This window comes from Lepidochelys kempii, chromosome 2, assembly GCF_965140285.1.
Source record: "Lepidochelys kempii isolate rLepKem1 chromosome 2, rLepKem1.hap1, whole genome shotgun sequence".
NCBI lineage: Eukaryota > Metazoa > Chordata > Testudines > Cheloniidae > Lepidochelys > Lepidochelys kempii.
The window spans coordinates 109,741,586-109,885,764 of record NC_136381.1 but is presented as its reverse complement, the minus strand read 5'-3'; the positions used below and the strand labels follow the sequence as shown (position 1 = coordinate 109,885,764).

Here is a 144,179-nt window from a genome sequence, read left to right as displayed (position 1 = left end):
CCCAATTTGCTTGGGGTGGGTTTTTTGCTCATGGGTTATGTTATGAATCCTGTTGGTGGTGTTTCCCCAACATAATGCCACATTGTTTCTCTCTGTTATTAAAAGGCTTTTGCTACACTCAGACTCTGTGCTTGTGAGAGGGGAAGTATTGCCTCTTGGAGGCACCCAGCGAGTATATATTTGTCCCAGGTCACTGGGTGGGGGCTCGAGCCGGTTTGCATTGTGTTATTGGAATGGAATCCCTAGATATTCAACCCGGCCCTTGTTGCTGCCAACTCTGATGGGCAGAAGGGTTACAGTAGTTTTACCAAAAGCTAAGGTTGCAGCTATATAGATGCTTATTCTGAGTGAGTTCCATGCTGCATCAGCATTCAGGGGAAAGACAAATGATAGTAGCGAAGTTCCAAGGGAGACTGTGGAATCCGCGTCACTGGAGGTTTTTAAGAATAGGTTGGATAATTTCAGGGGTGGTCTAGGTTTACTTGGTTCTGCCTCAGTACAGGGAGCTGTACTTCATAACCTCTCAAGATCCCTTCTAGCTCTATATTTCTATAAGAAATGAAAGGCAGAAGTACCTCATTATTAAGCCATAGGCCACACAAATGGTAGGGAGAGATGATTGAAACTAATGTAACACTTTCCATTTATTGTAGGATGAGCAGGTTTGGACTTGATCTGAACTACGATGGAGAACTTCTAAGTGAGGTGCTCCAGAAAGTGTGACAATTTAGGCTCTAGTGCTGTAAACATACATGTAATTATTCAACTCACTTGAGTAGGGCAGTGGGAGTGATCCACCCATGTCTTCCCCTCCCGGCTTCTGGTAGTCAGAGGTTTATGGTCGCTGCAAGCATAGGGATGCATCCCTGAACATCTTGGCTAATAGTCATTGATGGACCTATCCTCCATGAACTTACCTAGATCTTTTTTGAACCCAGTTATACTTGTAGCCTTCACAACACCTCTGGCAATGAGTTCCACAGGTTGACTGTGTAAAAAAGTACTTCCTCTTGTTTGTATTATACCTGCTGCTTATTAATTTCATCAGGTGGGCCTCTTGAACCTGGTGTGAAGCAGTACATGCAATTTATCCCAGAGGGTGGTACTTCTCTGGAGTTGTTTACCAATACCATTACTTGTGACATGACATTTAAATGTCACTTAATTGTTATACAGGTTATAACATAACTGTTATGTGTCTACTAACATAACTGTTATACAGGTTATGTTGCTATAACTGTTTTAAATACAGTAAATCAATACCATTTATTTTTGTACATAAGAGGTAGATGGGAATGTTGTGAAATGATCTAGGAAAAATATTTGGCCTTCATTATAAAAAACTGCCTGCCTGAAGTTCAGCTCCTAAATCCATATTTAGATACTAGAATAAATGGCCAGATTTTCAAAATACTAAAGTACCCATCAGTTCCTACTCGGAGCTTTATGTATAGAGTGGAAACCTGCTGCAGTGGGCGGAGTGATACTACTTTTTAATAATATGCATACAATAAATACCTTTACTCCTTTATCTGACACTGATCTCCTTTGTGTCCTTGTGTGAGTCACTTAATCTCCCCTCCATCAGTTTCCCATCTTTAAAACAGGAATACAAATACTTGCTCATTTACCTCACAGAGGTGTTAAGATAATTAATTAGTTCATGTCTGTTAAGTGCTGAAAAAATTTAAAGCCTCATATAAATGCTAAGTATTATTATTAACATTAGAAGCTTTATACAGCTTTTAAACCTAAATGTCAAAATTGTTGCCAGAATAAAAATCTAAAAATGAAAAAGATAATTGGTTGACTTAATAACACAAATAATTTTCAAAACAGTAGAAAACAGAAAATTATTGATACACTAGGCAATTACTTTATATCATGGTTAATCAAGAATTGCCTAATCTTATAGCACAACTGCTCACTGCAGGTTTATACAGGATAATTTAAACTTGCTTTGATTGTCAAGAATAATTGATTTGTGAAGTGTTTCCTCATGAGATTCTCCTGGACACTAACAACATCCTGACAATATCCTGTGTTTTTCTCCTACATCTATTGTATATTTGTAGAACAGCAGAATATAGTTGCATTCAAACTGTTCATATATATATTTAGGTATTATCATTTATACGAAATAGAGTAAAACATAAACTGATCTAAATAGTTCCAGCTGCAGCTGCTCCTTCTACTGCAAAGGGCAAAACATAGATATGTATTATATTTCCAACCAAGCACATGCAAAGATCAAACTACATCCTAAAGCTGTAAGATACCCCAGATATAGACCATGACTCAAAACTGAAATTGAACTGGACATTTTCTAAGTAGATGCTACAAACCTTTCATTAGATTATATGCTCCATACATTGAAAATGAATGACAGCACTGAATTCTGGCAACCTTAGCTATCTGTGCTTGGGTGGTACCAGAAAGTGGCTATATATAATGTAACTGGCTCTTATAGGATAAAGTGAAATTCAATCATATACTCTGAAGTTTGGAGATTACTGCATCGTGTGTATTTCAAAATGTACACAAATTAAAGTAAAACCTCTGAAACTGTGTATTCAGGGAAAGCACATAAAGGTGTTATTCAGCAGGTCTGATATTTACAGATAAATCTACTGTCAGAGAGCTCTGCACACAGACCTCAGTACAGCTCTCTTAAGAAATGCAGAGCAGTGGAAATTATTCTGAATCCCTCTTTGTTTGCTGCAAAGATCTGGGTAATGTGGATATGGCTGAGAAATTGGTTTCTAGATCTGCATGGTTCAACACATGGGATCAAATTCTGTTCTCAGGTGCATTGGTGCAACATCACTGCAAACAATGAGGTTTGGTTAATGCAACTATGATAGGAGCAGAATGTGGCCCAGGATGAGCTTTCAGACAATTGCTAGCCCCTTGTCACCTTTGGCATAGTTTTTGTAATGAATAGTGTGTTTGTAGGTGAGTCACTTGTGCAAACATTATGTAACTTGTATTTAAGATAAAGGGACACTGTCACTTTACCATTTCCCCCTTCATTTAGGGGTATTTTCCCTGATTCTGCAAACCTTTATTCACAGATACTAGGCCTTTAGATTTTCTTACACAATTATAATAAAACAAGGTTTTACTAAATCTAACAGCAATAGAAAAGTTTCCATACTTATTACTGTAATCAAACAATTCAGCGCTGAGAATCATTACACCAGCTGTAATTCAAAGTGAAATTCACCAAATTAATTTTCATTGTCCAAAATGAAAGACATACATGAAGTAAACAGTGTAAGGAGTGACAATCTGGATTTTAAAAAAGTTTTTAACATTTATAATCTAAGGTCTGATTAGTAACAGGGACAATAATAAGTGGTTTGTTGACAATACATGATTTAAGTTGACGTTCTCCAGAATACAAAAGGCTTTTCTTTTCAGAGTGAGCCTCTTTCTTTCTGCTCCCCCTCAAACATTCAATAGCTGTGGGACTCCTCAGACACTGACTCCTGGCCTGGTTTCTATACTGTACTCATGAAATGTAAAAATGAATTTTCCTTTTGTAAGAAGAGAAGGAGGAGGAGGAGGCGGTGCTTTCAGACACACACTGCATGTATGAATTGCAATGAGGAGACTTTGGGTTGTGTATCCCTTCCCCAGACTTGCTCAGGGCACAATCTTAGTCCAAGCCGGAAAGATGTATGTGGGCAGAGGTGGTCCTGCAGCTGCCCACCCCAGCTCCTGTCAACTGAGATCCTGAACTTGCTGCTGTTGCTGCTAACATCCTCCTCTGGAGAGGAGAAGAGAGAAGGGAGGGAGCTGAGTTAGGGAATGATAGAGGAGAGAAAGAAGTGAACAGAATAGAGGAGTGAGGGAGAAGGAGGGGTATCTGCAAGAGTGAGGTTTTTCTTTTATTACCTGAAGCTGTTGTCAGTTCTCTCCTGTTGTTACACATCAAGCAACTATTGAAATTGCAAGATAACAGGAGCTGGTTAAGGAAGAAACAGCCTCAAAGCTTAAAATTTCATGCCATCCCCTAACTGCTGGGATAGAGGAAGAAAGGTAAGAAACTAACTGGGGTTATCCCTATGCAGCTGGGCATTTTGTTCTAATCTAGACCTTTATACAGGCTTTTCCAGAGCTGCTGTAGTATGACCCCCCCGCCCCGTCTGGAAAGCTCCCTTTTGCAGCATGTCCGTTTCACACGGCATCGGAAGACATTGCATTCATATTTGTGGCGAAGTGAGTTCGTGTGGCGGAGGGGTGCAGCGGCTTGTTACTGTTACACCACTGGCTTAGTGCTGCAGCTGCGCCCACGAGCGCCTGCCGCCTGTGGTGTCAGCGTTTCCATTATAGGCCATGGCTGCTACTCAGCACACACACAGCGTCAAGCCAGGATTTTCTCATGAATTGGTTGAAGGTAGGTAGGAAGCCAGGGAAATTTCTCTCTTCATTCTTCCCCCCAACAAACAAACAACTTTCCCCAGGCTTGCAAGTAAATAGTCAGTGATTTCCTATTGAAGGAACGTGTCCCCCCCCGCCCCCCTGGCCCCAAGATTTCTCGGTGGTTTGCATTATTAGCAAAATATGTGTCTTTTCTATGGTCTGCAGCTTGGCGATCTTTGCACAGCTTCCCCCTACTCTAGGAATTTTGCAAATAAAAGATGGATTTTCGTTATTTCTCTTATGAATGCCTCTATAGGCTCTTTCTTTTTTAAACCAGTATACTGATTTGGCGATTTTATTCAGGTGGGAATTTTATTTTACATATTTATAACAAAATATTTACATTTAAGTTCAGTTTAAAAATAGCTTTGATTTAAAGTCCAGTTACATTTTGAAACACACATTTAAAAACATAAAAGACAGGTATTTTAAATGTGGTTGGGTATGCACTCCCTGCCTTTTCAGAATGCCTTTGTTACTGCGTGCACAGTGCCAAGTTAGGACCTAATCCTGCAAACACTTCCTATCTGGGTGAGCAGCAGACACCACTGTTTTGGTCTGCTTAATGTATCCTCTCTACACATATGCACACCATATATGATTTGAAAGCTTATTATGTCTATTTTAAGATGATGGTGGAGTTGTTAACTGGTGCTGCTACCACAGAAACGGGGGTAAACAATGAAACCATCAACATGTTAAAAATGACCATTTTGAAATATTTGCATACATTTCCATTACTTTAATGACTACATATATTTCAGGACATAAAATTGGATTTCTTTGTGACCCCAAAATACCACAACAATATAAAGGCTAAAAAAAAAATTAAATAATAAATTTGTATTGGTATCATTGAATGTATTAGTGCTGGTAACATTGCTAGTCAACATCATTATCATCATCTAGTTCATCATTATGATCTCTGCCAAGAATGCGTGGGTTACCACAGTTTTCATTGTCTTGGCACGTACACAGTTCTGTGCAGAGAAGATTGAACTGACTACAGCAACAGTTGACTGTGCAGTGATCCCTACTTGCAGAGGCACAAAAAGGGTCTTGTAGAGGCTCAGAGGCCATTGGGTCTTGAACAATACAGCAAGTAGCTCATCATCCACATTTTCCTATCCGAGTTGAAATGGTGATCCAATATCTGGCTTACCTATGGCAAGAACATCCAAATCTTTGTTTGCCAAGATACTCTTTTGACATGCTCTTCAAAACTGTCCTCACGCAGTGGGTGTTTGGCCACTTTCTTGTCCTTTTTGATAGTTAAATTGAGATGCAAACAATTCAGGTCTCTGTGGGGCTCCTTTTTTTCTCATTCTGGGCATACAGCACTGCTACCAACTTCCTTGCTGGAGAAATTGCAGTTTGTCAGTTACCCTCTCCCAGTTTGGCAAGATCTCTAAAGAGGTAAGTTCCCTTCATTGTGACAACATTAAACACATTTTTTTTTCCAGTACCAAATAGGGATGACACAGAGTCAAATGCTGTTAATGAGTGTACAGCAGGAAGTATGTTACAGTAGTCAGGAGTGAGTGCATCACAAATTGCATGCACAGGTATGAAGCAATGCTTGTCAGTTGTGCTGGTAATGGTGCCTGTTTCAGTCCACATGTTATCTAAGTGTTCCATATTTGAAAAATAGTGAACAGCAAAGACCAACATCTTTCTAAGCTGATCTAATTATAGGGTGACCAGATAGCACGTGTGAAAAATTGGGATGGGGGTGGGGTGTAATAGGTGCTGTATAAGACAAAGCCCTGAATATTGGGACTGTCCCTATAAAATCGGGACATCTGGTCACCCTAGCTAATTACTATGGTTCCTTTGACACCAAGAGCCCCAAAAGCCATATCGGCACATCCCGCAGGCAGAAGCATCCTTATATCCGCTTTCTCTTGAGTACTGTACAAGTCTTGGGCTTCTTCAGCATCTCTACTGGTGATGGACTTTGCTACTGCACCATTAGAAAAGCCTCCAGCAAGAAGGAGTGTCTATGCTGGGAGTGCTCACCTGTTCTCAGATGCATTTTGAACATATATTCACAGAAGAATTTTACAGCAGACTGCTTATTGGATGTCAAGTTTAGAAACTTTTTCCATGGAGACACAGGGTGTCCGTCAATCACCTGGCATTTCTTCCGTCCAACCTTAGATCCTAACCGGTGCTGTCTTTCTTCAGTTTTCACTAACAGTTGTCATATCTGTCAAAAACTTCAGTTACAGAATTAGCTTTGTGAAATCCTTTAGGACCTGCCTCAAGAACTCAGCAGCCAAATTCCAATGTGGTGAATTTGCTTCCAGCCATCATCATGGCACTTCTGATGTACACTGTGGTTTCTTTGTTACATACTCTTAGCTCATGGATTCTTTCAGTTTGAGCTTCCAGCTGATGCCCTAATTCAGCTTGGTCTGTTCCTCTCATTGTTCCATCAGCATGGAAGAGGGACATAGGCACAGGTCCTTTTGGGTAACTAATAACACTTGTCACTGAAACATCATTTCTGTATCTTGCGAAGGAAAAGTTTATGGAGTGATAGCTGTTCTGATTGTCCTTCCCTTGTTGTGGTGTTTAGATGTTGCTTGTAATTATTAGAATTGGGAGCACTAGCTGTTGGGAGTCTGGAAGGACAGAAAACAGGAAGGAGAAGGGAGGAGTTGAGAGGCTGGGAGAAAGCTACAGAGGGTGCAGCGGCAGCTTGGTAAAGAGGTTTCCACTTTAAAAATAAAGTCCTGATGAAGCTTGTTAGTACCTTGCCTGGTTGAGAGGCATTTTGAAGACGAGGATGGATCTTCTGCCTCTGAACCCACCTGCACCCTTTCTGCAAAGCCCAGGTAAGCCTCCAATTGCTTTTACTACCTGGATCCATGTGTTTGAGACTTATCTGCTTGCAATTAGTGCTACAGAGATTTCTGAAGTAAGAAAGCGTGCTTTGCTAATCCACTGCCTTGGAGCTACACTTTTCCCCTTGCAGATGATAAATATGAGACTGCACTCACTGCATTAAAGAATTTTTTTGTGCCAAAAGTGAATGTAGTAGCTAATCGCTACAGATTTCACCAGTGTGGGCAGAAAAAAGGGGAAACTATAATACAGTATATTGCTTCCCTGAGGAGTCTGACTGTAATTTGTGACTTTGGAAATATGGCAGATGAGATGATTAGAGACCAGCTCATTGAGAAAACAACCATGCTTCACGTAAGAGAATGCTTACTTCTAGAACCACAACTTGCACTGGAAAAAGCAATAACCATTGCTACTCAGATTGAGCCAGCTACAGCTGAAGCCAAAATAATGAGCATGGATACAGGAGGCACAGTCCAGGCTGTGACTCCTTTGAAGAAAAGTTCACTAGCACTGCAGACACACAATTGCAAGAGGAAAAGTAATGAAAAACCACCAAATCAGCAAATTCAAAATACAGTAAAAGCATGTTTCCGCTGTGGATCCCCACAACACCTTGCAAGCTACACAGGATGTCCAGCAAAAGTAGCTCAGTGCAATCATTGCAAAAAGATTGGACATTTGGCTAAAGTATGTCGCAGTAGCCAGTTCAATCAACAGGTGCATGCAGTTACAATACCAGATGTTACTGTGCTGAGCGTGGACAAAATCACTACTGCACATATTTCAGAACAGATAAAGTGCACGGTAAACGTTTCTGCTACACCCTCAAGCAAACCACACTCTATTCAGCTAACGTTGGACACTGGCTCAGCAGTATCTATACTACCTGATTCCATCTATTTGCATTACTTTAAAGATGTGCCTCTTACTGAACCCAAACTTCACGTGGTGTGCTATTTGAAAAACCATATTCCAGTACATGGCTGCCTGCCAGTAATAGTTACTTTTGGTGATTGCTGTGTAACTGCAGAGTTCTACATTGTCCACAAAGGCACTCCTATCCTTGGCAGAGATTAATTGGCTGCTTTAAATCTCAGGGTAGTTAATGGACGAATTGATCTTCCTCAGCAAAGCACTGTTGCGGTACACGCACCAGTTTCAGCTGGGACCCAACACCAAGTTGAGAAGAAACTCGGCTGTGCTTATGGGTTTCTGCATAAAGTTAAATGTGGAATAATGTGATGGCTGCATGACAGAAGTTATGGCACTTACCATTTTCAGTTAGGGAAGCTGTTTCAGAGGAACTTAGAAAACTTGTTCAAAAGGACATTATTGAAGAGATCGACTCCTTGGAATGGGTTTCACCTATGGTAGTGACGCAGAAGAAGGGTGGAGGCATTCGCCTTTGTGTGGACTTAAGGGAGCCAAATAAAGCTATTGTAATTGACAGTCATCCTCTTCTTCACATAGAAGAAGTATTTGCAGAACTCCGTGGAGCAAAGATGTTTTCTACTCTTGATTTGCAGAGTGCATACCATCAGGTTATGTTGCATGAAGATAGCAGACACCTCACAGCATTTATTACACATGAGGGACTATTTCGTTTTAAACATGTTCCATACGGTCTCACATCTGCCCCAAGTGCCTTTCAAAAAATGATGTAATTGATTCTGAAGAATCAACATGGAGTTCAGTGCTATCTGGATGATAGTATCGTGTTTGGAAATACTTCTGAGGAGCATGACAATAACCTGCAGTCTGTACTAAACTGCATCAGCACAGCAGGCCTCCAGCTCCATAGGTCCAAATGCAAATTTAGACAAACTGAACTCTCCTTTCTGGGACATACTATTTCACAGACTGGACAAAAACCTGATCCAGATCATATCCTGGCAATTTCAAATGCTCCTCCTCCAACAGATTTGCAAACCTTACATTCCTTCTTCGGTCTTACCTCCTGGTATGCAAAATTATTTCCCAATTATGCTTCTGTCATTGAACCGTTACGGGAATTACTAAGAGAAGTTCAACCTTAGTGTGGACAACAGATGCACAAGCTAGTTTCAAAATGGTGAAAGACTTGATTGTACATAGTCCAGTACTTGCACTATTCAGTCCTGCATTGCCCACAATTATAACTACTGATGCTTCTGATTATGGACTTGGGGTTGTTCTCACACAACTGCATGAGGATAACACAGAGAGGACTGTTGCATTTGCTTCAAGGACACTAAGTAATGCTGAGAGAAAATATTCTACAGTCGGAAAAGAAGCACTTGCTTGTGTCTGGGCTACTGAAAAAGGGAGAACTTACCTGTGGGGCCGCACGTTGAAGTTGCGCACAGACCACAGCCCTTTGACAACGTTGCTCACCACGAAAGGACTGGGAAGAGAAGGATACCATATTGCTCGATGGTCTGCAAGACTACTCACTTTCAATTATCAACTGGAATATAAGCCTGGAAACCAAAATGTGGTCGCTGATTGCCTTTCTCGCCTGCCTTTGCCTTCACCAGATGGTCCACTGGAGGATGAGGATGTAGTGGTTGCAATTATTACAAGCAGTCTCACTGCAGTTACAAGAGAACAATCTCAAGCTGCTTGTTCAGCGTGTCCAATTCAACAAAAACTATGGGAATTTCTGACAAAGAGATGGCCCAGTCACCCTAAAAACCGTGACCCAGTCTTGCTGCCTTACTTTAGAGTTTGGGATGAACTTTCTTTGTTTGATGGCTGTGTGCTACGAGGTACACACCACCTCCTTGTGCCAGAAGAATTACAGTCATAACTCATACACCTGGCACACGATACTCATCAAGGAATTGTCCGAACCAAACAATGACTACGGGATCTGTATTGGTGGCCAGGGATAGACTCTCAAACTGAAGAACTCATAAAATCCTGTTTCAGAGAAACAGCCGTGTTAGTCTGTATTCGCAAAATGAAAAGGAGTACTTGTGGCACCTTAGAGACTAACCAGTTTATTTGAGCATAAGCTTTCGTGAGCTACAGCTCACTTCATCAGATGCATCACGAAAGCTTATGCTCAAATAAATTGGTTAGTCTCTAAGGTGCCACAAGTACTCCTTTTCTTTTTATAAAATCCTGTGTCACTTGCCAAATGCATGATAAGACAGCAGTGACATGTACCTCTCCATTACAGCCTGTTCCTCTTCCTGAATCTACATGGGAAAAAGTGGCGATTGACATTGTAGGACCCTTTGACACTGCTCCTATGCCATTATGCCATCACTTTAATAGACTATTTCAGTAAATGGCCTGAGGTAGCATTTACATTGCAAATCTCTTCTGCTACAGTAATTAAGTTCCTCTCTTCAGTTTTTAGCAGAGAAGATAACCCCAAAGAACTGGTTTCAGATAGTGGGAGTCAATTTACTTCCCTGGAGTTTGAAACTTTTCTAGCACAGAGGAACATTTTACACAGAAGGTCATCCCTATATTCCCCTCAAGCCAATGGGGAAATCAAACAGTTTAACAGAAGTTTGAAAGAGAGTTTGCAAACGGCTAAACTGGAAGGGCGATTTTGGATACCCTTCAGTACTGATTTCTTGCAAGCATACCGGGCTACACGACATGCCACAACGCAAAGATCACCCACAGAGTTACTGCATGGGAAACAGATGAATACTAAACTGACCATTGCTGGATTGTTAAAGGCACAACCTGATGCCCCAAACGAGGATGATGTGAGAAAAACAGTTGAACAGAACCAAGCAAAGTCTAAGGCTTTCACAGACAAGCAGCAGGGTGCTAAGGCACCAAAGTTTGAGTGTGGTTCCTTCGTTAGAATACGAAAACCTGGAATTTTACACAAAGGGGACCATAAATTCACAGCTCCTCTTAAAATCATAGAGAAGAAGGGACCTTAAACCTATCGACTTTCTGATGGGTGGGTATGGAATGCTTCTTATCTTGCACCTGCCTATGCGCCAAGAGGAGATTATACCAACACCCAGTCTGCATTGGATGACTTCACCGTAGTACCAACATAACAAGACATTGCACTGGACCCGGGGCTTGAGAGACAGCCTGTCAGACCCAGACGACCACCTGTCTGGACTAGAGACTATGTTATGTAGTATCTACAGTGTTTTCAGTGTAATATTTCTGCCAACAGTATAGTGTCTTGTTTCATATTTGTTTCTGTGGTTAGAACAATAATGTTTATTTTAATTGGGAGAGTTTCTTAAGAGAGCAGGGAATGTGGTGTTTAGATGTTGCTTGTAATTGTTAGAATGATGTAAGCAGTGTCAGGATGAGCTCCACCCTGACATCTGGTGGTGAGGTGTGGCAAGTTGTGGAAAAGAACTTCAGGGGCTGATCTCATTTGCATAGGCACACCCACCCCGCCTAGAATGAGGCCATAGCTGCCCAAATGGTCACTTTGGCTGCTGTGGGATCCCCAGTGTCTCTGTTATTGGGGCAGGAAGAATAAATTGTTATTACCCTGATTATGGGAACTGTGCTTGGAACTGTATTTGGCCTTTTGTTACGATGGAGGGACTCACCATCAAATAAGTAGCACTCGCTAGGCAAGGGTCATGGGTTCCAAAACTCTGTGAATGGAGAGAGGTTGGGGACAAGTATTAATACTTGGTGGTATGGGCCCCTTGGTGAGGGCCTTACATGCTAATTGCACTTCCTCCTCTCTCCACTGTGGAATATCAGAGCTAATTTTGATTCCATTAGGAGTCTAGTTACAGGCTGCTGAGCTCACTTTGGGCTAATGGTGCACCAGCACTGAGGCTCCCCACTACAAGCTGAACTCACCAAAGAGCTGAACTGACTAAGAGCTGAAATCACTGAGCATTGTGTTAAGTAGTGGGGGAGCCTGAAGATATATTGTGGAGAAGTTTGCGGGACGGCAGGAGTGCCTTGTGGACAGGCTGGTGGAGCAGTTCATAGGACGGCGGGAGCTGCTGGTGGGACGCGGAGCGGAGCGAAGCAGTTTGTGGGGCGGCTGGTGGAGTGGAGCGGAGCAGAGCGGAGGCCTATGGAGCTGTGGGGCTGTCAGCTTCAGATCATGTAAGGTGCCTTTTACCCCTGCCCCCATCTCCACCCAGGTTGGGAGGTAAAGCTCTGCAGATAAACTTTTGAACTCTGGGGCTGCCCTGATCAGGGACAGAGACTTTTGGGTCATTGGACTTTTGGGACTTTGGGTGATTTGGGGTTGCTGGACTCAAGAACCAAAGGGAAAGGGCATGCCCCAATTTGCTTGGGGTGGGTTTTTGCTCATGGGTTGTGTTATGAATCCTGTTGGTGGTGTTTCCCCAACATAATGCCACATTGTTTCTCTCTGTTATTAAAAGGCTTTTTGCTACACTCAGACTAGGTGCTTGCGAGAGGGGAAGTATTGCCTCTTGGAGGCGCCCAGCGGAGGTGGTATATATTTGTCCCAGGTCACTGGGTGGGGGCTCAAGCCGGTTTGCTTTTTGTTATGGAATGGATCCCCTAGATATTGAACCCGGCCCTTGTTGCTGCCAACTCTGACGGGCAGAAGGGTTACAATTGGGAGCACTGGCTGTTGGGAGTCTGAAAGGACAAGAAACAGGAAGTGGGGGGAAGGAGTTGAGAGGCTGGGAGAAAGCTACAGAGGGTGCAGCAGCACCTTGGTAAAGAGGTTTCCATTTTGAAAATAAAGTCATGTTGAAGCTTGTTAGTACCTTGCCTGGTTGATACAACACTTGTCAGACTTAAATTTGGTCTTCTTGGCCATCTCAGCAAATGTTTTTATGCCAGATTTCTTGGCTGGGCTGAAGAAGCTACATGTCCTATCAGAATCAAGTGCACCACTCACAAATGTCTCCATTTGTTCTTCACCAACATCTGCTATTTTCACTAGACACTCTTGTACATCTGATGTTACAGGCAGTCCAGTAGATATGTTGACAAGTACCTCTGGATGGGATTCAGGGTCTGGGTTTGTCCAGTGGCAGATTAACACATAGGCCCGTGGGCCATGCCCAGGGGCCCCAGCCAATTTGGGGGCCCCCACAGGACTGCCAGAACCTATGTAGAAGTGTGTGTGAGGGGTCACTGCACCAGAGCTTTGGCCCCAGCCACACTCCTGGACCTCTTCTTATCCTGGGACCCTGCCCGAGCTCCTCCTCTTCCCCCAAGACCCCACCACCAGGCCAGAAGTTGGAGTCAGGTGGGGGGCTGGGGTGCCCAAGAGTAACCCCTTGCCTGTGTCCCTGCCTCCTGAGGCATGCCGCCCAGGACAAGTGGAGGGTCTGGGGCACCTCACAGCAGTCCGGGGTCCCTGGGTGGCTCTTAACACACAACCTTGCTCCAGCTTCCAGTCTGGCCAGGGAGTGGGGCTTCAGGAGGAAGAAGAGGAACAGGGGGTGGGGCTCCAAGGCAAGAGCATTGTGAGGGGCCCAAAAGTTCTTTGTGCCTAGGGCCCCAATAAATCTTAATTCCCCTCTGGGTTTGTCATATTGTTGATGAGATCTGTAACATGCTCCTCATCCCTTTTCAGTGCACAGGCAAAGAATTGCTTATTGACTTTGTCTTTGCTACTTGTTGTTAGGCCACTTCTGTCTCTCATAACATTTTTCATATTCATAATATAAAGCTGTGTATTCCCATCTGTAACATTAATACTGACCTGTGCATAAGTATTACTAAATTAAAAAAATAGTTTCTAGAATATTTCAAAGGCTAATACTGCATGCAAAGGCAATTACAAATGAAAACAGTGTATGTTCAAAAGCTTACAAATGGAGAAGCATTACGTTAAGAATTCACATACATTTATATCTACCCACTATGCAATATAAACTATGGGCATGCAATCTACCGCTGCTGGTGCACACCCTTCAGTGTGAGCCTGATCTGATCAGCAAATTTCAATTGAAAATGTAGAAAACTATTATAATCACTTGTGAGATACTTTAACATTTAAGAAAATGTGATGTGAAAAAACTTAATGGTAGTATTTTGCAAAATGTTGATATACACCATTTTTGCCACATGCCAAAAAGCTTAATCGTTTCTGAAAAAAATACCTGCCCATGCAAATTCGATCAATTTTTTTAATATATAGTTGTTTGATAGCTTTAACCAATAAACACCATATTAAGGTATTGAAATGAACTTAAACTCTAGTCATAGTCATGTTGCAGTGTGTCTGGAACTGTGCAAAAAATGACATTTTCTCATTTTGGGTTCCATTGTTTCACCTCTCCTACAGGCTTACAGTACCATTTGACAGCTCCACTTCATCTAAACATACATAAAACAAGCTTTCAAATTATATATGATTTAGATGTGTGTAAGGTGGATACATTAAACTCCAAAGATTTTTGGAGAATTGCCACATACGTACTCAGGCAAAGAGTTTAGTGCTATGACTAGTTCCAATGATTTTGCAGGACTGGGCTCTTCGTGTGCATTCAGAAATATATAAACAATAGATAGTGACAGATGTTACAGTCTCTTAGTGTTTAGTGTCAACATTCTGAATAAAAAAATGCTTACTAAGATTGTCTAAAGGCACACAATATGTATATAAACCTATATATGATAGATTGTACATGCTTCTTTAGTAACGTCATGGCCTGTCATATACATTTTCATCTGAGTCTTTTTTTTAAATTAATGCAGTTTCCCAGTGGATCTGTGTTCACTCACATACTAAAGTAATTTTAATGGTTTGGCAAAGAAGTCAAAACAGTGTCCTTAACTTACCTTTTTGTACTATACCTAAGATTTTGTTTTTAATATATTATGTAAAGTTATCCATTGTTTGATGACCCTTTCAGTACTTAGATTCAGTGAAGTAAACTAAGGGTAGTCAGACAAATTCTGCTCTCACTTCCCATGGTATAAATCTGAAATACTGTAACTCCATTGGTTTCAGTGGAATAACGCTGGATTTACACTGATGTAACTGAGTGCAGAATCTGGCCCAGAGCTTCAGTTTTCTGGATTTTTGTCAGTTTAAGACAGACTCTTGACATTATTTTAATATAGGATTTATCTGTAAATTGAGTAATCCATGAGTTGACTGGTTCTCCTCTTTGGTAGTCTGGAACTTACATAATTGTGAGTACACATGCAACACATGGTTTTAATAGGGACAAAAAACCACAATATTGTTTTGTGTGGCTAAAAGCTACAAGCATTCTTTTCTGAATACTTTTCTTCAATGGAAACTCTGATATGACAGGACTAAACACTTTAGGGAAACTATTATATATATTTTTGTCTGAAGAGAAAAAAGCCTTGGCAAATCCACATCTAGCAAATCAAAATGAGATGAACTCTTAAAATATAAGAGGTTCTTGGAGAATTATTATAATAAGATCCTAGAATAGAGAAGTACCTGAATATAAGGAGGGCCACATTTGCCTTGGTAACTGCTGCACCTCAAAAGCTTCACAAATTTCTGACATCTCACTGCCTCATGGGCCTCTCTCTATTTTGGAAGCAGTAGAGTTTCTCAAACAGTGGATCAGCATCCCCAAGGATGTTATGGTGGGTCTCCAGGGACCTGGATCGTGAGATAAAGTCACAGAGTTCAGAGTCTTAGAAATCAGATCCACTTTTTGGTTCCTGTTCTATATTAGTTTGTCTTTAAGAAGTGCTCAGATACTACAGTGATAGTACCAGATAAGAACCTACATAGGATATAGGACTAGAAAGGATTTCCTGGGTCATCAAGTCCAGTGAGCTGCTATCACAGGCAACCCTGCCATATAATCCTGTTTGAAAATGTGTCAGGATCCATCTTAAAACTAGTTAGGTTCTTTGCCCCCACTATGCCTATTTGGAGGCTGTTCCAGAACTTCAGTCTTCTAATTTGCAGCCTACATTTATTCATAGCCAGTTTCTACTTGTTCTTGTGTGAATATTGTCCTTAGGCTTAAATAGCTCTTCTCCATTCCTGGTGTTTATTCTCCTGGTGTATTTAAAGAGAGCAATCATATCCCCTCTCAACCTTCATTCTGGTAGACTAAACAAGCCAAGCTCTTTTAGTCTCTCCTTGTAAGATCTCCATTCCCCTGGTCATCCTAGTACCCTGTCTCTGCACCTGTTCCAATGTGAAATAATCTCTCTTGAACATGGGTCATGAGAACTGTAAACAGAATTCCAGATGAGGTTTTACCAGTGCTTTGTACAATGGTAGTAATACTTCCCTATCTCAATTGGAAATACCTCTGATGATACCTCCTAGAATCACATTTGCTCTTTTTATAGCCACATGACTTGTGTTCGACTAATACATCCAGGTCACTCTCTTCCTCTGTCATTTCCAATTGATAAGTTCCCAGTTTATAGCAAAAATCTTATTAGTCCCTATGTGCATAACCTTGCACATTGTACCATTAGATTTTATCCCATTTCTATTATTCCATTTCTCTAGGCCATCCAGTTCTTCCTGTATAATATCCTATCCTCCTCTGAGTAGATAATGCCTTCCAACTTTGTGATATTAGCATATTTAATGAGCACACTCCTATTTTTTGTGTAAATGTCATTAAAGGAAATATTAAGTAAGATTGGTCCCAAGACCAATCCTTGATGAACTCCACTAATAACTTCCCTCCAGATAATTTTTTCTTTTTTAAAGGAGAATCTAATTTATACTTTATTTAGAAAATGAGATATGTGACTTTACTTGGCACAGAAGATCACAGATCTTGGCTCTTCATCAGGCCAAATAATTCATTTGAAAACTGGGCCTAGTGAATGAACCGTCTTTGTCATTGCTATGAACTCTGTACAAAAACATTAGCCTGGAAATGCAGTCATTGTACACTTCTTCATAAGACTCTGCTTGCCTGATGGATTAGTGCTAAAAATTGCTTCTCTGTCTTCACTGAACTTTATTAGGGAACTCAAATTAAAACTGGATTAACTGCAATTTCTGTCTGCAGATTGAGAAACACTGGACTGTTCTCACCTGAAAAAAAAATATGTAAGTTTCATTATTTTTTTTTTAAAAACTAAGTACGTGTTCTCCTGACACAGTGAATCTTTCTCTATTCATTCAGGAGCAATATGCCCTTGAATATCATTACAGTATTTCTATATACTTTGAAAGCCCTTTAAGAATGTCCTTGGCTAGTCATTAGCTGACTTGCTATCTGCCTCAGGATACTCTTCTTCCTGGTGTTGCTATCACTGAGGTCATCAAAGGCGTTCATTTGGGGAGACCGTTCTGCAGATATTTTTTTAATAGTGACAGTAGTGCACAGAAGAGGGAATCCCAAATGCATTTGATGGTGTAGTAAAGGGAAACACTTTTTTCCTCTCTGACACTGTGATTAAGTTCCACGCCTGCTGATTTGGGGAAAACTGTGGCGCTTCCATGGCCAGAACCCACACAGCTATAAAAAATTTGTACTTTTCAAAATCGGTATGTATTACCACTACCTCAAAATCCTTCATAACCTTGATGTAGGCAGACATAATCTTACTGTCTTTTAGCATTCTATTTGAATCCAGCCCTAATCTTCTGGAATTGGTCACAGCCTTTGTCAATTTTGAGAGCTATAAAATAAACTGCAAAAAGTCCAGATTTATGTCACGTTAAGAATTTCTGACGCTTCTCAAATAAAATACTTTCTGTGAATTAGCCAAACAGATCACATTCTTTGGCATAAAAACTTATTCCTCATCTCAAAAAACCTTCTTTCTATCAACATCAACTCCCACTTAAAAATAAAGCTATACGGCCTGGGGCTGAAGTGGGCTCTGTAGCTGTGCCAGAAGATGTTGGTTTGCACCTTCTTCAGATGGTGCCTGGCTTTTCTGCAGCAGGTAGCTTTTGTGTTCATCTAGAAGAACCACATGCAGTATGACTGCAGTAATCAGAGTTATTTTTTGTTCCTGTCAATAACATTTCTCAACCTTTCAATAGGAATGAACTTTTATTTCACATCAACTTTTTTTTTTTTAAATCACTCTGGTACGCATTAGGTCACATTCTGCCTTCATTTACACCCTATGCAGCCTAAAGTGAGAGGAGAATTTGGCCCATTTTCTCTTTCTACAGACTATTTGTCAATAATTTTGTATACTTAAGTAACTAGATTTTAGTTTTCTTATTATTTGAAAAATACTTGTTTCATGTATAGGTTATTTTAAAATACATGTACTGTTGCTTATTATTTGTATTACAGTAGGGCCTGGAGGCCCTAGCCAAGAATAGAGACTCATTGTGTTAGGCCCTGTATATATACAGAGCAAGAGGCAGCTGATGCCCTAAAGAGCCTACTGTCTAAATAGACAAGACAAAGTTGGGAGAGGAAGAAGCCACAGAGAGGTGAAGTGATTTGCCCAAGATCACATAGCAGCAGATCCAGGAAAATAACTCAGGTCTCCTAACCCCTAGTCTAGTGCCCTGTGCACTGGATTAGGTTTTTCATTTACATTTTTAGTGAAAAGTACGAGTAATATTAAACTGTCCCCAAAGTGGGAGAATTTAAAATATAAAAACAAAAATATACAGTGGAGGACTGCTAATCCACTGCAAAAATACACTAACCTACATTTTTCTGATGACTGGCACATTATCTGAACTTGTCGTATGCAAGACAAGTCTTGCTGATTTTTCATCTGTTCTCCTTCATTGCTCACATTTACCAGTCTACTTAGGCACATCTATCTATTTCTGCCACCTTCATCACTGGAGTATCTGAGTCGCTCCCAAATACTTAAAAATAGAAATAATTAATATGAGTAAAATGGCAGTTAAAATGGGCCTTTTCCCGCTTCACAGTTGGAATTTCTTGATTATAAAGTAGCGTTCTTTCTCCCCACATAGTGGTAAATGAGAAACAGAGTGAAAAATCAGAGTTCTGAAGCAAACATTAATAATATAAAAATGATAAAACATGATCTTTGGAGCTATTCAACCATTTGATGTTTCAGTTTTTTACCTCTGTTATGAAACGTTTCCTTTTATTCTCTGTAAAATCAAGGTTTGTGCCTGAAATGTTAGGAGTACAACATTTTGCAATGTGCAAACAGATTTTAAAATGCATTTTGACTCTCTGGGCTGACTTTTCAGGGCTTCACAAAGAACCTGAATCAAATAATTCTGATTTCTATTTTGTTCATTCAGATTTTGAAATGACATATTTGAGACTTTTTTATTACTTTTTTAAAAAAGAAAACTGATTTTTAATGCAAATCATAACAACATTTATGATTTCTGAATAGGTTTATATTACACGTTAACTGATTCATAGGCTTATCAAACTTAGTGACTATCCCTGCTGAGTAGTAAGTAAACAAAATTACAGTTGCAAAATACTACAAAATATGTGTATTTAAAGAAGTAATACAGTAGAAAAAGTAAAAACTTGCGGTGTGTGCTCAACTTCAGCACTGATTTGGATTGCTTTATTCATCACCTCTCAGTTTTCTCATTTTGTTTGTATACAAGGCTCCTGTCCTATAAAGACTTATGCATATGAATCAGTGGAATTACTCACAGGCCCATTTCAGGAATGCACTTAAGCATGGGCTTAAATCCATCCTTATTTGGAAAGGCGTTTATGCTGAAGCGTTTTCCTAAATGTGGATGCTTTGCTGAATTAGGGACACAGGATGTGAAGTTAAGCCTATGCGTAAGTTTTTTGCATGGTCTTTGTCAACTCTTTAGAGTAGGGCTCTTGTCTTCATACCTTCTGTAAATCACCTAGCACTATATGAACATAAGGTATCCAATTTCTGATTTCCCTGCCCTTTCACAGTTTTGCCTACATTTGGGTCTATTTCAACATCACTGAAAAACCCTCCAGAAACAAAGAACATTCCCTTTTTGGAGACTTTTTAGAGAAAATGTTCATTTTTAAATTCTTAACTAAAGTTTTCCTTTTGAACCAATAGGAAAATTACAGTTCCCAAAATTCTCAGCACCAATATAACTCACTGTAAAAACTGATTAAAAAACAAAACAACTTTGTTCAAGAAGATGTCAGGTTGCAAGTGTGTTACAAGAGAGTCCTGTTAACAACCCAAAAAAGTATGCATTCTTTATAAAAATTTTACTCCTTTTAGAAAAACCCCATATACTAGAATGTCTGGAAATGAAGAGTTAAGGGATCCAGCCTGGTCCCCATTGTCATATAATCCACATCACTCACTGTCACCCAACTTGAAGAATAATAAGGTTCTGACAGCCCTTTGTTCTCCCTTGGTACTGATAGGCCTTTGTTCTCCCTTACGTGGAGCCTCATGATTCTGGTTTTCATCCTCTGGTTTTTCAACATGTATATGAGGTTGCTAGAGCACAAGATATGTGTGTGCGTGGAGTTACCATTAGTAAGCTGATAGTTCTATGCCTTCATTAGTACCAGTTTGTTGTGTGTCTCTTTCTGGTTCTCTGACAGGGTAGCAGACATTTTTGCTTGAATGTAGAACAGTTGGCTCCTGCTCCACTCAGATAAATCTGAGTTAATGGTTGGGAAAAGTGTTTTGAAGAACTAATGAGTAGCTTGTTCGCTACCATTATTCAGCGGCTGGCGCTAATTCTAGTACAATGTATTAGTACCAGTGTAGAGAGGGCCAGTGTTGTTTTTAGCACAAATTTTTGAGACTGGTGTTTTTTGCTGTGCTGTGGGAAAAGAGGCAGTAGCTTCCCTAGTGTATTGCTGCTACAGAAAACTGAGGGATTTATGTTGTGATTCAATAATGAATAGCTCTGTTATAAAAAAAAATCACCATGTCAGCATGGGATACAGAAATACACAAAGAAGTTACTGTGAAATTAGACAACTTTTCAGACCACGTATTGCACTTTTCATTTCAAGGCATAAAACAGTAACTTTTGAGCAGAGAAAGCCAATCTGTATCAAGAATACTTTGACAAATAACATTATTAATAGCAAATGTCACTTGCTGAGGTTCATTAGTTTTAAGTTATAACATATTGCAGCTACTGGACATTTTTTCTTTCAGATCATATCAGTGTTAATAAATGTGTGCTTTGAAAACAGGAACATAAAACCCAGACATAAAGGTTTGAGCACATTTTTACAAGAAGTACAAATATAAACACAAGGATGTTATCAGGCCTTGCAGCATTATTTAAAATTTAGAGACTGTGTCATATATTGCCCCATATGTCATATACTGCCATGAGGAGGAACATTGTGTATGAAGGGAATGAAAATTACACTGATCTGAAATCTGTACCCTGCTCTAGTCAGCCTCTGGACCAGTGCTAAAAACCATAGCTGGACCAAGAAGCAGGGACCATTTAGAAGACTGATACCACACGCACACCTTCTGAAACAGAAGGCTTTGATTTATAGAATCCCAGGTGCATATCATTATTATTATAAGCCTTAGAAGATCATAAGATGTTAAGTTTTAAAATCACTTATTTCGTTCTTATTTCAGAATTCCCACTTGAATTCTGCTAAGGGTTAGTGGCTGCTGATTCAAGAGCTGCTATGAATAGAAATGAATGCTCTGTATCATTGGAAAGCTGGTATCTGGAGTTTCTCATGATATCAAACGTTTCATAAAATATCTGTTGCTAGAATTATGTTTCAACAGAAATGGGAAGAACTACCCCACCTCCCCAAGTTGGTAATCAGAATAACATGCTTTTAAAATACTATGTGGTCTTTAGGGGGGTAGGAACATTTGAGAACACCAGTGTAAATACTCATAGGACCAGTAAACTTTTTCTAGAATTGGTCCTGGATCACTGATAGGAAAGAAAATATTCTGACCCCTGAAATGTCTTTTGGAAAGAGGGGAATGAAAAACACAGTATGACTCATGTTGTATTTGGGGTTTGAAACACATAGTAGTGGGTTTAGATCTGGACAATGACTTCTACTTACATGTATTTCAAAATAATTAAAGAGTGGAGCACTATTTATCTTTGTAGTACTCATATTACTGCTGGTTTTCTCTTTACATTATAAACAAATTACTTACACTATTCATCCTAAATTGATTTCATTTTTAAGATGAAAGAAATCTGCTTGCTTACTTTATTTGCTGGTTCAAAAAACACCTTGCACGGATCTCTAAAACATGTATTTCCATCTTTTCCCAGTCTGTTATATTTGAGAGGAGAATAGCATCAAGTATTTATTTAAAATTCTTCATAGTCCAAGGTACAAACTAGGTGATAATTCTGGGCTATGTCAAATTTAAAATGAAACCTGCATTTGTGACATGTGACTTGTAACAGGTGTATGATATCAAATCATAGAAGGTATTTGAAAATGTTCCTTTCAAATACTACCTTGCAGAGTTCATTCCTGACCTTAGAGAATAATATGTATTTTAACAGCATATGCATCTTGCTTCTACAACCTCATGAAGGAGGATCAATATAACCCTTCAAAGTCAATCTGTGAAACCCTTCTAAATTTTCTTTTTAGACAGGATTAATCATAACTAAAAAAAACTCTTTAATGTTCCTTAGAATTTCAAGGAGGTGGGGGGTGTTGATATTATAACAATTCTGTTGCTTACCTCCTACAATTTTTTAATTTACTTAATCTTTTGTTAGTTTTGTGTAAATTCTCTTAATTTCACAGCAGCTGTTTGATACTATGATTTGTGATCTTTGCTATATTTGTAGCATAAATCAAGTGTTTTAACATTAAACAAATTATTGCAAAAGAAAGAAAATGGCACCATTATTATTGAAAGCATTAAACTAAAAGCTTCACTGAACTTGATCTTTTCTTTCCTGTTTCATCTATGAAATGTTTGGTTTCACAATCAACAAGAGATGATCTTGGAACGAGAAGGTAAAGATTGTGACCCTTCTTCACTGATTTACTTAATATCTATCTTCACTAACTGGTAATAGATTAAGCCCCTATTCACCAAGCATTTAAACCTATGCTTAGGGGTCGGGTCCATGGAACAATTTAAGCATGTGCTTAAATTAAGCATGTGCCTAAGTACTGTGCTGAATAAAGATAGATTGCTGAACTGGAGCCTTGCAGAATAAAGTATTTTATTAATTAATCGTTGTTTAATGATTTTGTCCCTGCTTCAAGTATTCATTTGCTTAAGATCCAATTCGTGGTTTCATAAAGGTACAGTTGAGGCTCTGGAATCTTTATAATTTCTTTTGGCATTGTAGTCACCTCTATTAAATATGCATCTCCATGGTATGGATTTATCTGTATTTTATTTCCACTGAAGCTACTTGATTTTACCAGCTTGGAAGCACTCAGCTGAGCTGTACTAACATCTCCATGGCACTACACAGGTAACTCACTTGAATGGAGAATGGGGCAGCAGCGCAGGGTAAAAAAAGTGGCTGTGAAGACGTACTGCTCATTTTTGAAGGGTCTCTGTGGCTTTCCACCCTCAGAATATTTTTTCTCCGATAGGACTTATTTCAAACAGTGAATACTTTAAATACACTTCTTTTTTTCTTCATCTGTAGAACAATAAATATTGAAAACCAATTCTTGTAAATTATTCTCTCCTTCTGAAAAGCTACTGTTAATTCTTCTTTAAATATGTAATATATAAGTGGAATGTTAGCCATTACAATTTTTCACCATAAAAGAGAGTTATTTTCCTCCTTTTTATATCCTGACCTTTAGAGAATTAAAAGCTAATAGAAAGTAATAGTTCATATAATAAAACAGAAATTCTGATCTATCATGTGGAAACATCATAATTCTTTTGTTCTAGCATCAGTCGACATTCTCCCACACTCATACTACTCTTTCATTTTCCAGCAGAGATTTCAGGACTAGCATCATAACATGAATCTGTTAGCTCTATCATAATTTACATTGTAAAAATATAATAGTTATAAAGTAGAACTGAATTTCCTCTGGGTATACAAGCTTACTTTTTTGGTTCTATAGCCATTCATAAATTTTGTGAGCTCTGACCTTGTGGTTAATGACCACAACAGAGCCCTCTCACAGATTCGTAATCACTCCAGGGCTACATATATTATTCTTGCATGTTATGCCATGATAAATATTTTTATACTGGCGGGAAACATAAATTTGGTTTACATTTTGATAGTGAACTTGCATTAAATCTAGGAAGATGAAAGTCTGAAAGCTATTGTAGAAGTGCTACATAATCCAGGTAATTGAATTCCCATTTTTCACACTAAAATGAGTCAAATCCTACTTAAAGCACAAGCAGCACACATGTAGCCTCCCAGATCCCTGCAGTTAGAATCCTTTAAACAAATGCCTGGGTGTTAAGATACTATCTCTCTTTTTCACTGTCCCTGATGGAAGAATGAGCAAGTAGTTATTTAAATACCCTTCATGTCTCTGGCTTACTGAACAGGAGCAAGATGAAGGCTCATGTTATGTTACTAATCCCATGATTTTAGCTATATTGCTGGTCATGCATAATGTATCATTAGGCTGTACTGAATTCTAAAGGATATTTGCTCCCGAGCAGTAATCTTCAATATACTATAAAGCATCCTGGAGGGAAATATTCTTGTCACGGGGATATCTTTGTCATCAGACTTTTAGACTCAAAACCTCTTACCATGGTAAAAAAAAAAAAAAGTAGTTAGAATAACCGATCATCAATCTTTATATCACTATTAAAGGCGTGAAATTTTATTTCACTGCAAGGTCACAATTCTTATTCATTCACAGCTGCGAGTAGCATGCAATGGGAGTTAAGAAATAGTAAACATTATAAGGAAGAGTGGAAAGATGAGTTTAAAAGCCACCCTTGCTATTTCCTGAATTATCTTATTAAAGAACAACCTTTGATGCAGCCAGAGAAATGACCCTTGTGCTGGGAAGCCACAAGGACACAGAAAGAGTGATTAAGTTCATCATAGGTGAGGATTCCAAGTAAAGGCATTACATCATACTCATAATATAGATAAGAATCCTAGAGGAAAAAAAAAAGGTTAATGCAAAGTTAAGGTTGAGAATTTAAATTTAAATCTGTACTAGTGAATTTGAACTGTTCCTAATTAGACTGGAGGGATAGTATTGGTGTGTAAGCATTGTGTCCATACTGGCCATGTTGTTCCAGGACACTACAGTTTTTGACCTCTGCAGACACTGTTGCTCTTCACTGTTTCAGCTGCCCTGCTCTCTAAGTACAAATATGATACAGTTCCAGGCACAGCTCCTGGAAGCAATGGCTTCTGGGAGGTTTCAAAATGAACTGTGGTATACCTCATGGCACCCAGGGGAATTGTGACAGAAGAGGTAAAACTCCCATGTTTTCCTGGGAAACTTCCATAATTCCCCTGCGGATGCTACTTCCAAGCCTTTTTCTCAGAATGGAGGCCAAGGTTAATGTTCAGCTCATGCTTCTTTCTCAGTAAGAAAACTTTCTTCTGGAGTTTTTGAAAAGCTATTGTGAGGCATTTGAAGTGTGTGCGGCCAGGCAGTGGAATGTTCCACAGTGCCTGCGGAGAGCCAGAAAATAAGATGAGCTCATCCGGGCTGTATTTGTAAGTGAAGTGCACCAAGTGGAGCATTACCACAGACTAGGAATCTGCTGCCTCTCGGGTGAGTGCTCCAACCAGTGGGCTACAGAATCTCTCTAACAATGTGTCTGGCTCAACTAATATTTAATTATTCAAGTGTGTAATTAAAGTGGAACAACTTCAACAGGAGACACTAAGAGAGACTCACATCAGAATATCCCATACCTGAGTGGTTAAGGCACTTGCCTGGGAGGTGACAGAGCCTAGGGCAAATCCTTTCTCCTCATTAGCTAGAGGGAGGCATTGAACTGACAGGGGCTTTCTCCCACATCCCAGGTGAGTTCCCTAACTACTGGGCTAAAGATTTTAAGGGAGGTCCTCCTTCCACAGCTCTTATGTGGAGTTAGGAGGCCTCTGATTGCACCGACTGGATTGGGCCCCACGTGGAACTTAGGTGGCCAAACCCTTATCTTCCCCTAGTTCATGGATTGCTAGCAGAGGGAGGTGCTGAATTCGGAGGGGGCCGGGCTTAGCACACACCCCTCTCACCAGCAGGGCCGGATTTACACCTTCCACGTCCCTAGGCACAGCATCTGCAGCGCCCCATTGCCTACAGCTGACCTTCATGTTACACTCAGTTTTAGAGAGGTAAGGCTGGCGCCCTCGGCATGTGCCTACTGTGCCTAAATGGAAATCTGGCCCTACTCAATAGCATCTTCCATTGGGTAGCTTAGGCAGCTCCCTGCCTGGTGTGCTGGTTTTGTGGATCACAGTGTAGGCACTATCTCTTCTCGTTCATTGTATAGGGAGCCTAGGGTGGCCAGGGGTCCGGTTTTCAGTGTCTGGTCAGATCAACTGACTGGACACCCAGAGTTTGGTTACTGCTAGCAGGAAAGATGGGAGGTACCGCATCATCACCCATGGCAGCCCCTACTCAGCTAGGGCCGCCTTCTGCCTTGGTTGGGAGGGGAAAAGCAGCGAGTGATGGGCGGAGAGGGGAAGAGGAGTGGATGGGGTTGGGACCTCAGGGGAAGAGGCAGGGCAGGGGTGCTGGCTCAAGGGAAGAGGTGGGGCAGGGGAGGTTCCAGCACTCCTGCTGGAGTGTCTGGTTTTTAAATGTTAACAAGTTGTCAACCCTAAGGGAGCTTAGGCAATGAACTCAGGCTTTGTGGATCACTTAGGTTTGCCAACCCTCCAGGATTGTCCTGGAGTCTCCAGAAATTAAAGATTAATCTTTAATTAAATATTATGTCATGTGATGAAAGCTCCAGCAATATGTCCAACCAAAATTGGCAACCCTAGCATTGTTCCTGTGATTTTCTAGGTGCCTAAAAATTAGGTGTTGCAAGACATTTAGTGTCAGAATACCTAAGTTCCTTTTGTGGGTCTGGGCTCTAGTGACTAGGCGAGAGAAAGGCCTACAGGGAAGTCTTAGGAATAACCAAGCTTGGGGGAGAGAAAGCTTAGGTTGAGGTTTATGTTTTGTTATACTGTCTGTATGTATTATACAGTCTGTATATATATTATATATTTTAAGATCTTTCCTTTCATGAACATTAAAGTACCTGGTGTGGCCATATTTGTTGTCAGAGGGCTTCCCCTGGTCCTCTGTACAAGTACTCTTTGAAAGAGACTTATTAGGCCTCTCTCTCCCTGCCACCTTAGGGATTCTTGTTGGGAAATGACTATGCCTTTTTACTGGGGTTCAGGGATATTCTGATGTGGGACTTTCCCAATCTTTCTTGTTCAAGATGTTCCACTTTGTATAAATCATTAATATGCATTGGACCAGACAAAAAGTAAAAATGAGTTTGTATCAGTGGTGTAGCCAGCATGGGACATTTGGGTGGGCCCTAACTTCAGGTGGGCAGGCAATGACAGGGGGTCAGAAAGGATCAGGGGGCCAGGATGGATCAGGGGGCCCACCTCCCTCCTTAGCCCCCTCCAGCTGGCCTTGTGGGGGGCAATGGATGCGTTAGCCAGGCCCCCCCCCCCCCGCATGGCCCTGCATGCACACCCAGCTCCAAGAGGAGACACCACTCTCCAGGGCGCATGGGTCCTGGCACCCGTCCTCATTTCACCGTCCCACGCTGGGCCCGGCTCCTCCTGCTGTGGTATGCATGCATGTACGGCGTGCTTGTCTAGCCCTCTAATGCTGTGCCGCTGCTGTCCCTCCCCCTCCAGTTGGGCCGGGGGTGTGGCATCCTCCAGTCTGGGCAGGGCTAGCATTGGGGCCAGAGCAGAATTGGGTTGGGGTTGGGCCTGGCTGCTAAGTGAGTGGGCCGTGGCCCACCAGGGCTACGCTTCTGTTCTGTATTCCAGTGGTTAGAGTAATCACCTAAGAGGTGTGAAACGCATGGTCCTCATCAGGCAGAGGGGGGAACTGAACTGTAGTCTCCCCAGAGCCTGGATGAGTATCCTTATCACTAGCCTAAAGGTCATGAGGGGAGTTGTTCTCCTTCTCTTCCCCCAGCCAGGCCATTATATGTGGAGTTAGGCCTGCACCGCTGCCAATCTTGCTAAGGTGCCTGACTCCAAGAGAGGGTTTGTGGCTCTGGATCCCAAATGGAGATAGGTGTTTTGATTAAGGTCCACTTTTAATCCTATAATTATATAGTCTTGGGTATGATTTTGAACATGGGCACTATCACAGTGTCCATGAAATCATATACAATAGGAATATATAATATTCTGGGGTACAGATAGCCTCCATGATTTCATGATTTAAGGTGAGACCAGTCTAGTCTTGCAAAATCATTATTCAAATTTATCATCACCCAATGTTTACAATCTACTTTCCCTCCCTTAAACTAAGGATACTTTCCTCACTTCAAGAGAACGAGTAAGTACAAATTTGCAAGGAGGTTGTAGTTTACCATTTGAAATGGTTGATAAAGAACTCTATATGTGACCACTAGAGGGCTCTTTAGACTAATAGAAAGTAGTAGAATGCAGTGTTTGCATATAAAACTCTCACACTCAGAAAGAAAAGGAGTACTTGTGGCACCTTAGAGACTAACCAATTTATTTGAGCATAAGCTTTCGTGAGCTACAGCTCACTTCATCGGATGCTGTAGCTCACGAAAGCTTATGCTCAAATAAATTGGTTAGTCTCTAAGGTGCCACAAGTACTCCTTTTCTTTTTGCGAATACAGACTAACATGGCTGTTACTCTGATATCTAACACTCAGGTGACACTCTGAGTACTGTACTTTTCCCAGACCTGAAGAAAACCTCTGCATAAGTTCAAAAGCTTGTCTCTTTTTCACCAATAGAAGTTTGTCCAATAAAAGATATTACCTCACTCACCTTGTCTAAGAAAAATCTAAGGCATTTTCTCTCTTGCATATTACTCTCAATAATTCAATAGCTAAATGATAATGTAATTAGCCATCTATACTGATATATAATTATCGTCTTTCATTTTCAATAAAAACAAAATCATGGTATTTGAGTAAAGGAAAGAATGGACTTTGTTGTCCTGTAAACAAATTATTTTGGGGATGTTAGAGCCACTATATATGCTAACGGATTTATTTGGACATAAGCTTTCATGGGTAAAAAACCCACAGGAGCCAGGAGGAGCACTGTGCCAGGGAGGAATTGCCCGAGAAGGACAGGCTGGAGCTGGACCCAGTATCACTGCTGCCCAGAGCTGCATGGGGCTGTGAGCACTGGGGCTTGCAACTCTGCATTGAGAATAAGGAGGGAGGCTGCTAGTTAGTTAAGTGGGGAGGTTGTCGCTCTGTGTGGCTTTGCAGAGAGCTGCAGAAGAGGGCACCGGCGGGGTTTGTTGGGGAAAGTTCACTGGCGCCGAAGACGACCAGGAGCACCCAAGACTCACCATTGGACTGGAACTTTGCTCAGGACTCCTGAACTCTGCGTGCAGACACATTGCGCAGTGTCTGCCCTTCCAGACTGTGCTACCACTGGGCCTGTGGGGCTTTTGTTTGGATGCACCCCTGTTCTACTGCTCCCCCTACCTTTCCCCTTGTTGTTTTTCTCCTCTCATCCCTCTGCAAATAAATATCTCCCTTTGTTATATCCATTGTACTTTTCCTGTGGGTGTGTGTGTTCACTCTGGGGGTTTGGAACAGGTGCCCCTCGGGTGGAAGGGATTTTTCTTGCTGCATTCCTGTGCGCACCATCTCTTGGCCAGAGTTGCCTGCAGGAGCAGTCTCCATCTTGGCCCCAAGGGCGCTAAAGTTACACACATAGAATCATAGAATCATAGAATATCAGGGTTGGAAGGGACCCCAGAAGGTCATCTAGTCCAACCCCCTGCTCAAAGCAGGACCAATTCCCAGTTAAATCATCCCAGCCAGGGCTTTGTCAAGCCTGACCTTAAAAACCTCTAAGGAAGGAGATTCTACCACCTCCCTAGGTAACGCATTCCAGTGTTTCACCACCCTCTTAGTGAAAAAGTTTTTCCTAATATCCAATCTAAACCTCCCCCACTGCAACTTGAGACCATTACTCCTCGTTCTGTCATCTGCTACCATTGAGAACAGTCTAGAGCCATCCTCTTTGGAACCCCCTTTCAGGTAGTTGAAAGCAGCTATAAAATCCCCCCTCATTCTTCTCTTCTGCAGGCTAAACAATCCCAGCTCCCTCAGCCTCTCCTCATAACTCATGTGTTCCAGTCCCCTAATCATTTTTGTTGCCCTTCGCTGGACTCTCTCCAATTTATCCACATCCTTCTTGAAGTGTGGGGCCCAAAACTGGACACAGTACTCCAGATGAGGCCTCACCAATGTCGAATAGAGGGGAACGATCACGTCCCTCGATCTGCTCGCTATGCCCCTACTTATACATCCCAAAATGCCATTGGCCTTCTTGGCAACAAGGGCACACTGCTGACTCATATCCAGCTTCTCGTCCACTGTCACCCCTAGGTCCTTTTCCGCAGAACTGCTGCCTAGCCATTCGGTCCCTAGTCTGTAGCTGTGCATTGGGTTCTTCCGTCCTAAGTGCAGGACCCTGCACTTATCCTTATTGAACCTCATCAGATTCCTTTTGGCCCAATCTTCCAATTGGTCTAGGTCCTTCTGTATCCTATCCCTCCCCTCCAGCGTATCTACCACTCCTCCCAGTTTAGTATCATCCGCAAATTTGCTGAGAGTGCAATCCACACCATCCTCCAGATCATTTATGAAGATATTGAATAAAACCGGCCCCAGGACCGACCCCTGGGGCACTCCACTTGATACCGGCTGCCAACTAGACATGGAGCCATTGATCACTACCCGTTGAGCCCGACAATTTAGCCAGCTTTCTACCCACCTTATGGTGCATTCATCCAGCCCATACTTCCTTAACTTGCTGACAAGAATACTATGGGAGACCGTGTCAAAAGCTTTGCTAAAGTCAAGAAACAATACATCCACTGCTTTCCCTTCATCCACAGAACCAGTAATCTCATCATAAAAGGCGATTAGATTAGTCAGGCATGACCTTCCCTTGGTGAATCCATGCTGGCTGTTCCTGATCACTTTCCTCTCATGCAAGTGCTTCAGGATTGATTCTTTGAGGACCTGCTCCATGATTTTTCCAGGGACTGAGGTGAGGCTGACTGGCCTGTAGTTCCCAGGATCTTCCTTCTTCCCTTTTTTAAAGATTGGCACTACATTAGCCTTTTTCCAGTCATCCGGGACTTCCCCGGTTCGCCACGAGTTTTCAAAGATAATGGCCAGTGGCTCTGCAATCACAGCCGCCAATTCCTTCAGCACTCTCGGATGCAACTCGTCCGGCCCCATGGACTTGTGCACGTCCAGCTTTTCTAAATAGTCCCTAACCGCCTCTATCTCCACAGAGGGCTGGCCATCTCTTCCGCATTTTGTGATGCCCAGCGCAGCAGTCTGGGAGCTGACCTTGTTAGTGAAAACAGAGGCAAAAAAAGCATTGAGTACATTAGCTTTTTCCACATCCTCTGTCACTAGGTTGCCTCCCTCATTCAGTAAGGGGCCCACACATTCCTTGGCTTTCTTCTTGTTGCCAACATACCTGAAGAAACCCTTCTTGTTACTCTTGACATCTCTGGCTAGCTGCAGCTCCAGGTGCGATTTGGCCCTCCTGATAACATTCCTACATGCCCGAGCAATATTTTTATACTCTTCCCTGGTCATATGTCCAACCTTCCACTTCTTGTAAGCTTCTTTTTTATGTTTAAGATCCGCTAGGATTTCACCATTAAGCCAAGTTGGTCGCCTGCCATATTTACTATTCTTTCGACTCATCGGGATGGTTTGTCCCTGTAACCTCAACAGGGATTCCTTGAAATACAGCCAGCTCTCCTGGACTCCTTTCCCCTTCAAGTTAGTCCCCCAGGGGATCCTGGCCATCCGTTCCCTGAGGGAGTCGAAGTCTGCTTTCCTGAAGTCCAGGGTCCGTATCCTGCTGCTTACCTTTGTTCCCTGCGTCAGGATCCTGAACTCAACCAACTCATGGTCACTGCCTCCCAGATTCCCATCCACTTTTGCTTCCCCCACTAATTCTACCCGGTTTGTGAGCAGCAGGTCAAGAAAAGCACCCCCCCTAGTTGGCTCCTCTAGCACTTGCGCCAGGAAATTGTCCCCTACGCTTTCCAAAAACTTCCTGGATTGTCTATGCACCGCTGTATTGCTCTCCCAGCAGATATCAGGAAAATTAAAGTCACCCATGAGAATCAGGGCATGCGATCTAGTAGCTTCCGTGAGCTGCCGGAAGAAAGCCTCATCCACCTCATCCCCCTGGTCCGGTGGTCTATAGCAGACTCCCACCACTACATCACTCTTGTTGCACACACTTCTAAACTTAATCCAGAGACACTCAGGTTTTTCTGCAGTTTCGTACCGGAGCTCTGAGCAGTCATACTGCTCCCTTACATACAGTGCTACTCCCCCACCTTTTCTGCCCTGCCTGTCCTTCCTGAACAGTTTATAACCATCCATGACAGTACTCCAGTCATATGAGTTATCCCACCAAGTCTCTGTTATTCCGATCACGTCATAGTTCCTTGACATCACCAGGACCTCCAGTTCTCCCTGCTTGTTTCCAAGGCTTTGTGCATTTGTATATAAGCACTTGAGATAACCTGTTGATCGCCCCTCATTGCCAGTATGAGGCAGGAGCCCTCCCCTCACAGACATTCCTGCCTGTGCTTCCTCCCGGTATCCCGCTTTCCCACTTACCTCAGGGCTTTGGTCTCCTTCCCCCGGTGAACCTAGTTTAAAGCCCTCCTCACTAGGTTAGCCAGCCTGCTGGCAAAGATGCTCTTCCCTCTCTTCGTAAGATGGAGCCCGTCTCTACCCAGCACTCCTCCTTCATGGAACACCATCCCATGGTCAAAGAAACCAAAGCCTTCTCTCCGACACCATCTGCGTAGCCATTCATTGACTTCCACGATTCGACGCTCCCTACCTAGGCCTTTTCCTTCCACGGGGAGGATGGACGAGAACACCACTTGCACCTCCAACTCCTTTATTCTTCTTCCTAGAGCCACATAGTCCGCAGTGATAGGAGTTGTAGAGGATCATTTTGCATTGAGGCCCTGGACACGTTTGTGTGTGTAGACATCTAACCTGCAAATGGCCCCATTCAGAGTCCACCATAACAATTATTCCTGCTGGTGTGTGTATGTGGCAGCTTAGTGTCAGACTATACTGCTTTTGCAGTGTAAACCTGAGTTCATTTGGGGATGTGGCTAAACCCTTTTCCTTGCATTGGCTGACATTTTTTTTTAAATCCGACTAGCATTCTTATACAGGCCTTTTTCGTAACAGTCTGACAAATCACATTCATCCATTCTGTAACTGAGTGGTTAAAGGGTAGCATTAGTTTAGATTGTTAACAGTATATTTCCTCACAGTGCTAGAATTGCAGTAAAAGCTGTGATTATTGAGATCTTCTTATAGCAGCGGGTTTCCTTGTTTCATTTTTATAACAGTAAATATGTAAGGGGACTGTTGCCCCCTTACTAACATTCAGTGGGGGTGTTTTAGTTGCTAGCTCCCAGTACTAAAAAGGGGGAAGGGTCGATGGGGAATCAGGACACTGAGACTGAAAGCCCCCAGGAACAATGAGGAGAGGCCAATGCTCCAGGTCAGCCTGAATGACAGGGAGGGCAGGCTAATCAGGGAGTCAGGAGGCCAGGGAGGTCCCGTCCTCCGTGTGAGCTGGATTTGCCTGGGTCAGACAGAGAGGGGCTGAGCTAAGGAGAAAGCAGGGGCCCAAGCTAAGCTGGGGAGCAGAGCTGTGCCAGATCCAGAGGGACCAGAAAAGCAGCCCAGAGAGAGCAGACCCTGTCCTGGGAGCAGAGCTGCAGCCCGAAAGCCAGATGCACAGCCCAGAGAGAGCAGACTTGCCCTGGGAGCAGAGCTGCAGCAACCAGAGCCAGAGGGGCCAGACAAGCCGCCCATGAAGCAGGTCAGTGCTGGGAGCAGAGTCACAGAAGCAGCCTGCAGAGCAGACCTGTCCTGGGAGCAGAGCTGCAGCAACCAGAGCCACAGGAGCCAAAGAAGCAGCCCAGGGAGGTGGGGGCAGAGCAGCAGCAGCAGTGCAGAGACCGAGTGGTGGAGCTGAGGCAGGAGCAGTCCGGAGCTGGGTGCGGTGAGCAGCTGGGGAGAGCGAGGGGGACCCTGGGCAGCAGGCCCAGCACAGGGAGACACCTCAGCCAAGAGGCTCTGCAGGCCAGGCTTGGATCGTAACCCCGACAGGGCGGGGGCGATACTGGGAAGAAGGGTCCTACCACTTAGAGCCTGAGAGCGTGTGGCCACCACCAGAGCAAGTGTCTAACCCACAGCATCCCTGCAGCAAAGCCAGGGCCTGAGAAGAAGGCCTGGGACTTACAAGGAACAGACTGTGAACTGCCCTGACATTCCAGAGACACTGTGTGTGATGTTCCCTGCACAGAGCAGGTTGATTTGTTTCCCTTAACCTTTCCCATTTTTCCTTATTCTTTTTAAAATTAATTGTTGATTAAATAACTTGCATTTGCTTTAACTTGTATGTAATGGTCAGTGGGTCAGAGAAGTGCCCAGTGCAGAGAGAGTACCCCGGAGTGGGGACTCCCTAGCCCCTGTCCTAGGTGACCACAGCAGGGTTGGGGGTCAAGCCCCCAAGGAATCCTGGGCCCAGCCTTGTTGGGGTTATGAATACTCTATCAGACAGAAGAGTGGAAGGGGAGTCCTCAAGGGCAGGGAGGCCACTGGGTAAAGGAACTGGGAGCGAGGACTCAGATCCTTTTGCTAGCCCACTTCACTGGGGTAGTGCAGAAGCCAGGAAAGTTCCCCACAATAGCGGGTCTATGCCCCCCCTTACAAATAGTTGATTACCGAGGTCATTACAATTTCTCTTTCCCTATATACAATTGAGGTCATGCCTGACAATTTCCACCTACAAAGCACTTTCATTTCTCTTAAACAATTAGTGCAGGGGGTGTGGGTATGTGTAAAATACACTTTACTGGAACCAAAAGGATTCAAGATATCACTCTTTGTTTTTTTGGTTATGAAGTCATATGAAAACTGTAGGATCACAAATTTGATTCAGCCTGTACCAAGAGAAGGGCAGCTGTTATATTTCTACTTGTCCCCAAATGATTAAATGTGGAGCAAGTGATGACTTAGATTAGAAAATGACAGGCTTGGGTCTGTCTCAGATGGTTCTTCTAGCCGTCACAGAACCAAAATAGTATGCATTGTGATACAGTTCATAAAGCTGTATAAAACCCCAAACAAACAAACAAACAAACAAACAAAAACTTGCCTAGTGAAAATGCCAATCAGTATCAAATCATTTGGCAAGTTGAGGCCTCTGTGGCATAATCAATGGTTGGTCCCATGAATGCTTAGGCCAGGATTTAGAGAGACCCTTTGAGGATACAAAATTTGTATCCATATCCGATTTGCAAACATGGTCTGCAGATATCTGCAGATGTAAAGCAGGTATCCACAGATTTGCAGGGCTCCTCTACCTGTGTGGTCATATTAGACAGGAAAAAACAACCAGCAGGGGGCATCGTGTTTATGAGTGAAGACAATGGATGTGGGGGGGGGGTATACCCTGGATCCTTCACCTAGAGGACAAGCTGCCAAGATGCTTTTCTTAGGATTGGATGTCACAGCCAGTGGCCCATGGATTGGGGAGCTGACCTAGCTCTATTTGATTAGCTTTAGATTGAATACAATAGGTAGAGGTTTTGGAAAGCTTGAGCTCAGAGAGTTTAACCCTTTTCAAGTTTTGCTAATGTCAACTAAAATACACACTCTCCATTTGAAATATTTAAATAACTTTATTTTTTGCACTTGTATAACTCAACAATCAGCCTCAGGAATAGATTTTAAAATTGGCAGGAATTGTACTTTTCTCCAGGAGGAATGTAAATCAAGCCATGATTGGAAAAAATGTTCAGAAATTTTTAAATGATCATTTTAAATTACATGGTCAGAATGAAGAGCCATGTAATTATAATCTGCTAATTTGTTCCAGGACTAGTTAACAAACCTACTGTGCATCATGATTTGGCACAAATTACTTATCATGCATTAAGTAATGCCCACTCTCCCTTCATGGAGGAAGAGGAGTCTCTGCACTGCTTCTTCCAAACCTGGGATCACATCTCAAAAAAGGTTAAAAATTATTTTAAAAAAGCACCTCTCCACCGACTATGACAATTCCCCATCTAGGGAATCCATGCCCACTTGTGCGGAATGGAAGAAAAGCTCCTCTGTGACAGTTTTCCTAACCGTTGACACAAGTGGTATAAACATACAGAATATGGAGGGATGGTAGTGGGGTGCATGAGTCCTGCCCAGATAAATAGGATAGTATGAAGCTACCCTTATTCTCCCAAGAGGTTGTAACTATGAGTGAGTTAATCACCTGGCTGACACCAATAGGTTTGGCTCAATCATCAGCATAAGGAAAAATGACAAGCATTCTAGGAGGTCTGTGAAATTCATTAGGAGCCTTTTTTTAAAAGTTAGGGAATCTCTGTTTTTTCCTCTCTAAATTGTAACACAACTTAACCTTTAATCTTTTGATTTTCAGGACAACTATTACTACCGTTGTCTTTTGAGAACATGTCTTTCTTGAGCAGGCAAGTTAATGCGTTCTACAATTGCAGAAAAAGAGTCAGGAAGACGGTTTGTGTCTTGGTTTTGATGCATGTATGGTGCAAAGCAATGTGTTCAAATTGGGCCCTGACTACGTGCCTACAAAACTGGAGGTAGCTGTCAAAAAAGATTTCCTATTACTTTCATATTTACCAGCGGGAATGGAAAGGCTAAATGAGTTCTGTGGTTTTGATGATGTTCGTCAAATCTATCAGTATCCACTGGGTCATATGAACAGCAATGATTAGCACTAACCCTTCACCACTCAAATGCAGCTTTTTGAGGCTGTTAAGAAGCGAGTGTTGGCTTCTTTATGTAGAAGCTAGGGGAGTGAGCCACAAAGGTAGGCACCACTGTGATCTACCAAAATTCTACTCAGCTGCTTCCTAACCCTGTAGGTACCTAGCCTCCTAAGGCTATATCTACACTGCAGTTAGACATCCATGGTTGGCCTGTGGCAGCTGACTTGGGCTCCCGGGGCTTGGGCTAAGGGCTGCTTAATTACAATGTAGATGTTCGGGCTTGGGCTGCAGCCTCAGCTTTGCGACCCTCTCACCTCACAGAGTCCTAGAGCCTGGGCCCCAACCTGAGCCTGAATTTTTGCCTCTGGGCGTGCACCATAGGCGCTGACTTAGTGGAAAAAAATTAGTGGGTGCTTAGCACCCACTGGGAGCCAACTCCCTTCCCTCCCACCCCAGCGCCTCTCACCCGCTGGCGGCCCTGCCAATCAACTTCTCCCTGGCCCTCCCAGCGCTTCCCAGCTGCCGCAGATCAGCTGTTCTGCAGCATGCAGGAGGTGCAGGAATGGAGGGGGAGGAGCGAGGACAGGGCGCACTCAGGAGAGGGTACTGAACAGGCTGGGAAGAGGCAGGGCAGGGGCAGAGTGGGAGCGGGAAGAGGTGGGGTGGGGTGGGTCTTTAGCGGAAGGGGTGGAGTGGGGGCGAGGCCTGGGACTGAGCTGGGGTTGAGCACCCCCGGGGAAAGTTGGAAGCCGCTGCCTGTGATCCTCTCAGTGCAAAGCTGTGCAGGCACTTGTCCTATCTAAGGCTGGGAGTGGCCTCTGTGGCCATTTCTCTGCTCTTGCCTTCTCCCACCCACTACTTCCTCTTTGAGGGATGAGTTGGCCAAGCAAACCAAGTAATGCTGGATTCCTCTGACCTCTCCCCCAAGTGGCCATTATATATGACTGTGCCAAAAACACGTTTGTTTATTTTGACCTACATTCTCATTTCACAGAGAAGCCCCTCTCCTTTGCCCTAGGCATTCCTTGGTCCAGTTTAAAAATGCAAATATAACACCTGACTATTCCAAGAACCCCTTTGATTGACAGTTAACATATATCATAATGCAGGAGTCAAAAATGTGTTAAAGATCTTTATAACCTCCATGCACCGTTCTCCCAATCTGTCAGAGCCACGGAGGAAAAAACCGGCTTTTTCAGGAAGCCCTGAATCCTCGAGGGACTGTGCAATCCTCCTTCTCCCATGCAACCACAGCTATTCCATCATACTGGGGCCATTCACCGTCTGTGGAAGATGAGGCGGAGGACTTGAGTCATAATGAATGCACAGCAGTGTGCAGCTGGTCTTAAGGTATGTCTACACTACGAAATTAGGTGGAATTTATAGAAATCATTTTTTTAGAAATCGTTTTTATATAGTTGATTGTGTGTGTCCTCTAAGTGCATTAAGTGCATTAACTCAGCGGAGTGCTTCCACAGTACCAAGGCTAGCGTCGACTTCCGGAGTGTTGCACTGTGGGTGGCTATCCCACAGTTCCCGCAGTCTCCACTGCCCATTCTGGAATTCTGGGTTGAGATCCCTTTGCCTGATAGGGCAAAAAACATGGTCGCGGGTGGTTCTGGGTACATGTCATCAGGCCCTCCCTTTCTCCCTCCCTCTGTGAAAGCAACAGCAGACAATCGTTTTGCGCCTTTTTTCCTGAGTTACCTGTGCAGACGCCATACCACGGCAAGCATGGAGCCCGCTCAGCTCACTGTCACCGTATGTCTCCTGGGTGCTGGCAGACGCAATACTGCATTGCTACACAGCAGCAGCAACCCATTGCCTTGTGGCAGCAGACTGTGCAATAGGCCTGAAAACCATCCTCATCGTGTCCGAGGTGCTCCTGGTCGCCTCGGTAAGGTCGGTCAGATATGGGCGCAGGGACTAAATTAGGAGTGACTCAACCAGGTCATTCTCTTTAGTCCTGTAGGCAGTCCTATTGTACCATCTTATGGTGAGCAGGCAGGAGATGAGGATGGCTTGCAGTCCTACTGCACTGTCTGCTGCCAGCCGAAGATGTAAAAGATAGATGAAGTAGATCAAAACAAGAAATAGACCAGATTTGTTTTTTATTCATTTGTTCCCCGCTCCCTTCCTCCCTCCATCCCTCTGTGAAATCAACGGCCGATAATCATTTTGGTGAGGTCTGTCAGGGGCACCTTGAAAACTTTAATGGAGATTCAGTCCTGCCTGAAATACCAGAGGGAGGGATAGCTTAGTGGGTTGAGAATTGGCCTGCTAAATCCAGGGTTTTGAGTTCAATCCTTGAGGGGGCCATTCTGTGTGACAGTTGTTTTTGTTTCTCCTTGATGTAAACCCACCCCCTTTGTTGATTTTAATTCCCTGTAAGCCAACCCTGTAAGCCATGTCGTCAGTCGCCCCTCCCTCCGTCAGAGCAATGGCAGACAATCGTTCTGCGCCTTTTTTTCTGTGCAGACGCCATACCACGGCAAGCATGGAGCCTGCTCAGCTCACTTTGGCAATTAGGAGCACATTGAACACCACGTGCATTGTCCAGCAGTATATGCAGTAGCAGAACCTGACAAAGCGAAACCGGACGAGTAGGCGACGTCAGCGCGATGATGAGAGTGATGAGGACATGGACACAGACTTCTCTCAAAGCATGGGCCCTGGGAATGTGGTCATCATGGTGCTAATGGGGCAGGTTCATGCAGTGGAACGCCGATTCTGGGCCCGGGAAACAAGCACAGATTGGTGGGACCTCATAGTGTTGCAGATCTAGGACGATTCCCAGTGGCTGCGAAACTTTCGCATGCGTAAGGGCACTTTCATGGAACTTTGTGACTTGCTTTCCCCTGCTCTGAAGCGCATGAATACCAAGATGAGAGCAGCCCTCACAGTTGAGAAGCGAGTGGCGATAGCCCTGTGGAAGCTTGCAACGCCAGACAGCTACCGGTCAGTCGGGAATCAATTTGGAGTGGGCAGTTCTACTGTGGGGGCTGCTGTGATCCAAGTAGCCAATGCAATCAAAGGTCTGCTGATCTCAAGGGTAGTGACCCTGGGAAATGTGCAGGTCATAGTGGATGGCTTTTCTGCAATGGGATTCCCTAACTGTGGTGGGGCCATAGATAGAACCCATATCCCTATCTTGACACCGGAGCACCAAGCCAGCGAGTACATAAACCGCAAGGGGTACTTTTCAATAGTGCTGCAAGCACTGGTGGATCACAAGGGACGTTTCACCAACATCAACGTGGGATGGCCGGGAAAGGTCATGACGTTCTCACCTTCAGGAACTCTGGTCTGTTTCAAAAGCTGCAGGAAGGGACTTTATTCCCAGACCAGAAAATAACCATTCGGGATGTTGAAATGCCTATAGTTATCCTTGGGGACCCAGCCTACCCCTTAATGCCCTGGCTCATGAAGCCGTACACAGGCAGCCTGGACAGTAGTTTGGAGCTGTTCAACTACAGGCTGAGCAAGTGCAGAATGGTGGTAGAATGTGCATTTGGACGTTTAAAGGCGCGCTGGCGCAGTTTACTGACTCGCTTAGACCTCAGCGAAACCAATATTCCCACACTTATTACTGCTTGCTGTGCGCTCTGCAATATCTGTGAGAGTAAGGGGGAGACCTTTATGGTGGGGTGGGAGGTTGAGGCAAATCACCTGGCCACTGGTTACGTGCAGCCAGACACCAGGGCAGTTAGAAGAGCACAGGAGGGTGTGGTGCGCATCAGAGAAGCTTTGAAAACCTGTTTCATGACTGGCCAGGCTATGGTGTGAAAGTTCTGTTTGTTTCTCCTTGATGAAACCCCCCACCCCTTGGTTCACTCTACAACCCTGTAAGCTAACCACCCTTCCCTCCTCCCTTCGATCACCACTTGCAGAGGCAATAAAGTCATCGTTGCTTCACATTCATGCATTCTTTATTAATTCATCACACAAATAGGGGGATGACTACCAAGGTAGCCCGGGAGGGGTGGTGGAGGAGAGAAGCACCAGGAGGGGTTGTGGAGGAGGGAAGGACAAGGCCACACAGCACTTTAAAAGTTTAAAACTTTAAAACTTATTGAATGCCAGCCTTCTGTTGCTTGGGCAATCCTCTGGGATGGAGTGGCTGAGTGGCCGAAGGCCCCCCCACCACGTTCTTGGGCGTCTGGGTGTGGAGGCTGTGGAACTTGGGGAGGAGAGCGGTTGGTTACACAGGGGCTGTAGAGGCGGCCTGTGCTCCAGCTGCCTTTCCTGCAGCTCAACCATATGCTGGAGCACATTAGTTTGGTCCTCCAGCAGCCTCAGCATTGAATCCTGCCTCCTCTCCTCATGCTGCCGCCACCTTTCAGCTTCAGCCCTCTCTTCAGCCCGCCACTTACTCTCCTCAGCCTGCCACCTCTCCTCCCGGTCATTTTGTGCTTTCCTGCACTCTGACATTATTTGCCTCCACGCATTCGTCTGCTCTGTCAGTGTGGGAGGACAGCATGAGCTCAGAGAACATTTCATCGCGAGTGCATTTTTTCCACCTTCTAATCTTCCCTAGCCTCTGGGAAGGAGAAGATCCTGTGATCCTTGAAACACATGCAGCCGGTGGAGGAAAAAAAAAAGGGACAGTGCTATTTAAAAAGACACATTTTATAGAACAATGGGTACACTCTTTCACGGTAAACCTTGCTGTTAACATTACATACACAGCACATGTGCTTTTGTTCCAAGGTCGCATTTTGCTGCCCCCCACCATGTGGCTAACCCCTCACCCCTTCCCCCTCACCGTGGCTAACAGCGGGGAACATTTATGTTCAGCCACAGGTAAACAGCCCAGCAGGAACGGGCACCTCTGAATGTCCCCTTGAGAAAAGCACCCTATTTCAACCAGGTGACCATGAATGATATCACTCTCCTGAGGATAACACAGAGAGATAAAGAACGGATGTTGTTTGAACGCCAGCAAACATACACTGCAATGCTTTGTTGTACAGTGGTTCCCGAGTATGTGCTACTGGCCTGGAGTGGTAAAGTGTCCTACCATGGTGGATGGAATAAGGCTGCCCTCCCCAGAAACCTTTTGCAAAGGAGAGCCGCAAATGCTAGGGCAAATTAATCATTAAACATGCTTGCTTTTAAACCATGTATACTATTTGAAAAGGCACACTCACCAGAGGTCCCTTCTCCACCTGGCGGGTCCGGGAGGCAGCTTTGGGTAGGTTTGGGGGGTACTGGCTCCAGGTCCAGGGTGAGAAACAGTTCCTGGCTGTTGGGAAAACCGGTTTCTCTGCTTGCTTGCTGTGAGCTATCTACAATTTCATCATCATCATCTTCTTCGTCCCCAAAATCTGCTTCCGTGTAGTCTCCATCTCCATTGAAGGAGTCAAACAACACGGCTGGGGTAGTGGTGGCTGAACCCCCTAAAGTGGCATGCAGCTCATCATAGAAGCAGCATGTTTGGGGCTCTGACCCGGAGTGGCCGTTTGCCTCTCTGGTTTTCTGGTAGGTTTGCCTCAGCTCCTTAAGTTTTACACAGCACTGCTTTGGGTCCCTGTTACGGCCTCTGTCCTTCATGCCCTGGGAGATTTTGACAAAGGTTTTGGCATTTCGAAAACTGGAACGGAGTTCTGATAGCACGGATTCCTCTCCCCATACAGCAATCAGATCCTGTACCTCCCATTCGGTCCATGCTGGAGCTCTTTTGTGATTCTGGGACTCCATCATGGTCACCTCTGCTGATGAGCTCTGCACTCACCTGCAGCTTGCCATGCTGGCCAAACAGGATATTGAAATTCAAAAGTTTGCGGGCCTTTTCCTGTCTACCTGGCATCTGAGTTGAGAGTGCTGTCCAGAGCGGTCACAGTGGAGCACTCTGGGATAGCTTCTGGAGGCCAATACGTCTAATTGCGTCCACAGTACCCCAAATTCGACCTGAAAAGGCCGATTTTAGCACTAATCCCCTTGTTGGGGGTGGAGTAAGGAAATCGATTTTAAGAGCCCTTTAAGTCGAAAAAAAGGGCTTCGTCATGTGGACGGGTGCAGGGTTAAATCGATTTAACGCTGCTAAATTTGACCTCAACTCCTAGTGTAGACCAGGGCTTAGGCAGCACACTAGTGACTTCAGATGACTTTTGGAAGACTGTCATAAGCAACCCTCATCCAGGGTTCCTAACTGAGTTGGTAATGCCCAGAACTCATCACATGCTCATTGGCCATTTTTTCTAAAGTCAAGCATGAGCACAAGCCTCCTGAGATAGCTGTGGGCCAACACAAAGTCATTGCATTATGACACTGAAATGCAGATGTCCTGATAACTTTGTGATGCTGATGTGATTCCCTATATGGCATTCTGAATATGGAAATGTTTTTACTACGTTTTAAAATTTCCATTGCATGTCTGAATGACATTGTATGTTTTGTTTGGCCTTGTAGAAAAGTTTACTTGGGGTCACTGAGCGCATGAGCTGGTATAGAGACCTAGAGATTATTTAAGAAACTGCACTGGTACTTCATGTAATCTGTCTAATACATATATCTAATCTATTGGCATTAGCATTTCAAAGACAACAAAGTTAAAAGTCTACCCAGATGCATTGGTGATCTAAAGGAACCTACTGTTAAAGCACTAAATTAATTTTTCAAACATTTGCATGTTTCCTAAGATCTGTTGCCCACATAAAATATATGTAATTGCCTTAACATAAAACAAACTATACCCAGCTGTATGATATGATTGTAATTTAGTTAAATGTATCTGAAGCCAATATACAAAAAACTTAGCTTCACATTCTCAGTTATTGACAACATCTGTTGTATGATTCAGCATTCTGATCATCTTATTGGTTACCCAAACAAGTACATAAACAAAAACATGTTCTTTATTCTCCTGTTCTGACTCACTGGTTACTCTGTAACTCACTCCTGAACAACTAGACAGTGTCATCGAACTGTTAGCAGGCTCCAAGGGTTTTAAACCTGAAGTTCCTCTTCTCTGTGATGAAAACAGTTATTTACTTTAGTCAACAGAAGCCAGATGATGTTATTTCAAACACAACATTTATGTACAAAGTCTCAAATATCTATTTAGGAAAAGTTATAACGTGCTCAAATGTGTTTGATCTTCTTCTTGCCTGACAGACTTCCCTGTGTTATGTGTTTGATCATCATTTCCCCCCCTCAGTAAACACATATTGTATATTTATTTGATCTCCGGTTTCACTGGCAATATAATATGCTTGGCTGAAATATGTTCCTGCTAGTCATTACTGCATATGTGGGGGATTATTTGAAATGATCTCCGTTAACTAATACCTTTTTGGTAAACCTTTCATATCTGTTGGATTTTGTGTTGAAACTCCTACTGTAAGAATGGAACCAGTGACATAGTACATAGCAAATTATGAAGTTGTGAGAAAGTAAATGAAATAGGACACATATACTCGGGATGGTTATTACCATTATTTATTATTTTATATTTATCGTAAGGGTTTTCTTTGGGCCCCATGTGCTAGGGTTCACACAAACATATAAGAAGCCATAATCTGTGTCCTGAAGAGCTTACAGTCTAAATTACAAGCAGAGGCAACAAGGGAATTTAACAAACAACAGGAGACCAAGGGGATGGGAGGAAAAGTGTAACCGTAATAAGATTGTATGTTTCCATAGACTAGCTTTGTGCAGAGAGTAATGGTTCAAATGATTTGGAATTTGTTGTCACCTACTAAAAAATAAATAGCCTCTCTCTTTGATTGCTGCTCAATCTAGTTATCCTTGTTGGCTGACTTTTTGTAGGCATCACACTAAAAATGAAGGATTTGAAGGAAGAGATGGTATTGGCTTTATGAATTAGTATTGAGAGGGTGCTTGCATAAGGGACAGTTTAGTAAAAAGCTTGTAACCATGGGAAGGGTGGACAAATGGGAGTTCAAGGCAGGCATCACTGGTGAAGAGGGCAGCAATGAGTTGTGAAGGACCTTGAAAGTGACAACGAGAAGCACAAATTCAATGCAGTGGAAAACAGGAGGCCAATGGAGGGATGTAAAGATTGTGTTGGTAGGGGTATGTCATGAGGTCAGAGAGACGAAGTGTAGGTTTCTCTGCTGAGCGTTACCTGTAAGCTGATGGAAAGACTAATCCTGATGCTGATGGATGAGGTAGTTGAACCTCAGCTGCCTTGTGTTCAGATTAGATTCAGGTGGAGTTGTTGCACCCGAGATCAGGTATGTCGCCTGACTTAAGACATAGAAGATGTATTTGAGTGAGGAAATAAAGTTGCCATGGTCTTTATTGATCTGACAGCATCTTATGACGCTGTGTGGCACATCAGGCTGACTACCAAGATGCTGCAAGTTATTCTTTGTAGGCTGGTGGTGCAGTTCATCCAAGAAATGACTAGCAACCAAAGTTTCATCCTGAAAGACTGGGAGAAAATCAGTCACCTTAAACGACCCCACAGTGGCTGTCTATAAGGGTTGGTTTTGGCTCCCCTTTTGTTCCATATATACACAAATGACCTTCCTGAAATATAGGCCAAGAAGTATATGTATGTTGATGACATCTGTATTGTTGACAATGGAAACGACATCCACAGGATCAAAGGGAATCTCAGACAAGATATGGCTACTTTGATCACTTACTTCCACCAATGGAGACTAATTCTCAATGAAACCGAAACAGTGGCAACTGGTTTCCAGCAAAACAATCATCTTGCCCATGAGCCCATCTCGATCCGTGTCCAAGGACAGCTATTGCCATTCCATCAAGTTTTGTTACATACTTGGAAGTAAAACTCAACTGTAGCCTGACATACCAGCCTCACCTGGAACACCTGAAAATGAAGATTTCCTCCCGTACCACCTTGCTTCAAAAACTACCTGGAACCTCCTAGGAACAGACCCTTCAGTGCTTCGTACACCTGAACTTGCCCCCCAAAAACCTGGAAAGTTTTAGAGTTTAATGTACATTTCTGTACACATAAGCAATATTTTCAAAAGTGATTAATGATTTTGGAGGCCTCCATTTTTTTGTGTATTCCCAGCTTGAAATACATTTAAAAATGTCTAATTTTCAGAGGGTGAGTGCTGAGCACTTTGTGAAAATCCAGGCCCCTTTTAAGGCATCTCAAGTATCTTTCTATGGGTCTCTTGGTGCTTTCAGGCTCTTGGACTCTCCCACAAGCCCCAATGTGGGATACTTCTTCCCACCTAACTAGAGATCCCACTGTCTGCTTCATCCAAAGAGCCATACTTCCTGCTTTCCCATCCTGTGTCACTGAGACTTACCCTTCCTAAAACCCTCACTCCTTTCCACCAATCCACAGACCTATAGAAACAAAGTCAAATCACTGAATAGTTCAGATATGGAACACTCTTTTTTTAAAAAAAAACACCTTGTTTTAAATAACAAATATAGTATTGCTTTGCATTTGTTTGTTGCATTGTCTTCCTGTGGTGGGGTGTATCAACCCCGCACTGGTGATGCAGGGGTTGGCAAACTGCTTTGGGCTCAAGAGGTCACACCCCCTTGCCCTTGCTGGGCATGCTCCCAGTGGAGAGAGCATATAAAAGGAAGTCTGGGCTGACTGAGGAGGAGAGCAGACATGTGCTGCAGGCTCCTGATGAGAAGCTGATGGAACTCCAAACCACGCAGGGTGAGCACCTTGACTATGCTGCAGGAGCCCAGTCAACCGCGGGGACTGAAGGAAATAACCAGCTGCTACCTGCAGAGGAGATTCCAGAGCAAAGACTAAGGGTAGGAAGCGACCCAAAAGACACGTTTGGGGATATGGAGCCCTGCAACGTGGTAACTGGTTTTGAAGGGCCCTGGGTTAGAACCCGGTGGAGTAGTTTGTGCCAGGGTTCCCCTACCTTCCCCGCTATTGCCATCAGGCATGACTGCCACTAGAGAGCGTGGCTTCTTGGACTATTGCCATCAGGCACTACTGCTGTTAGGGAGGGCGAATTTTTGGACTTTTGCAAGTAGGCACTGCTGCTGCCAGAGAGAAAGCGGCTCCTTGGACTCTTGCCACTAGGCATGGCCGCCGCCAGAGAGAATGCGGCTCTAGAGACCTTCGCTACTTACCCTGCCAGAAAAGGTGCCCTCTTAGATTCCCGCTGCTGGGGTGCTGATGTCCCAAAGCCACTCAGCGTCTCGGACCCCCACTGACCCCCTGACACTTCCAGCCAAGAATTTCAGAGTAATTTACAATCATTAGTTAAATGAGCTTCACAATGCCCTTGTGCGGCAGGTGAGTATTATTATAACCATTTATAGATAAGAAAACCAGATCATCAGGGAAACGCAAGCTCTGCTTCTTTGCTTATTATACGGCGACTATATGTGCAAAACCCAAGTACAAATACCCAACATAATAGCTATGGGCATAAATAGCTACAAGTCTAGTCAGCACTCCCTTCAGTAAAGATTACTACATTACAAAATCACTTAGCTTTTTCATCTTTATTAGCAATGCCAAATCATTTGCTTAAATCAACCTTGGGATCAAGCCCTTAAAAATTGTGAAACTATTGTTGTTGATATTTAGTTTTATAGAAAAGTAACTACATCATCAATAAATCTTCAAGCCTGAGGGAAATACCTTCTGAATGAGGAAACTCTCGTTCATTTCTTTTACTGCCACATTTCCAAAAACGCTTGGATGCAAAAATATTAAAGGGTTTGATTTAATTTTGTTAGCATTTTGTACCATTTTTTCCCCTGGGAACTTCAAATCTGAAAGATAAAAATGCTGAGCCACCCTCTCTGAAGATGGTGCAAAGGAAGCAGAAACTCTCTATAGTTCTCTAGCTGGGGATAACTCACATGGGGAAATTCTCAGCAAGTTTAGAGCCACTGCAGGTGCCAGGTGGCATGGTCTGGGACAGGAAGACTAGTGGCTGGAGTGGAGTCTGGTATCACCAGCTGGCAGATGGTTCTTTAGGGACTGTTGCCAGTTGAAACAAGTTAGAATAGTCCCAAGGCTGTTCTAACCTGCACTAGGGCTGGGGATGGGACAGAGAATCAAAGAGCTGTAGGTAGTTTCCTCCAGTCACCCCTGTTCTGCTGTGTTCAGTGGAAATTGATTGCTGTCCTTTAAAACGGACATTTTATTTGTTTTCCATACTATATTCTTCAATTCCCTTCCTCTTTACCAGTCTCATTCATATCAACTTGACTGACACAAAGAATTGACTGTTTTATGTATGTTATATACCACATTACATCAAAATGGTGAGTCCCTAGCAATTAATGGGATTTCCACAATAAACATACAAAAATATCCACCCAGGTTATAAAAAGAAGCATGTATGACAGTAAGCACAAAGGAAGTTATGTCAATATTCAAGTGGTTTTGTTCCACCCTTCTTGTCATTTTGCTTCAAAGGAGAGAAATGTATGTTTTCTCCTAAAAGAGAAAAGAATGAATTGAGGAGTTTCAAAAGCTGTTCTATGCCTCTCAGCCACCAAAACTGTTAGAGGATATGATCAAGAAAAGCACAAATGAATTGGTTCAATTTTTTTTAAAAACCTGTTTTTAATGTAATTGCACAGTATTCAGACACTAAATAACTAATCATACCGCATTGTTCTTTTAGCCTGAAGAAAATAATTCAGTACTGCAGTTAATACCATTTCTATGGCACGTTCTGATCTAAAGCATGATTGGAAAGGGTCTAGGCTATTTGTAGAGGCTAGCTGTTGCTAGAGAACACCATTGAACAAATAATAGACAGTAGTTTGCAATGTTATCTGTAGAACGGTCAAAAAATGGAAAAAACACTTAGCAAAATAATTGAACTGTCAAAGTTGTTTCCATTTTACAGGAGTTGAAATAGAACAACTTTTCATTTTGGGTAATTTTTCACAAAATATTAATTCAGATTTTTTTGAAAATTTGAATGTATCATTTTCCTCCCTTGTCTTCCTCTCTTCTTCCCCCACCTTTGATGAATATCAGAGTTTAATTTTTCCTTTTGCCGTTTTGTATCTTTTCCAGAGTGTATGTGTGTGGGGGAATTACATCATTCATTTTATTGCATTACGAGGTAGAAGGGAATAAAGGAAAAATGAGGGGAAAGAAGCAAAAAGACCTTGAATATTCAAAATTTTTAAAATGTCAAAATTTGAAATGTTTTAATTTGGGGTTCTGATGAGAAACAGTAAATAGTGAAAATTTTGCTTAAAAAAGGCCATTTTTCATCAAAAAATTTAAAAGAAAAATTTCAACCAGCTCTAGTTATTTGTATCAGGAAACAGTGCCTTGAGTGCTGGACAGATAATTGCATATTTCAGGGGGGTTCTACTGTAAAATCTTCTGTTGAGCCATATCTCCTGTAGAAAAGTACAGAAGAGTTAGACATAGCTAGCATGGATTTTCAAAAGTGAAGTCATGCTTCACCAACAGATTAATTCCCAAGTCACTTCCTCAATGACAGCCGTCAGTCGTGATGCAGAAACATTCTTTGCTTGGACTTAAGCGGTGCTTGAACAGGAAAAGTAAATATTATGCCTCCTGCGCTTTTGTTCCACTGGGCCTCATACAGCTCCAGCCCCGCTCATGTCACCTTCGCTCAGCTTCAAGAACCTCTCTTTACCCACTAGGACAGCCACTGACTTAAAAGAAGAAATTTTTTAAACATACCATGTAAAGACTGGCATTCTTCATGAAATCCAGTAGATTGAACTCAATGGTAGCTAGACTGTACTTAGGGTATGTCTACACTACAAAATTAGGTCGAATTTATAGAAGTCATTTTTTTAGAAATCGGTTTTATATATTCGAGTGTGTGTGTCCCCACAGAAAATGCTCTAAGTGCATTAAGTGCATTAACTTGGTGGAGTGCTTCCACAGTACCGAGGCAAGCATCGACTTCCGGAGTGTTGCACTGTGGGTAGCTATTCCACAATTCCTGCAGTCTCCGCTGCTCATTGGAATTCTGGGTTGCGATCCCAATGCCTGATGGGGCTAAAACATTGTCGCGGGTGGTTCTGGGTACATATCGTCAGGCCCCCGTTCCCTCCCTCCCTCCCTCCGTGAAAGCAGCAGCAAACAATTGTTTCACGCCTTTTTTCTTGAGTTACCTGTGCAGACGCCATCCCACGGCAAGTATGGAGCCCGCTCAGGTAACTGTCACTGTATGTCTCCTGGGTACTGGCAGACGTGGTACTGCATTGCTACACAGCAGCATCAACCCATTGCCTTGTGGCAGCAGACAGTACAGTAGGACTGGCAGCCGTCATCGTCATGTCCGAGGTGCTCCTAGCCACGTCGGCCAGGAGCACCTGGGCAGACATGGGCGCAGGGACTAAATTTGGAATGACTTGACCAGGTCATTCTCTTTAGTCCTGCAGTCAGTCCTATTGAACCGTCTTATGGTGAGTAGGCAGGCGATACAGATTGCTAGCAGTCCTACTGTACCATCTTCTGCCACGCAGGCAAGAGATGAGGATGGCTAGCAGTCCTACTGCACCATCTTCTGCCGAGCAGCCATGAGATGTGGATGGCTTGCAGTCCTTCTGCACCATCTGCTGCCAGCCAAAGATGTAAAATATAGATGGAGCGGATCAAAACAAGAAATAGACCAGATTTGTTTTGTACTCATTTGCTTCCCCCCTTCCCCCCCCCGTCTAGGGGACTCATTCCTCTAGGTCACATTGCAGTCACTCACAGAGAAGGTGCAGCAAGGTAAATCTAGCCATGTATCAATCAGAGGCCAGATCAACCTGCTTGTTCCAATAAGAACAATTACTTAGGTGCACCATTTCTTATTGGAACCCTCCGTGAAGTCCTGCCTGAAATACTCATTGCTGTAAAGCCACCCCCTTTGTTGATTTTAATTCCCTGTAAGCCAACCCTGTAAGCCATGTCGTCAGTCGCCCCTCCCTCCGTCAGAGCAACGACAGACAATCGTTCTGCGCCTTTTTTCTGTGCGGACATCATACCAAGGCGAGCATGGAGGCCGCTCAGCTCACTTTGGCAATTAGGAGCACATTAAACACTACACGCATTATCCAGCAGTATATGCAGCACCAGAACCTGGCAGAGCGATACCGGGCGAGGAGGCGATGTCAGCGTGGTCACGTGAGTGATCAGGACATGGACACAGATTTCTCTGAAAGCATGGGCCCTGCCAATGCATGCATCATGGTGCTAATGGGGCAGGTTCATGCTGTGGAACACCGATTCTGGGCTCGGGAAACAAGCACAGACTGGTGGGACCGCATAGTGTTGCAGGTCTGGGACGATTCCCAGTGGCTGCGAAACTTTCGCATGCGTAAGGGCACTTTCATGGAACTTTGTGACTTGCTTTCCCCTGCCCTGAAGCACATGAATACCAAGATGAGAGCAGCCCTCACAGTTGAGAAGCGAGTGGCGATAGCCCTGTGGAAGCTTGCAATGCCAGACAGCTACCGGTCAGTTGGGAATCAATTTGGAGTGGGCAAATCTACTGTGGAGGCTGCTGTGATGCAAGTAGCCCACGCAATCAAAGATCTGCTGATATCAAGAGTAGTGACCCTGGAAACGTACAGGTCATAGTGGATGGCTTTTCTGCAATGGGATTCCCTAACTGTGGTGGGGCCATAGATAGAACCCATATCCCTATCTTGGCACCTGAGCACCAAGCCGGCGAGTACATAAACCGCAAGGGGTACTTTTCAATAGTGCTGCAAGCTCTGGTGGATCACAAGGGACGTTTCACCAACATCAACGAGGGATGGCTGGGAAAGGTACATGACGCTCGCATCTTCAGGAACTCTGGTCTGTTTCAAAAGCTGCAGGAAGGGACTTTATTCCCAGACCAAATAATAACCGTTCGGGATGTTGAAATGCCTATAGTTATCCTTGGGGACCCAGCCTACCCCTTAATGCCCTGGCTCATGAAGCCGTACACAGGCAGCCTGGACAGCCCAGGAGAGGTAGTGGAGGAGAGAAGGAAAATGCCACACAGAACTTTAAAAGTTTACAACTTTAAAATTTATTGAATGCCAGCCTTCTGTTTTTTGGGCAATCCTCTGTGGTGGAGTGGCTGGTTGGCAGGAGGCCCCCCCACTGCGTTCTTGGGCATCTGGGTGTGGAGGCTATGGAACTTGTGGAGGAGGGCGGTTGGTTACACAGGGGCTGTAGTGGCAGTCTGTGCTCCAGCTGCCTTTGCTGCAGCTCAACCATACACTGGAGCATACTGGTTTGGTCCTCCAGCAGCCTCAGCATTGAATCCTGCCTCCTCTCATCATGCTGCCGCCACATTTGAGCTTCAGCCCTGTCTTCAGCCCGTCACTAACTCTCTTCAGCCTGCCACCTCTCCTCCCGGTTATTTTGTGCTTTCCTGCACTCTGACATTGTCTGCCTCCACGCATTCGTCTGTGCTCTGTCAGTGTGGGAGGACAGCATGAGCTCAGAGAACATTTCATCACGAGTGCGTTTTTTTTTCTTTCTAATCTTCACTAGCCTCTGGGAAGGAGAGGATCCTGTGATCATTGAAACACATGCAGCTGGTGGAGGAAAAAAAAAGGGACAGCAGTATTTAAAAAGACACATTTTATAAAACAGTGGCTACACTCTTTCAGGGTAAACCTTGCTGTTAACATTACATACATAGCACATGTGCTTTCATTACAAGGTCGCATTTTGCCTCCCTCCAGTGCGTGGCTACCCTACCCCCTCAACCTTCCCTCCTCCCCGGGGCTAACAGCAGGGAACATTTCTGTTCAGCCACAGGCAAACAGCCCAGCAGGAACGGGCACCTCTGAGTATCCCTTGAAGAAAAGCACCCTATTTCAACCAGGTGACCATGAATGATATCTCACTCTCCTGAGGATAACACAGAGAGATAAAGAACGGATGTTGTTTGAATGCCAGCAAACATACACTGCAATACTTTGTTGTACAATGATTCCCAAGTATGTGTTACTGGCCTGGAGTGGTAAAGTGTCCTACCACGGAGGACGCAATAAGGCTGCCCTCCCCAGAAACCTTTTGCAAAGGCTTTGGGAGTACATCCAGGAGAGCCGCGAATTCCAGGGCAAATTAATCATTAAACATGCTTGCTTTTAAACCATGTATACTATTTTAAGAGGTACGCTCACCAGAGGTCCCTTCTCCACCTGGCGGGTCCAAGAGGCAGCTTTGGGTAGGTTTGTGGGGGTACTGGCTCGAGGTCCAGGGTGAGAAACAGTTCCTGGCTGTCGGGAAAACCTGTTTCTCCACTTGCTTGCTGTGAGCTATCTACAACCTCCTCCTCCTCCTCATCTTCTTCTTCGTCCCCAAAATCTGCTTCCGTGTAGCCTCCATCTCCATTGAAGGAGTCAAACGACACGGCTGGAGTAGTGGTGGCTGAACCCCTTAAAGTGGCATGCAGCTCATCATAGAAGCGGCATGTTTGGGGCTCTGACCTGGAGCGGCCGTTCGCTTCTCTGGTTTTCTGGTAGGCTTGCCTCAGCTCCTTAAGTTTCACGCAGCACTGCTTCGGGTCCCTGTTATGGCCTCTGTCCTTCAAGCCCTGGGAGATTTTGACAAATGTTTTGGCATTTCGAAAAATGGAACGGAGTTCTGATAGCACGGATTCCTCTCCCCATACAGCGATCAGATCCCGTACCTCCCGTTCAGTCCATGCTGGAGCTCTTTTGCGATTCTGGGACTCCATCATGGTCACCTCTGCTGATGAGCTCTGCATGGTCACCTGCAGCTTGCCACGCTGGCCAAACAGGAAATGAGATTCAAAAGTTCGCGGTTCTTTTCCTGTCTACCTGGCCAGTGCATCTGAGTTGAGAGTGCTGTCCAGAGTGGTCACAATGGAGCACTCTGGGATAGCTCCCAGAGGCCAATACCGTCGTATTGTGTCCACAGTACCCCAAATTCGATCCGGCAAGGCCGATTTAAGCGCTAATCCACTTGTCAGGGGTGGAGTAAGGAAATCGATTTTAAGAGCCCTTTAAGTCAAAATAAAGGGCTTCATTGTGTGGACGGGTGCAGGTTTACATCTATTTAACGCTGCTAAATTCGACCTGAAGTCCTAGTGTAGACCAGGGCTTAGTGTGAAGTGAAACTCCCATATTGCTTCAGTGCAATTGAAAGGGTCCTCACTCAATTTACAGCGAAGCTTCCATCTGCTTGATTGTGAGCTTCCACTGTGGTAATTTTAGAAATGCAGCATTTACCAGCCACCTGCCAGGTAGTGGGTGTTAAGTGTCTCATTTCAAGGAGATTTAGCATAATTTCCCCCTCCTCTGAGCAGGGGCAGGGAAGAGAAGTTACCATCACCCAGCAGAGGACGGAGTAATGATAAATCCCTGGATCCTGTTCAGCGACAGTTAGTCCCAGAGGGAAGTGAAGAGTAGCTGGGTTAATCTTGTCACATCTGCTTTCAGTATAACTGAGTTGAGGGAAATTAGGGGGTGGGGGAAGGAGGACTGAGGGAGTGCAATAAGGGAGAGGGCAAGTGTGGGAGAGACAAAATGGGAATCAAATGAGAAGAGGAAGCTTGGGTGAGATGGAGAAAATCCTCAGTTTTCTGGTTGGGGTGCATCCTCAGCCCCAGCTCTTCAAGCCAAACTCACTTCTGTGACAAACGACATTCAAGGAGCTCCTCAAAACTTGGCAGCTAAGTCCAATAATAATGAATTACAGATTTGGTCCCTGTTCAGAACTGGATACCAGAGAAACAGCATCACTCATAGGTGACTTAAAGATTTGTTATGTCCTGGTCCTGCCCCAATGAAGTTCGTGGGGAATCTGCAACTGGTTTTAATGAACACAGAATCAGGTCTCTAATTTCTGCCCCCTGGAGGTATTGATATGGACAAAGTGGCAAAATGAAGGAAGACACATACATGGAATTAAGTGGCAGGCTTCAACTTTTATTAAACTTTAACACAGGGGAAGGGCGCTACCAGCCCATCACCCATACTCTCCTATTATACTAGGCATTTAATAGATTCCAGTGCGGGGTTTACTGGGCTCCTTACCATATGATCCGTTAACTGGTGCCAGGGTTACAGGGCTCTGTACCATATAACCCAGGCTCTCCTCAGCATACCCTGCCCCAAAGGACTCAGCTCTTTCTGAGTTCTAGCACCCTTTCCCCAGTAATGGGGACAGAGGGTACAGGAGAGTGGGGACTTTGGCCTATGAGGGACACAAGGTCCCTCAGCCTGCAAAGGCCACAAGGTCTCACACTATCACATGAGCCCAAAGCCCATCACCTCTGGGAACCATTCATTGTATTCTCTTAACTGCACTGGAAACCGTCCACAAGTTGTGATGAATAAACACCACCACCCCAGTACCTTAGTTAAGTTCTAAATTTGTTCCTACTGTGGCTTGAAGGTGCTACAAAGAAGGCAAAAAACAACAACCCCTCCCTGGTCTTCTGCCAATTGGCCCATGGGAGAAAAAATACCATCCTGAGCATTATACGGATGAAGCTACCTGTCTCCATATGCTACCTATATATTTTGCTCTTCCAGTTTTTAAATGCAATTTAACTTCACTGTTTGGAATCACTACAACTCTAGGTAGGTTGCGAAATCACTTAATTAACAGTCAACAGGAGAGCAGGAGAGCGGGGCGGGGGAAGGAGGGGAAACTTCTGTGGTGATAATCAAGGTGGGCGATTTCCAGCAGTTGACAGGAACAGCAGGGGGAGGAGGGGAAGAAACACGGGAAAATAGTTTTACTTTGTGTAATGACCCATCCACTCCCAGTCTTTATTCAAGCCTAAGTTAATTGTATCCAGTTTGCAAATTAATTCTAATTCAGCAGTCGCTCGTTGGAGTCTGTTTTTGAAGTTTTTTTGTTGAAGAATTGCCACTTTGAGGTCTGTAATCGAGTGACCAAAGAGATTGAAGTGTTCTCCAACTGGTTTTTGAACGTTATAATTCTTGATGTCTAATTTGTGTCCATTTATTCTTTTATGTAGAGACTATCCAGTTTGGCCAATGTACATGGCAGAGGGGCATTGCTGGCAGATGATGGCATATATCACATTGGTAGATGTGCAGGTGAACAAGCCTCTGATAGTGTGGCTGATGTGATTAGGCCCTATGATGGTGTTCCCTGAATAGTTATGTGGACACAGTTGGCAACGGGCTTTGTTGCAAGGATAAGTTCCTGGATTAGTGGTTTTGGTGTGTGGTTGCCGGTGAGTATTTGCTTCAGGTTGGGGGGGCTCTCTGTAAGCAAGGACTGTCCTGTCTCCCAAGATCTGTGAGAGTGATGGGTCATCCTTCAGGATAGGTTGTAGATCCTTGATGATGCATTGGAGAGGTTTTAGTTGGGGGCTGAAGGTGATAGCTAGTGGTGTTCTGTTATTTTCTTTGTTGGGCCTGTTCTGTAGTAGGTAACTTCTGGGTACTCTTCTGGCTCTGTCAGTCTGTTTCTTCACTTCAGCAGGTGGGTATTGTAATTGTAAGAACGCTTGATAGAGATCTTGTAGGTGTTTGTCTCTGTCTGAGGGGTTGGAGCAAATGCGGTTGTATCGCAGAGCTTGGCTGTAGACAATGGATCGTGTGGTGTGGTCTGGATGAAAGCTGGAGGCATGTAGGTAGGCATAGCGGTCAGTAGGTTTCCGGTATAGGGTGGTGTTTATGTGACCATCGCTTATTAGCACTGTAGTTTCCCCATGTTTATTCACCCCCTCCCCTGCTGTTCCTGTCAACTGCTGGAAATGGCCCACCTTGATTATCACTACAAAAGGTTCCCCCCCCCCCCCCCCCGGCTCTCCTGCTGGTAATAGCTCACCATACCTGATCACTCTCGTTACAGTGTGTATGGTAACACCCATTGTTTCATGTTCTCTGTGTATATAAATCTCCCCACTGTATTTTCCACTGAATGCATCCGATGAAGTGAGCTGTAGCTCACAAAAGCTTACGCTCAAATAAATTTGTTAGTCTCTAAGATGCCACAAGTCCTCCTTTTCTTTTTGCGGATACAGACTAACATGGCTGCTACTCTGAAACCAGTCAACAGCTTGTATCACTTTGGGAGCATAATCAAAACGAGAAGACAAAAACTACATAAATTAAGGCCCAAGCTCTGAATTTAGCTGTGAACATAGTTAATAAGGAATAAGAATTCCTATTACTCAACCTGGAATCTTCACTGTGTTGGTCTGTTACCAGTGCACACTTGCTGCCCTTAGGTTTCTATTTTTAAAAGTTAGAAAAACTTTAGTGAGTCCTTATTGCAAGAATACGTGTGATACCCTGAATGCTAGAGATTACAAATTGTTCTTTCCATCTGCCTTAAGCTTGTAGATACATGTTCTTATAGTAGATTTCATTTATGTTTATTGGACAGTTACAGGTCTGTGATCCAATATGGATGAATACATGTCTATAAACAGGTCACATTTCCACTCCAGAACAAACTATACACACTGTACAGAGTCAACCCTTTCCGTGTATTTGGCTTTATTAATGTGGCAACACAAAACTAACAACTTAAACTCCAGCACAAGCCTTTGTGCCAGGCTTGGTTGTCTGTAGGGTTGCTGTCTTGTGACATATCAGCACCACTGCCTAGGGGACAAATCCCTTCTCTTCAGAACTATTATAGAATTACATATTGACAAGCCAAAGTGAGTCAACAGGGCTCAGTCAGCAACTCCCTTCAGGGTTTCAACACCTGCTCTTAGTGTGAGTCCACAGAAGAACCCAGCAACTCCATAACAGTGTGTATTACATGTTTGTGTTAGAGCTGAACAAACAATGTGATGATTCTAGCCCATTTTTCTGTTGACAAACTGTTCATGAAAAACACGTGATTTTCAGGAAATAATGTTTAGTCATTAACTGAAAACTCATTAGCATTTTATTTATGGCAGTTCCATCCTAGCTTGGTTTGTTTTCCCCTCTTGCTAACTCTTCATACTGCTGAACAGTCATTAAGAGGAGCTAGGTTAAAAATCACAGAGGGATCTTACAGAGCTGTTGAGTTGCTGAGGACAAAGTTGCCCGAACCTGCAAATACCTACTACCATAAGTATTCCCAAGGGGACTTCTAATGGAAATAAGTACACATGTAAGTCCCTGCAGGATCCAGCCCCAAAATTTGAATGGAATCCCAGTATTGTGGTTTCAGTCTCTACACTGGATGCCAAGATTTCTGTGAATCTGTCTCTGGAGCAAGCATTCCACATACAGGTGTCCCTAGTTGCTGATGGAGGTTTTACCCTTTACAAATGCTAACTCTGACCACTTTCTAGCAAGACCTCTCACTGGCTTCATCTTTTCTCTATTTGACAGATACCAATAATTAATATCTTCTGTGTGAGAAAGTTCTCAAAGTGGTATTTGTCACATCCTTAGGAGAAATACTGGTTCTTGTGGGAGTTACACAACTGTGTTATGTTTGCATGGGGCCCCACAGACCAACATCTCATAACAAGTAATGCATTTGGGTTTATTTATGGAGCTGGGTGATTTACAATCACTTCTTCCTATTCTTCATTGTGTCCATGTGAGGCACATCCACATATTTTGAGGTCCTATGGATCATAAAGGTTCAGAAGGAAACTGCAGTCACTTTTTAATCAGATGAGGAATAACCATGCTGTCAATGGCAGAATGCCAAGCCCTTTCACTCACATTTTTCACTGTAGGTATGTTTCTTTCCCTGTTTGTTTTTTTACCAGTATTTAAAAAAAGTCTACTTGATTGTATTATACTTCACCACCAAACATTTTTATTATAAAGTCTGATTATGTTTTAGCCAAAGAGAATTAAGATTTCAAGCCTAGTATATCAGTGAGGGACCTGCATACCAACTCAGAGTTGCAGAACAATCTAACAGGAAAAGACAGGATCTCGATTTTCTTGTAACAAATCAAAATAAGCCTTGGTATGCAAAAAATGCTTACAAAATATACCATGAAGCTTTGCATTTTTTTGTGCAGTCATCTGATTTCTAGCACCACCTGCATGATATATATATAGCATAGAACCTCATGATAAGGTGAATAAAGCCACTGCTTTTGCACAATAACTATTAGGATGAAATCTCTCTTCTGAAAACTTTTTCTGTTGCTGTTTTGCAAAGGACCATTATCATCCAATGACACTATGAGCACCGCTCTTGCAACTACATAAAATACACTTCTACCTATTTTGCACACAAAAGGCATTTGTTTTCTTAAAAATTGATAGTAATTTCACATATAAGCACCACATTTCCTTGTGAAATTGCCCCTTTTGCATATATAAATACTTTTTGTGCATGCAAATATGAGATTTACATATTCAGTGGGTGAAATACATGAAGACACTTTTTCTTTTATGTGTGTGTGTGTGTGTGTGTGTAAGTGAGAGTTAGGTTCTGGCATTAAAAACTTGTACCATAACATGACATTGTTTTTTATAATGAGTGGTAAGCCATTCATTTTTTTTGCAAAAAGAAAAGGAGTACTTGTGGCACCTTAGAGACTAACCAATTTATTTGAGCATGAGCTTTCGTGAGCTACAGCTCACTTCATCGGATGCATACCATGGAAACTGCAGCAGACTTTATATACACACAGAGAATATGAAACAATACCTCCTCCCACCCCACTGTCCTGCTGGTAATAGCTTATCTAAAGTGATCATCAAGTTGGGCCATTTCCAGCACAAATCCAGGTTTTCTCACCCTCCACTCCCCCACACAAATTCACTCTCCTGCTGGTGATAGCCCATCCAAAGTGACAACTCTCTACACAATGTGCATGATAATCAAGTTGGGCCATTTCCTGCACAAATCCAGGTTCTCTCACCCCCTCACCCCCCTCCCAAAAACCACACAAACAAACTCAAACTCAAAACCTGGATTTGTGCTGGAAATGGCCCAACTTGATGATCACTTTAGATAAGCTATTACCAGCAGGACAGTGGGGTGGGAGGAGGTATTGTTTCATATTCTCTGTGTGTATATAAAGTCTGCTGCAGTTTCCACGGTATGCATCCGATGAAGTGAGCTGTAGCTCACGAAAGCTCATGCTCAAATAAATTGGTTAGTCTCTAAGGTGCCACAAGTACTCCTTTTCTTTTTGCGAATACAGACTAACACGGCTGTTACTCTGAAACCTGTCATTTTTTTTGCCGTTCTTAATTTATTGGTTGTACAATTCTCAGTCAGTCTGAACTGGAAGCAACATTTATTTTTGCAGTCTGATCCTGGCTCTTTATGCAGAGTTATAATAAGGCTTTTAGTATCACACTAACTTGGCATATTCATTTGCTCTTAATGGGATTGTGGTTATGGTACTTGAAAAATGGTCAGTGGTGCTTTGTGGCTAGGCTACCTTATAAATGAATAATTAGTAATTGAAGTGACATGTTTGTGCACTGATAGTTCAGTGATGGACATGTTAGAAATACTTACAGTAGATGGAAAGAGAGACCTGGTAGCTGTTTATAGTTCAACTGTGTTAACATTTACTCTTCTAGAAGTTTCAAACTCATCTAAAAATTCACTTGGAGACTTATCTTGGCATATAACATCTCAGTTAAGAGCCTTTTTTCTTTTCAAATTTAAAAGGTTAGTGTGACACTCCATGCTTGTGTGACTCCATCATCATAATTTTAAAAGAAATCTAATTTAGGAAGCGTTTAGTTTGTGAGAGCTGACATATGACATGACATGCCTTTGTGATTTTTTTCTTTTTCAATGAACAAAAAAAAAAAATACTGAATCTATGTGGGTTGCTGTGGGAGACAGGGGAATCCAGCTGGGTAGCAATTTTAGCATGACTTATTACAGTTCACAAAATTAGCTTGACCTAGAAGATGGGTTTCTTTACAGCTCTTATGCGCTGTACTAGCAGACTTGAGGAATAGCTGGTAGGGACTGTAATTCTATAAAATAGACCACAAGTATTTGAGAAGGATGGTACAGTGGGATAAATTTGGACTTTCACTGGTGGCATTTGAAAGAGTCACCATGACATCTCAAAAATTCTGTGCCTGAGCAAATATACTGTCTAAGATGCTGTATGTGAAATCATCTCATGGACACCTTTTCTCTCACATTCATGTGGACCACCTCCCTTTCTATGTAGCTATGCAAAATGTAATATTAGGAAAGTATTTATGCGTGTTAGCTGTCTTTTATGCTTTTTTCCTGGAAAAATGTAATCATATTGTCTCATTTTGCTCTTTATTTAATCTTATCCTTTTCTATTCTTCTTATACAATAGCCTGATGGCCACAGTTTTAGCTGACATACACCACAGATTGAACCAACAACCCCCAAATCTGAAAGCACGAGCTGTTACACTTGAGCTAAGGCTCCTAAGCTAGGGCTGTAACAGACTTACCTCTTCTGTCAACCGGACACACAGATACATACAGTTATCAGGCTATGGGGGCTTTTGTATATGTTATATATATATACACGTGATGACGGGGCCTGACAGAGTTGCCAACTGAGTTGTGTGTGTGTGTAATGTCTTGTGATCTAGGGATAATTAGGAACACACTTGTAAAGTTTTGCCTTTTTCAAAATGGCCACCCAGCCATACCTCCCAACAGTCCTGGGTTTCGTGGGACTGTCCTGCTTTAACCCACAAAACGTCCTCTCCTGGTTAAGTAGAACACTTTCTGCATTCAGTGGTGCCCACAGACATATGCATATTATGCACAATGTGTACCATTGAGAGGGGCAAACCTAGGGAGGCACAGGTGCTGACTTTCGTTTTTGCTGGTGGGTGTTTTTGAAGAGGTGTGTGTGTTTGGGGGGGAAGGAGCTCTGCCAGTTTTTGGGGGAGGTTATTTTCAGCATATTTATATACTTCTTTCATATTCTAGTTTTTTAATATGTGTCTATTCTTGGTATCTTAACAATTTAATCATTATTAAAATAGTAATGAACTACATAATTACATTATGAATTACAGTATATTAAAATCATTGTACTCACCTACAAGCTGACTTCATTAACGTCCCAGTTTAAAGACATTATGTCTGACTGTAGCCTTCTGGATGAAACTGTCAGCAATACTGTGGCTTGTGGGTGCTCGTACCAGGTTTAAAATGGCACCAATGGCGCTGTGGGGCCGGGCCCACATGCAGAAGGGGCCCTGGCATCTGGACCATGGCCCAGCCCCACTGCTGCACCTGGGCTCCACCCCGAAGCCTCACCCTCGCTTGGCTTCTTCCCCCTGAGGCCCTGCCTGTGCTCCTCTCCAAGGCCCCACCCCTGCTCGGCTCTTCCCTGCCCCGAGGCCTTGCCCACCACTCGCTCCTCCCCACCCCCTCATCTCAGCTCGCTCTTCTCCACCCTCCCCCACCATGCAAGTGGTGGGCGGGGCCTCAGGGGAAAGAGGCTGAGCGTGAGGCAGGGCCTTGGGGCAGAGCACGGGTGGAGTGGGGGGTGGAGCCATGGTCCAGGTCCACAAGAGATTAGTCTAACCTTGCAGATTAATCTAACCTCCAGGGCTCAAGCACCTTGGTGGGTTTAGCTTCTTCTGGGCACGCTCAGTGCCTGGCAGGAGAGCTCAGGGTGGGGACTAACATTGGACCTGGGTGGGCTGGACTGAAAGGTGGGAGCTGAGCATGGCACAGACTTGGAAGGTGAGGTGCTGGGACCAGCAGTGGGGATGGCTCCACAGGCATTGGCGGTGACCAATTGCATACCACTTTAGCTACTTGAAATATGGGGTGGTATGCCCATCACCCATGATTTTCAATGGGATTTAAGCCACAGAATGCCCATAGTGAAGATGACCACTATTTCCCTATAGACTTTACAGGTGGCAGGTAGTCTGCCCTAGTAAAGGTGGATGCCATCTTGCTTTGTTTCCTATGCAAATGGCGGTCAGGCTGCACTCTGTGAAGATGGCCACGGGCTGTGCTGTCAAGAGACAGGCAGGAACACTGTGAGGGCCAGGTGACTATGAGGCACAGGGAGGGTAAACAAGATCAGGTGATAATGGGTGGGGATAGGGAGCGAAGCTGAGAGGACAGGAGGTGAGAATGTCACTTGAAGAAGGATTGGAAGTTAGGTTTCTTGTCATCAGAGTGGTGAGATTCTGGAACAGCCTCCAAATAGGAGTTGTGGGGCTAAACAACTTAATAAGGGGGTCAGGGAGGAATTTTTCCCCAGGTCAGATTGGCAGTGACCTTGGTATTTTTTCTCTGCAGTGTGTGTGTGTGTGTGCGTGCCAGTTGCCAGCATTGTCTGGGTATATCTCACCTAATCATTTCTCTGCCATTTCAGGGGCCTTGAGCCCTGGTGAACCTTGGTTCCTTCTGTGCTCTGCCTGTGGCACATAATAGTCTAGTCCAGTGGTTCTCAACCAGAGGTCTGGGGCCCCCTGGGGGGGCTGTGAGCAGGTTTCAGGGGGTCCATCAAGCAGGGCCAGCGTCAGACTTGCTGGGGCCCAGGGCAGAAAGCCGAAGCCCCACCGTATGGGGCTGAAGCCCAGGGCCCTGAGCCCCGCCACCTGGGGTTGAAGCCAAATCCTGAGCAACTTAGCTTCGTGGGGGCCCCTGTCGCATGGGGCCCCAGGCAATTGCCCTGTTTGCTACCCCCTAATGCCAGCCCTGACTTTTATATGCAGAAAATCAGTTGTGACACAGGTGGGCCATGGAGGTTTTATAGCATGCTGGAGGTGAGGGGGCTCAGAAAGAAAAAGGTGGAGAACCGGATAGAAAGGAGCATAAACTCTGGCAAGTCAAGTGTAAAAGTATAAATAGTCAGGTCAAAAGAGAATTTGAAGAGCAACTAGCAAAAGACTCAAAAACTAACAGCAATTTTTTTAAAGTATATCAGAATCAGGAAACTGCCAAATAATCAATGGGGCCAATGGACTATCAGGGTGCTAACGGAGCACTCAAGGAACACAAGGCCATTGTGGGGAAGCTAAATGAATTCTTTGCATTGGTCTTCACTACAAAGAATGTGAGGGAGGTTCCCACACCCAGTCCATTCTTTTTAGGTGACAACCTGTCCCAGATTCAGTTATCAATAGAGGAGATTTTGGAACAAATTGATAAATTAAATAATAATAAGTCATCAGGACCAGATGGTATTCCACGAGAGTTCTGAAGGAACTCAAATATGAAATCGCAGAACTACTAACTATGGAATGTAACCTATCACTTAAATCAGCTTCTGTACCAGATGACTGGAGGATAGCTAATGTGACACCAGATTTTAAAAAGGCTGCAGAGGTGATCCTGGCAATTACAGGCCAGTAAGCCTAACTTCAGTACCAGGAAAATTGGTTGACACTATAGTAAAGAACAGAATTATCAGACACATAGGTGAACATGATTTGTTGGGGAATAGTCAACATGGCTTTTGTAAAAGTAAATCATGCCTCACCTATGTATTAGAGTTTTCTGAGGGGGGGTGTCAACAAACAGCTGAACAAGGGTGATTCCGTAGATGTAGTGTACTTGGACTTTCAGAAAGCTTTTTACGTGATCCCTCACCAAAGGCTCCTAGGCAAGTAAGCAATCGTGGGAGAAGAGGGAAAGTCCTCTCCTGGTTCAGTAACTGGTTAAAAGACAGGAAACAAAGGGAAGGAATAAATGGTCAGTTTTTAGAATGGAGAAAGGTAAATAGTGGTACTGGGATTAGTGATTTGCAACATATTCATAAATGATCTGGAAAAATAGGTAAACAGGAAGGTGGCAAAGTTTCCAGACAATAAATAATTACTCAAGGTAGTTAAGTCTAAAGCAGACTGTGAAGAGTTACAAAGGGACTTCACAAAATCGGGTGACTGGGCAACAAAATGGCAGATGAAATTCAATGTTGATAAATGCAAAGTAATACACATTGGAAAACAATCCGACCTATGCATACAAAATAATGGGGTCTAAATTAGCTGTTACTATTCAAGAAAGAGATCTTGAAGTCCCGGTGGGATAATTCTCTGAAAACATCCACTCTATGTGCAGTGGCAATCAAAAAAGCTAACAGAATGCTGGAAACCATTAGCAAAGGGATAGATAACAAGACAGTAATATCATAATTACACTATATAAATCCATGGTATGCCTACAGCTTGAATACTGCGTGCTGTTCTGGTTGCCCCATCTCAAAAAAGATATATTAGAACTGGAAAAGATACAGAGAGGGGCATCAAAAATGATTAAGGAAAAGCTTCTATATGAGGCAAGATTAAAAAGAGTGGGACTTTTCAGCGAAAACTAAAAGGGATATGACAGAGGTCTATAAACTCATGAATGGAGTGGAGGAAGTGAATAAAGAAGTCTTATTTACACCTTCACATAACACAAGAACCAGGGGTCACCCAGTGAAATTAATAGGCAAAAAGAAGTACTTAACTCAACACACAGGCAATTTGTGGAATTCATTGCCAGGGATGTTGTGAAGGCCAAAATTATATCTGGGTTCAAAAAAGATTTAGACATGTTCATGGAGGGTGGATTCATCAATGGCTATTCATCTGTCCATCAATGGTCAGGGATGCAACCCCATGCTCTGGGTGTCCCTAAGCCTCTGACTGTCTTTGCAACCTTAATAATGTAATTTTAACATGATTTTTTTTGTATGCATAGGTATACATTTATAAATGTACAGAAACCCACAACTGTATTAGCTTTTAAAATTTGAAAGTTAATCTTTATAAATTTTTATAAAAATTCATAGGATGAAGTATAACTCTGAAAATCAACTCTGAAAAGCCCAGCAATGAGAGAGATACACAAAAGGAGAATGAGCATACATTCCACAGTCCTCCCAAATAAGTATGAAGGCATATTGCCATCCTGAATTACATGATGTACAACACATTTCATCATAAAGAGAAGATTGCAGATTAACTTTGATTAATGTCCCTAGCTTTTCTTTCTCAATTTTTTTTTTCACACCCATTAAGACATATAGAAATGCCATACCAGATGTCATCTGTGGTCTGGCACTTTTCCTTCAGCAGGCAGAGAAGAGTACTAACTGGCTCTATGTCACAAACACCTGTCAGGGATGGTCTAGATCAGGGGTGGGCAAACTACGGCCCGCAGGATGGTCCTGTCCAGCTCCATAGCTCCCGGCCGGGGAGGCTCACCGCCAGCCCCTCCCCCACTGTATCCCCCTCCCCTGTAGTAATGCCGCCGCGCGGCTTGTGCCCGCCCACCTCCCAGGCTTTCAAATAAGTGTGTCCTGCCGCTCTGAGAATCAGGGTAAGGGTAAGAGTAGGGTAAGGGGGTGGGGGAAGAGGGGTTGGATAAGGGGCAGTCGGCCCCAGGGGGCAGTCAGGGGACGGGGCGGTTGGATAGGGCGGAGGTTCAGGGGGGGCAGTCAGGAGATAGGGAATGGGGTGGGTTGGAGAGGGGGTGGGGTCCCGGGGGGTTGGGTGGGACAGGGAACGGGGGGGTTGGATAGGGGGTGGAGTCCTGGGGGGCCTGTCAGGGGGCGGAGGTGTGATGGGGGCAGGGCAGTCAGGGGACAGGGAGTGGGGGGGGTTGGATAGGGGGTGGGATCCTGGGAGAGGGCAGTCAGGGGACAAGGAGCAGGGGGGGTTGGATGGGTCAGGGGTTCTGAGGGGGGCAGTCAGGAGGCGGGAAGTGGGAGGAGGCGGATAGGGGGCAGGGGCCAGGCTGTTTGGGGAGGCACAGCCTTCCCTACCCGGCCCTCCATACTGTTGCACAACCCTGATGTGGCCCTCGGGCCAAAAAGTTTGCCTACCCCTGGTCTAGATAATACTTAGTCCTGCCATGAGTGCAGGGGACTGGACTAGATGACCTCTCGAGGTCCCCTCCAGTCCTATGATTCTATATGGTACAGTATGTACCACTGCTGGTTCACTAGATGAACAGAGCACTTGTGCAAGGAGAATGGATCCTCTGAATTCATCACCTCTGTTGCATAAAACCTCAGATTAAGGAGTCAGAATCTAGTTTTGCAGCCTTCTTTTCTGCAGCACTGTCATACCCTTAGTTGTCCTAATGACGCAAGCTGAATAAAATCAACAGCACAATAAGATTCAGATTTGAAGTTGCACCTGCAATTTATATTTGTAATTTCAGATATTTTTCCTCATGGGGAAATCACTTCATATTCAAAACATTTCATTCATGTGAGGGGATGAGCAGAAAGCAGTAACATTTCAGGCAACGTGCCAACAGGTCAGCTGCTATACAATCCACTGTCCTAGAGCTGGTTAAGTGACAACTGGAGGGCTATGTATAAGTGTCACATACACCATTATATCTCTCTTACTTTTACCTTGTCAGGACTCAGATGGGAATTATAATTACAAATAGCAGAGATGTCAAAATAAGAAGATTGGGATATGTACTGGTTGGAATTTGATGGTTTAAAGCAATCACCTGCAGTTCAACTGAGACTCAGATGGGAAGTAGGAAGTGCTGTGCTCAAGCTTCCTGTTTAAATAAATGCAGCTTTCCCACAGCTACTGCATACAAGGTCTGACGTGCTTTTTAAGATATAATGGTAACATGCTCTTAATCGCAGGGAGGAGATTATTCATCAGAGTGGTGAAAGGGCTGGGAGACAAGTCCTGTTACAGTCCTAACAAAGTGTAACGCTGTCAGCTGCACAGAGAAAGAGAGGAAGGGTGAGAGAGAAATCTGTTTCTGCTTCAAATTGTAAGTCCACAGTGATTGTGACATTATGAATCTTGGGAGCACTGAAGTGTGAGTGAAGGTATTGAAAAGTCAAACAGCTGGGAGTGAACAGTACTCTCCTTGCAAGGTATGTTGGAAGATAGCTCTCTTACTCTTTCTTTTTTAACCTACTTTTCCTTATAGTGAGAGACTGAAAAGGCTAAATGATTCTGTATATAGTGCTTGTCAAACAAGAGAGAGAGGAAAGAAAAGGGAAAGGTTAAATAACTAGAAAACATTTATACATGATTTTAACTGAAATGTGTAACCATGTGGTACACAGAGCCACCTGAAGCAAAGAGAATTCTTGGATTCTTGGCTATTAAAAGCATAGAAAATTAAATATGCATTTGGTTTGCTACAAAAGAATTAAATCAGTTTTTATAGTATAACTTTTTAAAGCATCTGCATGATGGGTTTGTTTGAAAATGCTGCAGTATTAGGACATATTTGTGTATGTGAAAGCAGTGGAGAAAATTGCATGATATCCTTTAGGCTTATCTACAGTTGCTTACATACAATAACTCATTTTACATCAGAAACATACATCTGAATGAGCTGAAGGGAGGGTGGGCTTGAAATGCACAGATTTCCTGCTGGTTTAAAAACATTCCGTATGTCACAGCATCATGTAACTCCTATCGGGAAAACAGACTACAGATCTGAATGCTCAGTATTGGTATAGTCTTCTAATTCCATTCAGAGTTTAAGGATACCGAGATTAAGCACATAAATACTAAATGAACAATACATTTGATTCTTAATGTGGATCAGGTTTTTGACACTGAACAGACAGGAAAACTGTATGTTTACCAATATAAAAATATAGTGTTCTCCTTTTCTCAGTACAAGGGTTTCTCAGTACATGGCTACCTCAAAAATAAGGGTGCTGCACTCTAACTTCTCATTATAAGGCTCCGTATTATAAAAAAAAAAAATGAAGGCATTCTGCCTTCTTACTGTGTGTATAATCTTTATAGCAAACCCTTCACTGTAGAATCCACTGCAAAAATCCACCTCCAGGGAGCACTATAGCTAGTTAAATATTTAGAAGGACTATAATTAAGGAAATAGTGTAGCATGGCTTGCCACTCTTTTGGTAAATAGACACTGAATATTTTTGAGGAAATGGATTGAGCATAGACACAGGTCAGGACTGAAATACCTACATGTACCAAAATAACCTACCAGGAGTAGGTGCAGTAACATGACCTGTCAGGTAACCCTCAAGATGAAGGTGAGTGCTTTGGTTGGGGATGGCTTGCCTTAGAAGTCTAAGCATTAGGTTTGGAGTATCTAGATACCTTGAAACAAAAGTTTCAAAATCTGGCTGAGTTGGTGCAGCCCTTTATCTCTTCTGAACTAGACACATTAGTGTGATTCTTCTCTCACTTAGGGTTTGCCTACATAGGAAACTGTATAACCCCCTCCCCCACTGTCTGGACACTCTTATTCCAGTGTAAAAGTGGCTTTTTTGGTACAGCTTAACCCCCTTAAGCCCTCCCAAATGACATAAGCTAAATAAAAAAATAAAGCACTTTTTTATCAGAATTAGAGTGCCCACATTGCAGGGGCTGGGAGGGAGGGAGTGTGTGTGTGGGCGGGGGGGGGGGGGTGGTTATACCAGTGTAACTCTAGCGATTTTCATTCACAACTTGGATTATAGTGAAAATTTTTTCCCATGTAGAAAATGCCTGAAACTGTTGTAAATGAGGAGTTACTCCATTAAAGTAAATAGAATTATACCCATGTCAAGCCAGTGTGAGAGAAGAATTAGGCTCATTTTGTTCCATGCAGTTTACTATTGGTAGGATGTTAAAAAACAAGACCCTGTCAACTCTGCATGATTTTATAGAAGTTTGGAGCCTAAATACCTTTAAGGATCTGGCCTAAGTGCCTCACAAGTATTAGAAAACTGAAAGAGCAGTTTATCAGTGTTTTTCCTCCTGTTGGGAGAAGTAATTTCTCCTTATTATGATCCTAATACATTCAAAATAGTCCTATGGGAAGAAGTGAGTCACTTCATAAAGAAACAGAAAGAGCTATCATTTTAAACATGACTCCCAGTTCAATAGAGCACCTCATACAATACCCATAACATGAGTTCTCGTGGCTTCTTCCTGTGAGTGTCCATGTAGGGAACTGCCATTGATTTCAGTGGGAGTCCCAAACACAGAGTGCCTAGAAGAGCAAGCCTGTGGAGTGAGGCCTCAATTGTCCTTAGAGCTTTAACTTCCCCCCTTTTATGTTCTTTGGGGGTCGGGGGAAATGGAATGTGGGGGATAAATATTTACTTAAATATGTCTAAAACTACATAATGTCTAGATACGATCCAGCTCAGATACACAAATACCTCCTGAGCCGGTAGCATAATGAAACCTAAAGCTATTATTGCAGCCTCACAGTCATACTTTGTTCACCTGTTCTTGTGGCATCCATCTACAATGTGGAGTTGTCTCCGACGTGGAGCTGGCCTGTATTCAAAGGGACTCCCCTGCACAAATCAAAACAGAGGCTACCTTACCTTTCACAAGATTGTGAAAATGGCATCCACTGTACTCCCTCTTCTCCTTGAGGAACCCCTGAGGAATGGGACAACTTGTGCTTGCAGGCTCCATGCTTGCCTAAGTCTGACTGGGCAGTGCACTTTGCTATGGTGAGGAAAACCTGTAGGGCTAGGAACCTAGTTTAAAAATAAGCTGCTTTTTGCAAATGAAGGGAAACATCAAGCTAAACAAAGCTGAATAGGTCATAGAAGAAAAAAATTACCAGTGACATTGGATGCAGCCTTTATCAATATGTTTCCTATTACAGCATTACTGAGCACCAGCACTGGATTTATGAGCCTCCACACCACAGAGGGGGAAGTACAAGCTTGAGGGCCATCATACATGGCAAATTTACCCACTGTTTCACAAATATTTGCAGAGTTGCCTGTGCCAAATAATTTTGTGCTGATCCACAAAGAAAATTCAGTGTTCAGTATTCCCTCTCTACTTCTCTCTCAGATAACTGGATTCAGTTCAGAGGGAACAGAGTGGGCATCAGTGTCAGCAGACATTAAAACACTCATTAAAAATAATACCGTACATGATCTCAATGCATAAAGGACCTGCTCCGGCAGTCCTTACTCTAGCAATACTTCAGTTCATCTGAGGTAAAACTCTCATCAATGTCAATGGGAACAGAATTAACCAGACCTGAGTGCTTTTGAATATTTCACCCCAAAGTGGAAATTTCCACTAATTAAGGAATGTGGGGTCAGTCCAAAGGCATTGCAAACACAATTACATTCTAAATTAAAATTTCTGAACACCTGTTCCTGCTTTGCTGAGTTTGTTTCCTCAATATATAAGTATCTGCACATTCAAATACACCGTGAGATCACTATACTCTGTTTCTGGTTTCTTTAATTGTATTGTATTTTCTTAATTATAACAGACTAGGGTTATTGAAGGAGCAGGTAGATTGTATTGTATCTCTGTTTAACAACCAACCACCACCTCTGCAGAACAAGTGGTTAGATAAGCACTGAAATTAGAAAGCAATTCTGGCTTTAGATGCAATTCTTTAAAAGTACTGTGAGCCTATGTGTGCTACTAATCCTTGCAGTTTTAATTTATGTACAGTTTTGTATATCTAATTGTTAACATCCCCAAAGCATGCTGTAATCTAGGGGCTATATTTTTATATAAACATAACTATAGACTTCAGCATTGCTCTGGCTCACTGTGCCTTTCAAATAAGATTTTGGGACTGATCCTACAGTGTTTAGTTATGACTTCAGTGGGATCACTCATGTGAGGGCTCCAGGATCGTGACCCATTGGGTAGGATTTTCAGAAGAACCCAGCGTTGCTCTAATTTGACTCCCAATGAAGTTAATGGTAAAACTCCTGTTGATTTTAGTGGGAGCAGAGTTGGGCCACGATGCTGAGCATGTTGGAAAACCCAAACTTCTATGTGTTTATACCCTGCTATTAAAGTACATCAGTGTGATGCTGTAACTAAGTAGGCTTCCTTCCTGGAGGGATCTCTGACATGCCAGGCAGAGGGAGTTGTTCTGCAGGCTGAGTCTGAAGGCGACATCATCAGAGTATACAATTACTTTTGCAAGAAAAAAAAAAATCATTGAGCTGTCATGCCCACATTCACTCCTACTTACACTGAAAGTCAGGCCTGGTAGAAAAGCTCACAACAGATTTACTTGCACCCTTATTAATCTGCACTAGTAATGAGAATAAACTGAGGAAAGCATCTAGGAGTACAAGACATGAGTCATTAATAAAAGAAAGAACTTTCTCTGGATGTGTGATGGAAGCTTTTATCTTGGTGGTGCATGATTTTTATTGTAATACAGATTATTATTTCATGACTTCAAGTGCGTAACTTTAAAGCCTTGAAAACCCTGTATTTATGACATGATATGATGTATTATTACATGTTTGCAATGACTTCTCCTTTTAAAACCAAAGAGCCGAACCCAGTTTTGTCAGGGCTGAATTTTGTTCCGTGAGGCTGTCTCTATTTATGCTTCAATATGGTGCCTATCACCATGGCTAAGGGGCAAAATTCTTTGTTCTTGTAATTATGGTTGCAGACAATCAAATTAAAATATCATTGCAGTTTCCAAGACCCTATTTGTATACATTAAAACAAAAATACAAATTTTGAAACAATTAGGGTAGATGCTAATCATTTTTGGACCAAAAAAAATTCCTAGGCTATTTAAAAATTATAAATGTAGGGACAGATCATCAATGACACAGATTACTCCCAGAGAGGGGATGGGAAACTCCATGAGATTGTTCTTGTGGAAACTTGGAAACATTCTGATTGTGGGGGGAGGATGTGGTTTACAGGGATTAAACTGGGGCAAAATGAGCAAATCCTGGGGACCATTTACCTTTACACTCCCTTTCCAGCACAGCCCCATTCTGCTAAAGTATTTCCTGCTAGCCACTGACCCTGAAACCTTCCCCAGTGGATTTCCACAATATGGAGGAAGACAGGATAAGATAACATTAACAGAATGCCGGTCATAGTCAGACAGTTGCAAAGAAAGGTGTTTCTGTGGAAAGAGATGGATGCTTAACTTTCTGATGATCAGGGATTTAGGGCTGGATCCTTGAAATGCGCATGCTCCCTTAACTTTGTTCACGTGAGTATTCCCATTGAAGCCGATGGGAATACTTGTGTGAGCATAGTAAACATTGTGCACAAAAGCTTGCAGAAGCTGGCTCTTAGTTAACAAACACTGGTGAGGCTTTCAAAGATGGAACCTAGCATGTGCGAATATGTACATCTTTCTGTTTTCCTTTGATACTACGTTTCTAGTGTACCCACGATTTGTTATTTATTTGCATTGCAGTAGCAACTTGGAGCCCAAATCATGGACCAGGATCCCATTGTGCTAGGCACTGTACAAACCCAGAACAGAAAGACTGTCCCTGTCCCAAAGAGCTTACAACCTAAGTTCAAGACAGGAGACAACAGTTGGATAAAGACACAGATGGGGAGCACAAGGAAACAATGTTGGTCACATGCTCAGCAGTACTCTTAGCACACCAGCTTCCTAATCATTGTCAAGTTCTCTAGGTGAAGTCTGATAGGAAAATGTCAGGCCTTTCTGTATAGCTGAAAAAATGCAGAGCAAAGCGTGTCCTGCTCTGTAAAAGTAAATATATAAAGGCAAGAAATTACAATGTTACCGTAGTACAATAGTACAGTATTTATCGGACTTACCAAAGAATAATTGCTGTTAGGATATGCATGTTTAATCTACCAGTTAACGTCTCTTTAGACATTCTGTGTTTTTTTTCAGAATCACAGCATCCTTCCACCAATGGCCTGCGTATGCAGCTCCTCCCAGAGATTAAAGATGCCTTGCCTTTGCAGAACTGCTGAGGGAGGGTGATGGATCAAACCATGTTCCTAGGAAGCCGGGGTGCTGGAACAATTTGTATGGTGTGGGTGCTGAGAGCCATTGAACCAAACTGTAAACCTGGTATATGATGGATACCACTTCAAGCCAGGGGGTGCGGGAGCACCCCGAACCCGTAGTTCCAGCACCCCACTTCCTATGCTAGGAAGCATGGGGGGGAGTGCTGGGTCTCAGAATTGATGCACAATTGATGCCTCTACCAAAACAATCTCCTTCCCTCTCCCTAGCATCCATGGGGTTTGAGGGCTGGACCCATGGTTCATTCCATAGGCAGGCTGGGAGGGAAAGGGAGAAAACTGCAACTCAAATGCCTGATGGAACAATGAGAGGGAAGCCTTAGTGAGGGGGGCCTTACTGAATTTTCCTCCTCTCATCTCTTCCTGCAGATTTTACCACAGAAGGGACTGATCCCTCTCTCTCTCTCTCTCATCATGTATTTTTTACTTAGGCAAATTCCTGTTGAAATTGGTAAGAGATTGATTGAGGAAAGATTTCAGGATTTCCTAAGAGCTGTTACAAGAATCGTGGGGGGTGACACTGGTTGTTTCCATAAATGCTCAAACATTTAATAGAATAACATTTTGTAGCTATCTCAGGGCCAAAGCTTACAACAGCAACCCCTTTTAATGGGCTTAATTCATTCCCAGTCAAATTCCACCGTGGTCAATGGAGTGACCCCAGGGGTGAAAGTAAGTTGAGTGACTTACCGGTACACTGGGGCCAGCTCTGGCCCCTGGAAGGGGTGGTGCTAGGGGGTCAGAGCCAGCTCCAGCCCACCCTGTGCCCCTCCTCCTCCCCCCCGCCCCCCCCCCCCCCCACCGGGGCAGCAGCAGCAGCCCGGGGATCCGGTGGCTATTTAAAGGGCCCAGGGCTCCCCTGCTTCTACTGCCCCAGTCCTTTAATTAGCTGCCAGAGCCCTGGGGAAGCGGTGGGGTTCCAGCAGCTATTTTAAAGGACCGGGGCGGCAGAGGCAGCTGGAGCCCCAGCCTTTTAAATAGCCCCTGGAGCTCCCACTACCTCAGGGCTCTGGGGGCTATTTAAATGGCCTGCGGCTCCCCTGCTTCTACCACCGCGGTCCTTTAAATAGCCCCCGGAGCCCTGGAGTAGCAGCGGCGGGGCTCTGGCGGCTATTTAAATGACCGGGACAGTAGAAGCAGGGGAGCCCCGGGACCTTTAAATAGCCGCCGGAGTCCTGCAGCCGCTACCCCAGGGCTTCAGCAGTGGGGCTCTGGAGGCAATTTATAGGGCCTAGGGCATCGGCTCTTGTCGGTATGCTGTACTGCGGCATACCGGCTTACTTTCACCTCTGAGTGACCCCACATTTTTGGTATAAAATTTTCATAAGTGCTCCCTATCTCCCATTTTCAAAAGTGAATTAGGCATTTAGGAGCCAAAGTTTCACTGAATGTCAATAAGACTTAAGCTCCTAAGTGTCTAAGGGTATTTTCGCACTTCAGTTAAATACCTGTGTCTGCACCCCATGAGGGTGAAGGGTCCCAGAGCTTGGGCTCCAGCCTGGGCTGAAAGTGTACACTGCGGTTAAACAGCCCCTTAGCCCGAGATCCACAAGCCTGAGTCAGCTGACATGGGTCAACTGTGGGTTTTGAATTGCAGTGTAGACATAGCATAAGTCACTTTGGCACTCTTGAAAATGTTGCCCTTGATCCAGTGTGTTTAAAAATAAATTAAAACTTCCTAAATTACCTTGAACAGCATCCTTTTGTCTAAAATGATGAGTGGTATATTTTAATATATTATGGAAAACTGTCATTTGCTTTTGTTAATTATAAAAATGTATGGTGAGTTCTTTGGGTAGTGAAGTGTTTTTTTTGTTTTGTTCTTAACACTCTGAGTACATTAAAATAATTGTTTGGGAAGTCATTGTAGTTTAGCATTAACAAATATTAGATGGTATCAGTCTGGATTCATTTAGTTTTAATTTTTAGATTTGAATCATATTCCTATGAGTTAGGATTAGAATTCCTGTTATTATGAATTTGTTGTTAGAAAATGCTTGGAAATGTTATGTGTATACATTTGTTTTCCCTGTTTGCTGTGTATCCTTCTGGTCTTGCTTCTTAGTCACTGAAATACAGGCTGTAGGAATAGCATGAAATGCGATGGACTTGCCCCACCTAGAAGCCGGACCTGCTGCTGGCCGCTTCTGGGGCGCAGCGCGGTGTCAGAACAGATAAGAACTAGCCTGCCTTAGCTGGGCAGCACCGCCAATGGGACTTTTAACGGCCTGGTCGGTGGTGCGGTCCAGAGCCACTGTGACCCAGTACTGGGTCGAGACCTGCAGTTTGAAAACCACTGCTCTAGTTCAACCACAAGGTTATTGGTCTCCATTCAGGAATTACTGGATGAAATTCAGTGGCCTGTGTGTTGGATGAGATGATTGTAATGCTCTCTTCTGGGCTTAAAATCTGTGAAGACTGCTGTTTCGTGACTGTCCAGTAGGGAGATGTCATAAAGACCATTTTCCGGATATGCAATTCAGTTTAGTAATAAAAAGAAGCCTCATTTTCTTCTGGCCAGTTACAGATGGGGCAGATGTTGTGGGGCAGTGATCTGGAGGAGCTTCTCTTAGCTTTCTCTCAATTGCATAATGGCAGCTCTCTTTTAGTGATAAGCTACTGATTAGTTTTAAAAATATTAAATAAAAATAGAAACATAAAACCAAACTGCCTAGGTTTTTCCTCTGATTCCTAGTGGCAGGTATGATAAAAGACACCCTAACCACCATTATAATGAGCATTAGCTGGTACCTGTGCCGTTGCATTTATTATATGAATGCTGAATTTGGTTCATTATGGTCAGTCAAGATCAATTATCCCCTTCTCTGAGTAGGTCTTGAAGTAAGGAGTTGTTACTATGAAGAATCAGTGTTCTAAAATCTCCCACATTATGGACTCCCTTATAGAAATGCTAAAGTACTCTACAGTTATGCCCACAAACACTGCAGCAACACCGTTGTGGACTACAGTGATTTGGATAAATACTGTATTACTCTTTCATTTTAATTAAAGTATATCTACGTGTTTGCAAGGAGGCCACATCCCATTGGGATTTGCCGTGATGAGGGTGATGATATCTATTTGTTCACAATGGCTCTGAAACCAGGAAACTTATGAATGCATGCTTCAGGTATCCTAAAATGCTAATAGAACAATAGAAGAACTGATTATGTATCTTATATTGATTTTATATTTTATACTTTCAGGAAGCTAGTTAATGTAACAGACGGTGAGTGAACTAATTCAAAACACTTTCGGTGTCCGAGCTTTCCCACCCACTGCATTCTTTTTAAAGTATTTTATTTATTTTTGGTTGCCAGCACGATATGAAAATACTTTGTATATCTAGTGCCTCATGAACAGCAGCTGAAGTGCTTAATTTTTCAACTGTTCCCAATGGAAACAAATGAGATAAATTGCTCTTGTTGTATTATTTTATACCAGACAGCATGTTTTCGCAAGCTGCTTGATCTTTAAACATCTTTTCTTAAAATAAAATTTTTACAGAGCAAAAGACCCATTATGAAAGAGATTACAGATGTGCTAGCTTTGATTTCCTAGGACTGCATAATAAGAAGAGGTTTAGAACAATTTCTTTTCCTTTTTTTTTTTTTAAACATTGCCATGTTCTCAGTGGCATTTTACAGTATCCAGAAAAGGAGTTGTTATGTATCAATACTTGCTGTATTCCCAAGGCACAGATTTAAGATGCTAAATCAGTCTGAATGCAGTAGTTTACAGATTAAATCCGACCTTCAATCTGTGATGTCAATTGTCTTTTTTGAGGCCCTCATTCAGCAAAGCACTCATTTAACTTTAAGTAGGTCAGGGCATGTCTACCCTTGAAAGCTGTTGCAGGTTCTGTGAATCTGTGTTATATGAGCAGTGCACCCACATCACATAGTTATCCCTGGTTAAGCTACTTCCCTTGGTGATCATTGCATCCACAAAGCTCTGTGTTGTTTCAGATTAAGTGCTCAGCATTCTGGGCAGTCTTTCCATACTGTATGGGTTACCTACTGGAACGCACTGGACTGGAATTGTGGGACTTGGGGCCAAAGTAAATAGTTCCTATGATTACTCGTTTCAGCTCAGCATCTTGTTGTTACAAGCCAGCACCATTTTCAAAGTGCTGTCAGGCAGCATGGAGGAAACATTGCTGAGTGTTCTGATCCTTATGGTGCCTAATTCAAACAGGCTGCTGCGATATATCTCAAGCTGTACAATGACTTTAGAACAGCACTTGAGAAGGTGGTGGCTGAAATTAAGCAGACGCTTTTGCTTGAACTTTTCCTTGAGCAGCTTCACTCTTTGGACCATTGCTTTTGGTTTCAGACAACTAGCAGTGACTGGTAGGACACGGTAGTGCTGCAGACCTGGGATGACTAGCATTGGTGGCAAAACTAAGATGTCAAAAGCTACTTTTCCTAGAGATTTGTGCAGTGCGTGCCCTGGCACTGCAGTGGTGGAACAGTTACATGAGAGCTACTGGTTAGTGTCTAACCAGTTTGGTGTTGGTAGATCAACCATTGGGGTTGTTGTAATGGAGGTGTGCACTTTGCTATCAAGAAGGTGATGTTTCCCTGGCTCATAAGTCATGACAATGCATAGAATATTTGATAGATTTGCACGGTTGGGGTTCCTGAATTGCAGTGGAGCCCTTGATGTGACGCACATGCCTTTTCTTTGCTCCCCCACCAGACTCACAGTTCATCAACAGAAAGGGCTATTTCTGTAGGGTGCTACAAGTCCTGGTTGATCACCATGGAATGTTCACCAATACTAATGTGGGGTGGTCTGGAAATGTCCTTGATGCCAGGATCTTTAGAAACTGTGGACTGTTTTCTGCAATGAAAAATGGAATTCGTTCTCTGAGGATCACTATGGACATTGAGGGTGTTGCCCTTCTTCCTGTCATTCTGGGAGATGGAGGTGCCTGATGTCAAGACTGGAGACTGATGAGCAATATCTGCCTTGTATGCTAGGTTGTACAAAACACAGCAAGCAGCTATGTGAGAGTGAGGAAGAGAACCTTGCTGATGGATGGGAAGAGGAAGTGGACAGACTTGCTGAATGTTTTGAACAACCAGAGAGGTGGCCTTTATGAAACACTGCAACTCGTCAGGGACACAGGTTCAGGGATGTGTTAGGGCCCTACACTGTTTGGTCCTCTGCCTGTGATTCGGGAGAGTCTGGGGTCTCCAGCACTGTGTCTGCTTCAGACTTCAGTGAGTTGTCGAGGTCTACAAGATCCTGAGTTTCAGGATCAACCTTCTTTGGCTCGGTCCTGGTCGGCATCTATGGAGATGTCCTTGGTTGCATCCACAAGATACCATGATTTAGTGGTGGCATCTCTGCCAAAAATAGAGTCCAGCTTCTCCTCATAGTGTAGACCATGCTGACAAAAACATGACTACCACTTTCTGTGTAGTTAACCGTTCCTGGAGCCTCATTTCTCCTGTTTCCTTATTTCCCTTTCTTGACACCCTTTAACTGCAACCCTGGGCAAACACATACAGCTCTACTGACTTCAGTGGAATAATGTCTGCATACACAGGGTCCTGTTTAGGTCCTGGTTTTGGACATTGAATGTAAAAGATGGACAAATGACTTATATACATGAGTATAATCCATTTATACTCATCAGCATCCAATCAGCGTCAAGGCAGAAGGCTTCACAGTTCTCCATGATGTCCCTCAGTGCTGGAGGTTGCATTTGGATCTCTGATGTAGTGGAAAGATGTATAAAATCACATGTGTGCAGGAAACTCCCTATTGACAATGAATTTGAGGAGACTTTTTTTGTGGATTGTTTATTTCATGATGCATATGGAATACGATGCACTCAAGAAATTTGGAGTCTGAAGGTCCTGGTTTGTGATAGCAGACTCTGAACATTTGGGATATATGATTAAGGTTGCTCATGTGAAGTCAAACACATTATTTGGGATGGATTTTAATTATTCTAATGTACAATTTTTAGGAGTTGAGGACCCCTCAATTGAGTGTGTTCATCTGTGTGGCTCTTTCAAAACACTGATTATTCCACTTCATGGTGATATCCATGTGCATATCCAAACCCAGCATTTGACCTGATAAATAAATACTGGACTATTAACAGTAATATGCTTATATAGTCTTTAAAAATATTTATTTTTATTTTTTATCATTTGTTTTTAGCTTTTTTTCAATTTGCATTGATTTAAATTTCACAGTTGCAGGAAATTAGGACATAAGAATGACCATACTGGGTGAGACCAATGGTCCATCTAGCCCAGTATTCCATCTCTGCCAGTGGCCAATGCCAGATGCTTCAGAGGGAATTAACTGAACAGGGCAATTTCAACTGATCCATCTCCTGTTGTCCAGTTCCAGCTCCTGGCAGTTGGATGCTTATGGACACCTGAAGCATGGGGTTGCATCCCATCTTGGCTAATAGCCTTTGATGACCTATCCTTTAAATTATTGGTAGTCAGATAATGGGAGGGGGAGGAGCTCAGACAATAATTATTTAATAACTGCAGATGTTGAGATTAAAAAAAGTCAAAGCTTTATAACGGTGAAACCACAAATTGTTAACCTCGCATGTCAAATATATACAATCCTTAAATCAAACTCTTATTTCTTAAGCAGGATTTTTCTTACTTTGCCTATCGATGGACATATTTTTTTATCTGTTTGTTTCAGTATGGTGAAATCAACCTTTATCAATGTCAAGGTTCCTTCCCCACTCTGAACTCTAGGGTACAGATGTGGGGACCTGCATGAAACCCCCCCTAAGCTTATTTTTACCAGCGTAGGTTAAAACTTCCCCAAGGTACAAACTATTTTACCTTTTTGTCCTGGACTTTATTGCTGCCACCACCAAGCATCTAACAAATAAATATAGCCGGGAAAGAGCCCACTTGGAAACGTCTTTTCCCCCAAAATCCCCCCAAGCCCTACACCCCCTTTCCTGGGGAAGGCTTGATAAAAATCCTCACCAATTTGCATAGGTGAACACAGACCCAAACCCTTGGATCTTAAGAACAAGGAAAAAGTAATCAGATTCTTAAAAGAAGAATGTTAATTGAAGAAAAAGTAAAAGAATCACCTCTGTAAAATCAGTATGGTAAATACCTTACAGGGTAATCAGATTCAAAACATAGAGAATCCCTCTAGGCAAAACCTTAAGTTACAAAAAGACACAAAAAATGCATTCCATTCAGCACAACTTCTTTTATCAGCCATTTAAACAAAACAGAATCTAACGCATATCTAACTAGATTGCTTACTAACCCTTAACAGGAGTTCTGACCTGCATTCCTGCTCTGGTCCTGGCAAAAGCAACACACAGACAAAGAGAACCCTTTGTTTCCCCGCCCCTCCAGCTTTGAAAGTATCTTGTCTCCTCATTGGTCATTTTGGTCAGGTGCCAGCGAGGTTGTCTTTAGCTTCTTAACCCTTTACAGGTGAAAGGGTTTTTCCTCTGGCCAGGAGGGATTTAAAGGTGTTTACCCTTCCCTTTATATTTATGACAATCAACATTTATCAGTAAAAATAGAATTAAATCCTGTGAATATGAACTGCATATGTTATGGTGAATCAGATGCTGAAATGTGACATCATATTTGTTGTTCCTACCTTTTCATCTGAGAAATAGAAGCTTCTGTTCTTTTCTGTGATTTGGATCAGATGTCTTTTTCAAATTTATATTGATTCCAGAATAGAGTGTTTGAAAATAATTATTATTGATAATACTTCTTAGCTTTATATAGTGAAATTGAGAGGGACACATTATTGGTTGTGATAACGATGAAGTTGGTCCAATAAAAGATATTACCTCACCTACCTGGTTACGACAAGTCACGCAATAGATGTTTTTGACATATTAATACAGAGCCAGATTCACCCCTGGACTACACCAACTTTAATTGTGGAGTTCCAACTAACACAATTTGAAGCTTCTATCCTGTAACCCTACAGGGTAAAAACCATTGAGGTAGGGCAGTAGTGCAAATGTTATCTGTCTTCTCCTTGTGGTGAATTCTTTATGTGAAGTGACATTAGTAGCAGATAATGTAATTTGCACTGCTCTGTGCCCACAGGGGTGAATAGAGCCCATAGAGTATGCCTCCAGTGATTATTCTCCCCCCCCTCCGCCCCCTCCAAACACTACTATCAAGACTTGCACTGGCAACTAAGTCAGGAAACAGACACCAGGCAGGCTAGGTAAATTCCTGAGAGCAGTTGGTCGATTTAAAATTATTTTTTCCTTGAAAATTATTTTTTGCACCAAACTCAGACAGTTTTCTAAGAACAGGACACCTCATTGCCAGAAAATCCCCAGGACAAACAACAACTATGCACCCCTCGAATGCTTCTGTTTGTTTGTTTGTTTGTTTGTTTGTTTTATTATGAACTCCTCTACTATTTTTTTTGTCTGTATTCATTCATTCACATCCAGGCCATCTGTGTTCTGCGTTGAGAATGCCTTTCTGTTTTCTTGCTTATGGGTTGCGTTGAGACATTTCAGTGTTGCTTTGAAGCACAAAGCTCTGTCACATCCCAGAGACAAGTGAAAGTGTCTGCAGGCAATTGAATGGAACGGACAAAAACATTGACTGTACTGACCACTCAGAGAATTGCACTCCTGGTGACTATGCAGTTTACCCTCCCCTGAGCTGACCTTTTCTATAGGACCTCCATTCAGATTCATTGCATTTTCAGGACATACCTGGTCATGTGGCACCAAAGCTGTTACTCTTAGAGACGCACAGTTATGGAAATGTGAGCACATCTCACAAAGCTGGTGCAATTTAAGAAAACACACCATACGTCTTGAAAAGTACATACAGTCTAAAGAGAATAGACAATGACTTAAAAAAAATAGTCTCGATCCCTTGCCTTTTCAACTTGTGAGGCAGCCATTGCATATACCTGCTCAAATACATCCCTGGGATAATGCCTCTGAGTTACATCAAGGAAGAATTTAATGTAGAATCTCTCTTGGGGTTAGAGCATTCTGGAATACTATAACTGTGTTCAGAAAACAGCAAATAGTCTTTATTGTTCAGTGAAGAAGTTTATTGCACAGTTATGCCCTGTACTCTAGTACACTCAGCTTTCAGTGATACTGTTATGAGCTGGGTGAAACCTTGTAATGGGGTTGATTTAAGATTGGCAGGTATGAACATATTCTTCAATTAACATAACACTAAGTCTAAGCCCCACCTAAAACAAAAGGGTGTGTGAACCCACCCAGGATTTTTTGGCTGAGTATTGTTTTCAGTAGGTGTGTATGTGTGTGGGAAGAGAGATCTCACAGAATCTGAGGTCAGACAAGAACAGACAAAGTGAGAGAGACAGCCAGAAGGAACAGCTAAAAGGCTGTCTCTGGAAGAAACCTGGGGAGAAGGTTTTTTTTTTTAGTCAGAGATTCAAGCTGAACAGAGTGTTTTTGGTGCTGTGAGCAAAATAAACTGTTTCCTGCTACTTTATTCCTTCTGTGGTCAGTGACACAGGGCTTGTACATTCTTTGTAAATAAACAAAATTACATCAAAGAATTACCTGACTACTCCCAACTGGAACACCATCTACAGGTCCCCAGACTTTGACTAGGCCTCCAGTAAAAGGGGTAACAATACATTTCATATTGATTTGAGTATCCTATTTTAAATGGGTTAAAGCATTGTGGAAGATAAAGGCAAGAAAGGAAAAGTTGGGACGATAGAATGGATCATAGTGCTTACAGATTTGTTAAGTCTTGTAAAATCAGTTTTCAAAGACATTGTTTGGGTGAATGACATTGAATTGGTGACAGCAGGTCTTCTGAATTTCTTCAGATAGCTATATTTAACATTTTTATTGACCAAAACATGGGGCACCGTCTTTTTCTTCCATCTATTTTTTTTTTTCATTCCAGACATGTGTAGCTGTTGGTTAATTTATTTGTGTTGAACTTGAATTTTTGGCATGTGCTTAAAATAGACTTGGGAGCAGTCTACTTATTGATTATAATGTGAATTTTAATCTTTTGTAAAGGCACTTCGACGGGCCTCTGTTATTGTTTAATTAAAATAAGCCTACAAAACGTTCATTGTTTCCAGTTTACCTGTGTCCCAATTAGAAGATTGTTTGTGGATTGACTGCTCTGCGGAGGCCTAAATGTTGCATAGCAGGAATGTTGTAGGTCAGGATTGAGGTGTATCATCAGGGCTGTCTGAGGAAAGCTTGCACAGTATGGATGTGGACACTGGATGAAATCCTGCTTCCTTTACTCACTTGCAGAGTCCCACTGCAGTGGGACTATGTGCTAAGCAAGGTAAAATGGATTTGACCTCACTATGAGCCAGATTCTCTAGTCCACCACCAAGTTCACTTTGCGTCACTGGCCGGAAATCCTCACAGGAGAATTCTCCCCATGTATTGGGAATCTCTGCCACAGCTGCCTCCGGCCTCAGCTGTTGCTCTACCCGTGGTGTAAGGGGTGGAGTAATAGGGAGCAGTAGTAGAGCCATGGTCTACCAAGCCTTATCTGCAAATGGCAGAGTAGGTCTCATGCTACTTGAGTGAGCACCTGAGCGAGGCAGCTGGGAACCAGGGAGCCACAACCAGCTCCTTGTGGCTTCCATTCTCTACTACATCCAAGCCCAGCTCAGACAAAGCTGAGAATCAGGACTGGTGTGTTTACAGTCACTAGTGCTACTTGTCTGTCACTTTGCCAAATTTTGACCATCTTCAAAATTAATAAAAAAAGCTGTCAACTCCATGACCCACATTGAGTCTTATTAACCTCTTTACTGTTTCATTCATACACAGTGCAAATCCAGCAACACAGCCCCCTTAGATCTTGTTGGAAATCTGACCCTGGAAAAGATGAACAGCCATTTGTGTCTTGAAATCCCAAACCTAAAATATTCCCCCTCTTCTTTTCCCCTTCTAGTTCCTATTTCTAGCCACATCTCTTACTATAGGTACCCCAAAAATTGGAAATTCTGCATGGCACTGAAGTGAATAACATAGTGCTTCATAGCATATGGTAAGAGTGTAATACTGTGAAGGTACAGCTGCAGTAGAAGTGAGTGTGTATATATCTGAGTAAACATATGTTGTAATTCATTATATATTGGGTTAAGATCTAAAATGTAGAACTAAATAACAGATAGATAGTTCTTGATCCACTATTACAGTTCCAGTGACTCACTGACACATCACTGTTGCAGCAATTACAGAACAGCGTATTATAGATTCTGACTCAGAGAGGTGTTTTATTCCAAAGGCTTCTGGCAATTGCTATAGTTCTTGCTCTACCGTTATAAGGAACTCATTGTTATGGATGGCATAGTACCATAAAGAGACTGAGCTAAGGATAATGGAATGAGGTTTGGACTTAGTGAACCTGTAAAGGAGAGCTTTGCTTTGGATGAGCACCCGGAAATTTGGATGCATGAACCTTAGCCACATTGCTTGGGTCTGCAAAAGTGGGCCCAAAGTCTAACAAGAAAGGCTCTTCTTATGGTATTTCAGGACTTCACTGCCAGGCACAACCAGGAAGTATAGAGGAGCCTAGAAATTAAAAATAATTTGTAAAATAACCTAGACTTTTTATATCTCCAAAAAGGTTTTGTATGGGTTCAGTTCCATCTGGAGAAATATATTTCTTTCTCATTCACACATGCACACATGAATACTGGACCTGATTCTCTATTACTGTAGTGATTTCCACCTTTGTAAAGTGAGTGCATAATGGTGTCATTCTGATTTGCCAAAGTTTTACCATTGCTTTTCTCTGGTGAAAATGACTACACACATTGCAGGCCAACAGACAATCAGGCTTCTAGTTCTGGGAACACTCTCTAATGTATACTGTGTATAGACCTGCACCCAGGGTTGCATAACAAATCAGTTCAGAACTCTGAATAGATTCCAGACCTTCTGACTCTCTGTCCTGTACCTTAATCGCTGCACTCTATTTAGAAAATGGTAAGAAGCTCTGAATAAAATTGGTATATTTACTTTCCACCATTTCACATTTCAGAATCTGAAATGCTTCATTTAACATGAGGATCATGAAACAGAATAGTCAAATGAAATTATCCCCAGTATTGTGCAGTATTTTTTAAATGCCCCAGTCTGAAAACATGCACAAAACTTAGAAGGTTTTCAATCAACATCTTGCAGTTCAGCTGAGAAGGGTTTTCATCCAGATATACAATACACAGCTCCAACATGAACTAGGAACTACAGGTAGGTTAGAGGAAGCTCACTAAACCAAACCCCTTAGATGGCTTTACATTGGATTATTATGTAAACTTTTTTGCTACTGGCATTGCTTTTGGGGAGTTTCAGCTGTTTTCTTTTTGCAGGTTGAGTGGACCAGAGTAAGATATTAATGAACGGATGGATTCTGCTGGTAAGATCGGCCATCCCACCATGACAACTGATGTGTCAGAAGCTGGGGAATTGTGTCTGGAACCTCTAGTCACTTGCAAGCTATGCCTCTGTGAACATTCTCTTGATAAGATGACCACTCTTCAAGAATGCAGCTGCATCTTCTGTACAGCGGTAAGCAGTGACAGCACCTTAACCAAGAAATAGAGTAATAGACTATGGAGGTACAAGGGACCTATTATATTGTTATGGCACAAGTCAGGCAGTGGTGTCATTTACTCCCATCCATGCCAATACAGATAGTTTCCTGGCATATTCTTGCTACTGCTTTGTCCGGTCTTGCTTAAAAGAACGTTGACGTTAATGAGGCTTTCATCAGCTTGGAATTCTAATGAAGATACTCCCATAGCCAATAAAATGCATATTGGTGGAATCATAAATTACAGTAGGACACCTTCTCTTTTTATGGTTAGCTGAGCAAGTAAACAATTCATATTCAATCAGCATCTTTATTTTTCCTGAAGAAAAATATTAATACCACCATAGAGTTCTGTAGAATCTTTTTAAAATGTTTCTTCCCCATAAATATTTTATAGATGCTCTAAAGAAAATAGCCCTCAAACTCTTCCAGTTCAGTCATACTGTGGAGGTCCCAGGTAGCATTTTTTGTCAATTAAGTGTTGTTGTTGTTGTTTTAAAAACCTAATTTGTCAGTAAGGCTGATTGAGGTATAAGGGCATAAGATTAAGTGGTATAAGGTTAAGTGACTTGATAAAGGTCATACAGTGGCCAACCCAAAATTAGACCTCCAGTATTTGACTGGCTTTCATTTCACCTCATGAACCAGATTCTGATCTCTGTTTTGTTGTGTGAATCCAGAATAACTCTAGTAACTTCAACTGAGCTAGTCTACATTTATGTCAGAGTAAATAAGATCAGCATCTAGCTGCATGTTTTAAAATGGGCAATATTCAATGGATTGAAATAGAATCTGTGAATGTGGTTTTTAATTTTGACCTTTATTATGATTTAATTGCCTATTGATTAAACAGAGCGTTCAAGCTATCCAACTTATATCTTTTGTTTTCAAATTTTTCTCTAGAATGTAATATGAAAACATGGTTTTGACTATTGTAAATTTAAGATTGTGGAATTTCTGTAGAACACATGGGAAAGTTCTACTCAGCCTTGGTTAGTATAATTTTTATCAAATCCTTTTTGGATAGTCTTTACATTAGTAGACCCCAATCTTTAATCACAGAACGACTAAGTTGAACGGATCTTCAACTGATGTAAATCATCCTCTTTCTTTTAAGTTCAGTGGAGCAATGCCAATTTACACCAGCTAGGAATCTGTATCTAGTATTCACATACTTAGCAGAATGTGTCCAAATGTCTCTCTCTCATTTCAATGGACTTTTAAATGTTTGAATAGCTCTTAAGCCTTGTGTTTAAGCTTTGTCTCACTTTTGGTGTCTGTCTACCTTTGTCTTTATGACTTGTTGTTATATATATGTCAGTCCCAGGATATTAGCAAGACAAGGTGGGTGAGGTAAGACAAAGGTTGTCTCTCTTACCAACAGAAGTTGGTCTAATAAAAGACATTACTTCCCCCACCTTGTCTCTCTGGTACCTTTGTCTTTCATGCTTATTCTGTTTCCTTCTCTCTCTCTTACTTGTTCTGTGCATGTCTTGTATGCGGTGTCAGGGATGGACAAGGAAGGAACACTCCCCATTTTCCTGTTAACTGGTCGATTTTACAGAAACAAGGCTATTGTGGCAATATGTGACTCAGGTTATGGAGGGTTGAGTCACTGATTGCACAGAATGCTGTGTTCATTCATGTTGCTCCTGCTTGCTATCTTCCTGCCACTTATTTGAGATTGCTGAGAGCCAGATACATCTATATAAGTTAGTCGTGATGCAAGTTCTAATGTTTCCATTGTACATATCTTATCTAAGAGCAGGTAATCCTTCTCAGTACCAGTGAAGGACTACTCTGCACGAAGCCAAACGGCTCTCAAACTGCATGTGCAACTTTTGACCACAGTGGGAGTTCTCCTGTAGATGAAGAACATGCTTTAGCACTCAGATTTCCCTTCAAAGAAGAAATAGATAAGTTCATGAAGGATAGGTCCATCAATGGCTATTAACCGAGATGATCAGGGATGCAACCCCGTGCTCTGGGTGTCCCTAAGCCTCTGACTGCTAGATGCTGGGACAGGAAAATGGGATGGATCACTTGAGAATTGCCCTGTTCTGTTCTTTCTCTCTGAAGCATTTGGCACTGGCCACTGTTGGAAGACAGGATACTGGGCTAGATGGACCATTGGTCTGACCCAGTATGGCCATGCTTATGTTATCTTGCCTTGTTCCCTGCTGTCTCATCCTGACCCCAGTTACTGACTCTGGCTTTGACCCTGGGCGTAGTTTCTGCCTCTTACTCTGTGACCCTTGGTGTGACCCCTGACCACAATGCTAATCTAGGTTTCAACCATTAGGTTGGACTGCCCATGTATGGGCCTGAAGGCATCTTCACTGGTAATTACAGCACATGCCTCATTAGCATTATCTGCTTTTAAATAGATAATTTTCTTCTGGGGTAAAATTCTGTGTTCCTTTTCTAAGAGGTGCAGCACAAAACTCATGGCCCAGAAAGCAGGGGGAGGTAGGTTTGGTGGCTTTAAGCCACTTACATGCACTCCTGATTTTGGGCTACTGTGGGGGTTGATGTGACCTCTGGTGTAAGTTAACCTAAGTTACAGCAGCCTAGGACCAGCAGTTCTGCCCAGAATCTCCTCCCCAGTACTATGTGCTGTGCCTCTGTGTCTGATATGTCCCTCCCACCACAGTCCTGACCCTGGCACAGCTCCTACAACCAAGGGGGTGGGGAGGGCAGTCCCCTGAAGCAGACGCTGCAATCCCGGCAATCACAGACTGGTGAGTCTAATGTCAGTACCGGGCAAATTAGTTGAAACAATAATAAAGAATAAAATGATCAGACACACAGAAGAACATAAATTGTTGAGCAAAAGTCAACATGGTTTCTGCAAAAGGGAAATCAAAGAACTCTAATAGATTAGTAAGACACGAAGGGGTCAACAAACATGTGGACAAGGGGGATCCAGTGGACATGGTGTACTTAGATTTCCAGAAAGCCTTTGACAAGGTCCCTCACCAAAGGCTCTTATGTAAATTAAGTTGTCATGGGATAAGAGGGAAGATCCTTTCATGGACTGAGAACTGGTTAAAAGACAGGGAATAAAGGGTAGGAATAAATGGTAAATTTTCAGAATGGAGAGGGGTAACTAGTGGTGTTCCTCAAGGGTCAGTCCTATGACCAATCCTATTCAACTTATTCATAACTGATCTGGAGAAAGGGTAAACAGTGAGGTGGCAAAGTTTGTAGATGATACTAAACTGCTCAAGATAATTAAGACCAAAGCAGATTGTGAAGAACTTCAAAAAGATCTCACAAAACTAAGGGATTGGGCAACAAAATGGCAAATGAAATGTAATGTGGATACATGTAAAGTAATGCACATTGGAAAAAATAACCCCAACTATACTGTAAAGTTGCACTCTGTATGATTTTATAAAAATATGCTAATGAGTGTGAATATAATGTAACTGGAATATGCTTCATGCAAAAGGTCTCTTGTAAGGTATCATTACAAAGCTTATAATCTACTGAGTGTGGTCATCTTATTTGTATAAATGTATCACTCTTGTATCTGAAACTAGAAATATGAAATATAACTCTGAGGTCCTGTTGTAGTTATGCAAAGTGTGGGCCATTAATGGTGGTCTGGAATCTTAATGGCTTCCATTAACTAGGACAATTACCTGTAGATGGCTCTGTTTTACTTGTAAGTCTTCCTGTATACCTGTGGGCTGGCAAGTGGGTAATGAAATCTTACAGTGACATGTGATCATGTCACCTGAACTGGAATCCATCTTTAACCTGGTGCTTTTCCATTGAGAAGAGGGGTGGGAACCTAGAGGGACAAAGGATTCCAGCCTTATGCAAAAGATATATAAGTAGGTGGAATAGAACAAAGGAGCGGCTATGACGAGAAATGCCCTTGCTGCCACCTGAGCTGGAACAAGGGCTGAACCAGGGGAAAGAATTGTGCCCAGACTAGGAAGGTATCCAGGCTGTGAAAGAAACTTATTGAAACATCTCTGAGGGTGAGATTTATATCTGTATTCAGTTTCTTACTATATTAGACATAGACTTGCGTGTTCTATTTAATTTTACTTGGTAATTCACTTTGTTCTCTCTGTTACTACTTGGAACCACTTAAATCCTACTTTCTGTATTTAATAAAATCACTTTTTACTTAATTAACCCAGAGTATGTATTAATACCTCGGGGGGATGCAAACAGCTGTGTATATCTCTCTATCAGTGTTATAGAGGGTGAACAATTTGAGTTTACCCTGTATAAGCTTTATACAAGGTAAAATGGATTTATTTGGGGTTTGGACCCCATTGGGAGTTGGGCATCTGAGTGTTAAAGACAGGAACACTTCAGTAAGTTGCTTTCAGTTAAGTCTGCAGCTTTGTGGCACGTGGTTCAAACCCTGCATCTGTGTTGGAGCAGACTGGCGTGTCTGGCTCAGCAAGACAGGGTGCTGGAGTCCCAAGCTGGCAGGGAAAGCAGGACAGAAGTAGTCTTGGCACATCAGTTGGCAGCCCCAAGGGGATTTCTGTGATCCAATCCATCACATATCCATACAATATGATGGGGGCTAATGTAGCTACAACGAATCAGGAAAGAGATCTTGGAGTCATCGTGGTTAGTTCTCTGAAGACGTCCACGCAGTGTGCAGCGGCAGTCAAAAAAGCAAACAGGATGCTTTAATGATTTAGGAATCATTAAAAAGGGATAGAGAATAAGACGGAGAATATCTTATTGCCCTTATATAAACCCACGGTATGCCCACATCTTGAATACTGAGTACAGATGTGGTCTCCTCATATCAAAAAAGATATACTGGCATTAGAAAAGGTTCAGGGAAGGGCAACTAAAATGATTAGGGGTTTGGAACGGGTCCCATATGAGGAGAGATTAGAGGCCTAGGACTTTTCAGCTTGGAAAAGAGGAGACTAAGGGGGGATATGATAGAGGCATATAAAATCATGAGTGGTGTGGAGAAAGTGATAAGGAAAAGTTATTTACTTGTTCCCATAATATAAGAACTAGGGGCCACCAAATGAAATGAGTGGGCAGCAGGTTTAAAACAAATAAAAGGAAGTTCTTCTTCACACAGTCAGCCTGTGGAACTCCTTGCCTGAGGGGGTTGTGAAGGCTAGGACTATAACAGGGTTTAAAAGAGAACTGGATAAATTCATGGAAATTAAGTCCATTAATGGCTATTAGCCAAGATGGGTAAGGAATGGTGTCCCTAGCCTCTGTTTGTCAGAGGGTGGAGATGGATGGCAGGAGAGAGATCACTTGATCCTTACCTATTAGGTTCACTCCCTCTGGGGCACCTGGCACCGGCCACTGTCGGCAGACAGGATACTGGGCTGGATGGACCTTTGCTCTCACCCAGTATGGCCATTCTTATGCAGCTGCTTTCCTCAGTTCCTGCACTGAAGTATAATTCTATGCCTGCTGCCTCCAGGGCTGTAAGATCCCCTCTTTACCCAGCTCTGAGCCTTTTATCTGTATGAAAAGATTGAAGCTGGGGTAAGAATCTCAGCCTTAGTATCTGGAATGAAGACATAAACAGTCTTTGGGGTGCTGATGCTTTAAGCAAGTCTAGTTTGTTTTGTTTTCCATAACAAGGTTATCCATGCAGAGCCAAGGATAACATTAAGCCTGATGTAGCAGGTAGGCTCAACATGGAGAGTGTGTGTCCTATGCAAAGCTGTTACTATGGGTTTCTGTTGTTTTCACATACATGTTGTCAGCTGACAATTATCTTGGCTCTGTATTTCCGAATGCTCCAAAGCACAATGGTTTTCCTCTACATCATTACTAACTTTGAGGGCTAATGGAAATTTAATTATTCAGGCATCGAGGTTTATGTTTCTCCCCATCATTTGTGATCTGTAAAACAAAAAAGTTAAATGGGTTAGTATTGTGCATCTGGTATTCTTCCAGCTTAGCGTTGATGTAATAAACATTATCCCTCCTAAAACCTGTATTCCAACCAAAGTAAATTTTATTGGAGTGTGTGTATCTGCATTTGAGTAGAACAGTGCTATTAAGACTGGAGATTTCAACTAGAAATATTTGATTTCAGCTGTTTAAAGGAAAAACCTAATGGATTTGTACATGGACTTTTCACTTTGGACCTGTGCTTAAGTTCAAATAAGATGGCATCAGCCAGATATCCCTGCAATGTTTGTTGCTGTTCAAGTAAGCCTACAGTAAAAACTCATGAGCTCAAGCCCAAAGTAATCATTCTCTGCAGCTTCTTGGGATCTGTGAGAAAGTATATGGTGACTTGGCTGAATCTGAATTGTGTTAGTTTAAAATGAGAATGTGGATGAGTCTCACAACAAACTGTGCATTGGTAATAATCATGTTTATTATGGTAATGCCTAAGGGCCAGCTCATTGTGACAGGCACTGTACAAACAGACGAGTAGACAATCCCTGCCATGAAGAGCTCAATATCTAAATAGACAAGACAGATACAGGGTGGGGCAAGGGGTAGAACACACCATCAGAGTGAACTACGTGATGGCAGCAAACGTCAAGTTAATTTCACAGCGGTAGATCGGGTTAGTTAGGGAGGGCTATGATAAATGGCAAGCAAAGTGAAGGGGACGGGGACATTGAAGGGCAGGAAAGAAAGGGGGAGGGGAGAAGAGGGCCAGGGGCAGGTGTGGAGTGAAGCTGAGATGAAGAGACAATGAGGGAGAAGGACGATTGGAGCAACTAGCCAATCAGCACAGGGTAGAGAAAGTCCTATCAAAACCGTAGAAAGTTGTTTGAATGTCCAGAGGTCTCTGCTTTGGCTGCTTCTGCACCTCCTGGTGTCCTGTCTGGAGTCTCTGTCTGGCTAATGGTGACCAGATAGCAAGTGTGAAAAATCAGGACGGGAGTGGTGGGGGGATTATAGGCACCTATATAAGACAAAGCCCCAAATATCAGAACTGTCCCTATAAAATCGGGACATCTGGTCATCCTAGTCTGACTCATCTCTGCAGATTTCCTCCAAGGCCACGGAGGGACAAAGGGAAGCACCAACTGGGTCCTAGTGCTCCCAGAGTATACAGTTCTGGGTCTGGGATAGTGGTAGGCAGATGAGTGGCCCTCACTGGCCCCCATTTGACCCCTTCCCCGACTGCAGCAGTCCCTGCTCTGGCTCCTTCTGGTCCTCCTGTCTGGAGTCTCTGCCTGGCTCCTCTGTGTGTACTATAAATCTATACTATACATATGGGGACTATATGATGATGTAGTGTGGTGTAAAGATTTTATTAGCATGTGTTTGGGATGGTTCTCTTGTATAATGGAGTTCATCCAAACAAGTGCTAATAAAATATTTAGAGGGCACCATGCTAACATATATTGTACTCTATAGGCCACACACTACAGAAGAACTACTTTAGAAATAAAAACAAGGAGTCTTTGTGGCATCTTAGAGACTGACACATTTATTTGGGCATAAGCTTTTGTGGGCTAAAACCCACTTCATCGGATGCATGCAGTGGAAAATACAGTAGGAAGATATATATACACAGAGAAATGTTTTACACAGTTTTGAAATAACAGCATTGGGACATTTTTTATTTTTCTGCTTGTAAAGCCAGGTGTCTGTTACCAAAAGTCCAACTGTCCAGGGCTCAGAAGGAACTATAGAAACTTCTAAAAATGATTACTGTATCTCAAAATGTTACTTCAAATTCCAATGTCAGATGTTTCAGGGGCTAGAAGTGATTTCCACATCCAGTTGGGAATGTGGGATTGCCCCTTCCCAGGGCTATAAAACTCCTGTGTCTAGTTCTGAAGGGATATAAGATACCAGATTTCAAAATGGATTTTTCTCTTTTAGATGTAGAAAAGCTGCTAGTAGCCGAGTACCAACAAAGTCGTCCTACAATGCTACACTGTAGCGAGGCAACGATTCACCGGTGCAGCGCCTCCTGCTGGTCGTTTCAGGAATTAGCTCTTTTCTAGCCTCGGCGCGCCCTCTACAGGCTGGTGTCTCACCTGCCTCTGGCCCTGTGTCCATCCCGGACCCTGGTGCCTCCTCACCCTGAGGTGCTGCCCCCTGGCAGTGTCCCCACACTCTGTGTCTCCCCTCCCAGGGGACCCACCTTGCCTCAGTGGCTACTGCCAGTCACCATCTAGCCCTTGCTCACTGGGGCTGACTGCAGTGTAATGGCCACTCATCATTGGCAAGGGGTTAGGACCTGCTGCCTTTGCCTATCATCAGGCTGCGCCTCTGCAGCCCCTGTACCTTTCTGGGCCTTGCACAAGGCCTGCAGCCTGGGGGTTTATTATCAAGGATCTACAACCTATCCTGAAGGACGACCCATCACTCTCACAGATCTTGGGAGACAGGCCAGTCCTTGCTTACAGACAGCCCCCCAACCTGAAGCAAATACTCACCAGCAACCACATACCACACAATAAAAACACTAACCCAGGAACCTATCCTTGTAACAAAGCCCGCTGCCAACTGTGTCCACATATCTATTCAGGGGACACCATCATAGGGCCTAATCACATCAGCCACGCTATCAGAGGCTCGTTCACCTGCACATCTATCAATGTGATATATGCCATCATGTGCCAGCAATGCCCCTCTGCCATGTACATTGGTCAAACTGGACAGTCTCTACGTAAAAGAATAAATGGACACAAATCAGACGTCAGGAAATATAACATTCAAAAACCCGTTGGAGAACACTTCAATCTCTCTGGTCACTCGATTACAGACCTAAAAGTGGCAATTCTTCAACAAAAAAAACTTGAAAAACAGACTCCAATGAGAGACTGCTGAATTGGAATTAGTTTGCAAACTGGACACCATTACATTAGGCTTGAATAAGGACTGGGAGTGGATGTGTCATTACACAAAGTAAAACTATTTTCCCCATGTTTATTCTCCCCCCCCCCACTGTTTCTCACACGTTCTTGTCAACTGCTGGAATTGGCCCACCTTGATTATCACTACAAAAGATTTTTTTTCTCTCCTGCTGGTAATAGCTCACCTTATCTCATCACTCTTGTTACAGTGTGTATGGTAACACCCATTGTTTCATGTTTTCTGTGTATATAAAATCTCCCCACTGTATTTTCCACTGCATGCATCCGATGAAGTGAGCTGTAGCTCACGAAAGCTTATGCTCAAATAAATTTATTAGTCTCTAAGGTGCCACAAGTACTTGTTTTCTTTTTATAGGAACAGACTCCTGAAACTCTTACCAGTCCACAAAAGTGGTCTATAATCATGTAAATAGTCCCATTGTCTTCAATGAGATTGATCAAATGATTAAGGGTTTACAGGATTAGGTTCCAAATTTGTAAATTATTCTGTGTGAAACTAACAATGCCTGAGCTGTCATATTAGAAGGAGCTTCATTCGAATAAAGGTGGGCAGATGTGTGATAAGTCTTAGCTCCATTGCTAAGATGAGGAGCATATTTTCAGCAAAGTTCTTGACAGATTCCTGAGGCAGCTGGTTTAAGGCCATCAGTGTCCAGCATTATAATCTTCACTTATAGTTCTCTCACCCACAAAGCTGAAACATGAGGCATTTGTTTTCTTTGTTTTGCTGCTCCAGTTCCAGTTAACAAAATGCATGTTAGACTAGTTTGGCTGCAAAGAAGGATTCTGTGTACACTGGGGACAACACCTGATTCCTGTAAGGCTGCAGAACTGGGCTGACATCGGAATCCAAACATCCTCTGGTCAGTGCAAGCAGAGGCATTCCTCTAATGATTTGGACTTGATGTGATGCAGTATGGATTTCATGGATAATTCAGACCAATGGGGAGAAACAGAGTCAAAAACACTGTTTAAACACCTTCCGCCCCCACACCCCCTTCCCTCTGGAGGACTCCGGACCAACGTAACAGCACAATACATATGCTAACAAACAAATCCTTTGTTTAAGTTTGTTAGCTTATGTATTGTGCTGTGAAAGCCATTTAAATAATGAATGCCCTCCCTAGCCATGTTCTGCTCCTTTAAGGAGCAGAGTGCAGCCCCACCCTACCCCCCCTCCAAAGGTGGGGGGCTAGCCCCAAGTCTTTCCGGTAGCCCATACCAGCTAAAATCTCTTGTCGGTAATGTGTACTGGTGGATACCACTCTACTTGCACTCCTGCTAATAGGAATGTCAGAATATCAATGCCAAATCCTGCTCCAATCTCCTCTTCAACTTTTTTTTCCAAATACTCTGATCTTCAGTATTATATGAGTGACTTTAACTGCAAGTGACATGCCTGCTGAAGTCACCAACCAGCAATTAATTTCAAGTTGTATGTTACTCACCAGAACAAGGTTTGAGCTGTCTAATATCATGTACAATAACAGACCAATCTTGCAAAAACAAAAGACAATTTCACATCCTAGCTTCTGGGTGTTGGCACATGTTTATGCAGCAATGGTATGACTCATCATTCATGTGGTCTTATGTTTTTGAGAAGTGTGTGAATTAACTACAATGGAAAATGCATGAAACAAATGCCACTATAACAATCCATGTGTCATCACACACACTGGTACAATAGTTCTGTGTAAAGGAGAATAAGATTTCCCTTTCTTAGGTCTGGGTGACTTTAATAGACAATGCCATGCTAGCAGGGCAAGTGAGAGTACATTTAACCTCTCAACTTTTTTGAACTATAGTGAGAAGAGCCTTCTACTTTGAGTTTCATTTCAAAGGGTGTAGTGAGAGCCCAGCTTGAGACAGGCCCTGAAGCCATTCTGCCCTGTTGTCTTTCCCCAATCTCAGTTTCCTCCACGATACTGCTGCTGCATGCCACTAAGCGTTTGCGAGTTACTGCGGAGACAAAGGGGCCAGCCATTTTCCCAGGACTCAGCACACAGACATGGAGACACCTTGATTTATGAAACACTCTGTGCATCTGTTGCTTTATCTGCAGGTGCTTGAGAGAGGAGAATTTTCTGCTGTACCTAGTGCATCCCAGGCAGCACTGAGCAGCACAATAGAGGAAACGGATGTGAAAAGACAGCATTGTGTGTGTGTGAGACGGAGAGAGAGAGAGAATAGAGTGGGAGGGAGACAACTTTAAAACAGGTGAGAGACAACCAAAAGGTGGAGGTGAAAAATGAAGAGGAGGAGGAAAGAGACAACACAGGGCAAGGGAAGATTCCTACCTGGGCCAGTGTTGATCCTCAGTCACGCACTCTTTTCCACATGTTGTTTCTCTCTCACAAGAAAATAATGGCCCATCTCCAAAATCAACACACCTGTGCCCCAGTGAGATAATAGTTTTCAGTTCATAGCGGTAGTTAAGGGTCTGATTTCCTCTTGCACCAGTGTAAATCTGGAACAATTCCATTAAAGTTAATGGAGTTTACATGATGTAAAACCAGTGTAAGATGCAAATTAGATTAAAAAAAATCCAATTATTAAAGGCCATCCTCTTTCCTCTTGCTAATTTCAAGAAAAGATTCATTCCCTCTCCCCATGTACCACTTTCTTATACTCCTCTCTTTAGGTGTAGGCAGATCAAACATTCAGTCCTGGTGCTGCAACGCCCCAATGATTTTAAATAAAGCTCACTTCAGATTGTTTTCCATGTCTACCCACCAACTGTCATGTTGTGGCATTTGGGTTTCTTTCCAAGCTTGAAGAACAGGAGTACTTTTGGCACCTTAGAGACTAACAAATTTATTTGAGCATAAGCTTTCATGGGCTACAGCCCACTTCATCGGATGCATAGAATGGAACATATAGTAAGAAGATATATATACCTATAGAGAACATGAAAAGATGGAGTAAGAGGCTAATTAATTTAGATGAGCTCATAAAAAACATGATAAAATTGGCATATATAAAATAATACGTAGCACATGTTCAAAGCACTTTACGTATTCAAAGAACTTCTCACTTCTCCTTTGAAGTAGGTATTATCCATTTTATATGTGGTGAAACTGAGACAGAGACATAAGTAAATTGCCCAGTACCCAGCAGTAAATCAGTAACGGAGCCAGGCCTAACAGAACACAGGTGTCTGGACTCAGTCCTTAGTCCAGAACACACTGGGACCAGCTCTAATGTGACATGTCACTTTGTTTATGGCTTCGGGTGTATTCACTCTCTGGTGCTTAATGATAGCGATCCCACGACATTTGGGGTACCAGAAGCCAATATGTATTTTATTTTAATTTTTACAATATGGCTCTTCAGACTTTGAGTAGCATAAGCCAATCAATTTAAAATTGCACATAAGAATGGTGATTACCAATACTATAAGCAGATCCAATGAAGGAACAAATCCCAATAACTGCATTTATCATGTTGGGTGTGAGAAAGAGCCACTAAATCAAATACTTCTTGTTATGGAATGATGAGCTAGAAAGCAGTATACACTGCCCTGTGGTCACACTTGCCTGTTGACACTCAATTGCTTTCAACAGTTGGTGCGCCATTTGTGGCCATATGGTCACCAAAAAAATGTACACAGCCACTGATTTTTCTGACCACAAGACCACAACACGCTCATCAAACTATAAAAGGATTTTTCACTCTTTTTCCATGTGTCTTACTTTTATAGGGCCTCATCCCTTGTCCAATGGAGATGTTACCAACAACTTGAATGAGTATTGTATCAGGCCCTTAAATGTTAAGCTACAGATGTGGAAAATGAAATGGTGCTGATTTTTTAACCACACTTGGTAAATCTATCTTGACAAATACTTTAAGCTGTGTATTTTATAATAGCTGACCATATATATACCAGGCACTTGAATAACATGATGACAAGCACATTATAAAACCTTAGATAAATATACCTATTATTCCACACACTGCAAGTACTTTTTGAATGTAAGTGTACATGCACCGGCACTGACCAGGCACTTCTGGTGCCAGGCTGCAAATCTGTATTCACTGTGGTGAATATTCATAGAGCTCACATGAGTAGACCCATTGACGTCAATTGCACTGCACATGGGTATGTATTGAACAACTGGGCTCTTTATGAACGGAAAGAATTAAAGAAAGAAGCATTATGTCCTACATGATAAAAATAGATAGTGAGTACAATGGAACCTTGCTCCCTGATTAAAGCCTCTACATGCTACCACTATAGAAATAGTAAATAAATTGTAACTTGTGGAGCTGGTTGGGAAGTTACTCCCCCCCGCCCCTTTTTTTTTGTTTTTGCTGAAAACTTTTTGTCTTTTTTTTTTTTTTGGTTTTAATCAAAAGACTACAAACTAAAATAATAATAATAATAATAATAATTTTAAAAAATCAGTTTTTGGCATATAAAAATCGAAACATTTTAGTTTAAAATGAAAAATGTCAGTTTTGTGGGTTTTTGATGAAAAATTGATTTTTTTTTCATGAAATTGTAAGTTTAGTTGAAAAATCATTTTTGGTCTAAATTGTTCTGGCAGAGCATGTTCAGTGAGCTCTCCTAGTTCTTTTGCATTTCCACTACCTTACTCTCATATTAAGCACTGGTCATACTTTGATCCCAATCACAACCTACTGCTTTTGCCTTTTAAATGATATAATAATTGCAGTGAAATGTTAACTAGATACAGGGCTCAACTGTCAACAGTACTGCCTATAGGACATATTATTGAAAGGGCTGACCTGATTTCCTTTCCACCCTCATTCTTTAACTGACTGTCTCCTTTATTTTTCTTAATCAAAAACTAGATATTAAAATTTGTCACATCAGGTTTGTGGTTTCCTTTCATATTTTCTATCAAAAGCAATAAAAGTTACAATTAGTGAGCTGGAAAGCTTTGTACAAAATTGGAGTTGAGAAAGTTAATAGAACACACTGAATGCACTTGATGTACTTGAAAAAGCAATATGCAGTAATGACTGAGACCAGTCTTTTGTCTGTGGCAAGGAGAAGATTATTTGAAAGTGGCCTTGAATAGAAATATGGATTTGTAGTGAGAGGAGTACAAGTGCCCTTGTCGTGTCATTGCCTAGCAACATGAGATTTAAATACATTGCCTGAACTAATTTAAAAATCAAGAGGTAAAAATGTGCAATTGTGCTAATGCCGTATATAGACTAAATCCTACACTAAAAACCTTTATCTCTGGCAATATTTTGTTTAATCCTGTTGTATATATTAGTGAAATCAGTGAAGTTAGAACAGTTCCTACTGGAAGTGCTGTACTTATTCATAGTTACTATATAAGCACCTATTTCCAGAGTTAGATTAAGAATGTTATCATAACAACTCCCTTTAGGCTGAAGCTTGCATGAAATGTTTTACTGCAAATGAAATTTTGTATGCTGTTAGTCCAGGACAGATCTTTTCAGTGTATCTCTTAGCAGTTTCTTCCTTTTCTGAAAATGTCATATTGTCTCCACTTGAGCTGTAGATATATAATGAGTATGTGTCTGAGTCTATATGCACCCTCTCATTCCTTATCTCTATGTATATATATAATAGAATATAGTGGAGTGTTTATATTAGACATTGTGACAGGGTCGGGCCAGATGGCTAAAGCAGAGTGATTTTGGGGACGGGGGGGTTAAAGCCTTTTATTGTGTATTGAAAGACATTAGTTCTCCTTCTCCTGCACAGTCTTGGTTCCACGCAGTCTACCAGTACGACGGGCAGCAATGAGACTGACCTTGCGACCAGCTGGAGCATCTCTCCTGATGGTTGAAGGCTTACCAATATGTTGATGGTTACCATCACCAAAGGGATGTTCTACAGGATTCATAGCCACACCACGGACATGTGGCCAGCAGTTTTGCTTTGCCTTGTATTTGTGATAGGCATGACCTGCCTTTAGGATAGGCTTGTCAATACGACCTCCACCTGCAACAATGCCACCAACAGCTCTGTTTGCAGAAGAGATCACCTTCTCAGAACCAGAAGGCAGCTTCACGCAGGTTTTCTTAGTTTCAAGATAGTGGGAGATAACTGTGGCATAGTTTCCAGAAGCACGGGCCAATTTGCCACCGTCACCAGGCTTTTCTTCAAGGCAACAGACAATGGAAGGCAGATATATTAGCCCCAGGTTAGGTAGGTCCCTTTTCCCTGGGTAAGGTAATAGGGAAGGTTCCAGAACAATCAGGAACGTTCTGGAAACAATTAAGACAGGCTGATTAGAACACCTGCAGCCAATCAAGAAGCTGCTAGAATCAATGAAGGCAGGCTAATCAGGGTACCTGGGTTTAAAAAGGAGCTCACTTCAGTTTGTAGTGCGTGTGTGAGGAGCAGGGAGCAAGAGGCACTAGGAGCTGAGAGTGAGAAAGCGTACTGTTGGAGGACTGAGGAGTACAAGCATTATCAGACACCAGGAGGAAGGTCCTATGGTGAGGATAAAGAAGGTGTTGGGAGGAGGCCATGGGGAAGTAACCCAGGGAGTTGTAGCTGTCGCACAGCTGTTCCAGGAGGCACTCTAGACAGCTGCATTCCACAGGGCCTGGGCTGGAACCCAGAGTAGAGGGCGGGCCCGGGTTCCCCCAAACCTCCCAACTCCTGGTCAGACACAGGAGAAGTTGACCTGGACTGTGGGTTCACGAAAACGGCCAAACTGACGGCTGCTGTGAATCTCCAAGGCGAGCAAATCCGCCAATAAGCGCAAAACTTATCAAGGTAGAGGAGGAACTTTGTCACAACATATATATCATAATATAATCTCTCTCTCTGTATATATGTACATAAAACAATATATTTCATCAAAGCATTCTTATAAACTTTAACTAATTAAGCCTCACAACATCCTGGGAGGTAGGTAAATATTTATTATCCCCATTTTGTAGATAAGAAATCTGAGGGAATGACAGGCTGAAATGCATTTATGGGCAGAAGAGTGGCTCTGCAAAAATGGCACATCTTGCGCAATAAATTTGCTTGGTATCTATGTGTGTTTTGAGCCATAGCTACTTGCTTTAATGAGAAAATATTTTTCCCCTTTCTTTTTTGGGTAAGATTTTTCCAAAACACTCAGCATTGGCCTAACTCTGTTTCCACTGAAGTTAATGGAAGTTCCATTGACTTCAGTCGGAGCAGTTACGTTAGCAGCGAATTCTTTGAATAATCCCACTCTTAAAATTTATTTTATTTCTGTCACCACTGCAAAATTATGGGAGAAGGAACAAGATTTTATTCTGGCTCATGTACCATGAACATAAAGGTCTAAATTCCATTTCCTGTTGGTAATATGCAAGCCAGGAAGAACACAACTTGACCAGGGTGAATTTGCAGGTCTGGCAGTTCACATTTTTTCATTAAATTGTCTCTTGCTGAGAAACAATACTATTCTTAGGCAGTTACTTTTAGACTAGAAGGTAAACATGCTTTGTGACTTGCTAATGTCACACACAGGGAGAAAGTGGCAGAGCCATGAATACAACCCAGAACTCTTGCCTACATGTCATGTGCACATCTCTAACCACTGTTTCCTGTGTTTCTGAAATGATCCTATCTTTAAAGAACTGTATTTACTTGCATGCACTCTTTCTCTGTGTAAGATGCCTTAAAGGGTTCTAATTTTCAAAAGGGGTTGGGTGCCCCCTTCCCACTTCTGAAAATCTGGGTCATAGTTTCTGTACACAGGAAATTGTATGTATCAATAGATTTTCATTACTGTGGTGTATGTCTAAGCAAAAAGTGCAATTTTTCAATGCTTTTGTCAACTTTTGATGTGTTTCTGGGGTGTGGAAATGGTTGTATGATGCTGCAAATGCAAATAACTATTTTACTGTATAAATTTATAATTCTCTTTGCCCTGTCTTCACCACAGTCACGGCTTGCATCAGTGCTTCATTTTCAGCTACTTTATAATTAAACTAAATTAGTGTCTGTGTTTTTAAATAAATAATAATAATAAAAGCTTAAAGCAGTTCTGCTGTGCTAAAAGCTACAGTACTTTTTTTTTTTTAATTTCTTTACTGCTAATTTTGGGAAGAGGAGAGGTGAGGTTCTATTCCTGGTTCCCAGACAGACTGATGTGTGATCTTTAGGCAAGTCACTTAAGGCTTTGTCCTGGAATGTGCTGTGTGTCACCTGGGTAGCACTCAGCACCTTCAGCTCTCCTCAGCACCTGACTGAATTGGGCCCACAGTCCCTCAGCGTCAGTTCTGTAATATGTAAAACATTTAATGTTTGTAAAATTTATGTCACAGGGCTGTTGTTTGTAAAGTACTTTTGAGAGCCTCAGCTACTGGCTTCTGATCCAAAGCTTGTTGAACTCAGTCTGTGAAACTACAACATAAAGGACACACTAGCCTTTGTTAACCTGATCTGGATTTGAACCAGCAAACTAGAGGAGAAAGGTTTCATATTATGGTATCAAGCTTTTGAGCCATCTAGTCCCTTGAAGGTGTATTCCTAAAGCTGCACGCACATTCTTCCACAGGAAAATAATTGTTAGTGCTGAGGTCAACTGCCCTAGCAGGGTAAAGTAAGAAAAAGCCTTTGGGCTTCCATAAGTCCTGCAGTAACTTCTTAGCCTTTGTCCTCGCTCTTTAATGGGGTGGCCTGAACTGATCTTAGAATCTGAGTCTACTGTATCCTACTGTCAAAGTAAATTACTAAACATAGTCACCCATCCCAAAAGGGACAGGAGCCGGGGTTGCAGTCAAAGAAAAGGATTGTTCTCCAACACTAACTGAGAGACACACTGAGGAGGAAAATCTACGCTCCCCAAAGGGTACGGTGGGCTCTGAACAATGGGAGCAGGATGCAGGGAGCATGTGTTGGGCCCACAGGCACCACCATCTTCCTTTCCCCAGGAGTGCTCAGCTCCTGCTCAACCCCAGACCACACCCAACTCCACCTCTTCCCCCAAGGCCCCACCCTGACCCGCCTCTTCCAGGCCAGTTCCTGCCCCTCCCCTGAGCACACCCCATCCCCGCTCCTCCCCTTCCGCCTCAGCCCCTCCTGCATGCTGTGGAACAGCTAATCCGTGGCAGGTAGGAGGCGCTGCGGGGCGGGGGAGTTGATTGGTGGGGCCTCTGGTGGGTGGGAGGTGCTGAGGGAGGGAGAGGGGAGGAACTGGCTGCAGGTGGATGCTAAGCACACTCTAATTTTTTTCCATGGGTGCTCCAGGGCTGGAGCACTCACAGAGTTGGCACCTATTGCTGGGCTGTCCTACCCTTATGAGCTATGCAGCCTTCCTCCACTCCATTGCATGTGGATTTTTGGGGGCAGACTTTGGAGTAGAGCATTTCCTGTTGGGATCAATCATGACTATGTTACTTCCTCTGTTTCCATTTACTTTTCTATGCAGATGGGAGGTGTCTTTTGTAGCTAGGCCATTAAACCCACTTTATGTTTCAATTACTGACTCTTTCTCGTGTTGTTTCTAGGTTCCTTTTGGAAAGGAGCATTAACTACATTGTTTGAATGAATAAAGGGACAGCATCTGGTTAAGTTTCACTAAATTCCTTGTGTTACTAATAACACCTGAAGTTATTAAAATTGTTAGAATAGTTATACTGCTTATTTACTTTTTGCCCTTTGCTCATCTTGGAATGTGAAAATAGACTGGCCAGTTCTATTCTTATATCTACTAGTATCACTTTCTAGTTCTCATGTAGGGAACTGTTTAAATGTAAACAAATAAAAGTTGATTGAAATTTAAAACATAAGTCATAAACATATGGGGCTGGACTGAAACCCGGGAGCAAGGCAAAACCAGAGTGTCTCCCCCAGGGTCACATCTAGTCCCTTCTTTCCCTTTGATCGGGGGCAACCTATTGCTGGCACAGATTACTTCATCGTCTGTGCCAGCTCAGCTGTGCTTACCAGAGCATTGGAGGGGCAGAGCCAAGACTCCCACCTGATGGGTGGGGGAATAACAGTCCAGTGGTGGCCTACCCTACAGGCGCTGGAAATGCAGGGAGTCCACGCAGGGACTTAAAGGGGCTCCTTATACCTTATTACACTCCTGCAGGGGCATGTGGCAGGGCTTATAGTTTAACCTGTTGGTTTTAAAATTAGGCTTTTGAAACTCTTAAAAAATTAAATCCCTAAATTTTGGTAATAAATTACCTGATGATCTCCCTTTAAATACAATTTTTTTTAAAAAATAAACATCTTATTGGAAATCAGATGTTATTTTAAATGCCATGCCATTTGGTGGAAGATATATTCATTTTCCTTTAAAATAAACTGTTTAAGTGACCACAAGGATTTCGCAGGTGTACATTTTGCTGGCATGCACAGTAGAGTTGAATTACATCGTTTTGCAGTATACATTGTTACATCACTTTTACCTGGAATATTGGTCAATGTTTTTTTTCACAGGACCCTTTGGGTTCACTACTTCCTGTGTATTTTAGAATTAGAAACCTCTGTTACACCAGTTTCATACTGCTTTAAATTCTTTGACTTCAGTGCAGTTGCACGGGCATAAAACTAGTGTAACGGGCTGGAGAATAGGGCCCTTAAAATCCAAATTGGATGTGTCATAATGGGGACGAAACATTGGGGATCTGCTTTTTCTCATCCCAAGAAAAAATACTACACAATTATTTTTGTGCAGCGAAGTGATGTGGACACATGCAGGAGGGCCTCTCTGTTGGAAATGGACTTTGAACACTTGCTCAGTAGGCCAGTGGTTGATGGCAATTCATGGAAATGACACAATCTATTTGGAGGAAAGTTGATAGCCTCACTGTTTCCAGATCCGTGCTCTGCTAGCCAATCTATAAGCTGCCTTCATTGCAGATTGCTGAGAAAGCAACTCTCCTGCTTGTAAGTGAGGCCCTATAATGGTGGCCACCAGGTGAGAGACTGAATTAAGAAAACATGAAGGGAAAATAGAAGAGCAAAACCTGTTTTAATTAGAGTGAAATATAGCCTGTTCTTTTCCAAGTCTAGGCTTAATATAGAGAAAATGTATTAGCACAGGACTTGACTTGCTGACTTGAGTAAACTCAATATGTGATGGATGAAGTCATACATAATTAATTGTTCTTTGCTGCATTCTTCCCAAAGTAATGGTTCTTAGCATCCACACGTATGATAATTTATGTTTTCCCTAGTGCTCTAGGACAGCCAATTAAGGAAGTGGAGGTGGCACCTGTGTAGTGCAGTGTTAACATCTACGTTTCCCTATCATGTGGGTTGCAACTTTCCATCATTTTTTTTCTTTTCTCCTTTTTAGTGCCTAAAGCAGTATATGCAGCTGGCAATTCGAGAAGGCTGTGGTTCTCCCATCACTTGTCCAGACATGGTATGCTTGAACCATGGGATCCTACAAGAAGCAGAGGTAGTGACACTTGTCTTCTCTCCTCTTTTTAGTTCCACCTTTATTTATAATAATAAATTATTATAAATAATAATTAATAATAAATTAATAAATAACTAATAAATCCACCATAATAAATACAATATTGTTCTGTTTCCTCCTCTTAATTACCTCTCATGAGTCTGTGACAGGAAGCCTGCCTGACCATAGGAACTAGAGACAAATAGATGTTTTTCTTTTCTGTCTTGAGAAAATGCTTACTTGGGATCCAGACAATTTCTGAATTACCCAGGCAGGTGATTTAACCAAAATATTCTGCATCCAGGAACCACTAAACATTCATTAGCAATGACTGTTGGAATGGCTTTGATATGGATACCTACGGTGGGTGAAATCCTGTCTCCACTGAAGTAAATGGCAAATCTCCCACTAGTTTAAGTGGGGTAAGGATTTAACCCAGTGTGTTTATATTGGGGTGAAGCAGGAAAAATGAGGACAGTTTCTTGTGTGTCAGTCTTTCTATAAATTGTAAGGGAAAGCTGGGTGGGAGTTGGATTTGACAGATGAGAAGAGTGAGAGTCTCAAAACCCAAAAGAGAGAACTTTCCAGTAGATGAGACTTTGGGAGCCCTGAGGCTGAACAAGGAGGTTACACTAGTGTGTGCACACACATACACACGTGTGTATACACCCACAGATATGTATAACACACATGCAGAGGAACATGCATATATACTTCTAAGGTTTGAGATAAAGAAACTGAGGTAGCATCCAATTCTCAGTTATATTATGTCCCCTTTATGCCATTTAGTCTGGGTAAAGTGGTCAGAAATAGCCCCTAGTCAAATGGCCTGCCTGGCTATTGTAGAAAGGATGTAAAGTTCCTAGATGGCCCCACTCTCAACCATGGCACACGAGATGGGTCGCTAGTATGGCTGGAGTGTACTACACTGCAGCAATTCTCTGCTTCCCAGAGGCCATGAAAAACAGAGTGTCAGAGAGAGCAGCCCCAAGGCTGTTCTTGCTTACATGGCAAATAGAGGGAGAATGTAGGGAGTGCAAAGGTGGCTAAAAGCATTAAACGACCTTTGCCCTCACTCCTTTTCTCTCATCCCCAAGTGCAGGAATGAAATAAATGAGACCCAAGCCCTGAATTTTCTTCCCCTGAATTGCACAAAAGCAAATACTTATTTGTTATCCTGTGGGCCTCCTACAGCCCTGTATTCAAAGATGGCATAGCTGTGCTCACTATAACCCAGTTCAAACGTGGGCATTGCCAGCGGAATTCTGTTGTGAATCCCCCAGTGAATGTGACCTGTGAGTATCTTTGTTCAGAATGTTTGCACTGTACAATAGCCAAGGTAGTGACCCCTGCATCCTAAGCTAAGCCATTTTAACAACTGTTTTAAATGTGGTTTATTTTGTAATGTAGACAAGGCATTAAAGTAAACTTCACTCTACCTGTGGTGAAATGTCATTCTGTAGTAAGCTGCTATTCTCGACCTCTTGGAATGCAGAAACGATAACTTAGTATGAGAATGGCTGTGGCACCCTTCCCCCGCACCAATTCAGAGTAAGCAAAGGAAGCAGAAGAGAAGGCTTGGGGCTATGGGGCAATATGAAGAAGACCTAATTCTATGACAGGGGTAGGCAACCTATGGTATGTGTGCCAAAGGCGGTACGTGAGCTGATTTTCAGTGGTACTCACACTGCCCAGGTCCTGGCCACCAGTCCGGGGGGCTCTGTATTTTAATTTAATTTTAAATGAAGCTTCTTAAACATTTTAAAAATCTTATTTACTTTACATACAACAATAGTTTAGTTATATATTAAGGACTTATGGAAAGAGACCTTCTAAAAACGTTAAAATGTATTATTGGCATGCAAAACCTTAAATTAGAGTGAATAAATGAAGACTTGGCACACCACTTCTGAAAGGTTGCTGACCCCTGCTCTATGATGATGCTTCCCTGATGAGGGAGGTGTGGAGAGGACCTGCACCCGGTGGATGAAAGAAAAAGAGCTGTGCTCACTGCTGAGGAGTGAAGAAAAGACTCAGAGGGTATGGCTCTCCTATAACTCCTCCTCACTCCTGTAGGAAATGAGGATGAGCCAATCTCGTTCTGTGACTGCCCTCTCCTACTAGCAGACTGGAGATGGTATCCCAGGTCTGCTTTCCTCTTGTTTGAAAAGCCAGCATGTGCATATTGTAATAGGAGCATGTTGCAAGGCCCCAGGTCAGCAAAGCACTTAAGCACCTGGTTAAGTCCCAGTACATGCTTAAATTAAGCATGTGCTTAAGTACTTTGGTGAACTGGGGCCTGAGAACCACATCTGGGGTTCTTACAGCACATGGGCATATGATGGAGTTATTCTTCACCTTCCACAGCATCTCCTCTTCTCCTCCTTTACTCTGCATGGAAATAGGAGAGAAACTAGTGGGCATTCTCACATCTTGGGAAGTAGGCAACCAGCCTTGAACAGAAAAGAATGTTTGCTTTAGTTGTATCATAACACTTAACAAATGTTACAAAGAGTTTTACTCTATTAAGCTATGTTTGTGGAGCTGCAGAAATTCTAAAGACTTATTTCCCATTAGCTAATCAAGAGGCCACTCCAGGGCATGCATTAATGGCCATTAATGTATTTCTTGGGTGCTTTCTGGGGCTAAAGGCTGAGTGACTACACAGCCCAAGAAGTGCATTAATGACCCATGAATGAAAGAATGTTCTGAAACTCCCTATTGGCATTGCTACTAGAAAAATGAAACTTTTGCATTTTAGAAGTCTGTTAAAATGAAATGTTTTATGGGTTTCATTGAATATATCTTTTTACTATGAAAAATAGTTCACAACAGATAGCAGAAAATAGTAAAACCATTCTCCTGTTTTCTTTAGTGATCTAAAAAGTTATTTTGTAAAACGTGTCAGTTATATGCAGAAACTTTTATTTCTGTTTCTCTTTCTCCTCTACAGGACTGCACCACTTAAAAAAATAAATAAATAAAAATAGTTAATTTGTGTAGCGGGGTGGATACCCCGCACCTAAAATAGAAGGGGGTTAAAAGCAGCCCTGGAGAGGGCTGTGGCTGGGGATGGCTGATTGGGGAAGCAGCCGCAGCTGGGCCATGCCCCATCAGGCCCGAGTAGGCCTGTTTAAAAAGGCTGTGAGCCAGAGGCCCAAGGAGTCTCTCTCCAAGCTGGGAGAGAGTAGGGCTTACCTGCCTGACAGGGTACTGAGGGTGGTGCAGTGCTGGGGAAGGAACAGGCTGAGTGGGGGTGCTCCAGGCTGGCAACTCCCCAGGCTGTAAGGCCTGGTCCAAGGCCCATAGAAGTACTTGGAGGCAGAGGAAGGCAACAGGTCCGAACCACCTTGCCTATGATGAGTGGCCTTTACACTGCAGTCTGCCCCAGGGAACAGGGGCTTGGTGATGACTGGCAGTAGCCCAGGCTGAGGCAAGGTGGGGATAGTGGGTTAGGGGTTCCCCAGGAAGGGGAGACCCAGAGGAAGAGTGTGGGGGTACTGCCAGGGGGCAGAACCCCAGAGAAAGGGGCACCAGGGTCTGTGAGGGACATGGGGGCCAGAGTGTGTGGATCACTGGCTTTCAGAGGGTGTTCTGTGCTGGAAAGAGCTAATTCCCCAATGACCAGCAGGAGGCACTACAGGGGTGAGTCCAAACCTTTAAAATTTGGATAGTATAGAATGTTTTTATTCCAAATTGCATGCTATGTATTTAAATAGATGACAGTATAAGGGCATTGTACAAACAAGAATATTGAAGGTGTTTGGCATGGAAATATTAATTAAACATTATACATGATTCAGTACAGGATCTAAAATGCAAGTTCCCATTTCAGGCAGAAAAATGATAACGTTATAATATTCCACTTTGTGAATTCATGAGACAGTTGATCTCCAACTTTTGCCTATAAAGACTCAACTCTGATATAACTTCATTACGTGAGACCACGTGACTTTCAGTTGGCCACACCCTCTGTGCCATTTGGTGGAATAGACCTTCATATGATTTATTTCTTGTTTGAGTATCTGCTTCTTTAAAAGGACCAATAAAAGACAAATGAAAACAAACAATGTTTCAGTTTTATTGAAGACTTGAATAGACTTTGTCTAAACCAGGAAAAAGGATTTAAATCCTATCATGTTAGTGGACATTTGAAACACCATTTAATACCTAATTTAAACACAAGTTTAACCTCACAATCCTCTAACCTGGTTTTAAACACATTAAACTGTGCCTACACTAGAGGCCAAGTAAGATTTCTAGTTGTGTTAGCTAACAATTAACCCCTCTACCTCCCACCTTTTATTATATACAAGGTCACGGGGTGAATTTAGGATTCTTTCCAAAGCCAACTGAAAAACTGATGGGAGTCTTTCCATTGACTTCAATGAGCGTTGACTGAAGCCCTGAATGCTCATGAAATGGAAGGACTCCATAAAACAAGATATAACTTGGCATAGTGCAAGCTAGTGTTATGAATGTGTCACACACCCCTCTGTCAAGGTACTTTATCTTCTTGGTGTGCAGCATTTCTATTCTTCTACTCCATAGCCTATTCAGTTTTTCAGTATAAATAAGATATCTGTTTTATATTTCAGTAAAACTCTCCAGGGTGTGTAACTCTATTTTTAGATGCTTTTACAGGCTTAATCTTTGTTCTGAGCTGCATTCTGAAGCCTACGCCCTGTTGTGTTTTGTTGCTTTCTATTCTGGCAAAAGCTAAACGTTGTATTCCAGTAAAGTGTTAAACAATGTTGCATTACTTGCTGCTCAGGGACTGTATATGTGCCATACTAGCTTAAAAAAACAAATGAAAATAGGAACATGTCTTTTTTAAAGCGCAGCTGAGCATTTCAGGTATGTTTGGGTAGAATGTACTGCTTGCTCCCAGCCTGAGGAAGGTGTTGGGAATTAGATGTAGGGTGAAATGGAGCTCATTGGGAGGAAATCAGGGAAGAGTAGCTTTCATGCAGGAAAGAGGTGTAGCCGAGAGGATTCGTTACAGATCTATCCCCGCCCACCTTTGACCAAAAGCCTTACTTCTTCTCTGACACAGCGTTCCCTATTGCCCCAAATCTGGAAATTCACCTAATAATCCTCAGTATTAACAGCTTTCCAAAGGGTTGACGTCAGTATAAGGTTTACAGCTAATTGATATGCTGACAAAAATGTTCAAATTTCCAAGAGAATGATTTTTATTCATTCCAGCCTAAGTGGCATGGGAAGTATGCAGTTTATAGAAATTATAGCAAGCACTGTTTTGCTGATGGGCTAGGGATACTAAATCCAAAATGGATCGGAAGTGAATCATTTTTCAAGATAAATAGTGTTGTGTGAATTGTTACTCTGGATGAATACTTAAAAAGATTGTTCAAAATTTTGCCTGTAGTTTATCACACAAGAAGGCCATCGGCAGCCTGGAAGTACAGGCCATGGAATCCAAAGGATAATCCTGATGGCTATTTAAGTATGTTGTCATAGTATAGTCAGCAAGTAGGACGCTTGCAATTTGAAATGTTACTTTTAGGCAGCTTGCTCTCTGCTCTCATTGGTATAACGATGTTGTGGTAGTGGTGATGGAACTGGTGCTCTGGAAAAAAGCAACTTTAATTTTATTATCCAAATAACCAATTTTTGCCATGACATAAAGTATATGAATATTTGGCCATATTTTGTCATAAGGTATGTTGTAGGTAGATCTATGCTGGAACAGGAATTTTTATCCATGAAAAATGTCGAGACATTTGATTTTTTTTTTTGTTTTTTGATTTGGAAACTTGAATTTTTCTGCAAAACAAAATTTTAAAGTATTTTTGTTTTGGGTTGCTTGGAACATTCTGATTTAATAAAATGGGAATACTTCATTCTGACTTTCTAAAAAACTTTGAAATGAAAAAGTAATTTCAAAATAAAAAATTGATGTTTAGTTTTGACCTTATTTAACTGCTTTTAAAGTTTTTTTTCTCCTAAATGAAATTTCATGTAAATCAACAGTCTCTCAAGTTCTGATTTTGATGAAATGGCACTTTCTGACAGAATAGAATAATGTTCTGTTGGAAAATTTTCTACCAGCTCTAGTCCTAGGTCAAATCCTGGGTATTGTGTTAAATCAACAGTTGCTCGTAGTGTAGCCATTTTAAAAGCATACATATATGAAAAGGCAATATTTGATGAAGGAAGGGTCTGTTTCAAGATAAAAAGCATTTTAAAAAGCAAACCAGTTATCTTCTCAAACAAGACGTTTTATTCTTTAAGAACCAATTTTGAATTGGATTCATAGGTGTTACAGATGGAAAGGACCTAGTATGTTATCCAGTTCTTCTCTCTGCTGATGCAGAATTGTCCCATACCGAATGGCCTTGACTGTGCTGGGGATTTGCCCTGAAATACACCAGTGAGTGACTGAGCTGCATTAGTGCACAACCTCCGGTGTAGACATAAGCCACAGTTTGCATTTGTGCAGCTGATTGTGCTGATCACAGCTTGCACTGATGACCAGAATCAGAGCAAATCCCCAGTGCAGGCAAGACCTATATTTTCTAGTGCAGGAGCTCTCCAACTAGAGTGTCTGAGGGACTGTCCCTCTTCTCTCCCAGCCCTACTGCCGTCTCTTCCATTTGTCCTCATGTAGCATTCCTCTGTCAACTACAGCAATCACTTATGTTGAAAAGTAATATTAGGAAAGTACTTATGGTATCATTAGTTGTCTTTTAATGCAGTTTAGCAGCTGAAACAAGGAGGAGAGCCAGCATCATATGACCAGCTAGCTCTGCACAGACTGCCAGCGAGTGGTCAACTGGCCACAATTAGTCCACAGCCTCTCTGTTCATGATTTGTCTGTTACTTCTGATTCCTATATAGTATGAAGTGTGTAGCACTTGGTATCTGTAGGCCTCATGTATATATGATTTAGATCTGTAAGTGTCCTGTTTTCATTGCAGGCATAAATATAAATCTGGCCTGACTCTCCTCTCTCTCTCTCTCTAGTTTTGCACCACATCACTCCATTGATTTCAGTAGAGTTACTTCTGATTTACATGATTGACACCAGTATAACTGAGAGCTGACTCAGGCACATCATCTGTCTTGTAAAGAGATGCAGGGATGGTCTGAATGATATATATATATATATTTTTAACATTGGCCCAAATCTTTAAAGTTCTTACTGATTGTATATCAGTTTTTATTTGGGCAAAAATCCAATTAGCATGCATTTAAAAAAGGTTAATTATTTTCTTTCTTTTTAATTTGAAAACTGGTTGGTCATTCACTAGAAGTGAAGTGTAAGAAGGTAGAGATCCACTGCCATCAGATCTTTGTTTTCCAGCATCCAAATTATTTTATTTTCCTCTTTGTCATCCACTGGTGCTTTCAATAAACGCGAAGGGAGCAAGTAAGCCAGTTCTATTTGAAATGAGCGAGCTCCTTAACGGTGAAGATAAATATTTTATGATGAAACTAGTAAACGCTGTATCTGGTGGCGGGAGGATGAGGTTAGCCTCCGACACTGAGGAGGCTGAAACCTCCCTCTGCCCATGAAAACCAAACCCAACCTACACTGTTTGGTCTTGACTTATCAAAGTGTTTCCTGTTGCTGTGGTGTCAATAACGTTCTGCCATAAATGCAAAGCCATACAATTTGTGCTTTTAAATATTTAAGGTGTGGGATTTTTAGGTGAATTTTCTGTAGAAGTGAAGTCTGCATGTTGGAAGGCTATGAGGAATGATTTTTGAACTTTTCTCATATACAAAAGTATATGTGTAAGGGGACTTGTAGCGGAGTGGACACCCGCTCGGGCCCAGAGGGGTTTAAGATAGCCCTGGGAGAGGGCTGGGGCAGGGGAAGAGCTGGGCTGATTGGCAGAGCATCCACAGCTGGGGGCCACGCCCCAAAAGACCCAGCGGGCCTTATAAAAGCTAGAGAAGGCGGGAGCGGAAGAGTGTGCGCTCACGCTCTCTCTCTCGCGCTCTGAGAGGAGGGACCTGGCTGCAGAAACCTGAATAGAGGACCTAGTTTGGAGCAGGGCTGGGGAAAGGCCAAGGGAGCTGTGGAGCTCTGGCCTAGGAAAGCCCCAGGCTGCAGGTCTGGGAAGGCCAATTAGGTACAGAGGTTGCAGGGGCAGCCATGGGTAGGCAGAGGCAGCAGGTCCAAACCCAGCCTTGCCAGTGATGAGTGGCTCATACTGCAGCCTGCCCCAGGGTGTGGGGGCTAGCTGGTGACTGGCAGGAGCCTACGACTGAGGTGAGGTAGGGATAGTGGGTGGGGGGGGGCTCCCCTGGGAGGGGAGACCCAGAACTGTGGGGTACTGCCAGGGGACAGCACCCAGCGAAAGGGGCACTGGGGTCCTGGGAGGGACACGGGAGCCAGCAGCAGCAAGGCGAGACACCGGCCTGAAGAGAGCGCTCCGGAGGCTGGAACGCTAATTCCCTGAGACGACCAGCATGAGGGGCCGCCGGTGAGTCTGCGCCCAGTTACAGGACTGTTGCCCCCTTACTAACATTCAATGGGGGTGTTTTGGTTGGCTAGCTCCCAGTACTAAAAGGGGAAGGGTCGATGGGAGATCAGGACCCTGATACTGACAGTCCCCAGGAACAAAGGGGAGAGGCCAATGGTCCAGGTCAGCCTGAATGACAGGGCGGGCAGGCTAATCAGGGAGTCAGGAGGCCAGGAAGGTCCCATCCTCCCTGTGAGCTGGAATTGCCTGGGTCAGACAGAGTGGGGCCGAGCTAAGGTGAGAGCAGGGCACCGTGCTGAGCTGGAGAGCAGAGCCGTACCAGATCCAGAGGGACCAGAAAAGCAGCCTAGGAAGCAGGTCAGAGTTGGGAGCAGAGTCACAGAAACAGCCCAGGGAGAGCAGACCCTGTGCTGGGAGCAGAGATGCAGACACAGAACCAGGTGTGGTGAGCAAGGGGGGACCCTGGGCAAAGGGCCCAGCGCAGAAAGACACCCACAGTCAAGGGTCCTTGCAGGCCAGACTGGGAGGGGGATCTTAACCCAACAGGGGGCTGACGCTGGGAAGAAGGGTCCCACCACCCAAAGCCTGGAGGTGTGTGGCCACCACCAGAGCAAGTGTCCAACACGCAGCATCCCTGCAGCACAGCCAGGGCCTGAGAAGGAGGCCTGGGACCTACAAGGAACAGACTGTGAACTGCCCTGACATTCCAGAGACACTGTTTGTGATGTTCCCTGCCACAGAGCGGGGTGATGTATTTTTCTTTAACCTTTCCCATTTTTCCTTCTTCTTTTTTAAATTAATTGTTGATTAAACAACTTGTATTTGCTTTAAATTGTATGTAGTGATCAGTGGGTCAGGGAAGTGCCCAGTGTGGAGAGTACCCTGGAGTGGGGACACCCTAGCCCCTATCCTAGGTGACCACAGCAGGTTTTGGGGTTGAGCCCCCCAGGAATCCTGGGCCCAGCCTTGTTGGGGTTGCGAGGACTCTGCCAGGCAGGAGAGTGGAAGGGGAGCCCTCAAGGACAGGGAGGCCTCTGGGTAAAGGAACTGGGAGCGAGGACTCAGATCCTTTCGCTAGCCCGGTGTAATGCAGAAGCCAGGAAAGTTTCCCCCACAATAGCTGGACCATTCCCCTGCTTACATATGCTGCCTCCAGGCATGGATTTAGGGGTTTTGGCAGAGGAGGTTACTGGCTGGTGCAGCTCCCTGTGGTAGCCTGGTTCACGGTGTTTGTGGTGGTCTCACTTATTCAAACATCCATTTTACTAGAACATCATCTGTTGTGAGGAACCTCCCTCTCTATGGGCAAGATTATGGCATGGTCCACATGGCTGCTCAGGGACATAAATGGATGTAAGATCCATTCCCCTCTGTGACCTCCCTGACTCTCCATTACAAGCATGAGGATTTAAGCAGCGGCTGTGTGTCCAGTACGCTCCCTCTCTGGTGCATCTCTTGGGAGAGTAGATGGAGCTTTTTGGCTCTGCTGCCTCCAATGTGCTGGCCACTAGAGTAGTGGGTGGGCAAGTGGGGGAGGGCACAAGAAAGGACTAATTCCTAGCTGCTTCCGTGTGCTACCCTGTACTGAGGGCTGTAAATAAATGGACAGTCTAGCCTTGTGTGCATTGAACCTCGTTCCTTTCATCCTCCTTTATTTGTTTCTTTGCCTCAGGGACCTACAGTGTCTCCCAGTTACTGTAACCTTTATAGAACTCATTAAGAATCCTATTGTTGGACACTGTGCAAGGGTGTCACTGGGCGTTCTGAGTTACAGCATCTCCATATGTTTACTGGGATTTCTTAAGTCTTTATGCTTTGTGAGAAAGGCGCTATCCCCACTACAGTTATATTTTTTATAACAATATTGTAGAAGTGCCTAATGTGTACAAAATCTAAAACTTATTTAAAACGTATGATAAATCGCAAATGTAATGCCTGACAGCTTTTCAGAGGAGAAGAGCATTTGTTATCCATGTACATTTTCGCTAGACCTTTAACATAATTAAAAACAGCTCTGAAATATTTCCTTTGGCATTTGTCAACCAGCCTCCTTAAATTGGACAACTTCTTAGCCTGGAACAAGCTTTGGTATTTTCCTTTCTGTCACATACCTGCTCTCCTTCCTTTGTCACTTTTTAATCAAACTTGGTACAGCTTTGATTCCGAACCCTGATTCCCAATGGCTTCGGAAGTTCTGGGTGTGTGGATACAGTGGATGGGATTATCAGGAGAGGGTGGGGGGGGTAGAAATGTAACAGACGTGTAAGGGAGCCGTTAAAAGTCAGCCTGAAAAAATGCCAGGATAGGAGGAGACAAACATTTAATCTCACAATGATCCCATCCAATGCTTGTCATCTTTGCTTTATTAAATGTAACTGAGATTAAAAACGTCTTGTGTCAGGGATGTGCCACTTTTATTTCCCTATGAAGTGCCAAGGGCTGAATAAATAATAATTATGATTTCATCGCTCTTTTTAATTCACAGCACTAGCAGCTATTAAGGTGTCATATACACAAGCAATGATGATATTTCTTTAAGAAACACTCAAATAGATTCTTTTAAGGCACCTGGAAATCTGGGGAAATTGTGGGATAGATCCTTGGTCCTATTTTTGCCAGCTTTGTGGTGCAAAGGAGCCAGAAATTTGGTGGGTCTGTCAGAGTGAGGATTTCATGGAATGGGAAATTAGCTGTATGCCACCCACTTTCCAGGCCAGTCCTGCAATCCCCAGTTGCTAGAAAGGCCCATTGAACTAGTCAGCTGGATGTAATTAAGTTATCTCAAGGGCTGGGCATCGACTCACCAGTCCCAGGGTCAGGGTGTCATAAAGTAGACATAAAGACATCCTTGCTACTTCCCTGCCTGTTAAATGTATCTTAGTCACAGCTGAGGATCTAGCCCTGTTTACATAACCAATAGGTTTATGTTTTTGTTTGCAAAGTAAAGAGTGACGTTTTCTTATGTAAGGAAATTTCCAATGGTCAATATGCAGAAACTTTTTTTATTTTGTACTTCTGTATCACATTTCATTTAAATGCACTGAATCTCTGTGTGTATATAATGTCTTCTGCAGTTTCCACAGTATGCATCCGATGAAGTGAGCTGTAGCTCACGAAAGCTCATGCTCAAATAAATTGGTTAGTCTCTAAGGTGCCACAAGTCCTCCTTTTCTTTTTGCGAATACAGACTAACACGGCTGTTACTCTGAAATGAGTCTCACAAGACTCCTGAGAAAATGTTATCTCCATTTTAAAGATGGCAAAACTGGTAGAGGTTACATGAGTTGCCCAAGATCTGAATGAGCCAGTAACAGCTGGAAATGGAACTCAGGCTTTCTGACTCCTTAACCCATAATGTAGCTACAAGATTTCTCTCTTCCCCCCCTTATAACATAGGGCATGAGTCAAACCCTTTGAAACCAATAGGATCAGGCCCACATTGCAATTTTTCTCTGAATTTACTCTAAAGAAATTTCTTGTACTTTATATTTTCTACAGGATGAACCTTTTAACTATAGTATTTGTTAAAGTTTTAACACTTTCTTCTCAGAGTTAGGATTTTTTTTCAAAAGAACAAATATTTATGTATTACATGGAAGGAGTAAAGTCTACAATGAACTTTGGCCTATTGTGCACTTCACTGTATATTCATTAACTTTAAGTGGAGCTATTAAAACAGCGTTTTGTTTTGTTGTTTGTTTTTTGTTCAGAGGTTCTTGTGAACAGGGGGCAGCTGGCCTGTAAGACTAGTAGGGATAATCCCCTCCAATATTGCCATCCCTACCAGCCACACTGTAGATATTGAGTTGTGTAGCTGATGCAATACCGTCTGCTGGGACTCCTGGTGGAGCGAATACTGCTCCAGTCCCTGGAATAAGCAGAACCCTCCCTGCGTTGCCACTGGTGTCTTCTGGAGCTGCAATCCTGGAAATCCCTGCAGCATATAGACTGCAGACAGCAGAGGGAGGAGGCACAAAACCAGGATTACAGGCTTGTATGGGGCTATTTCCCGTTAACTCCATAGAGGCAGAATATGGGGCTCCCTGAATACATTCCCTGAAGTCATCACCTGTCCCGGTTACCTCTGCTCCTAATTCTCCAGCACCAGCAATTTATGAGCCTAGTGGTGTTAGATATCAGAGATGAGGGGGAAGGGTTAGCCATGGTTCTTTAGCTCAGGCTGTAGCAATTCATGTCTTTTTCCTACCTTCCCAGGGTGTATTGAGGACAAATACAGTAAAAGACTGTGAGCTGCTCAGATACTGTGACAACAGGGGTCATATTAGTACCTAAGATCTGAAGGGTTCTAAGCCTAGAGATGGGTTTTCAAAGTCCTGAAGGGTTTATGCAGTGATGAGCTGCCAAAATATTAACAGGTTCCCGCCTCACCCTACGAGGGGGTTGTTGCCCACCCCCACCCCCAGGGACTCCTGCCCCATCCATCCCCTTCCCCTGTCCCCTGACTGCCCCCAGAACCAGGCAGGAGGGTCTCGTGGGCCACCGTAGTGGGTGCCCACCCCACCCCTAAGAGCCAGAGGCACCTGCCGGGGGGCGAGGTGGGGAGTCCTGGCGGTGCTTACCTGGGGCAGCTCCCAGGAAGCATCCGGCAGGTCCCTCTGGCTCCTAGGGGCCGGGGAGCATAGCAAGGGGGGAGCAGGGGGAGCGGCATCTCCCCCACTAATCACATCAAAAGTGGCACCTAAGGCCACCTAAGGCCTAAGGCTGGAGCACCCACTCTGAACCCATGGGGAAAATTTGGTGGGTGCAGAGCACCCACCAGCAGCTCCCTGCCCGGCCCCAGCTCACCTCCACTCCGCCTCCTCCCCTGAACGCACTGCCCCGATCTGCTTCTCCGCGCTCCCCACCAGCTTCCCACGAATCAGCTGTTCGGTGGGAAGCCAGGGAGGACTGAGAAGCAGGTCATGGCTTCCCGCTCAGGCCGAGGGTGGCGGAGGTGAGCTGGGGCAGGGAGCAGTTCCCCTGTGCACCCTCCCCCACCCACCCCAGGTTACCTACTGCGGCGCGCGCAGCCCTCCTCGCGCCTTCTCCCCCCCTCCCCCAGCCCAAGCTCACCTCTGCTCTGCCTCCCTGGGCCTGAGCGGGAAGCCGCAGCTTGCTTCTCAGCCCCCCCGGCTTCCCGCATGAACAGCTGATTCGCAGGAAGCCTGGGGGGCGGAGAAGCAGAGCGGGGCAGTGTGTTCAGGGGAGGAGGCGGAGGTGAGCTGGGGCCAGGGGTGGGGCGGGGAGCTGCTGGTGGGTGGTCTGCACCCACCAAATTTTCTGCTTGGGAGCTCCAGGGCTGGAACACCTGTGGAGTTGGCGCCTAAGGCGTCACTTTTGGCCAGTTAAATTTAGAAGCCCTTTTAGAACCGGTTGTCCCTCGTGGAACAACCGGTTCTAAAAGGGCTTCTAAATTTAACAACCGGTTCTAGCGAAGCGGTGCGAACCAGCTCCAGCTCACCACTGGGTTTATGTGTACAGGGGTGTGCTAGTAGGGGTTCTGAGCTGAGAAGTGATGGGAGGGAGAGATTTCAGAGCTGAGGGAGGTGGTTCTGAGCCATGGAGAGGTTAGATAGGAAAAGAGGGGCTGATTAGATGGAAGGCTGTGTTTGTGGGTGCATATATTTAAACAGTCAGCTCTCATCTTTGATTTAACTCTGCTCCTGCTGAAATCAGTGGTAAAATTCTCATTGATTTCAACAGAAGCAGCGTAAGGCCAATGTTGAATGCATTTGAAAATCCCAACCTCAATTAAAATCGCACACTCTAGCACTGAGGATTTTTTGACAAATAGTTTCTTGAGTAGTAAAGGGCATGCTTAAGAATCACCAATTAATGCATTAGTGATGCCACACATTTTAAAATACAGTAGCTGTCAGAGCCTGAATGACTAGAAAGGAGCAGCTGGACTAACTCTTACTTTCTCCAAACTCTGTTCAGATTTCAAGGCAACCAGGAGGAATATGGACAATGCTGAAATTGCACCTTTCTTTTTTCACTCTTTGGCTTCATTCTTTACTGAAATTCCTCAGCTCCTTTTTTTTTTTTAAGTTCGATTACTGTTGTGTTTCTAAGAATGTTTCAAACTAATTTTTAATGAACAGATGAAAATGTCTTGAAGCTCATATTACCCTAGAGAGCTGTCAGAGGAAAGAGGTTTGTCCCTTGAAAAGACAGTGTATAGTAATTTCTGTTCAATCTCTGAACTAGAAAGAAAAAATATTTTGAACCTTAAGACTGTGACTGATTAAGCTAAGAATGTGTTTTGTAAAAACTTGCTAATGTTTCTAAGTCTGACATAAAATCCTTTGATTTCCTCAGTTATAAATCTTTTAAGCATCTTTAAAACACTTAAATCCTGATGTCAGTGGCATTTTTTTTGTATAACATGGGTTAGATCAAATAAATGATCCAAACATCTGCCTTTGAAATGCAACTTTATATTCCAGACTGCTTAATTTTTGTACCTTGAGTAAAATGAGTTATGTACAAATGAACACATTCTTTGCTCCTTCCCAGTGGCAAAACCAATCCAAATTACAAGCAGGATAACTTGTATTGTATTTTTGTCTGTATTCTAATACTTTTCATACTGGCGCAACAGAGGGCGAGGCAACCAAGAGTTTGTTACTGCTTCAGTGAGTACTGGAGAGGGCTAAATTCTGGGGGTGTAATGCTGTAGGGCCTCATGTGAAGTGCAGAGAGCCATCAACTCCCTCTGAAACTGTTCATTTGTATCAGTGGGAGTTGAGGCACCTCAGAAAACAGGTCCTAATTTAACAGGAAAATTTAGGAAGGTGGGTTTATTCTCAGGAGAAAAGACTGAGGTGGACTAATACCATTTTTCAGAATGATGGAAGAGTATTTACAGTGATCATAGAATCATAGAATATCAGGGTTGGAAGGGACCTCAGGAGATCATCTAGTCCAACCCCCTGCTCAAAGCAGGACCAATCCCCAATTTTTGCCCCAGATCCCTAAATGGCCCCCTCAAGGATTGAACTCACAACCCTGGGTTTAGCAGGCCAATGCTCAAACCACTGAGCTATCCCTCCCCCCAAAAGCTGTGAACAGGATCATAGAATATCAGGGCTGGAAGGGACCTCAGGAGGTCATCTAGTCCAACCCGCTGCTCAAAGCAGGACCAATCCCCAATTTTTGCCCCAGATCTCTAAATGGCCCCTTCAAGGATTGAACTCATAACCCTGGGTTTAGCAGGCCAATGCTCAAACCACTGAGCTATCCCTCCCCTCCACTGAGCTATCCCTCCCCTAAATGGATGATGGATAAATATAGGTGATGGGTTCAAAATCTAAGATCCAAAGGGCCATATCTTCAGCTGGTATAAATAAATGTAACTACGTTGACTCAAATGAACCATGCTGACTTGCACCAGATGAGGCTCTGGCTAATAATCTTAAAAAAATTAGGGTGACTGAATGTCTTTATAGGGTAGATAATGGAGGATACAGCCCTTCAGCACCTCTATGTCACCAGTTCAAATCCAGCCATGGTTGGTAGTGACTCAGACATACCAGCTAACGACTATGTGGTTGCCTATATGAAATGAGTTGGTAATTTCAGTCCAGTTCACAGTGGACAAGGGTGCACATCACAAAATCCAGCAACACTGTTGTCGTCAATCTTAGCCAAAATGACAACGAAGGGAGACTAAACTCCCCTCTCAGTACCCTAGAGGTGACTCCTGTCACCAAGATTGAAGGACATTGGCAGAGGGAAGCTTTCCTTGTTATACTTCTGTACATAAATAAAACAGGGCTGGCAATCTATCACCTTTCATTAATAATAAATCCACATGAAATACATGGGGAAGCTAGAAGTAAATAAAGCATCCAGGAAGAACTATTTCTTGTGAAGGATAATAAACATAGGGACTAAGTTACTGGAATGTGTGACCTGAAATACAGGTGGTCTGGAATTACCTAGACTTGCATCTCGAGAAGGAAGGGATTGAGGAGAATGGGGGGGAGGGGGAAACTAGTAAAGGAAGGTTGGTTGAGATGAGACTCAAAAGAGCAGGCATATGGGGTTGGCTGGTTTTTTTTTTTTTTTTTTTCTTTTCCTAACATTTCTTCTATTCTTATGTTTCATTTCAGATTGCCTGTTTGGTACCTGTTGATCAGTTTCAGTTATACCAGCGACTGAAATTTGAACGAGGTGTGAACCATTTATTTTATATTTATCCTACCATGGCTTAAAATATGGGGTTACGGGATTCTACTGATTACTAGAAGGCCCTCTCCCCTAGGGAGGGAAAAGGCCTTCCTTTTAACATAACTTAACTACAAAGAGCCGGCTGGATTCTATTCCTACTCAAGTCAGTAACAAAACTCCCATGGACATAAGCAGGAGCAGGACCAACAAGGCAATTTTTTTAAATTAAATTTATTAGTGAAAATATTCAAACTTGTGTGCCTGAGATTAGATTACCTTTCCTGCAGAATCCCCCATACTGGGTCCTTGGGAGAGCTGCAGTGAGGCGGCATCCATGATAGAATGGGTGTAGCTGTGCTGCAAGGGACCAGGTGGCATTTGCATTAGGTTAGGATGCCAGGGGCTGGCATTGGTATGGAGGCATGGAGCGTCCAAGTGGATGTCCTTGGCCTTCCATGATCCTAGAGGATCTGCAATGTTTGGGTTTTTCCATGTGAGCAAACCCAGTTTGCATGATAGGACAATAAAGGGAAAGTGGGGAGACCTCTGCAATGGAACCCTCACCAAGATTTTCTCCCCTGGTTTTTACCATGGGAGGGGATCTCGCTCATTATTGACTACAGCAGAGGTCCCCAAACTGTGAGGCACACCTCTCTAGTGGGTTTCCAAGGAACATTTGGGAGACATGGGTGGGGTCCTGGGCAAGTCCCCATGGGACTGCCACCCAGCTCTGCTCCTGGCCGTGGCCTTCAGCCCCGTATCCGGGGCCCCAGCTTCTGGCCTCAGCCCCCAGCCTCGGCTCCACTTCCACCCCCAGCTGTGGCCCCATCCTCAGCTCTCTTAACCCTGTCTGTATCCCCCCTCACTCCTGAAGCGACAACCCCACTCTTGGCCCCAGCTCGGGGAGGGGCAGATAGGGGTAAGGAGGGGCGTGAGGTAAAAAGTTTGGGGACCACTGGACTACAGCTTTTGTCATAAAGAAGCCGATGACATTAAGAACATAAGAATGACATATGGGTGAGACCCATGGTCCATCTAGCCTAGTATCCTGTCTTCCGACAGTGGTCAGTGCCAGGTGCCCCAGAGAGAATGGACAGAACCAGGGCAATTGTCAAGTGATCCATCCCCTGTCATCCAGTCCCAGCTTCTGGCAGTGGGAGGTGTAGAGACACCTGGAGCTAGGGGGTTAATAGCCACTATCCTCCATGGTTTCTTGAATGCTGTTATACTTTTGGCCTTCACAACATCCACTGGCAATGAGCTCTGCAGGCTGACGATGCACTGTGTGAAGAAGTACTTCTTTATGTTTGTGTTAAACCTGCTGCCTATTAATTTTCATTGGGTGACCCCTGGTTTTTGTGTTTAATGAAGGGGCAAATAATACATCCCTGTTCGCTTTCTCTATACCATAATTTTATAGACCACTATAATATCCCCCCTCAGTCATCTCTTTTCTAAACTGAACAGTTCCAGCCTTTTTAATCTTTCTGTACAGAAGCTGTTCTGTACCCCCAAATCATTTTGTTGCCCTTCTCTGTACCTTTTCCTATTCTAATCTTTTTTTGAGATGGGATGACCATCAAGCTACCTGTGCTCACCTTTCATAATTCTGCCCCTGCGAAGTGGTCTGTTTTAGTTTTACGTAGTCCCACCTTCCTCCACCATCATCTCCACTCAGCCAACAATGTTGACCTCATCACAAGTTTTTTTTGTTTGTTTGTTTTTTGTTTGTTTGTTTGTTTTTTTTTTACACGAAACCTTTCTGCATCTTCTTCCATGCTGCCCCTTAGGAATGGAACACCTATTCTGGAATGACTGGCAAGGCCACTACGCTTTTGTCCTTTGAATTGCTTCTCAGGGCTTATCTCTGCCATGGCATATGTAAGAAATCAGACAGTTATGTTGACTTGAGTGACAGGTTGGATTATTTGGCATATACATAATTTTAAATATTATGTATAAGTGTATCTAATGAGTCAAGTTTATTAATAGTGACTTAACCGTAGGCCAATACCAAAACCAGGGACAGCCATTTTGACCTCAAGTGGCAATACAAATTACAATATAATGGGGTAGGTCTTCTGCCTGCCCAGAGCCACATAGACAGAGGCGGTTACATTTCTCAATGCCAGTATGGCTGCCTTCTAAGTAAGCTGTCTGCATAGATTGAAAACAGAGCTGTAAAGACTGTCCATAACTTGCTATTGGACAAGCTGTCTAAATAATTGGCATACCCATGAATCTTTTTAACAAGAGGGAACCAAGGAGACATCTTTGTAATGGAAAGAACTGCCATGTCTAATTGCTTTTTAGTATCCTCTAATCTCAACTTGATTTTAAATTTTAAAATGTGAAATCACTAGTCTAATCTTTTTCCAATTCTGAGGCCTAGAGAATGCAAATAGTTCTGAATATACCCTAACCAAGGAAATTTATATGGAAAAGCCCTACTGAGCTGTTCCTCTAAGCATAGCCTTGGCAAATGTTGTGGATGCATACTATGAATGTGAAGTCAAAAATTGATATTACAATATTACACTTTAGACAATAGAATTCATGCCTGTCTCGGCTCTAAGAAGAGCAGTTGAGGTATTATTTGGGAGACCAAGTATCTTCCTCAAACACTTTGTTTTGGATCATTCCAATCCCATGGGATCAGTCCATTCCCATGTTTCTGCACCATACAAAATTTGAGCACATACCTTGGCCTCAAACTCTCTTAAGGCAGTGGTTTTCAAACTGCGGGTCACAACCCAGTACTAGGTTGTGGAATGTAAGGCACTGGGTTGTGGCGGCTCTGGTCAGCACTGCCGACTGGGCCGTTAAAAGTCTAGTCAGTGGTGCTGCCCAGCTAAGGCAGGCTAGTCCCTACCTGTTCTGACACTGTGCTGCACCCCAGAAGTGGCCAGCAGCAGGTCCAGCTCCTAGGCAGGTAGGCCACGTGGCTCTGTGTGCTGCCCCCGCCCCAAGCACCGGCTCCACGCTCCCATTGGTCGGTGTTGGTAAAGTGCCCCTTCGTGTCCTTACTATGCCTACCTTAGAAACTTCCCACCTGAATCTATCAAAAAATCACTAAAAGTTTTTGGATTGCTCAATTTATTATTTTATCTGTAGTATTTCTCGAGGGCAGAGCAAACAACCAGTCACTGCATGAAGAATGATACATTTCATATTTCCTTATCTTCTACACCCAACTGAGCATTAAAATGATCTAAAAATAAAGCTTGCTGATGGATAATTTATTAATCAATATGTCAATAAAAGATTCTAGCTCTGCCCATAAGGATTTGTTATAATAGGAGGATCCCGATGGTGGCAAATAAGCATATTCAAAGCAACTAAAGTAATATTATAAAGGAAATAGGGATTACCTGGAACTAATACATTAACTGTAGCATTTAATTTGACTGAAATTAAAAGGGCCAGTCCACTGAATGGTCTTCCCTTCTTAGCACATTTGATAAATTTCAAAACAAAATTCATAATTGGGAGATAAAAAGATCCATCTTTGGTGAGCCAAGTTCCTTGTAAAAAAATTAAATCAAATAGAGATGAGATTTTAAAGGTTTTTCACAACAAATAATTCTTAAATTCCAAATCATGGGCTTTGCTTTTGAGGCTGTTGAATTCATTTCATGAATTCATCAATAACTATAATGGATCCAGAGGGAAACTTCTAGTCAAGTCAATTCCTTAACTTAATAATTGAGAATCCTGATATCAGTACAAATCACCCCATTAGATTTACAGTTATGGTTAGATTTCCCAATTGTTCCCTCTTCAATCCTTTGATTGCATGTTAACTCCTGTATATTAAAATCTAAGACTGACCCCCCTGGATATACTTATACCACAGGATAAAGACCAACTGAATTTTTGGGAGATCTTTTTATGCTTGTTTTTATCACTTAACCAAGGAGGAGAGGAGTTCAAGTAATCATTCCCAAACTATCAGAGGGGTAGATGTGTTAGTATGGATCTGTAAAAGCAGCAAAGAGTCCTGTGGCACCTTATAGACTAACAGACGAAGTGGGATGCATGCATCCGATGAAGTGGGTATTTACCCACAAAAGCTTATGCTCCAATACGTCTGTTAGGCTATAAAGTGCCACAGGGCTCTTTGCTGCTATTCCCAAACTAGTTAATTTTAACCTTATTTATTCTGTATCGTCTGAAACTATAGGGACTTGTCTTCACAACCGGGGAGATCAATGCTGTTGCAATCGATGCAGTGGGTGTCGATTTAGCAGTTCTAGTAAAGACCCACTAAATGGATGGCAGAGCGCTCTCCGGTTGACTCTGGTACTTCACTGGAATGAGAGGAATAAGGGAAGTTGACTGGAGAGCATCTCCCGTCAACATACCCCAGTGTCTTCACTGCGCTAAGTTGACCTAAGCTATGTTGACTCTAGCTACATTATTCATGTAGCTAGAGTAGCATAACTTAGGTCAACTTACCCCAGTAGTGAAGACAAGCCTTCTATTCCCCGGATAGTCTTAAGTGCCCCACCAGTTTTTAAATGCTAACTACACACATTCTTGTAGACGTAGGTTAAAGTCTATTATCCACAGATCTGATTTGTAAAGATTAAAGTATACAGTGCTGCTCTCAGTATATAAATCTGGTGTCACAAATGAGCCAGAGTCTCTGCCCTTTCTGTAGGAATATTTTTGAAAATACTATTAGTCAAAACTCTTTAAGCCAGAGCCATTGTACTGATTACGTGCATGGAGGAAATCCAGCCCTCTTTTCAGCTTTGTAGCTATTGAAGATGCACAATCAGTTAAACAATTTTCTTCGAGTCTAAACTCTTGCCATATCTGCCATAGGCTTCCCAAAGTGATATGGAAATCAAAGAAAGATTCTTTTATTTCAGAAATGTCTAAACATTTTACCAATAAGCTTTCCCAACTTATACATTGATGACAACCAGGGGCAGTGTCTGGTGAAAAATTCATGGAAAAGATTGTGTTTGATTCTGTAGATTTGAAATCTACCAAGTATTTTACAGAGAATTCAAAAGTCTGGCCAAGTAATTGTCCTGTGAAAACCATCCTGGGCCTGATTCCTGTCGGGCACCAGTCTTTGTATAAGAGTGGGAACAGAGTCCCAAAGGGCCTAGACCAGAAGCAGGGTGGTCACCAAACTCCATTTCCACTGAAGATATGTCCATACCACATCCTCTTCCCTGGGCAGGAGGGTTATAAAGTCTGTAGTTTTAGAATGAGCAAAGAAACAGGTAGGTGCAATTGTGGTGGAGGCAGAGTTGCTGCACAACCAAGATTTATGGGCTTGCTGACAGGTTTTAACTGTTGCTAGGATATTTAGTTAATTCAGCCCAGCTCCTTCTGCCCTCAAGCCACTCTTTCAGCCTATGACCTTTTGCTGTAACCAGCATTTGCTCATGAGCAAGGATACAATTTAGTCACAGATTCCATGACTTTAAGACTCCGCCGTGACTTCTTCAGCTTCAGTCCCTGCAGCTGGAATGCCACCCCCCAGGCAGCGGGCCTCGGGCTTCACCCCGTTCCCCCCAACCTTCCTATGGGGCTCAGCCTTCAGTCTTCCGCAGCGGTCAGCTCACCTCCAGTTATTTTTAGTAAAAGTCACAGACAGGTTGCTGGTTTCAGTGACTTATTGTTTATTGTCCACGACCTGTCTGTGACTTTTACTAAATATAACTGTGATAAAATCTTAACCTTACTCACGAGCAGTCACCCATCACCTAGGTTCTTACTCTTATACCAGGCACAAACACTCTAACTCCCACACTCCAGTCAAATCTGTATCTCTCCAACCAGGAACAAACAAATCCTCTACTGCCACGAGCAGGACCCAGGCTCAGAGAAGAGGAACCACCATTTCACACTGACAACTGCATTCCACTTCTCTGGCACAAGGACTCGCCACCTCCTTCTGGGGGCCCACTTCACTGCTCAGTGGGCCCAGGAGCTCACAGGTGGTGGTCCTGTGCAATTTGCCAGTGCCACTCCACTGACCCTGGCCAGGGGCTCTTCTCTCCCATTGGTTACACCAAGCAGGGGTCTGGCTCCCTTCATAGCACCAGGAAGCTTCGCTGCTCACTGGACCTGCTCCCAATGCTGCTGTTGCCTCAGTTTCATCCCTTCCCATGTTGTAGCCATGCTCTCCAAGCTCCTTCTCCGCAACAGCCAAGGATCTGAGTTACTCAAGGCTGCCCCATGCTGCTGTCTCCTTCTTGCGCTGCTCCTATTTCTGGTGCTGGCTCTGCTTTATATTAATATCATATTTTTGATTGTATCCCTATCACTCTACTCTTCCTCCTGGATTGTCGTCTTATATTGTAATGTCTTCAGGGCCAAGAGTGGGTCTTCATATATATTTGTACAGCACCTAGCACAGCGGGCTCCCAGTCTTGATCCAGGCACTACTAAATTTTTAATGATACTCAGAAAACAAATCCACCACTTGAGTGCAGCCGCCTTTGCAGTGAAAGGCAGCTGCTATTTTATAGTGCATAGTAACGCTATGCAACAGCTTAGGACATGAATTAAAGAATATTGTATCCCAACTGAGGTTGGTAAAATGCAATTGGCTGAATGGAATTTGGCCAGGACAAATGGGTTTTGCTTCTATTTCTGTGAAAATTACCATGGGATCTTTAATGACCCCAAGAGACCAAAACCTCCATTTTATGTCTAATCCAAAGCATGGGACTTTTAACAGTACGCTGTCCCCAAATACCATGTGAAAGGCATTGGTTTAGTACCAATTCAGAAGAAAAAGTATTACCCACAGAATCAAAAACACTATTCTGCATTTTCTTAGGCTGTTTTCCAGATAACATCTGACTGTGCATATTGTGAGAACTGACTAGAGCACAGCCTCTGGTGGTATGGCTGGTATGCAGTTTAGGGAAGACCTCTCTGCTTAGAGCTGAATCTAGTTGGCTGCCTAGGTTGTGGCAAGTCAGAGGAAAGGTGGAGGAGACCAGGAGAGGGACCACCACCTCAATAGAAGTATTCAACAACCCTTTAGAGTTGTTTGCATCATATTTTTAGCTGCAACTTTCTAGGCTTGGTGGGCATTTCTGGTTTCATTGTGCTCTGTGCTAAAGCAAATAGCACATCACAGCAATGACTGAATAGTACCATCTGTATATTCTTTGTATACTGGGTGGGCAGGGATTTACATTTCATGCATCATTTATATCTTGCTGCAAAGATACCACAAAGCCAATAAGCTTTAAAAACAGTGAATGACAAAGACAGGCATTCTTCTATCTCTTTCTCCCATCTTATTTTTGAAAGAACTCAAGTTTCCAGAGTTGGGTACGTTAGACACTGCAACTTGTTTTGCTGTCTCTGCACTACAATACTAGAAGAAAACACTTTTGTGTTACATTTCTGTAGTGGCAAAGGCTAGATGCATTGGACAATAGGTCAGTATCTACTAGGGACTGATCTTATCCTGTGCTGAGCCCAACTTATGAAGTGCTGAGCGCTCAGCTGCCAATGAATTCCATGGAAGTTGAGAATGCTCGGCCTCCTGTGGCATCAGGACTCCAGTGATGCAGCTTTCATGACAACATCATTTATTCTTAACCAAAATAGAATAGACAAAAATGTTTGTTTTCCACTAGAGATGGGCATGGATTGCAAAATTCAGATCCCAGTTGAAATTCAGATTTCCAAAATTCAGGGATGGTCAGATATAAGACTCTGGTTTGGCTCATTAGAAAGATGGGAGCTGTGTGAGAAATCCCCACAGTTTGTAGAAGGTTCTACCCCAGGGGTTTATTTCTAGTTGCACATTTTTAGGCTCTGGATATCTGGGACCCAAATTAATTTCACTGCATAATATCAAGCTCTCTCAGTAACTGTGCCTCACTGAGGATTCTACCATTTGGAGTCCCACCAGTAGAGGCTTCCCATGAGATGTGATGAATGAGATCTCACAACTGGGCAAAATCCCACCCATTTGTGGGCCATCCACATCCCCTCTCTGTGGTTGTATCAGAGCAGTGGTGGGCAATCTGCGGCCTGCAGGCCTCACGTGGCCTGTCAGGGTAATCTGCCACCAGACAGTTTGTTTACATTTGCACGGCCTCCCGCAGCTCCCAATGGCCACGCTTGGCTGTTCCCAGCCAATGGGAGCTGCAGGAAGCAGTGGCCAGCATGTCCCTGAGGCTTGTGCAGCTTCCCGCAGCTCCCATTGCCTGGAAATGGTGAACCGCGGCCACTGGGAGCTGTGGGTGGGCACGCAAAGGTAAACAAACTGTCTGGCAGCCCACCAGCGGATTACTCTGATGCACCATGTGAGGCCTGCATGCCTCAGGTTGCCCACCACTGTATCAGAGGCTCCCAGAGGAACAGGAGTTGCAGGTGACTAGCAGTTGTACCCTGCTCCTAATAGACTTTTTGCATATCATCCTGGCTTCCTCCAATTTGTGCTGGAAAGCAGTGAAATCAAATCAAATATATCACAGAGTGAAACTCTGTCAGCATGATCATATTTTAGCTGGGTTCTCATTGAAATTTCTCTAGTCAACGCAGGGGCACAGTAGCAAAAGTCAACATTTGTCACTCATTACCAAATGATAGTGTGTATGAGATACCACATCAATGCCTGGGTGATAATGGTGACATCACAGAAGCTATTATGTGGTAACAGCTGACCAATGTTTTTTTAGTGATGACCACTTAGTGAGGAGAATAGGTATCGCTCTTCTTAGTTTATAGATATGGGGGGCGGGAGGGGGATGAGGCCCAGGTAAGTGACTTTACTCAGACTTCAGTGGAGCTACTCCTGATATAAGTGCAAGATCATAATTGCTTATATTTTTAGAGGGATATTAGGTACATATTCATGTTGACATTGTGTAAAAATGTCCCACTTTAACAGACCTGTTAGCTAGCTGTATTTATTCCTATTTTTGTAATTCAGTCCTGTTGCCTAAGACTTGAAGGACAGGGCTTACGAGCAGTTTAAATTTAGAATCACAGCAGTACAAACGTGGCAAAGTATTTATTTATTTTTTGAAGGAGTATCATTCCAGCCCTTAAGGAAGAAAAGTTTTTCATATCATTTGCTTTTCCAGAGACTACCTTAAATGGATAAGCCAGCTATTCAGCAGGGGCCTGTAATAGTGCAACAGAGGCTAATGTTGTTCTAGGCCATTGATTCTCAAACTTTTGTACTGGTGACCCCTTCCACATAGCAAGCCTCTGAGTGTGACCCCTCCCCCCCATAAACTAAAAACACTTTAAAATGTATTTAATACTAGGCAGAGCAGGGTTTGGGGGGAGGCTGACAGCTCGCAACGCCCCTTCCCCATATAATAACCTCCCAACCCCCTGAGGGCTCCCAACCCCCACTTTGAGAACTCCTGTTCTAGGCTCTTCTAGAGAGAGATGGGGAGACTATCTAACATTCACTCATTAACTTATCACCAGCCTCTTATGGCAAAAGACTGAAGTTTGTCTGACAGTGTCTGACAAATTCTCATCTTAATTATGTGTCCAGTGCAACACTGTTTGCACAATGTCCATAGTGTTAGCAATGCAGAATCCTTTAAAGATCTAAGTGGGCATCGGATCAGGCCTTGTATGACTAGAGAAATGGTAATCGGAGTGAAAAAAGGAATGTATAATGAATGCAGATTTAAACAGTTTTGTTTCCGTATTTACATTTCAGAAGTCCACTTGGACCCATGCAGAACGTGGTGCCCTGCTGCTGACTGCCAGACCATGTGCCATGTTGAACTGATTGATTCAGGGCAAGCAGTGCCTGTAGAATGCCCAGCTTGTCACCTGAAATTCTGTTCATCCTGCAAAGAAGTGTGGCACCCAGAGCACTTGTGCCAGGAAAACCAACCCATTGTAATACCAACTGAGCAGGGGTAAGAGCAGAATTCAGCTAGGTTGTGCCATCTTTCAGCTCTGCTAGTGGTACAAAATGGGTGTCCAGTGCCGCATCTACTTCATGGACCTGCCTTCTCCGTATTTTAGACTTTATTTCTAATACATCATTGCAGATGTGTTTCTAAATATAATTCACATGCTGCTATTAGTCCTGCATTAAGCAGCTACTTATGGAGTTGGAAGCTCCACTGGTCCTCAGTCTGGGTTATCCAGTGCTTTGCACCTTTGTGTGTGTCATTCAGGCCTTGTCTACACACACAGATTATACTACTTTAATTATATCAGTGTAGTTAAAGTGATGCAACCTCCCTACTGTGGATGCAGTTACTGTATAGCGATACAAAGGTGATTTATACCAATATAGCTATTTCCACAGGGAAGGGTGTCACCGCTTTGCTCCCCACTAGTGCGCCTGCTCCTGGTCACTCTGGAGATTAGCTGATTCCAGGTCCAATGCCTCTTTTTCATCTCACTGCACCTCTTACCTTCTCTTCCTAGCTCTCAGTAAGGCAAGATGCTCTGTGTTCATGGCTTAGTCTTCCAGCCAAGTCATGTGTGTAAGGCAGTCTTCCCATTCACAGCCTAGCTAGTGCCACTTTCCCAATGGCTGGTAGGGAACCTGGGCCCACTCTCTACTCAAAGTTCCATCTCAGGGACCCTCTGATTAGTAGCTAAGGTCTACTTCACTTCAGATTTTACTGCCTTTTCCCTGAGCCTTTCCTAACCTTCTGGCTCCCCCACTGCTTTGGATTTGCCCACCCCAAAACTCCCTTCTCCCAGAAAGCAACTGCAGTTACTCTTCTCTATTGCCAACTTCCTGCCTTTATAAAACACAGCTCAGCTCATTCCTCCTCAGCTGGGCTCCCTCGTTATTCAGGCTATGGCCTGTCTGGTTAATTGGCCCCCTTCTTAGTCTACAGTAACCCCTTCAGGGCCAGAGTTGGGGTGAACAACCCGTCACAAAGGGGAATAAACTATACCATCATAAGGCACCTTTAAAACGACATAACTGTGCCTATACTAGGTATTACACCAATTTAACTATTTTGGTAGAGAAATCGTACTCATTAACCATAATAGTTGAACTGGTATAAAAACGGTACGTAGACTAGGCCTAACTCTTGTGCTAAGTAGGGGCAAAATTCTTCCACTGGTGTGAGTGGAGAATTCTCATTTGGTAGCCATTTACACTCACTTTGCACGGATGAAAATGACTGCACTAGGTGTGTGCTTACATCAGCCTATTAGTGGGGATGCGTAGTTCTGGCAATGGCTGTATGTCTCTGAATTCTGTAAATACTCTTATGCTTACATCACACCAGCTCTCTGGCTAGCCTGTGCTTACAGAAACAGAACAGCATTCACTGGCATGCACAGTGTCATCTTTAAACTCTCTATTGTGCTCTGTGGCTTCCACCACTGTGAATATTTTTGCACGAGTTGAAAGAGTTACAACTAAGCATTCTGGTGAGCAGGAGGTGTTTCATCAAACTGGAATTGCCTGTGAGGTCTTCATATGATTTTGATCTTCAAACTAGATCTTTGGCTTTGCTTGAGGTTAAAGCTGTCATGCAGAAGCAAGGACAGTACTTTGAGTTACACAGTCCAGTCATCTTAACAAAATACAGAAGCTCTTTTCCACATTGTCCAGTGCCATTCTTTTAATGTTATATCTGTTACATGCATGGCTGTAGTGAGTGTTTACTTTGTACATTGTGTAAAATCAGTGGAATTGAACATTTAATTTGTCTCTATGCTGCATGAGCAGTTTTTTTTTGCTCTTAATATATGTTTTAATGCATTCCCTTGAATATGAGATTTTACACTTCCAGTACATTGCCTGATGTTAGCTTCTTAATCTTGAAACTCACGGAGCGTGCCAGACTATGGAGTTGAGTGCAAACTAGAGGCCCTAAAGAACATAATGATGCGTATACTACTTGACGTTGGTACTCCAGTCATACAGCCACAGGTTTTGCACTGAAATTTCATCTTTCATATATTTCCTTACCCTTCTAGAGCACTTACCAGGACGGACACAGAGGCTCCAATTAAACAGTGCCCAGTGTGCCGGATCTATATTGAACGAAATGAAGGCTGCGCTCAAATGATGTGTAGGAACTGCAAGCATACATTTTGCTGGTACTGCCTACAGAACTTGGATGTAAGTGCCATGTGATGAAGGTTCTAGAACAAGGCTAGTTTGGGATTTGGGGGATAAGTTCCATATGTCATAACTGGAATCATGTATGTTCTAGTTCTGTTCCTTTATGCTAAGGATAAAAGGATCTTTACTTCAGTGAATGCCCTTGTATTTAAATGGATCCTCATGGTGGCCAAAGCTTAAGTTACTTCTGCCTCCAATGAGCCTCAAAGAGATTTTTCTTTTTTTCCTAAATTGAAGTGGATTGTAGCCATATCCCTTGGTCCAATGTTAATTCTCTTGAGGAAGAGGGATTTTCCAATACTATAGCTAAAGATAGTTGGGTTGAGAGCTAAGGACAGCAAATTTAATTGTTCCCCCTTCTCCCCCCAATTCATTGGATTCCAACCTGTTAAAAATGTTCGGATTCGGTCTGGCACAGATAAAGGCTACAGTTTCAAATTGGGGTCAATTCAGAGCTCATTTAAATTAGGTCACTTCTCCATAGTCAGTCTCTAGTGCTGTATTAGCAGAAGAGAATGATCCAGTTAATAAGTTTGAGGATGAAAGTGTTTTGGAAACTACTTTCCATATTCACAATCTTATTAGGGATACAAAGAGCTCAAGAGGAGGGGAGAACAGGAAGTCTGAACTTGGGGGACACTATCATCATTAAAAAGTGCTCAGAGCTGCAAGTTGCCAAGCACCGCCACCAAAACATCAAATATTCTCCACTTGCACTGACTTTGAATTCCTCACAGGATTAGGTCCTGTGGAACATACTGGTGTACAATGATAACATCAGTTTTTGGCACAGTGAGTAGTAATACTTGTGGGAGGTGAGGAAAAGAACTCTTTGTACCAGCACTTGAGGTAAAATAAAGTTAAATGGGTTTTTGCTACACAGTTTGGAAATGGTGAAACTTCCTTGTTCCTCTTTATTCTCTATATGTTAAACAGGGTGTGCTCAACTTTCTATTCAGTCTGTTTATGGGTGCTGGTTTTTTCAAGTCTGTTTTGGAGTACACAGAGTACACAATGATTGTGTAACTCTATGAAAAATTGGAGGGGTGTCAAGTTTCCATAGTAGTCTAAACATGTGAAGCTGTGATAGTTGTCTGTAGATATGCCCTTAGCTGGTTTTAATCAGTTAAAGATAAGGCAATTAAATGATTTCTTTGACAAGGTGTAGTCATTGCATGGTTACAATATAGCTCTTATAAACCCCCTAAAGTTTCAGGTATTCAAAGTTTACTGCAAGGTAATGCTTATATAACAATAAAGTTAGGTTAAAGAATGAATGGAAAAAGCAGGGCTCAAGCTACAGGGGAACTGTCAGGGGGAGGGTGTTTGGAAACTGAGTGCCCCTCATCTTGTTGAGATAAAGTAATTAGTTTGATAAATATTAGTTTGATGTGGGAGAAAAGTGGGGACTTTCTATTTTAAAGAGCAGCCTATTAAGTCCATGGAAGAACTGACTAGAGAACTGAGAAAAATTAGGAATACAGAAAATAAATATTAGGGATATGAAATATCTTAGACAGTGTGTCTTATAGATCTAAAGTTTCCTATTTAATTTCTCAAAGTAATTAAGTAACAGGCAAGCAAACTTCTCTGCCAGAACAGTTAATTTTACTGCACTGTCAGAAATGTTCTACTCCTGTCCTGTTAATCTCCCCACATTAGTGTGACCTGCTCAGTACAGTTTTTCTTTTATCTTTCAGAATGATATCTTCTTACGACATTATGACAGAGGCCCCTGCAGAAACAAACTGGGTCATTCTCGAGCCTCAGTTATGTGGAACAGAACACAGGTATGCTGATAACCAGCTCAAACAGAGCAATGACAAACATTAAGGGAAAGGTGAAATCTCCTTCACCACAATCATCTGTCAAGATTGCAACTCTCACATACACACTTTTTATTTTCCTGTTGGTTAATTTTTTTTCCCTTTAAACTTTGCAGGTTGTGGGGATCCTGGTGGGATTGGGTATCATAGCGCTGGTGACTTCTCCCTTGCTGCTTGTGGCATCTCCATGCATCATCTGCTGTGTCTGCAAATCCTGCAGGGGCAAAAAGAAAAAGCATGCCCCACCGACAACCTAAAACTGTCTGTTTCTTCCTCAGTCTATGTAGTAGATGTATGTGAGAAAGCACAAAGATTGGGTTTTGGTGCCATACCTACCAAATAATTCTCCCTCTACTTGCCAACTTTGAGGCTAAGTGCCTATTGTTTTCAGACCACTATATTGCTTGCAAACCACAGTTCAGGAAATGACTGGGGGATTGTAGTGTGTAAATGTAATTTTTAAAAAAAGGTCACTGTCAAGTAATTCAGCCACAAATATGATCCCCCTTTAAAACTTTTAAAATCTTGTAGAAAGAGGGATCTTCCAGAATCTGAGCATGTATTTATTATGCAATATTGGTCTTCTGCTTCTGCAGAACCAGTCATGCAGCCAGTAGAGGGAGTACAGGCAAATGAACAAGCCCACTTCTTAGTACTCTGCTGATTTATAAAGTAAAAGAAGAAAAAGCATGTTGCCATTATCTGTTGGCTTGTGACCTACTTAAAATAACATATATATTTACATATATTTGATAACTTCCCTTCAACCAGATGCCACAGCAGGTGGGGGCAGGGGAATACTAGAGAAATAATGAAGAGGATATTTACCAAGAATGGATTCTGGTAATTATCGTTTCATAGCTAAACGTATTGTATGGATTGTACTACAGTGAACACACTCACTTATGCCACACCAGTGATTTTTGGTGTATTACAAAATTACCAATGATCTACACCACACTAAACTATGTTTAAATTATATTATTTAGGTGTATTACCTAACTGTGAAAATACCATGTGCATCTCACAATCGGCACAAACCAGATGATATAGCTATTGCACACTCTGATCTTAATTGGATATTCATTACTATGAAAAAAGGGCCAAACTAGCTGCTGTTGATGTCAATGGTATTTTTACTATTGATTTCAGTGGGAGCAGTAGCAACCAATAAAATATTCTTTCCTATTTAAAAAAAACAACAAAAAAACCTCATTTGCCAATGCCTCAGTGGAAATCACTGTCTTGTATATGCTGTGTTAAAAGGTGATGTTACAAGTCAACCATGGCACATCTTTCTTGAAATGTTAGGTTTATATACATGGCTCTTCATTCTTGGGCTGACTGCTCTATCTACTTGTGGCTCCATTTCCCTCTGCCTTTTGTGAGTACTGTGGATGTTGTAAACTTCTGGAAACAAATCTAATGTTTTAGCGAAGGCCATGCTACATCTCCCATAGGATATGCAGGAAACCATATACGATGCATGTATGTATATGTATGGTGTGTGTATGTATGTACCCACACAAAGTACATAAATAATAATTATGCACGCGCGCACACACACACAGAGTTCTTTATACATTTTAAACAGGTTATACAGGGTAGCAACAAGAAACTTGTAAAAATTACTCATACAGGTTTCAGATGTGGCCAACCCAACCCACCAAGTAACCCTTTTAGAATTGTTGCAACTAACACAAATCCCTGGATAAATATTAGCTGTATTCATTGGTAGTTATTATTTCTATCCCCCAAAAGGGTAAAGAGCACTGTTATTAATTTATTAGTTACTTTATGTCTCTAAAAGGCTGTTATTTAATGTTCTAGTTTAATTTGGTTCTTCACTGCAAGCATGATTCAGATCCTGATCTGAACTATGCCAATGTAAATTCAGAATAGAATCATAGAATATCAGGGTTGGAAGGGACCTCAGGAGGTCATCTAGTCCAACCCCCTGCTCAAAGCAGGACCAATCTCCCATTTTTGTCCCAGATCCCTAACTCTTCTGAAGCTCATGGACTTCACTCCGGATTTGCATGGGAATAACTGAGATCAAATTCTGATCCATGGTGTTTATACCACCATTAGTTGGTGCTTACTTGTGTTATGGGATCCTGTTTGTGCATTTGATATTTGTGGCAATTTACATGCATTTTCTCTACAATCAGTAGTAATTCCAACCCCAGTTGGCAAGGGCTGTAAGGAGAATGAAATGTGATGCAAAGTCAGAAAAAGGTATACAATCCTCTAGCCTACCCTCCCTCCCAGACTACAAAGAGAAAACTAAAGTGAACATCAATTTTATTTTGTTTGGCTAAGCCTCAGGAACTTTGCCTTCTTGGCAGCTGTAAATGTGACCTTTTCGTTCAACTTCGCTCTCTGGCTGCTGAAACAGTGGTAAACATCTTATTTTAAGGAAGCATAGTCTGCAGAACAGACTAACAGGGACAAAGGCCTTAAATAATAGTGTCTGCTTCTCTTTGAAAAAAATTAATGTTGAATGTATTTGCTACCAATAATGACTGGAAGGTAGACAGTGTACTAGTCTGAAAGACTGTATTTATTCTTCATCCAGAGCTTCTAAGTGAAGCAGGAAGGTAGTCAGTACATTCTAAACATAGAGTACAATGCAGGCCAATGTGATTTATGATAAGCTGAGAGTATTTTATGTATGTGTTTTCTTTAGGAGCGGTAATGGTAGTGTTGGGGGTTACTCATGACAAATTAAAATGTTCAGCCTTTGGCCTTGCACTGTTTTTCTACCTACACTTTTACAGCACCACTGTCATTTCCAGTTTATCCATGAACTTCTAGTAGAGAAACTCACTTGAACAAACTCCCAAGGGCAAATTGCTGGAGAGTTGTAAAGTCTTTTTAATCATAACCAATGGCATGATATTCAATATCCCTCACCTGTTAAACCTCATGGTGTTTTTCATATTTTGTATGTATTCATTCTGTCCAAACAACTGTCCACTCAGTGGGGTTGGTACACTTCTTCCCCTCTTGTTATGCTGGAAGCCAGTGTTGCCTAACAAATGAAGTTCCTTTCTTAATTATAAAAGTTTTTTGTCATTAATGCTGCAGTTACAAACCAGGGGCTAAATTCTGCTCTCAGTTATACAGACGTAACCGAGGGCAGAATTTTTCCCAATGTACATTGATGGCTATAAGGTAATTGCATTCCTCAGTTTTGTTAACAGCATGCAAATTCTGTCCCTTTTCAGTGTTATAGAATTATCTAAATTTTAATGTGAATCTCTGGTTATTTAACAAACATCAGATTTTTATAAAATGGTTCAGAATCTAAAGTTTGATTTCCTTATGATGCAAATTCAGAATACTAGATTTAGTTTAATTTAAATAAACACGCACGCCACAGCACTGAAAAAACAGATGATAGAATTTCGTTTTACTTTGCATGCATTATTTTAGAATCAAGGTAGTTTATTTCTGAAGCAATGTTTTACACAGTACTCTAATTACCCTAGAACAGTATTTTAAAACTTAAAACTATGAACCTTACCAGCCTGGTTTTCCTTAAAAAGGGTATGTGTGCTGCATCAACCCATCCTGGTTTTTGAAAGCACAGTTTATCTGAGGCTGTGCAACAACCTAAGCACTGATGCTGCCAGCTGTTAGCCCATGTGCTAACTTTACGTGAACGCTTAAGTACTGGTAACATTGGGGCTCTTTTGCTTGATGCAGCTGTTGCTTAGTTATTCTGCACCACTGGCCAGATAATCAAGCAGTCACAATGAATCTGTTCCGGGATTCCAAAGAAATAACTTGAGGCAGAAGATTTTTTAAAGTGTTTGCAAATGCAGCAAGTTATGTAAGCAAGATAATAGTGCCAAAAGTCCAAAGGGTCCTGGGACACAGGGTACATATACCTTCTTTAAGTAATGCCACCGTGAATCTCTTACAACCGCTTACAACGCCAAAAACTCTCAATGAGTGTTGGACATCAGAACCAGATTTGATTCATACTGTGCCAGAATTTACTTCGCTTATTATTGTCAATCTACAGTTTTTTTTTTTTCCCCCCAGTGCTTTTGATCTTGTAGTGACTAACATGAAGGCTAGCATATTCAGAAGGATTATGGATTAATAGACTGAGCCTGGGATTTATGGGATGAGCTTTTCTCCATTCAAGTCCCAACTATAACACTGACTTGCTTTGTGGCCTTGGGAAAATCAGTGTAGTTGGTCACCTAAAATTACTTGTCACTTCTGAGAACATAGGCCCTGGAGCCGGAGCTTCAAAGGTGCCAACCATGGAGTTCGGTTTAAATTTTGGTTGCTCAGCATCTCTGAAATTAGGCTCTAGATGTCTGAAGAGTGGCACCTAAAATTAGAGGCCACATTCAGAAAACTGACTCTTAACTTCAGTGGGCCAAATCTTCAGCTCATGTAAATTTTCATAGTTCTACTGCAGACAATGGAGCTATGCCATATACACCAGATGAGAATCTCCCGCTGTGACTCTCAGGTCCCAATTATAAAATGAGATAATACCTGGTTACAATAAGCACCATTAAATGGTAAATATTTACCATGTTTATGGTATAAATGCTTCTCTGCAGTATCTGTTTTAACTTAGACGATACATAGTCAATGCTGCAGTAACTGATTATTTTTAATGGTGTATGTTTTATTTACCTCACAGAAGGGGATGAGGATTAACAGTAGTTAATGTTAGTACAGTGCTTTGAAGACGTTAAGTGCTTCATGCTGCTATTTGTCCAGTAACATAACATAGAATAAGAAGTCCAAAGAAAATCTAAAGTGTACATAGTGTTTACATGATTAAATTAAAATGAATGTTAAACCATATTTTCTTATTGTATGTGAAAATACGTAAATTAGCAAAGATCAGTTTCACCTCTCAGTTGTTACAAAGAGGTGGTGATAATATGAACATCTGGCTGACATGTATTTGGGTATCAATGGGTGGTTGCATGGTAGTGCCTGCTACTTTTTTGTTAAGCTTGAGTTCCAGCTTCCATTGTAGTCCTTCCTTTTCAGTTGCTCTTATCTTTCTCAGGCAGGTTTCTTTTTTGCACTTTGTTTGAGGCCAGATATCTTAGAACAAAATAAGTGAAGCTGTTTAGCTACATGAGGATGAAAACCCCCAGCATGATATCATAAGTTATAATCAGAACTTCTATATTCAGCTAATGATTGAAGCTAGAAATTTCATACTTGGATTGTTTTGTAAATCTTATTAAAACTTAAAATTCGGTAATGGAATGCATAGACTAACTGCTCTGATAGAGATATCAGGGATAGAAGCCCCTGGTGCTTATGAGCTTCAGATGAGAGACAGTTGTCTTTAGTCTTTGGGGATTATGATGGAAAAAAATCCAGATAGATATTCATGTTAAATACATGCAAACATGGTTATACTCCGCAGCTGAACATCCTAGGATTCCAATTCCCTATAAATGTACTTGGAGTTCTGGTAAACTTACACAGAAGATTGAAGTCTGATCCTGCATACACTCACAAATGCAAGTGACATTACTCGCAAGTAGCACTATAAAATACTACATAATTTTTAAAATAAGCAGCTTATGACAGACATAAAAATACCTCTCTCTTGGAAGTGTCAGCTCTCACACCATTGCAAACACTGCTGTATGATAAACTTACTGCTAAGATTTTGGAGAACTTCAGTATACATTTAATTTTTAAATAAAACTAGTCCTTAATCAGCAAAACATTTAGGCATATGCTTAAGTGCTTTGCTGAACAGGGATAGACTGCTGAATTGAGGCCTCAACAATTTATTGAGTTGTGGCATGGAGCTCAGTTATTCATGATGAACACAAACTAAAGGTCTGATTCCACAAACACTTACACTCATAATAATCTCATACACACATCATACAGCAAGTTCCTTACTCTAATAATTCATCATGGGACAAATATTTTATTTTCTGTGTAAATGGTCTTTAACTTGGGTACATTTAGCAACAAGTTAAAATACAGTAGCATGTAAACATGTTTTGTTTAGGGCTGTCAAGCAGTTAAAAATTAATAGCAATTAATCGTGCTGTTAAACAATAATAGAATACCATTTATTTAAATATTTTTGGATGTTTTCAACATTTCAAATATATTTATTTCAATTACAACAAAGAATACAAAGTGTACAATGCTCACTTTGTTTTATTTTTGAATGCAATTATTTTTGTACGTAATTCTACGTTTGTAAGTTCAACTTTCATGATAAAGAGATTGCACTAGAGTATTAAGTGAATTGAAAAATACAATTTCTTTTGTTTATCATTTTTCAGTGCAAATATTTGTAATCAAAAATAAATATAATGTAAAACTTTAAAGCCTATGAGTCCACTCAGTCCTACTTGTTCAGCCAATCGCTCAGACCAACAAGTTTGTTTACATTTGCAGGAGATAATGCTGTCCCCTTCTTGTTTACAATGTCACCTGAAAGTGAGAGCAGGCTTTTGCATGGCACTGCTGTAGCCGGCATCGCAAGATATTTACATGCAGATGTGCTAACGAGTCACATGTCCATTCATGCTTCAACCACCATTCCAGGGGACATGCATCCATGCTGATGATGGGTTCTGCTTGATAACAGTCCAAAGCCATGTGGACTGACGCGTGTTCATTTTCATCCTCTGAGTCAGATGCCACCAACAGAAGGTTGATTTTCTTTTTTTGGTGGTTCGGGTTCTGTAGTTTCCGCATTGGATTGATGCTCTTTTAAGACTTCTGAAATCATGCTCCAGACTTCGTTCCTCTCAGATTTTTGGAAGGCACTTCGGATTCTTAAACCTTGGCTCGAGTGCTGTAGCGATCTTTAGAAATCTCACATTGGTACCTTCTTTGCTATAACATGAAACACATGTCAGAACGTGGGTAAAACAAAGCAAGGGACATACAATTCTCCCCCAAGGAGATCAGTCTTAAATTTAATTAACACATTAATTTTTTTAACAAGTGTCATCACCATGGAAGCATGTCCTTCAGAATGGTGGCCGAGGCATGAAGGGGCATATGAATGTTTAGCATATCTGGCACGTAAATACCTTGCAATATTGGCTACAAAAGTGTCACGTGAATGCATGTTCTCACTTTCAGGTGACATTGTAAATAAGAAGCAGGCAGCATTATCGCCCGTAAATGTAAACTACCTTATCTTACCAATTGGCTGAACAAGAAGTAGGCCTGAGTGGACTTGTAGGCTGTAAAGTTTGCATTGTTTTGTTTCTTGAGTGCAGTTATGTAACAAACACGATATTTGTAAATTGTACTTTCATGATACAAGTACTGTAGTGCAATGTATTTATGAGATGAATTGAAAGACTTTCTTTTATCATTTTTACAGTGCAAATATTTGTAATAAACAA

The 144,179-nt window shown here is 42.7% G+C and overlaps 1 protein-coding gene across 3 annotated transcripts; it reads left to right on the top strand.

Annotated features, from left to right (window-relative positions):
• Positions 1-67,247: 67,247 nt before the first annotated feature.
• RNF144B (ring finger protein 144B) lies at positions 67,248-142,867 on the top strand. Of its 3 annotated transcripts, none has more exons than XM_073331900.2 (8): positions 67,248-67,653; positions 85,874-86,072; positions 106,163-106,267; positions 122,841-122,901; positions 132,575-132,779; positions 134,821-134,965; positions 136,669-136,758; positions 136,911-142,867. In XM_073331900.2, the coding sequence occupies exons 2-8, from the start codon at positions 85,908-85,910 to the stop codon at positions 137,049-137,051; spliced, it is 912 nt and encodes a 303-aa protein (XP_073188001.1). In that variant the 5' UTR covers positions 67,248-67,653; positions 85,874-85,907; the 3' UTR covers positions 137,052-142,867. The 3 variants fall into 3 exon arrangements, with proteins under 3 accessions (XP_073188001.1, XP_073188004.1, XP_073188002.1); XM_073331901.2 differs by lacking the exon at positions 67,248-67,653 and adding an exon at positions 68,632-68,802; XM_073331903.2 differs by lacking the exon at positions 85,874-86,072.
• Positions 142,868-144,179: the final 1,312 nt, after the last annotated feature.

Excerpts from the sequence above, each read along its gene's own strand:
- RNF144B (XM_073331900.2), top strand. The coding sequence starts at position 85,908 with ATGGATTCTGCTGGTAAGATCGGCCATCCCACCATGACAACTGATGTG. Across the intron at positions 134,966-136,668 it reads ACTGCCTACAGAACTTGGAT|AATGATATCTTCTTACGACA; the intron begins GTAAGTGCCATG and ends TTTATCTTTCAG. Across the intron at positions 136,759-136,910 it reads TTATGTGGAACAGAACACAG|GTTGTGGGGATCCTGGTGGG; the intron begins GTATGCTGATAA and ends TAAACTTTGCAG.